We start from the raw sequence: 144179 nt of genomic DNA, 5'->3' as shown, positions 1-144179 counted from the left end.
ACTGTGTGGAGGTTCCTCAAAGAGTTAAAACTAGACCTGCCCTACGACCCAGCAATTGCACTGCTGGGGATTTACCCCAAAGATACAGATGCAGTGAAATGCCAGGACACCTGCACCCGATGTTTATAGCAGCAATGGCCACAATAGCCACACTGTGGAAGGAGCTTCGGTGTCCATCGAAAGATGAATGGATAGAGAAGATGTGGTCTCTGTATACAATGGAATATTCCTCAGCCATTAGAAATGACAAATACACACCATTTGCTTCAATGTGGATGGAACTGGAGGGTATGATGCTGAGTGAGGTAAGTCAATAGGAGAAGGACAATCATCATATGGTCTCACTCATATGGGAAATATAAGAAATAGTGAAAAGGATTATAGGGGAAAGGAGGGGAACTGAGTGGGGAAAAATTAGAGACAGAGACAAACCATGAGAGACTCCTAACTCTGTGAAAAAAACACAAAGGGTTGTGGAAGAGGAAGTGGCCCTGGGGATGGGATGACTGGGTGATGGGCACTGAGGAGGTCCCTTGATGGGATGAGCACTGGGGGTTAGATTATATGCAGGCAAATTGAATTTAGATATGATATTAAAATAAAGAAAGCCCAAATTGGAACACTCCATTTTCCCAATCTACAAAATCCAAGATTGCACAAAATATAATGATGGCTGCTATTTCAAGTCACCAGCGAATTGTTACACAATGATAGCTAGAACATGTGCCTTTTTTGTTCGTTTTTCTTCTTTTTTGTCATTGGATCTCACAATCAACAATGTGTGATTACATATAGTGTCTCAAAAGAGTGTGGAGTTAAGGAGTCACTTAATTATACAACTTACCTGTCTTAGTGAGTTCTCCAGAGAAACAGAACCAATGGGAGATGTGGAAACAAACTTATTTTAAGCAACTGGCTCACATGACTGCGGAGGCTTGGTGAGTCTAAAATCTGATGGTGGGGGGCCGGCTGGAGGCCCAGGAAAGAGTTGCATTTTGAGTCCCAAGTTACTAGTGAACCAAGAAGAATTAATGCTGCAGAAAAAGTCCGAAGTCAGTCTGCTGGCAGAATTTTGTCTTTCCCAGGAAAGGTAGGCGTTTTAGTTCCAGTCAGGCCTTTAACTGTTTGGACGAGGACCACCTGCTGTGTGGAGGGCAAGCTGCTTTATTCAAGATCCACTTATTAAAATGTAAACCTCACCCAAGACGTCCTCACAGAAACATACAGAATAATGTCTGACCAAAAATCTGGGCCCTGTGTCCCAGCCAAGGTGACACACAAAATTAACCAAAGAACACCTGAGTAAAAAGCAAGGTGGTCTCTTTTGGTACAGTGTCAAATTTTGTCATTAATAGGTTGGAAGATTAGAGAGACATTTTTATTTATTTATTTATTTATTTATTTATTTATTTATTTATTATTACTTTTTTGTATATATTTTTTATTGGAGTTCGATTTGCCAACATATAGCATAACACCCAGTGCTCATCCCGTCAAGTGCCCCCCTCAGTGCCATCACCCAGTCCCACCTCCCCTTCCATCACCCCTTGTTCGTTTCCCAGAGTTAGGGGGTCTTAGAGAGACATTTTTAAACATGTGTCCCATTATCATCCAATGCAATATGCCATTGGTTTAACAATACAATTATAAGGAGATTATAAAAAATATAAGTGAAAGCTACTGATGTATCTAACACAGTGCCTGGCATAGAGTAAGCATCTATAAATGATAAACCCTGTATTCTTCTCTTTAATATTTGTTGTAAATAAGCAGCAAAACATATGGGAATAGAACAGGCACTTTAGGGGTCATCTGGTCCACATTTATATTAAAGATATCCCACTATTCTTTTTGTGAAGAGACCGGGAGTTGGACTAGGAAAGGCGCATCTGTACTTATACAGCCAAGTCTTCCACATCCTGGCAGGTCTTGCTAACTGATCCATTTATCTGAACCCTTAATAGGTACAGAATCTCTCCCAACACAATATTCACTGCAACTACTATCGACATATATGATTTGGTAGTTACATTCTGACCAAAGGGCCAGAAATTCCAGTCACTAAATATGCATTTAGGACCATCTACTCTGTGCTATTCCCATAGCACTTTCAATGTATTCCACTTCACTCTTTTTTTTTTTTTAAAGATTTTATTTATTTATTCCTGAGAGACAGAGAGAGGCAGAGACACAGGCAGAGGGAGAAGCAGGCCCCATGCAGGGAACCCAATGGGACTCGATCCCGGGACCCCGGGGTCACACCCTGAGCCAAAGGCAGCTGCTCAACCACTGAGCCATTCAGGGGCCCCACCTTACTCTTTTTTAATATACATTTTGGTAATTAATTTTTTTTAACTGATTAATTTTTGAAGTCTGAGTTTAGTGGGCACACAATGTTCCATTAGTCCTCGTGTACAACACAGTGATTCTGCAAGTTTGTCCGGTGTGCTGTGCTCACCACAGTGTATCTACGATCCCTCATCATCCCTCTACCTTATTCTTCAGGTTTACTGATTTCCTACTGTGCTTTCTGTGAGCATGTATAACCACGCTCAACTGAAAATGGCCCGGTAGACACTTATATTTGTTAGGTGCCACATTGTCTTGGGTAAATTCACGAAAGTTAGGGGAAGATTATGAGATGGATGTGGGGGGAAGGGAGCACCTTACCTTGGTGCAATTACTGAGGTATTCCATCATATGGGGCCGTCCTCAAGAGCTGAGGTGAGTGACACCGGTGGAGTAAGATGATGTGAGAAATCCAGGCGAAAGGGTAAAACAGAGATATGCTCTCTTAGGCATATACTGGTCAGTTCTGTTTCTGTATACCTTGAGAAAACACTAAGCAACAGGTAAGTCAAAACTAGATAAGTAGTCTTAGAAGTTGGCAGACTATAATCATACTTAAAATAGATGAAGAATCAGAAAATATTCATGGTGTGATCTCAATCTTAAACCTACTGAGGCTTGTTTTATGGCCTAATATATGATCTGTTTTGGAAAAATGTACCATGTGCACTTGAAAAGAATATGTACTCTGTTGTTTTTGGATGGAGTGTTCTGAATATATGTGTCAGTTCCAATGGATCTCACATGTCATTTAAAGACATTGTCTACTTATTGATTTTCTATCTGTATGATCTATCCAGTGATGTAAGTGGGGTGTCAGAGTCCCCCGTTATTATTGTATTACCATCAACTTCTCTCTTTATGCTTGTTAATATTTGCTTTATGTATTTAGGTGCTCTAGTGTTGGGTGAATAGGATTTTACAAATGTTGTATCCTCTTGTTGGATTGATCCCTGTATCATTATAACATGCCCTCTTCTGTCTCTTGTTACATTATTTGTTTTAAAGTCTATTTTGTCTAATATAAGTATTGCTACCCATTCTAATGGTAAAAAACTGACAGCTTTCCTCTGAAGGTCAGAAATAATACAAGGGTGTCTATTCCCACTACTTTTACTCAACATAGTACTAGAACTCTTAGCCCCAGCAAGAGAAAGAAATAAGAGGCATCCATATCAGTAAAGAAAAAGTGAAACTCTCACTCTTTGCAGATGACATAATACTGTACATAGAAAAAAAATTTTTTTCGGCCATGGAGCCCAATGTAGGGCTTGAACTCATGACCCTGAGATCAAGACTTGAGCTGAGATCAGAGTTGGGCACATAACCGACTGACCCACCCAGGTGCCCCTATACATAGAAAATTCTAAAAACTCTACCAATAATACTAGAAGTAATGAATTCATACAGTTCACAGTACTAGATCAATACTGTTTTTATACAGTAACAATGAGGTGGCAGAAAGAGAAATTTAAAAAATCCCATTTAAAATTGTACCCAAAAGAATAAAATATCTAGGAATAAACTTAACCTAGGAGGTAAAATACTTGTACTCTGAAAACTGTAAAACACAGATAAAAAAATGTAAAGATGACAAACAAATGGAAAATCTTCCATGCTCATGAATTGGAAGAATTAATATTGTCAAAATGTCCATAATACCCCAGGCAACTTACAGATTCAATGCAATCCTTGTCAAAATACCGACAATATTTTTCACAGAACTAGAACAAAGAATTTTAAAATTTGTATGGAACCATAAAAGATCCTCAAATAGCCAACGCAATCCTGAGAAAGAAGAACAAGCTGGAGGTATCACAATTCCAGATTTTAAGTTATACTACAAAGTGGTAGTAATCAAAACAGTATGTTATTGGCATAAAAATAGACATATAGATCAAAAGAACAGACTAGAGACCCCAGAAATAAACTCCCATTTATATGATCAATTAACCTATGACAAAAGAGATAAGAATATACAATGGAGAAAAGACAGTATTTTCAATAAATGGTGCTAAAAAAATCCTGGATAGCTAAATGTAAAAGATTGGAACTAGACTACTTTCTAAGATCATACCCCAAAATAAACTCAAAATGGGTTAAAGAGCTTAACATGAGATATGAAATCATAAAAATCCTAGAAGGGAACACAGTCAGTAATTTTCCGGACATCAGCTATAGTAACATCCTTCTAGATATGTCTCCAAAACAAGGAGCAAAGATAGACTATTGGGACTACATCAAAATAAAAAGCTTTTTGCACAGCAAATAAACTATCAACAAAACAAAAAGACAACTTGCTGAATTGGAGAAGACATTTGCAAATGACATGTGTGGTAAGGGGTTGATATTTAAAATATATGAGGAACTTCTAACAACAACAACAACACCAAAATCTGATTTAAAAATGGGCAGAGGACCTGAATAGACATTTTTCTAAAGAAGACACCCAGATGGCCAACACATGTAAAGGTCTCAGCATCACTGATCATCAGAGCCATGCAAATCAAATCCACAATGAGATATCACCTCACACCTGTTCGAATGGCTAAACTCAAGACAAGAGATAACAAATGTTGGAGAGAATGTGATGGAAAGGAACCCCTGTGCATTGTTGGTGGGAAGGTAAATTGTTGCAGCCACTGTGGAAGGCAGTGTAGAGGCTCCTCAAAAAATTTGAACTAGAACTAATTCCACTATTGGATGTTTTGCCTCGGAAAATTAAAACACTAACTTGAAAAGATATATATTCACACCTATGTGTATTACAGTGTTATTTACAATAGCCAAATTATGGAAACAGTCCAGATGTCCACTGATAGGTGAATGGGTAAAGATGTGGTACACACACACACACACACACACACACACACACATCACATAGCCATAAAAAGGATGAGGTTGTGACATTTGAGACAAAATGAACAAACCTAGAGGCTGGCTAAATGAAATAAGTCAGGCTGAGAAAGACAAATACCGTGTGAGTCCACTGTTAAATGGAATCTAAAAAAATGAATAAACAAAAAACAGAATCAGAACTGTAAATACAGAGAACCAACTGATTATTGCCACAAGGTAGAGGAGAGGGGTTGGGCAAAATGGGTGAATGAGAAAGGGAGATTCAGGTCCCCTGTTATGGAATGAGTGAGTCACAGGAATAAAAAGCAGAGCGTAAGGAATACAGTCAATGATATCATAATAGTGATGTCATGGGATGGGTGGTAGCTATACTTATGGAGAACATAGCATAATGTATAAACTTGTTGAGTCATTAAATTGTATGCCTGAAACTAATGTAATATGTGTCAACTCTATTCAAAAAAATATTCAAAATAGACAATGAATATTGGGGAAATACAAAAGCAATTTCTTTATTCACTGGAATGGACCTTCAGGGTCAGATTCTTTTCTCTCAGGGCTGACTATATGGAGATGGGATTTCACTCACAGAGGGACCTAGAAGACAAGGAGGACTTCGAGAGTTTCTAGGACTGGAGGAAAGCCCGGACGCGATGTTATAACTGGACCCGGGCTTACAGATTGATACAAGACAATAGGTCGGTAGCGCTAAGCCCTCAAGTGTCCATTTGGTTTCATTAAATACTTTTTGTTCAGAACAGTTGTTTGTCCTTGAGGCTGCAATATGGCTGAGACTGCTGAGGAAAAACAATTTGTTTCTGCTGTGAAAAGAGCAAGAATGCTGAAGCCATGAAGCATGCATACTCTGACATTTCCTAACCCTCTTGTGTTGCTTAAGGAAGACAAAATGACAGCTCCTCCCATCCCAGTGGGTCTTCCAAAGGGATAGGCAGTGTTTAATATTTTGTCACTTTTTATTTTTGATATGATTTTAAACTTGTATGGGAAATTCCCACATACTCTAAATCCAGATTTACTAATTGTATTTGCATTTTCCCCATTGGCTTATTATTTACTTTCTCCCTCTCTCTGACCATATATACATATGCATATACAAACACGCATATATGTGTATGTATATGTATATATGTGTATGTGTGTTTGTATATGATGTTTTTCTGTGTATTTTTCTGAATCTTTTGAGGCTAAGTTAGACAAATCATAATAACCTTTTATCACTATTATGAGTTGAATTGTGTCCTCCCCAAAGAATACATTGAAGTCTTAAACCTGGTGTCTCAGAATGTGACCATATACGGAAATAGTCTACATGGAGGCAATCAAGTTAAAATAAAGTCATTAATGTGGGCCCTAATCTGATGTCTGTTATCCTTATGAAAGGAGAAAAATGGCACACGTGTACACAGAGAGAGAGAGAGACCTCCATGTAAAGATTGGAAGAATATACTGTCACAAATCAAAGAACTACCAGGAGTTAGGAAAGAGGCCTGGGTCAGATAACTTCCCTAGAGCCTTCAGAGGGAACATGGCTCTGCTGATATCTTAATCTTGGACTTTTAGTCTCCAGAACTTCAAAGAATAAATTTCTGTTGCTGAAGCCACTAATTTTGTGGTACTATGTTATAGCAGCCCTAGAAAACTAATATATTCTCTAAATATTTGAGAAAATTTTCTAAAATCAAGAACATTTTCTTATGGAACTATGTATTTTCTCTTCTTTATCTTTTCTTTCCTCTCTCCTATTCCCTCTTTCCTCTTCTCCCTGAACTCCAGTTCTGTAATCCATATGTCAGACTGATACTGTCCTACCCAGATCCTGTTCTGTTTTGTTTAATACATTTTTTTATATCTCTGTTCTTCAGACTGGGCAAATTTTATTCATAAATCTTCAAATTAGTTGACCATTTCTACTGTTTTCTCCAATCAGCTGTTATGCATACTTAATAATAACTTGTTTTTCCCTAATTTCAGTTATTTCATTTTCAGTTCTAGGATTTATATATGGCCATCAATTACACTTTCCATCTATTTGCCAAAAGTCCCCACCTGTTAACTAATTATAACCATGTTCTCCTTCAAAACTGTGAATATATCATAATGTTTGTTTTAAAGCCCTAATTTCATAATTCTAACATCTAGATCATCTTGAAATTATTTATATTGACTGTATGTCCTGTTGACAATGGTTTCTCTTTTCCTGTTTTGTTTTGCTTTTGCTTTTTCAAATCTAGTAATTTGTGATTGTATGCTGGAAATCAAAGATTGTGTGTTGCAGTGATTTGAACTATTGTCAACTTCTAGAGATATTTTATCTTACAGGCAGTAAATTTGGTTAGACTGAAACTTTTTCTTGTGATAAGCAGCAGCAAAGTTCTCTGCTCATTTACCTCAGTTTTTTATTTGCCCTCTCCCTCCCACCCCCACTCCCCATCTATCTTCTTGGCTTTTCTTCCACTTGTAGTAGTTCAGGGATTGGCCAACAGATTGTGTGGAATTTATATACAGATTTGGGGTTCATCCTTTGTGTAGTCCTCCTATCCAAGGTTTTTTTTTTTTTTTTTTTTTTTTTTCTCACTTTGTAGCTGTTTGGGCTGCTCTAAACTCTAAACTCTTGATTAAATTAATACTGAAGTATTTATCTCTTAGATTTATACTGAATTCATAACCAATTGAACTCCCATTTCCTAAATACTATATTTACACATTGTACCATTTAAAAATATTTAATGCTTTGCATTTGTCCATTAAATCATTTATAGATTAAACATTTTTCTAGGCTGTCTAGTTTCTAAGATACTGTGATGTTGAGGCAGAAACATTCAGATAAGATCTAGTGTGTAGAGCTAAATAGATATAGTCAAGAAGATAAAATAACTATATTCAGGGATCAATAATGTGATTTGATAAAAGATATATACCAAGTATTATGGAAACATAGTGAAAACATTAAAACAGAATAAATAGAGAAGTAGTGAAAGCTTCAAAGAAGAGGTAAAATTTGAACAGAATAGAATGAAATGATATGTGAGTTTTCAAAGTGAGTACATTAAGGGTGCTGGGCATTCCAAATATGGAAAATAGCTTGCCAAAGGAAGAGAGAAGTGGGAGAAAATGAGATTTGTCAGTCATCAGGTACAGATGGGAAATGAGAAAGAGAGAGAGAAAGAAATACTAGGAACATGCTTTAGAAATCGAAGGACCTTCTACAACCTGTAAAGTCATATTTTTTTCTTGTTCGAAATTAAAAAAAAAAATGACTAGCCTAACCCGAAGAATAACAGTCATACTTGTATTTTGGAAAGATAACTTGTAACAGTTATAGTAAGACAAGGAGACTGATGTTGGAAAGGCCAGTTAAGTGAAAAATGCCGAGGCCCTGAACCAAAGCTGTCATGAGGGTGGTGAAATGGAAGGTGACAGATTGAAGAAACATTCAGAAAACCAAATAATTCAAGTGGGAAATGAAAAGGATGATTCCAGGATGGCTCTGAGGTCACAGACTTGAGTGACTGAAGGTGTTAGCCAGAAAAAATCTACTTACAGAGTAAACTAAAGAAGACTTCAACACATAAGGCAGAGATTTGGTGAACCTCGTAAAACAAAGTTGAGTTTGAAAAGTGTTCAGCAGGAGTTCTAGGGGATTTATTACGTCATCACATTAGTGTCAGTGCATCCTTTCTGTCCTTCTGGCCCTTTTTATTTGCCCTCTCCCTCCCACCCCCACCCCCCATCTATCTTCTTGGCTTTTCTTCCACTTGTAGTAGTTCAGGGATTGGCCAACAGATTGTGTGGAATTTATATACAGATTTGGGGTTCATCCTTTGTTTTATTTTTTTAATCTATTTGAGGAAGACAGAGACAGAGACAGAGACAGAGAGAGAGAGAGAGAGAAAGAGAGAATGGGTAGGGGGAGGGGCAAAGAGGGAGGGAGAGGCAGGCTCTTCCAGAGCAGGGAGCCCCAAGCAGGGCTCCATCCAGGACCCTAAGATCATGACCTGAGCCAAAGGCAGATGTTTAACTGACTGAGTCACCCAGGTGCCCCATAAATAGGTTTTTATTTTTTTCATCTGAATTCTAAGCTAGACTCCTGACTGTGTTATCACTGATAATGAGAAATGTAAGTAATGAAATGGGACTAAAACGATCCTTTCTTGGCTCATTCTTTGTATGGGGCACATATTCTATGTGATATTCATACATTTCTTTTAATCTGTCTCATCTATTCTATAGTGATTTTGCAGATGGGAAAATGGGAGTTCAGAATCAGTAATTAGTGGAACCTAATTGTGAAATGTGCCATTTTTTGAGGTCAGTGATCCCAAAAAATATATCTAAACAATTCCCATAACCAGTTGGATGCTGTTAATATCTAATGCTAGACAATTAGGAGAAGTTGCAGTTGACATTTTAAAAAATGGTAATTCGAGTCATATAGATAAATCCTTTTGGTTAAATACACATTATCTCCTCCCAGATACATTTGATTCTGTCTCCATTTCTTTCTCTCAGCTTTTGCGTGCTGTCCGGTTATTGAGCTACCGGGATGCTATCCACCTCTGTTAAGGAGGCCACAGGATGAATTGTGCATCCATGTTGTAAACCATTTAGAGCTTTCTGGGTAGAGTAAATGTTACCACTTGAGGGCATCCTGTCATTATGTTCTGTAATAGTCCTGAACTTCTAAATCCACCTCAAAACCATAGCTCTCTGACAGAGGGCTAAGGAAAAAAAAAAAAAAAAAAAAGTCTTTGCCGGAAAAGCTGAGGCAGCAGTGAAAATGGTAATTTACCATGCTAAATTGGTGTTTCCTGGAGTACTAGGTCAGTGAAGACTGTATTTCAGGAAATGCTAAGTCAACAGAAGAGGGTAAGTGATCCAGATAGAAGTTGATGGAATCTTCCTGGCAGGGACCAAAGTAGGCATTTCAACACTGAGTGCTCGGCTGGTTAAAATGATTTTGGGGGAGGAATCTGCATTTGAAGTTTGCTTTGAGCAGAGAAGGCAAGAAAACACCATCGTGAGTAGCGTTCCTTCGGGTAATAGTGGTAGCAGCTCTACTCTAGGCCTATTCGATATGAAGGAGAAGTTGAAAACGAACGACGTATCTGATTGAAAAATTTGAATTGATAGTACAACGTTAAACACTAGCATTTTCCATTGGATTTTCGATGAAGATGGGGAAACAAATACATTAAAATATGTGAAAATATGTCTAAAAGTTTATGATTTTTGTTAGAATGCAGTAATCCTCTCCCAATGTGGAATAAGTCAATAGAAAACATCCATGCTAATTACGACCACTTAATTTTCCATCGGTGTTCACCCATGCTTACAGGAAACGACAGCAACAAAAACACAGGTAAGTAATAGATTCTGAGGAAAGACAAGCATTGTGCCCTGAAGGGAAAGTCATAGTCAAAACCAGGGTATAGCATAAAAAGCTTTATTATAAGATATCAAACTCTTTTAAACCAGTAGATTTTACTGATCAGTACAATCAATTTTTGAAATGTCAACTATTTAAAGAAAACAGGGTAGGTTGGTAGTTTTATCCAACCCCTCAATCTTTTTAGCATTCTATCTTATAATTGGAATAAGTAGCAGTGCTTTGTCGTACACCAAATCGCCTTTACTTTTGTGTGTGTTTGGGTATAAGATGTCATATATTTGAAAAGAAACTTAGACGTCAAGCTTGTTTCTCTTAAAGGACATTGAACTTTTTAAAATTAAATTGATTGAGTATGCTGTGTATGAAACGTAAGGGAGAGGAAATATATTTACACTAAGGAAGTCTAAATCAGAACTAATCTTAAAGCAAGTATTCTTATTATAGTAACATAATATAATACAAAAATATTTATTATATATATAATGTGTATGTGTATATAGTAAATATAGCGTGCATATATACATATATGTGTGTGTATATATATAATATGTGAACAAGTTTAATTATACGTACAGAGCAGCTGGTCAATCTTAGGAAATTTGGTCCAATACCACCCCTGACAGTTTTTAAATGAAGGGATCATGGGTGTAGATTTTTTTCTGTCCTCATGGTTTAATCCTTCACACCAGTAGCTGCTGGTAGGCTATTAGCAGCCCCCTCAGGTCAGCAGAGGAATGAGCCATGTCAAGTAGTTATCGGCTCAGGCCTAGTATTCTCTAACACACTGTCATGACTGCTTTCATATGACAAGATAGCATCTTAAAAAGATCTGGAGGTAGACTCTTCTTATTAAAGGCAAGCTATCAATTCTCCCAACGAGAAACATTTGCCAGGGATTTCCTCAGAAGCGTGGTCTTGGATTTCTATTCAAAGGGGAATTAAAAGTCCCACATAGACACACTCACACGCTGAGAAAAAGAAGAAAAAAAAAAAAAAGGAAAAGGAAAAAGCACCCCTGGGTCCAGAAACAGACTATGACAGGCTGGATAAAATAAAATCTTCTAGTTTGGATTTCCCTGATAGCTCCAGGATGACACAAAGCTCCAGTGGTAGTAGACTAGAAAAAAAATGGCCATTAGGGAGTTGAAAGCCATTTATTGTAGGCAAACTGCCAGAGGGGAGGGAAAGCAAAGAAATCGAGTGAGGTCTTGTTTGTAGTGAATTTCAAAGCATGTGTATGTGATGTATAGTAAACAACTACCCCAAATTGATTTCCTTGAGGGAACAAAAAGTTGCTACTCTAAATAGACTTTAAAAGTGATATCAGAAAAAAAAAAAAGTACTAAGAGATCATTACTATGAAATTTCCAATCACCTTATAAATGGAGGGTGAAAAGCAGCCGATTGCAGGGCTCACTTCTTTTTCATCTAATCAACAAGCTGCTCCTGTTCCGTGAAATGGAATGAAATGAATGCCATGGCCTTTTAAAGGAGCACAGGGGATCTATTTATTGTGAGAAGAGATTTGCTGAATAACTATAAAGCGCAGAGATAATTTTGGAAGTCAGCGAACAGCTTTGCCACAGAGGCCCTCAGAACCCACCTGTCCGTGATATCTATTCTTCCTCCGACAGGCACCTCATTTATTGGAAATCACTTTTCTCGTCATCCTCAGCCAACATATCTGCCCAGGAGTTTGAAAAAGCGACATTGACAATGACAAGCACTAACTCTTGGCACGATAAAGATTGGGGACACGGAAAATTGTCATTCAGTGCCCATTAATTTCATTGGAAAACAGAAGAGCAAATGTGTTTCAGACTTTTTTCATTAGCACATGTCTGCTGTGGTTCTCTGTGGGAATGACATGACAGGAAGCTGCGGAGTGACGTGGAAAAGCTACAGCCTTTCAGGGGGCCCATACAGGTACTCCTCACTCTGTTTAACTACAGGGATGACAAGACGAAAAAGATGCCGTTTTAAGTCGACTCGCTAGTGTTATTTCCCACATCAGTGATAAACATTTGGGAATGCAACTTTCTGGAATTTTACTTTTGCCCTAAGTGATAATGCAAATCAAACTTAAAAATATGTAGCACGCATCTTTGTACCAAATATTTAAAGCAGAGATAATGAAATTCTGATTAAATATGCATAGACACTCAAAGACATAAAGTATATAAAGTCATTCTCATATTTAGCAAAGTAACTTATGTAAAGTCGAAGAGCAATAATAAGAAATTAAGCGACTTTTTGGTATCGAGTTGTGTAAGCTCTTTAAATAGCTTGGATATTAACCCTTTATTGAAAGCAGCATCATTTGAAAATATCTTCTCCCATTCGGTAGGAGTTTTGTTGTTTTGTTGATGGTTTCCCAATGGGACAAGGTCATTCTGCGCCTGCCCTCCCCACCTTGCCTACAACTTGGTTTTTATTTAACCACTTATGTATATTCTATCATAAAATATATAAATGAATTTTTTTCAGGGTGCTTAAAGGACAGATATATTCTAGTATTAAAGGCAGTACTTTGTAATATAGGAGTGAAGGAAGCGGAGAGTAGAGATCATGCTTGGAATATAACAGTAAAACACTAAATAAGGGAAAGCGCATTTCTTAGAACGTGTGACACTCAGTATGAGCCAATTTTCAGCCACTGAATAGTAAAATATTGACCCCGTTTAAAATTATACCGATGCACATCTTTACAGATCTCTGCAGGAGCAGATATTCTTCTGTCGACATCTGACTTAGGTGGCAGACTTTCATTTCCGTGGCGTGGTAGCCTGTCTATACACCCCAAATGACCATCCAAAAATAAAAAAAAAAAAACAATAAAATGTTTGAAAATAAAATATTAAAAAATATATATCATTGATTTGCGTAAGCATGATGGAGGAAAAAAGAAAAAAAAAACTCATTGGAGACCCAAAGTGAAGCAAAAGCAGAAACCTTACAGTGAGTGATTTCCAAAACCAGCTAGGGGTTCTAATAAGAGACTTGGGCATGAAACCAGCCCCCCCAATGTGTTGTATGGGGGTCTTTCCAAACCCCAGGGATGGAGCTCCTAACCTTCTAGGCCTATGGTGCCTCACCTGGTGAGAAACAAGACACACCATATCACAGACCCTCCAGAAGCGGTGCCGTTAGGTTTCCGGATGCCTTTTGTACCTAGGAACAAAAAGTTTTGCTTTTAAAGTGTTTTGGAGTTTAGAAGACATTTTGACATACATTTCCTCACTTAACCTCAGAGCAACTCTGTGATGTCAGAATCTTTTATTACCCTGGTTCAGAGATTAGAAAACCCGTGGTTAGTAAGAACAAAGAATGATGGGAGTTTGGAACTCAACCTGGTTTTCCTGATCCTGAAACCTGTTTGCTGTCCAAAAATGTCTAAACACAGTCTGTTAATGTGAATTTCACCTCCTGAAGCACCCCGTCTGCATCTGTGGAAGAGTTTGTGCCCTGGGAAACGCAGATATCCTGCTGAAAGCCTTAAAAATTATGATTTTTTTTTTTCAGGTTCTCACCTCCTACCACCACCAAGACCGAAAGAAATTGAGTACTGAACAGAGTAGCAGAAAGCAAAGATACCCACATGTCTTTCCAACCCTTTGCAAGAGAGTAAGGCGACGCTCTTTAAAATAGCTGTTGAGGTTATGAAACACGATGGATCCAGATCACGCCCGCGTGGATGGCTTCGTAAATCAGTACCAGGGGATTTACAAAGTTTCTATTCAAAATCATCTCTCCTTGGGGTTTCATCTCCATTTCTCACTCTTCCTCAACTACGTCGGGTCATTGATGAGTCTGGAAAGGGCTTTCAGTGAACAATCCTAAAACTTGTGATTAACATTTCCATTTAATGAAACAACCTAATGCTTTTAATCAGAAACCTGATGATGTCAAAAAAAAAAAAAAGGCAAGAGAACCCAATGCTCAACTGCAGGACATTTATGACGAATAAAATCTTGCACCAAAAGAAGTAATGGGAGTTAAGTTTTCATCAAAAAGAGAACTCTAGGGATCCCTGGGTGGCGCAGGGGTTTGGCGCCTGCCTTTGGCCCAGGGCGTGATCCTGGAGACCCGGGATCGAATCCCACATCGGGCTCCCGGTGCATGGAGCCTGCTTCTCCCTCTGCCTGTGTCTCTGCCTCTCTCTCTCTCTCTCTCTCTCTGTGACTATCATAAATGAAAAAAAAAAAAAAAGAGAACTCTAATGATGCTGGTAGTGATGGATTATCTGTGTCATGTGGAATGTCATGTATATATCATATATAATCACTTTCTTTTTTTGTTAAAGGGAATTATATTAAAATGCTGTTTTCCTCTGACATTTGAGACATTTTGGGAAGAGAAGAATGCAAGGGAGTAGATTATTATAAGGACAACCTATCCCACCATCACACTCAGAGGCTACTAATGAAATAGAGGACTATCTCCCACAGTCCTCAGGGATTTGACAGGCAGCTCAGTAATCCAGCTGATGACAGTCACATATCCGGGATGCTGGCAGTAGAGTAAGTGAAAATAATTTCCATTCATATTTGGGTGGCTGAGATCTCTTTCTCCCTCTCATTTTTAATTTTATCATCAAAAAGAGTATATTACAAAACATACAGAATTACCCCCCCCTCAAAAAAAAAAGTGAATTACAACAATTAAAAAAAAAAGAATGAATTTCAGCCTGTTTGTTGATCCAGTACAAAGATGACCAGGGTGCACATAGGCACCTTGCCTCCACCTGCAAGAAGGAAATTACTTGTTAGCTCCTCCTTCAAGGCCTGCCATCTCCTGGAGGCTTCTTACCAAATGACAACAATAATAATACTTCGAAATTACATTACTTGCCCTGCTTTACAAATTCATAAAACTCTTGCTAAACATAATTTCATTTAATTATCACAATAATTCTGGGATGCTGGCAGGACAGGCACTTCCCTGTTCATTTTGTTGATGCTTATACCAAAGTTTAGAGTGTGGAACTATTTTTATTGAGGCCTACAGTGATCATTCCTCTCTTCTGAATTCTTACAGAAGAGCAAGTCTACACTGCATCTTTGATGGGGTTATTAACATCTTTCTGGTGGGCCATCAGACAATAATAATAATGAACGCATGTCATTCTTGCTATATGGCAAGCCCTGCTTCAGAGCTTTACATGTATCAGTGAGTTAGATCCTCACCATCACCCTAGGAGGTAGGTAATATTATTAATCCAGATTTTACAGACTAGGGAACTGAAACACAAAGAGCTTAAGCGACTACCTCAAAGCCACACATTTAATAGGTGGCAGAGCCTGGATATAAAACCATGGCAGTCTGGTTCCAGAACCCGTGCACTAGTACAAAAATGAATGCATGAATAGCCTTAGATTGCACAGTTTTGGTGTAAGTGCCATTGTCCTTACTATTTTCAGTTGTAAGCAAAATGTTTATCGTTTCATCACAGCTACAAGGATACTTTTAATTATTTAATAGGCCAATTGCCTAATTCTGTTTGAAAACTATCAATCCCTAAATGTTCAGAGAAGATTATCAATGGTCTATGCCTGCCCTTGGCCCCATAATCAATTAACTTGCTTCTATAATAGAATGTAATGCAGATCAGAAAATGGAAGTGAGGATCTTCCAATAATTGGGTTTCTTTGGCTAACTATGATTTTACTCTTCATCTGTTAGAATGGCAGGGTGCCTCTAAAGGAGAAGACTAGGGACTGATCATATTGACAGTGATCCTATATTTTACAAATTGATGAACTCAGAGGTGGTGGTGGTTGCTATTTTGTATGTTTGACAGATTTGTTTTAGCTTTCTCTTCACTTTAGCTCACCTCTGCAAGAGCATTTCAACAGTTCAACACACCTTCACTTTAGTGAGAGTCTTCTAATCTTTTCTTGAAAAGCCACTGTGGTTCCAATGTCCTGATCTCCACCGGGAATGAAATGGTTGATGCATCTCTCTGTTGGAAGACTGGAAGGGTGGGAAGCTTCTCCGCAGCCACAATTAATGTTTCTTTCTTGGGGCCAAAAAGTCACTGGGGTTGTCACACTGCCTTCAATATGTGAGATTAGCGTTCTTGCATGATGGGCCCTGACCCTTGGGATATTTCCCCTCTACTATTAAACCTTCCCATAGCCAATACTTTGGAAATTATTTAGAAAGCTCCTGCACAATTCTAAGTGATTGATAAACATGTTTATTAAGCGCTTTAGATTCAACCCAAGATATCTTGCAGTCAAATGGATTCAAAGTACTAGAAGAGACAATGTAAGAAAACACATTTCAGTGCTCTGGCTTTACTCCACTGCAGATATCCAATAACATAGGCATTTTATATGCAGCTAAAGGATATAGGACTTAGTGGTTCAGAGTAGATTCCAGAGGAAGTCTGCTTTGATTCACCCGAGTCTGCTACCCAGCAAGATTGCATTTTCAAACACATAGAATACTTTCTGGTAAATAAGAGCTCCTAGTGTCATCATGACCCGCAAAGATGCTATCTTTGAGATCAGCTGGGCTCAAAGTATAGTCTACCTAGGAATGGCATGCGGAGACTTTTAAATTGTGAGTTTATGAACTCCACCTCAGCTCAATTCAGTCTGTATCTCCAGCAAATTATAGCCCAAATATTTTGCGCTGTTTGTGCAGGGAGTTAAAATAGATGATGCAGTGGGTTGGAGACAGTACTTTGAGCAAAACTGACCGAGACTTTTTCAATCTCTACAGCACCGGTTTCTCAATGTTATTGAATCTCCACATTGTAAGGCACTGCACTAAAGCTGCATAAAGATTCCATCCTTGAGGGGATTCCTGGGTGGCGCAGCGGTTTAGCGCCTGCCTTTGGCCCAGGGCGCGATCCTGGAGACTCGGGATCGAATCCCACATCGGGCTCCCGGTCCCTGGAGCCTGCTTCTCCCTCTGCCTATGTCTCTGCCTCTCTCTCTCTCTCTCTGTGACTATCATAAATAAATAAAAATTAAAAAAAAAAAAAGATTCCATCCTTGAGTATTTGTAAAGTGTCTAGCTTATATATTTTGCTTTGTTTTCCAGCTAGAATTGCCATGGGAGTGTTCACATTCCTCTGGTCAGGATGTTTAATGCCACTCCCAGTTGTCTTCTCACCCAGCCCTTAGGACCCCCAGGGCACATTAAAACATGAAAGAGGGAAGTAAATAAGACTTTGTAAACATTAGTAATAATAATAATAATAATAATAATAATAATAATAATAATAGTCCAGCCTACTCTTTGAGGAATACTAATATAAAAAAGATGGCATGTGGGTGTTTCCTTCAGCCTCCACCAGCATGACCTTCGGAGGCGATACCAAAAAAAAAAAAAACAAAACAAAAACAAAAACAAAAACACACACACACAAAAAAATAACCCCCAAATCAAAACCTAAAACAAAAGGAAAAAACAAAAAATACCCAAGACCTGAGCAGGGAAGGAATGAAGACTCGGTACTATTACAGGGAACTGATGAGTTCTTAGAGCAATGGAAGGAGTAATGCCAACAAATAACAAAGACCCCGATGCCACGCTTACAGCAGAGTCAAGAGAAATGAGCATATTGAATTTTTAAGCACTGATAGGATCTGTTAATCATTAGGAAAGATGTTGAGACCAGTTAGTTCAAGAGGGTTGGGCAAGTTCTGCTTACAGGCAGTCAGGCAGGCTAATTACTTTCCACTTCACACTTTATGGGCTACCATGCTTTACATCCAGCATGGGCTGCATTCCCTGAAGAGGAGGAGCTTATGAAATGAAGGGAGGGATGGAACAATGGTCCTTCCATTATCAAGTTGTTGTAAAGGTTTAAAGGGAAAATATGTCGAAAACACATGGGAGAGTCCCTTGCACATGATTGTCTTACATCCTTATTAGGGTAAACATTATATCTAATATTTCATATTAAGAATATTTTGTACTGGCAGTTCACAAAGTATGGCCTGCAAACCTCTGGGGATCCTGGAGAAATTTTGGAGGTTCAGAAAGGTCAAAATTATTTTAAGACATTTTAATTGTGGTAAAAAAAATACATGTAAAAGGATGTACAAGCAAAATGTGGTATATACATACAACATTTTATTTACCTATCCATCCATGGATGGACACTGGGATTGCTTCCAACTTTTAACTATTGCAAATAATGCTGTTATGAGCACGGACACACAAATATCTTAGTTTATGCTTTCAAATCTTCTGGGTATATATCCAAAAGTGGAATTGCTGGATCATATCATAATTATATTTTCAATTTTGGGGGGAGCCACTATACTGTTTTCCTTAGTGACTGCACCATTTTGTATTTCCATTGTGTATTTCTATGCACAAGTATTATTTCTCCACATCCTCACCAAAACTTCTCAATTATAAGAGCTATCTTAATGGGCGAGTGGGTGGGTAGCCCTCATTCTTAAGTGAGAGTTTCACCAGAATTGAAATCTCTAATAACTTTGTAGATACTATTCTTTGAATTCAGGCTTTTAATGCTGCTTCTGAGATTTCAGTGGTGAGTATAACTAATCATCCTTCCTTTATTTGCAAACGAAACCTACCCTTCCTCTCTGACCACTTTAAGATTGCCTCTTTGTCTTATTTATCATTCAGTACTTTGATTCAGATGTGTTTAGGTGTTCACTGATCCACTGAAATATACATATCAAGACAACAATGACCTCCAAAATAACAAAAAAAATACAATACCTGTCCTCACTCTTTTACACATTTTTAGCATTATTCGACAGAAATAAATACTCCCATATATTTGAAAGATTCTCTCAATTTCTGTGATTCCATATTCTTATAGCTCTCCTTTTAGCCACTTGAGAATTCCTGGTTATAAATTTTTATAAATTCCTTATTTTTATCTAACCTCTAAATATTAATTATTCTCAAGATTGGTTCTAGGTTTTACTATCTTCTCCCTCTACATATTCTCCCTGGGTAATCATCTCCAAGTTGATGGCTTTAAATATTAACTATACATTTATGACTCCCAATTATGTATGTCTGGCCCAAACTTGTTCTGAGCTTCATATACATATGACAGATAGCTAGGTAGAGTGAACTCTGAAATTTATTAAGAATGATATTAATGACCACTCTCACATCCCAACCTGTTTTTCACTCAGGTCAGTCTTTTCCCTATAAATAATTGACGTCGCTGTCAAACCAGATGCTCAAGTCAAAACCTAGTAGTTAGCCCTATTCCTACATCTAAATCTTGGTGCACTCCACAGTATTATCTCTACCTTACCGCATATCCAAGTGAAAACCACTCTTAACTCTTACCTGGTCACCTCCAATGTGGTCTCCAAAACTGGTCTTTCTATCTTACCTTCCTATCATCTCTTCTTTTGGGGAATATAAATAATAGTGAAAGGGAATATAAGGGAAGGGAGAAGAAATGTGTGGGAAATATCAGAAAGGGAGACAGAACGTAAAGACTGCTAACTCTGGGAAACGAACTAGGGGTGGTAGAAGGGGAGGAGGGCGGGGGGTGGGAGTGAATGGGTGACGGGCACTGGGTATTATTCTGTATGTTAGTAAATTGAACACCAAAAAAAAAAAAAAAAAAAAAAAAAAAAAAAAAAAAAAAATAAAGACTCTTGCCCTTGCAGGCATTTCTTCATTTGAAAAAAAAAAAAAAAAAAAAAAAAAAAAAAAAAAAAAAAAAAAAAAAAAAAAAAAAATAAAAGTAAAAACAAAGTAAACAAAAAAAAAAAAAAAAAAAAAAATAGGTGAATCTTTTGAAAAATGTGAATTATAGAAGACTCCCCCCACCCCCAGCTCAAAAGCTCCCAATGTGCTTAGAACAAGATCCAAACTTCCTAGTAATAGTGCACAAAACTTAGCATGTTTTTTCCATTGCTTGGCTCCCTAATATCATCTGCTACCTCTTTACTCACTAGGCTGCAGTCAACTTGTTTTCCTTAACTATTGTTTGACCAGATCGAGCTCATTTCTGCCTTGTGGTCTTTGTACTTGTCTCTATGACTGGAGCAATCTTTCAGGTTTCCTTTCAACCTCAGGTCTCTACTTAAATTCTGCTGAGACCAAATCTCAATCTTATCTCAGTGGTGTCATCCTCCCTTCCCCAGTAATGATCATGTCAGGGCTTCTTATTTTTCTTTTCTTTCTTTCTTTCTTTTTTTTTTTTTAAGATTTTATCCATTTATTTAGGAGAGACAGAGAGAGAGAGGCAGAGACACAGGCAGGGGGAGAACCAGGTTCCCTGTGGGGAGCCTGATGTGGGACTCGATCCCAGGATCCCGGGGTCACAACCTGAACCAAAGGCAGATGCTCAACCATTGAGCCACCCAGGCATCCCAAGGCTTCTTATTTTCTATGAGGCACTTAGCAATATTTAATATCATCCTATATTAATGTTTACCTCCTTCAACATAAACATAAATTCTGTGGCACAGAGGCCATGTTTACCCAGTTGTTATGGTGCCTGACATAGAAGACACTCGATAAATACTTGTTAAATTAACTTTAAAGAATTAGGGCAGTTCCCGGTGGCCCAGTGGTCTAGCACTGCCTTCAGCCCAGGGCCTGATCCTGGAGACCCAGGATCCATCCCGTGTTGGGCTCCCTGCGTGGAGCCTGCTTCTGCCTCTGCCTGTGTCTCTGCCTCTCTCTCTCTCTGTGTCTCTCGTGAATAAATAAATAAAATCTTAAAAAAAAAATTGTCAAAAAATAAATGGCAATTAAAATATGTCCCTGATGCTATTATAGCCAAATGGTGGAGATTGATATAAAAGAAATATTCTTCTGTATAATAAACTGTGATAATATTAAAGATGATACAGGGTTTTATATATATATGTATATATATAAAATTATATATGTATATATATTACATATACTTTTTATTTTCCATAACTATGTTTGACTCTGATTTTGTACTTAATATTCAGAAGACTAACTTTTGCAAAATAAATGACTACATCTAATTAGATAATAGAGTTTATATGTCAGAAACATCTGGCTCCTTTTAGATAGACAAAGAGGGACTGGTAAAGGAGCTTCTGGATCTTTAAGAGGGATTATACTCCAGAAGCCCTTATCTGCCAAAATCAATTTGATCTCTCATTTTGAGTTTACTTGCTTCCTATAGCTCCCAAGCCTTGGCAGGCTTCTATTACACTTCACTGAAGACATTGCTACTAACTTTTGTTTGACTCTATTCTCTTCACCCACATCCTTTCATGACTCCTCCCCAACATTTCAGGATCTTTTGGATATTTATCCAAAGATAAATTTTGACTGACTTCTCTCGCACTGGTTCAAGCATAGCCTTTAGTTTTACCTTCAGAGAACCAAGCCTTGTTTATGCCAGTGGTGTTGAAATAATTTAAAGAAGACAGTTACCTGGGCTGGAGTAGTTAGGGCTGACTCATACAGTGGCTCCTCTTCCTCATGAACAGAGAATCACGAATCCACCCTCATCTCTGTAAACTCAGGCTCCCTGTTTTAGATGCATAAGAATAAAAGGCACTTAAACAAAAGCAGAATCACACCATCTACTGTCTTAAACTGCATTCACATTCTTCGCGTGTGAATGCCTACCACAATAAGATTCAACAGATGATTATTGAGGTGTTACTTTCTTCCAAGCACCATTCTAACATTGGGAAAGCTGCAGTGAACATGGAAAAAAAAAATAAAAAAGAAAAAGATCTCTGCCTTCATTCTAGTGGGAAGAAAAAGATAATAAACACATAAATAACTGAGATAAATTAATGTTTAATGAGTCCATATGTGAGCCAAACACTCTTATGGGTACTTGTATTGCAGAGGTTAAAAAACACATTCAATGAGGAAATAAAATAAAAATAGGATATTAGGATAGAGAATAATAATAAAAGATGGAAGTGTCAACATAATACATTTAGATCCATGGTCAGGGAAGAATAGCAAGTTGATATTGAATGTTCATGAAGAGAGAGCCATGAAAAGATCTAGGGAGAGAAAAGACAGAGGAAACGGTCCAAATGCACCGAGGAATGAGCTTCGCTTGACCAAAAGACAGCAAAAACCAGTATGTCTGAAATGTAATGAAAGGGAAAGTAGTGGGAGATAATATAAGCAGGTGAGCTCAAGCTCTTATAGATACTGGTCAGAAGTGTTCTTATTCCTTTTTTACTGGAGGCTGATTGGGTGAAAGAATAAATGAAGGAGTAAATTGTCTGAACTTTTGCCCACTTTGTCTGGAGTCACAAATGGAGCCTGCAAGCCAATCCTATCCTTGCAGAATCACGCTCTTCAGGATGACATGAACTGACTTGTTCGTTGATGGAAAATATTACTTTCAAGTAAAGATGCTGGGATGCAGCGACTTTTTTAAAGTATCAAAAAATAAAACCATAATGGATTAAACAATATATAGCCCAATGATTTCTAACCTCAGGGCTTCCTCCCCTTAAAAATCCCTCCACTGAAGCAACGTCTTATTTCCTTCACACTCCAGCAGCTGTACCTGCCCAAATCCACTGGGCACACAGGTGATCTCTCAGGAACTTGGACAAGGTAATTATAGGGAGCCTTCCCTTCTCGTCCCCCCACTCTAGGGTGCCAAACAGCCACTCCGTCAATCTGGGTAGTTTCTGGGAATTATCCCTGTTCCCTGCAATTCCCGCAAGGCAGCAGCCTACATATTCCCTTTTCTTAGCACACAGAAGGTTCCCCTTCATTTGCTGTCTTGATTTAAGGATAGCACAGTCTAACTCCCAAATTTAATTTCAGACACATGTGCCTTGGATCAAATATCCTGCTGGCCCCTGTCCAACCACCACCCCCCCCCCCCGCTTTTTTTTTTTTTCACTTTGGATTTCCTGACTTAATTATCTCAAACTCAGATAAAGCCAGACCCAAATTGTATGAAAAATCATATCATTAGCCATTATGGAATGGGCTTCAGATTTTAAACAATTGCAGAACATGAGCTGTGGTGAAATAATGAGGAACAATATTCGCTCCTAAATCAGTTTTCCTATTCAGTATTTTACTAGGTGTGAATATGTTTTAAGTGTATTTTCCTCCACTTGCCATCTTTGTCAGTTCCCCAGTAAATAGGTCTGCGTAGCAAGACCTGGACTGGAATTGTTGGAGAGTGACTCAGTAACCGCCTTCATTATCCCAAGTGTGATTATATAGAGGATGGTGACCAGCTGTTCTCCTTCTCTGATGAGGCAAGAATAAGAAAAGAAGGGCATAAATTGCAGCTGGAGGGAATTCAAATGATGTAAGGAGGAACTCTGGGGGTAGCAAGCATGGTTAAGCAGAGGAGGAGTTAGAGCAGTTAATTCCATCCCTGACAATGTGTCTGGAATGGTTTGGTGAGCTTTACGTTAAGACAAGTTCACCCAGATGACTTTGACAGAAGGTTCTGGTTCCAAGGGTCTGCCTTCATACCTCACTCTGCATGTCAGTTGGTGGCCCTCACAGTTCTACTTTCTGGGGCAAATGATTCACAACAGTTCAATCAATCGGTGGAGGCGTTATCAGGTCAGGTCATTAAAGGAGTTCTATAGTGTAGATGACAAAAAGTGGGCTTTAGAATCTGCCACACAGGAGGAGCCTGGGCTCAACTATGTGTTTGTTTTCTGACTTCCAGCAAGTCACATAATGTTTCTTGGCTTATTTTGGGGTGGTGTGTTGAGAAATGGATAAAATATCTGTAAAGCCTAAGGTACAAATTAGAATATTCCCACTTTAATAGGCAAATCTTGGTAGATTCATAATTGTTTTGTAGAGCATACATAGGACTGGTTTATATCTCATCTCTTGATTTTTACCATAATCCTTGAGGCTGAGGGTTTGTATTTTATAGTTCTAGAAGCTAAGGCTCAAAGGAATTGAGGGATTTGCCTAAGGTCACATGGTTAAAAAAGGTGATTTAGAAACTTGAAACTATATGTCTTCTTCTCCAAGTCTAGGATCAATTGTTCCCATTGTTTTGTTATTTATCACATTTCACCTAATAAAACCTGTAAATCTACTACAACAAAAGAAGGGAATAACCGTAACTATCACAACTGTGACCTTTTCTCAGAATGAGAAAGCACTTTAAAACAGCCTGTTCTGGGGACATCTCAATCTGCAGCTGAAAAAAAAAATGCCAATGTTGTTTTATGACAATTTTTCACCTGTGAAGTCTTTACCAAAATCCTCTCTTCTCTTTGAATATATGTATATTACCCACAATGATCTCAGCATCATGGACAGTGACCAATGGATCTGATAACCACCTTTATTGGTCGCATTTATACGATTATATTTCCATGTGGGCATTTCTTAACAGGAGAAAAGACTGTTTGGGGAATGAGAAGACCTACTAAGTGCCCTCCCTAAGAGGAAGAGTCTCAAAAAGCTAGCTTAGATTGGAAGAAAGGAATTCTCTCCATTTGCCCCTAAATTGAAGGCCTGTGTTCACTCTTCAAATGATCTTGTCTCCACATAATTTTTTGAGGGTGAAAGGTTAATAGACATATACTCTACCTTTCCTCACCTCCTCAGTTGGGATTCCTCATCTAAACTGTGTAATCCAAGAGATGATTCCGGTGACTATTGCCTTGATTTACTCAAAGATGTTACTTAGGTCACATCATACTAAGTGTTTAGGAGAGAAGGAAATTCCACAGGTAACTCAGAGATTGAGGGCAGAGGTGGAGCCCCTGTGTACAAAGGCTGACGTAAGACACCAGGTAGTCAGCATTTCCTCACTCACTGGGGTTCCCAAGGGTCTTAGGCTTCCCGGGTTGCTCCAGCTCCTCTGCAAACCAGCAAAATGCAACTGGTGCCAAGAGCCCCTCCTCATCCATGGACTTCATGCCACTTATAGCCCGCTCTGGCTTTGTTTCTACTATCTAGCAAAATAAAGCTGTTGAAGAGTGACTCATATATGGGTCATGTGAGTAAAAATATTTATGTAAGTTCAATTCAAACACTGGGCAAATTTTACAAACATATAACTGTGCTAAATTTCACGAGGAAAAGGAGGGTTATGATAATCCACTTCTTGCCCACCACCCAGATCATTATTTAGCTGAGGTGCCATAATTTCAGTTGCCATAACTTTAGAAATAGTAGAGGAGGATACGACATAATCCAATGCCATCACGGTAAAAATTATGTAGTAGCACTTTTCAAGATAAAATACAAGACATACATGTTCAAGTATTGGGCCCTCCAAATGTCAAAATTTGGGATAGAATATGACTGACTAAAAACCTGATTGACAAAAATAAGAATTTATTGTGGAGACTAAATGCATATAGGTGTGTGTGTGTGTATGTGTGTGTGTATGTGTACAAATATATAAAATTAAATGGGCATAAATATGTTTCCAGTCAACTGTGGGAGGCAGGGTAGCTGAGCTGGAAACAGGTTAAAATTGACTTGGATATGGATATTCTGGGCTCTGTTGGAAGTACGAAATTGGAAGCTATAATGAAAGCTTGCCTCCTTAGCTTGGTTACACACTGACACAGGATCCAGCAATCTCACCTGGACCTGCCTCTCTCTGGTTCGTCCAGACAGGAGAGTGAGTTAAAGGAACAGATACCAAGAAAAGCACTGCAGGTCTGTATCGACGGTGTCTTTGCCCTGCCTGGAAAGCACAGTGATTAGATTCGACTAAATATACCATATGTTCAATGTGGCCAAAATATAGATTATTAGGTTATATCTGCAGACTCTCTAGAGGGAGCCCGTCCAGGTTCGAGATGAAATGAGAGCTCTTCTGTTCAACAGCGATGTGACCACTGTAGGTAGTCACTTAGATGTATTAAATCTCTGTTTTCTTACTATCTGAGACATATGAATAAAATGTGAGCTTTCAGTGTTTGGAGAGAAAGTTAGCGCTTTTACAGTATAGCTGCTTAATATGTCGTAGCTATTTTCTGGATAAATACTTGGATTGATGCTTTTCCCTAACCATAATTTTATGTATATAAATTTATATATATGAAAATATGCCTCCATCTTGATTTGGGTAATTTCTTTTTTCTTTTTCAGGTCAGATAAATTTTATCCCTCTCATTATAGATGGTGGTAGGTAAGGCGGGGATGCTGGGTACAACTCACAGAAATAAACACATAGCGTTCCCTGCATATCTGTCTGCCTGTTCCTACGTTGAGAAGGGGCTATGAGACCCGGTGCCTTCGAATGCAGGGCATTTGGTCAGCTGATCAAAACACTGCATTTTCATGATAAAAATGTATTCCTGCCTATGGAATGTCAAACTCTTTCTCAACTCAAATGCCCCAGATGCAGATGGTGTTAGAACAGCAGCTTAATTTTGCCTTGTCCTGCACCGAACTTCTATTCAGGCCCTAACCAAAATCATTGTAATTTAATAACAAGGAGAATGAGAGCAAACAGGAGAGAGGGAAAGGGAACTTTGGGAATTAAATTAGTAGTAGCCCGAGAGTGTGGGACGATTGGTAATGGACTAGCCCACTGCAGCATGGCATCAGGCCTCACACAAATGAAAATCATTACCACCTGCAAGCTGCCCATTCAACTGTTAGAATCTGCTCTCAGCATTGATTTTGTTCCTGCTGGTCACATGCCCAGCACAGGGTCTCATCATCCAGGACGCCTTTGGCAGCAAACAGGGCAAAAATTAAATAAGTACATAAAAAAAAGAGGTAGAAAAAGAACCAAGTGCTAGTCTAGTATAAAGAGAGAGTAGCCCTTTGCCCTGGAGTTGCTCTTTCTGAATGGGCCACCCACAGGCATCAGTACTCTGCTTAAATAGAAATGGCTCAAACATATCCAAACCTTCCACAAGCAAGAGGGAATAAATCACAAATGAACAAAGGTGAGCAATCATTTTTTTCCAGTACATCTTTTCAAAAATTCTCTATCTTTAATATATTAGAAGGAATTATGGATGATGCCATGACTCTGATGCAGATGGGAGGCAGGAGAAAGATGACTCCTTCAAGGATATTAGGCACAAGAGGATATATTTTAATAATGGTAATACTACTAATAATAACATGTATTGAAAAACTACTGTGAAATAAAGCTTACACACATTTTCTCATTTACCACAACCATCCTATTATTATTATTATTTTTGAAGATTTATTTATTTGAGAGAGAGAATATGAGCAGGGGGAGGGGGAGGCACAGAAGGAGAAGCAGATTCCCTGCTGAGCAGGGAACTCATGCAGGGCTTCAACCCAGGACCCCGAGATCATGGCCAAGCCAAAGGCAGATGCTTAACTGACGGAGCCACCCAGGTGCCCTATTATTATTTAACCCTCTTTTGCAAGAAAGTAAGAGGAGCATTCTAAGTTAAATTGTAAACTTCCAAAATTCAGGTGTGGAAGTTTTCATATCCCTCAGAATGTGAACTTATTCGGAAATAGGGTCAATGCAGGTATGATTAGTAAAAGTTAAGGTCATACTGGATGGGGAGGGTTCCTAACCCAATATGATTGGGGACATTTGGACATAGACAGAAATACAAGGGAAGCACCATGTTGGTTGCCACAAGCCAAGGAACTACCAGAACGTAGAAGAGAAATCCAGAACGGATCCTTCCCTTACTTCAGAGAGAGCACAGACCCTCCAACACCTTGATCTCAGACATTTAGCCTCCAGAGCTGTGAGATAATATGTTTCTGTCATTTAAGTTTCCAGATCGAGGCATTTATTCAGCAGCCTTAGCAAAGTAACAGAAGGAAATTAAGATGAGCACTGAGTGTTATAGTATATGTTGGCAAATCGAACTTCAATTCAAAAAAAATATGTATGTAAAAGAGAGATTGGTTATTTCATACTAAAAAAGAGAAAAGAACGATTAAATAAATATTCTTCCCAGCCTCGCAGAGACAATCAACTGTGGAGTTGGGATTTGAATCCTGACCTGACTCGAGTCCAATTCTTTAACTCTTAACGTTCTCCTCTCTCTTCAAACCAGTGCACAGCAACATTGGAAAGAGCCTCAGATGATGTCTGGTCCAACACACCTGATACCTGAGTGTGTTCTCCCCAAAACCTCTATGGCAGTACTTTATCCCATCTCTTCATCAACATCATCAAAGATAAGTGTCTCTCGGCCCTCGAAGGCAGATGATACCATTTTTCGATCATCTGCAACATAAGGAAGCCATGCGTCTTCCTCAAGGCTCAGCTTGAATCTTGCCCTCTCTGTGAAGCTTCCCTCAAACTGCCATATCCCAAATACAGAAGAAATTAAAAATCCTTTGGATTTTATTCAGCCCGATTTTTTAAATACTGCCAACACAGTCCCTCTCCTTATTGCTTTACTCTAATTTGATGAAGCAAAACAATTTAATGGCTTTGAGCATTGAAAGTGTGGTCCCCAAATCTACAGTATCAGTGACCCCTGGGAGCTTGTTAGAAATGCAAATTCTCAGCCCTAACCTGAAATGTATTGAATCAGAAAGTGTGGATGGGATCCAGCCTTTGTGTTTTAATAAGTGCTCCAAGTGATTCTGACACACACCAAATCCTGAGAAGCACTGGTTTAGGGCACAGACTTTAGTCATGTATAAAGAATGCTGGGCTTGGAACTTCAGTCTAATGACTGATTGTTCCCACTCTCTCATAGCTTCTTCCATAATAACGTGACAGGTAAGTCATACTAATGATTGATAGAACAGAAGAATAAATTGAAACATAGTAGATATAGCAGATTAAAGCTTTTCTAACAAAGGAACAATATAAGCAGAATGAAAAGAAATCTCGCACCAGGTAAAATGAACAGATGCAGACCTATACTTAGAAAACTCAAATATCACATTAACTTATTAACGTGAAAGCAAATATCCACAAAAGAATAAGACTAAGTTGTTTCCAAATTATACTCTTCAAGTTCATGTTTTAAGGAGAAAATTTTGAGGGAAAAAAAATATGTATGTCTAGCCTAGTCGACGGGCATGTCTAGGAAAGTGAAAAATATTTTTCCGGGGATTTAGAAACCGCACAATGGTACACACATGTACAATTATTAAAAACACACACACACACAACATGCTTTCTTGGTAACATATCCCTACTCATTGATAGAAAAACAAAAGATAGAAAAAGCAAAACCAAATGCTCAAAACATGGAAACCTATCGCATACGATCCCAACTGTGCATTCAACACCATCTGGATCCCTTATCTACCTCCCCTGGCAAGAAATTTTCTACTCTTTCATTGACCATTTGATCCTTTCTCTGCTTTCCTCAAATCTCTGCCCCCCCTTTGCCTTTTTCATTTTCTGCTAATGAATGACCCTCCCTTACACTTCGTAAAATTATATTCTCGCCCCACATCATAACAATTGCGTGTTCCCACACAAATCTGAAATAACCATTCATCCCAATTCATATTGTCACCACTACCCTGCAGTGGAAGGTATCCGTGAATCCTGCTAGTGGCCAAATCTTCCACCTCTGGGCTAGATACCACCTCTGTCCTCCCAGCCCCATTGCTGGTCCCTCCTACGCCTTCTCTCCTCACCATTGTATCCTTTGCAAAAGCTGTTGAACACGTCATTCATTCTCCGACTCTAGTTCCTCACTTCCCCTTCTCTCTCTCCTCCACTCCAGTCTGGCTCCTTATTTGCTGAAACTTGGCCATGTTCACCAGTGGCCTGGTTGCTGAAGCAAACACATAATTTTCCAGTCTTTGTTTAACCTTAGTGCTGTGGAGCACGACGTCAGCTAGCTCTAAAGCATCTCATTCCCTTCTTCCTTTCTAACAGAATCCTAGCTCTTCCGGTCAGGAAACTCTTCACCATCTAGCCACATGCCTTAGACGATGCTGATCCTGTCCTGGACATCAGCATGATTGGTCTAACACTATTTCCACTTCTTTTGCTCCTGCGGAAATAAGCAGATGACCCAACCGTAGCTGATGGAACATAAAACGCTGTTTGTGGGAGACCTCTGGAAAAGATCTGAAAGAAAGGAAAAGCCTCTTTTAGGGGATGTGAACTCATGTGACCCCATTTTCTACTGGCAAGAGAGGAGCCAGCCTGAGGATGACATGCACACTGCAGACAGCAGAGCAAACAGGTGGAAAAATCATGCTCCTTTATACCCTTGTTGAAATGCTAGATCAATCACCCACAGTATGTGATCCAATAGAAGTTCTTGTTTAAGCCAAATGTTCCTAAAGCGTCTACAACATCCCTACGGATATGCTTCTCAACAGCATTCGGGCTGCCTCCATGACAGCGCCTGGGTTTTCCTCCTCTTTGTCTATTTTCCACACTATGATTTTCATGATCCCACTCTTACTTCTCTGAATTTAAGGGTCCTGAGGCTTCATCTCCTATACTCCAGCAGAACTGGCCTATTAGGATTTTCTGGAACTTGACAGTTTTGGCTTCATTAAGTTTTCTACATGTGCTGATTCTTTTGCCAACAGCTTTTCCTGGACTTCAACACTAGCCTGTGTAGGTTCTATGCATGTTTCAAGTCATGTTTTAAATATCGTATCCTCTTATAAAACCCCCTAATCTATGTCAGAGCCCCTGTTATAATTCCTCAAAGGTTCCCCCACTTTTTCTTTAGAGCACTTGTTCCAGTTCATTTTTATTTTTAAAAAATTTTTCTAAAATATTTTATTTATTTATTCATGAGAGACACAGAGAGAGGCAGAGACACAGGCAGAGCGAGAAGCCGGCTCCGTGTGGGGAGCCCAATGTGGGACTCAATCCTGGGATCCCAGGATCATGACCTGAGCTGAAGGTAGAGGCTCACCCGCTGAGCCACCCAGGTGCCCCCCAATTCATTTTTAAATGTAGGTAACACCAGTGACAAAACTTCTCCGAATAGAAGGAAAAAAAGTAGACAATATCACAATTAAATACAGATGCAAATATTAAGAAGATAAGTCAATTATATTTGTACATTAAAAAAAAAGTAGACTATATGGCTTTATCATGAAGCATGGAAAGGGAGTTTGATATCATGAAATTAATAATATCAATAGTGTAAATGAGAAGTAATCATATTGACTGATTCCACTTAACAATCTATAAATTCGATAACATTTCTCATTTAAGAAAAGTAAATCCTAGTCCTTTATTATTTCTAAATTAAACTTGAGGCACCTGGATGGCTCAGTGGTTGAGCGTCTGCCTTTGACTCAGGGTGTGATCCTAGAGTTCCGGGATCCAGTCCCACAGCAGGGCCTGCTTCTCCTTCCTCTGCCTGTGTCTCTGCCTCTCTCTGTGTCTCTCTTGAATAAATAAATAAAATCTTTAAAGAAAATGAAATAAATTAATCTCTAGGTTTGTGCCTTTCCTACTAACATATCAAATACATTTTTAATGTTTCTGAAAATAATGGGTCTAATATTTCATTAAAAACGTGATTTGCAATAATATTTCTAAATTGATCTTTCAGATTAATATTCTAGAGTGCATCTAGTTGAGTACATAATCTGGAATAGCCAAGAAAACATTTTTTAAATATTTTATTTATGTATTTATGCATGTATTTATTCATGTATTTATTTATTTTTTTAAAGAGTTTGCATGAGTGGGGGTAGGGTGGGTGGGAAGGGAATTAGGGGCAGAGAGAGAGAGATAGAAAGAAGCCCAAGCAGACTCCTGTAGAGCCCTATACGGGAGATCTCATTCACATGAGATGGTGACCTGAGCTGAAATCAAGAGTTGGAGCCTTAATCGACTGGAGCCACACAGGTACCCCTAGGAAAACTTTTAAGATGGAATATAATAAGAACTTTTTAACCATTCTTAGAAGACATTATAAAACTAAGGTAATTAAAGTTAGCATGATAGGAATATCAGGTTATTGACAAATTAATAGAACTATTTCTAGATTCAAGAAGTAGATCCATGCTATTGTATGTGTACGTATTATTCAGAGAGAAATTATTTTGTAAAAATATAGCATAACAGCTTATTTTTAAAGTTTATCTTATATCATATAGTAGAGCAAATGTTAAGGATTTTCAATATTTCATTTAAAGATCAGGCAAGGGACGCCTGGGTGGTTCAACAGTTGAGCATCTACCTTCGGCTCAGGTTGTCATCCCGTGGTCCCTGGATCGAGTCCCACATCGGGCTCCCTGCATGGAGCCTGCTTCTCCCTCTGTCTCTGCCTCTTCCTGTGTCTCTCATGAATAAATAAATAAAATCTTTAAAGAAAATAAAAATAAAAAATAAATATCAAGCAATAAACATTAGAAAATAAATTACAGGGGACTATTTTAAAAACAATGTGATTTAGAATATTATTTGAAAATATTATCAAAGGTCGAATAAAAAGTGAAGTGATTTAAAATTACTACCATTGTAATGAAGAAAACCACCACAATGAAGGGAAGTAAACCAAAGGACAAATGGAGAAGTAGTTAAAGTATACATGTGGAAGACATACACAATAAAATACGATTTCAAACTAGGAGAGAAAAGACAGCATTCACCCTCATACCTCCCGCCCCCAGCCTAGTTTCCTTCTGTGTCTTCTCCTGTGTATGTTCTTCATGTTTGCTAGCTTTTTATTCAGTCTACATTGATGATTAGACATATTGCATCTTACTGTTAAAAACACAAGCTCTCATGTCCAACAGACCTGAATTCCATTCCTATGGCCATCCTCACACCTTCTGAATCAGGGTAGATTTACTTAGCCTCAGTCCTAACTTGTAAAGAAGGGAGGAAGAGTTGCCCATTTCATAGGATTTGTGAATAGAGGATTTGCCATGAGCTAAATATATACTTTAGTGCCCAGTACGTAGTACAAACTTAATATCTATGTCACTGTAGTGTACATGCAAACAGAAAAAGAATAAAAGAGAGCATTAGTATAAAAGAGAATAGGATTTGTATCTTTCAAATTTCTAGAGGGGTAAAAAAAAATTGAAGAGCAAATAACAAAAATTGGTAGGACACAAAGGAAGCATAAAACAAACAAGAAAAAGTCAAATTAAACTAAGACCAACATATCTGATATGGGGAAGAAGGGGAAGAATGTAAATGTATCAAAGCTTTCCCATACAGATTCTCAGACTGAATTTGAAATATTCCACACAGCCACATGTTATCTATAGAAACAACATGGGGAACGTGCTCTGTATATTGTTCAATAAAAGCCAGGTACGATAATGTGTGTGTGTGTGTGTGTGTGTGTGTGTGTGTGTGTGTGTGTGTGAAAGTAATGGTTGGAAATGAAAATGCCAGTTGAAGGCATTTCCAAATATCAGCTGTGATGAGAGATGGTTTGAAAACTACAGACAACCCATTGCCACACCAACTCAGCAATGCCAGAAAGTAAATTAAAAAACTCTGGTGCCTCATATAGGCACTAGTTTCCCTTTTGCGAACAAAGCTTCTGGATAACTCACTGTGGGGAGGGTCCTCATAATAAGTTTGTTCCTGACAATTTTCCCTTATTCTCAGAAGGTTTCCAAGATCGTCTGTTTGCCAGGTGAATCGTTCAAGGGTTTCACACCAGAGAGGCGACATTGAACGTCTGCGTGTATAGCAAGCCAAGGGGCTTTTATATCTACTTGGGCTCCAAACAATGAACTTGAACACCCCATTTCAGTGCCGCAGCAGAGGTTAAGGAACTTAGAGACAACTACATGGGAACAAAAGCTTTTAATTAGCAGAGAGTTATAGTTGGAGCAAGAGCTCTTTGAAAGCTCCCTGGGGAAAATGCCTTTATTTGCAAGAGCCCACACCCTAGGCTCCATTCATTTGTTTTCTTTTGTACTTACTTTTCTTTTTTAATAGCAACCCATACTTGAGACTTTTCTAGATGTCCTACTTGTTTCCATTTTCTTTGCACTCATTATTCTTCTCAAATTGTAATGAAACTATTTCAATTGGGATGATTTGCCATTTCTCCCTTTTCTTTCTAATGGCTTCTCTTCAATTCTGTATTTATTTGCTCATTCTTTCAAAAAAAAAAAAAACTGATGACAAAATCAAGATGTCTTGTTGCATCTCTTTTTTAGAGGTATGATTTTTCTCTAACTTCATTTCAAGGTTCTTTTCTTTTTCTTCTCCCTACAATTTTCCTTAGTCCTGGAATATTTGTTCTTAATCATTCAAACAATACACCTTCAGGAACTCTGAATTAGTTTAATTACTATCATCTAAAATTAATTTTGATTTTCAAGTGTTTCTATTTTCATCTCTTCAGTCTATAGGAACTTGCTTTATTTTTCACCAGGGACCCTCACTTTGGGGGTAGATTAATGAATAAGTTAATAACCCAATCTTTGTAATATAAATGGCTCAGTATGTACCAGAGTAGAATAAACCTTGATAAAATAAGCCATGAAACTTTCAATATACAAAACTATCTGGAATAAATGTGAAATCATATTTTCCCTAATAAATGCTCTCCTTTTTTTAATAATAAGGTGGAAAGTCAACAGAAGAAGTATATTAATTCCTCTTGCTTGAAATGCTTTTAGTAAATAGTTCTCTGTCCAAAAATGAGAAAATATGGAATATTAATTCCAACTCCAGACTAAATCACTCACCAGTTAAAAGTATCTGTTTCTAAATTATTTTAATCATTCTGAAACAGCAAATAAAAATATGTTCAGTATTTTCAAGAATCACAAGCACCCTGAGATTTATGAAATAGGGGAACCTTGGCCATTTTTCCATTTAGCTGTTGCAACCCTGAGAGTTATTGATGGATTAACGATATGTGTAAGTGGCAGCGATATAAGTAGGTGGAAAGTTTCAGAAGTCTGGAATGTGTAAGTTTTATGTCAAGTGACTTTGAAATGGAGAACTCTTGCAGTTCACTTATAGCAACATGAAATAGCTATTCACTTAGGTTCCAATTTTACCCTCTATAATTGGTTTGCTGAAAAACAATAATACACCAAAATTCTTATTCGAGCAATTTTTCTATAGCAACAAAGCCTGCTTTTATTACCTGTGTATTTTGGTTTAGTTTTTAAGAGTCGAGTTATTCCCAAAGAGGTTTGTATGTTTCCATTGAATGTTTGAAAGTAATGAGTTTCCACCTTATAAATGAAAGATAGGCGGGAAGATTAATTTGGCAGTGGAAGAAGTTACAGGAACCAATAGCCCACATTTGTATTTCATTCCAGCAGACAACAGTTTGTTGCTTTTGTTCAATGGGAGCCAAGTTGTAACTTCCATCCATGGTTAATTAGCAGGGGATGAAATTTCAATATGTTCTGAAATGTAGACTGCTATTTATATATTTCACCCATTTTATATCTAATCTTCGAAATCATGGCAGCTGGTCAATGAATTAGACATTGGGCTCTTATAGTTAGTTCCCTGGCTCTCAATAGGCTTTGTAATACCACCTGGTAGGCAGGACAAAACTAGATGCCTTCTTGGTCTTCAGTTGCCCCAGTAGATGATATCGCATAAAAATATTACATTTTTAAGAGGGCTTTTTATAAAAGAGAGACATTTATGAGGATTATGAAGATAGTAGAATTCTCCTTACAGTAAAAATATGTGTAAGTCCTAAGACAGTCTAGAATCACTGAGACACATCACTTAAAGCTTCAAGTAGGAAACAGGGACAAGTTACTATGCAGCAAGCAGCAGGCCATCTGTATGGATGACCACATGTTGAAGCAGCTATCAGATCATCGTGCCATTATTTTCTCTGAACTGTGTTACCATTGAGTAAATGGAACTCTGGTTTGGTCATTTTAAAAAAGGAATATGCTACTTTAATAAGCCTCATTCTTGTTTGAGGGAGTGTGGTAGGTAAATTCTAGGATAATACCCTCGATTCTCACCTTCTGATGTGCAAGCTCTTGTCTGGTTCCCTCCCCTTGAGTATGGGCATGACCTGTGACTTGTCTCTAACTAATAGACCACAACAAAGATGATAGTATGCATAGGATTAAAGATTTTTGTACATAGGATCGTGGCATCTGTCTTTCTGGAGACTCTCTTTTGCTAGATTTGAAGAATCAAGTGACATTGCATGTAGCAAGGAACTGTGGGTAGTTCTAGAGCTAGGGCAGCCTCTGACTGGCAGCCAGCAAGAATCTGGAGCCTTGCTCCTACACATGCAAGGAACTGAAATCTGCCCACAATCTGAGTGAGCTTGGAAGTGGATCCTCTTCCTGTTAAGCCCCACAGAAGACCACACCCCTGGCCAATGTCTTAATTCTGGTATTGAAGAGAACATAGGTAACCTGATTTATAGAAACTATTAAATAATAACTGTGTGTTGTTTTAAACCATCATATTTGTGTTAATATTTTCACATAATAATAGATGACTCTTCTAAGGAGCCCTATCTTATATCTGGATATCTGTTTCTTTTACTCTTTAATACTCATGCTAATCAAAGATCAGAGTAGTAACATTACAGAATCTCAATAGAAGGCACTATTTTAATTTAGTACTATGTAATTCCAAATAGCAGCAAAGTAAAATCTTTTTTTTTTTTAAGACTTTATTTGTTTGAGAGAGAGAGAGGGAGCATGAGACATAGGGAGAGGGAGAAGCAGACTCCTTGCTGAGCAGGGAGCACAAAGTGGGGCTCCATCCCAGAATCCTGAGATCATGACCTGAGCTGACGGCAGCCACTTAACCGACTGAGCCACCAGGTGCCCCAGGAAAGTGATATCTTTTAGAAATTCAAACTTAGGAAATATTCTACTTACCCGTTTCTCTTGATAAGAAGTTTAAGTTCACAGAATGGTAGCCAATGAGCCAAATATGATTTGTAGACATGCTTAGCATGTGGACTCCACAGATCTTGTTTTTTATTTTTTTAATTGAAACATTTATCATTTTAAAAACCCACAACTTGGCTGTGTTCATGTAAAGCCTGCATTTTTGGATTACAATAAAATGCCTAGCAACACTATGTTTATATTTTACCTGGAAACCAATAAAGGAAGCTAAGTAGTTGCTCTTTTTTCTTTTCTTTCTTTTCTTCTTCTCCTTCTCCTTCTCCTCCTCCTCCTTCTTCTTCTTCTTCTTCTTCTTCTTCTTCTTCTTCTTCTTCTTCTTCTTCTTCTTCTTTTAGAAACAGAAGGAAGGAGAGATGGAGTTGGGGAGAGGCAGAGGGTAGAAGAGGAGAGAGAGAGAGAGAGAGAGAGAGAGAGAATCTTAAGCAGGCTCCCCGCCCAGTGCAAAGCCCAATGTAGGGCTCCATCTCACAACCCTGAGATCATCATGATTTGAGCCAAATCAAGAGTGGGATGCTTAGCTGACTGAGCCACCCAGGTGCCCGTAAGTGGTTGCCCTTCTAAAACAGGGGGTATATTGTCCAATTTAGCTCAGGACAAACTCCTTCTTATTATCTTCCACACTGAGGTCACATATCAGTAGGCATTTATCATTCTTTAAGTCATATATGTATTTTTACTATTGGCCCATTGTACGAATTTAGATACTTCTCTCATTCCTTTTGTAACATGAGTAAGTGTTGAATATGAACAAGCGTTATGCTTAAAATTATATCACCAACAGACTATGTATGTAGACTATATTTATTTATCTCCATTCCCCAGGAGATCTGTTCCTGAGAAAAGGTATCCTTGACTTTCATTTTCTTTTTTTTTTTTTTTTTGACTTTCATTTTCAAGAGATTCAGAGATTAATTGTAAGTGAAGCAAACACCCCCCCACACACACAATTAATGGGGTCTATTGTAATATGTAGTATCTCCTTTTCTGGTTCAGATAATAAATTATTCAGTCTATTGGTTATGTATGGCCAAAGAAATATCATGTATAAAATGATTAAAAAAAAAAAACTTTTAGTGTCACACAGAGTTCAGTTGATCTAGGTGAGCTGAGCTTTGGCCAGGCTTGCTCTTGTGTGTATGAAAAGACAGGGATTGGCTGTGAGACTGGCTTGACTGGAGTGACTCGGCTCTGTTATCTATAGGGTAGCCCAGCGGTACTCTACTGGCCATGGCAGAGAAGCAAGAGTGAGCAATCCCAATCACATTGCTATTCTTCATGTTTCTGCGTTGTCACATTTGCTAATATATCACTGGCTGAAAGAAATCACACAGCTGAGCCCCAAGTCAGAGCTAGAGAGCAATAGAAGTCACTTAGCAGAAAGCAAGGTCACAAGAGCAGTTGGAGGATTGAGGCAAGCAATACGGTCAGTCTACTATGGATGTATGGATATTACCCTGTTTATATCTGCTTTCCCAATCTTTTCCAATCCAGGTAATATGTGAAATATTCTGGCCTTAAAAAATATTGGAGTTATACAAAGTCAATGGAATGCCTTAAGTCAGAATGTATAAAATCATGATATTGCATAAGAATTTACCATGCCTTAACTATATATGCACATTGAAAACTATGAATATTATAGGACTGTGTTTCCAATGATTATTTCAAATTTATAAGAGTTATTTATTAGCTAAATCTATTCACCCAAAATGATTCAAAGATTTGCCTGTACCAGGTTTCTATGCTGATCTACTTCTCTGTGACCCATTTGTTCTTTCTTCATTGTTCTTCTGCATTTGATATGAAGTGTGTGGAAGTATGTTTTAACATCAGAGATCTTTACAAAAATTGCTTAAAATTCTCAAGTCTCATTCAAATCTACAAAAATAACAAATTAAAAAAAAAACCTGTTCTAATGGACATGGGTTCCCCAAAATGCTTCAAAATAAAAGATATCAAATTTGGAAAAATCTGCCTACTGTGTACCCTGCCTGACAGTCCATACAATGTATATTGTTGTATTTAAGACTCCAAGGAGTCTTGAAGAAAACATCAATTGAATTTTGTTAAAATATCTATTTTACCACTTTATTGACTCAAAACATTTTTTGTTGTAAATTTATGAATATCTTACACATTTTGTGTTTTGTAACTGAACACTTGGCCAAACAGTTTACCTTGACTGTGGAGTCCTCAGAAACTGTATCGAAACATGCAGTTTTCTCTAGTTCACCACTAAATACCTGTGTATGGTACTAAACCCTACAGTTCTTTTAACATATGTATATTGCCCTGCGTTTACTGGCTTTCTGAATCTTTCTTGGTTATTTCTCTATATTTCTCCATTGTATCTGACTTCTATTTCAAAGAAACATGCCCTGTACTTCCTTTCTCATGATTTTATTTTTATTATTAGTTTTATTACTTTTTTTTTTGTGGCGGTGGTTGTTCAGTTTAGCTGCCATATTCATACTACATTATTATCACAGGCAGAAATGATGACATTTTTATTTTGCATATTATAAGGTTGGTTTTGTATCCCTGTTGATATAATAGGCCATCTCATCTTCACACAAAAGGTTGAAATGGTTTTGGTGGTACATTGGTTTCTTAAACGAATTCCAATCGTACAGTGGAAGCCTAAGCCTCCCTGCTGGAAGAACTACTATAAACTACTTCTTTCTTTCAGCTGTTTTGTACTCTGAGTCATCAACAATAGAGTTTTTCTTTAATCCTTATTTCACAGAGGAGGAAGCTGAGGCTTCCATAGGTAAGTCAATTTGCCTAAGATAAGGTAACTAATAAGTGACGGCCTAGACTTGAGCCTAATTTGTTCTACTTAATTAAATGAATAAGCGAGATTCCTAATAAAATGGCACTTTATGATAACATAGGAAAAGCATGATGTGTTGGAATGGATGCCAGAGGCTGAAAAATCTGGAAAGATTATAGAAGTTTGAGAAATCAAGTTAGAAAATGGGCCTAATGTAAAATACACATCGTTCTTTGACAAAAATGGAATCTTAATCAAGTAGAAATAAATTTCAATGTCAAAATAAATATACAGTGGAAACAGTAACATGTACATAAAGCATTTAATTAGGGAATCAAGGTCCTTGCACTTGAAGTTGTTAGTATTCCCATTTAAGTGAATCAATGTATAAATTAGACATCCATTAAAAGTAAGACACTGTCCTAGATGCTATAAGACATATAATTTAAAAATATAATCACTGGTTTCTTCATTAAAGAGATAAGGAATATATATATACATTATTCAAAAGTTAAAATAAGAAGGGCCTGGGTGGCTGTCAGTTAAGAAACTGCCTTTGGCTCAGGTCAGGATCCCAGGGTCCTGGGATGGAGCCCTGCATCAGGCTCCCTGCTTGATGGGAGCCTGCTTCTCCCTCTGCCTCTGCTACCTCCCCTGCTGCCACCGCTTAAACTTGCTCTTTATCTCTCTGTTAAATAAACAAACAAACAAACAAACAAATAAATAAATAAATATAATATTTTTAAACAGTTAAAATAAAATAAATATATGGCAACTAATTTCTTTACATAGATAGTGGATCAAATTTTAAATCTAATAAAAAAAAAATTCAGGGCAGCCGCGTGGCTCAGGGGTTTAGCTCCGCCTTCAGCCCAGGGCATGATCCTGGAGACCCAGGATCAAGTCCCACATCGGGCTCCCTGCATGGAGTCTGCTTCTCCCTCTGCCTGTGTCTCTGCCTCTCTCTCTCTCTCTCTCTCTGTGTCTTTCATAAATAAATAAATAAATAAATAAATAAATATTTTTTAAAAAATCAGGTATGTGCAGGGAGTTTCTGAGCATTGGAATATGAAGGAAGCAGATGAATTGATGTTTAATAACAATCATGCAATTGGAGTGGGGAAATTATAGCAATTCTAGCAGTTCTAGGACCTGGGGCAGCAAAATATTTATTAATTAACTTTATAGTGGAGAAATCTGGCAGACAGCATCCCTACTAAGGGCTGAAAGTTAGTATTACCAATGATGGGATAAACCAACATCACGTGCCTCTTGATACGATGTGCTGAGAGCAAAATATCATTTCTATGGTGCTTCTGCCAGAAATGTGTAACCCCAATCTATTTATGAGGAAATAGCTGGAAAACCTAAATTGGCAGCCATTTTACAATATCTTCCCTGTATTTGTCAGAAATATCAAGGTCAAGATATATAAATAAAGTAGAAATTCTTCTCGATTCAAGGTGATTAAAGGGACATGATAACTAAGTGCAAAGTAAAATCCTGAATGAGATCTTGATCAGAATATAAAGAGGTTAAGAGGAGGACGTTTTGCTTGTTTTTGTTATAAAGACCATTATTTGGATAAGGACAAATTGGAAATGGGATCTGTGGCTTAAAGGTGGTATCAGTGTTAATTTATGGATTTAATATGCATATTGTGTTTATAGAGGGTGGTATCTTTGTTCTTAGGAAATGCAAACTGGAGAAATTAGTAATAGTGACCATCATTTTAGCAATTTACTCTCAAGTACACACACACACACACACACACACACAGAGGCATGCACACTTACATGGTGAAGGCCATCCCTTAAGTTTCTTATATGATACTCTGCTGGTGCCATAGACACATAAGACTGAAATACGTGAATTATCACAGGAATTAAAAGGGCCAATGTAAATAATTCAAATTCTCGAAATCTTACATTTTCAATGTGTTTTATGTTTGCATGGATCCTAAAACAAGTAGGTAACATGCAACTGTAAAAGGTGACTTATTTCATCAGTTACTTAAAATACAAATTGAAAGTCCTTACTTAAGGGAGGAGTGGAAATAAGAAGAATGCTTCTGTTGTGGCAACCAGCATTTGCTGAGTTCCCTCTAGGCCCTCAGTAGACGGGGAGGCTGCTGTGGAATGCAGAGCCATGTGGGCCACAGCTCCCATCCCTAAGGACGGTACAATCTAGTTGAGAAGACAATACCAACCTTTAAAAGGCAGAACTGATTTATACAAAACAGCAATCTCTTTCAGCAGTAAGTCTCATGGAATTGATTGAAAGCACAAGAAAAATTCAGAGAACAAGTCTTCGGCAGGAAACAGTGTTCTCTGTGTTGACAAGGAAGCTTTTAAGAAGATGAATGAATTGAATAAAGCCTTGAAAGATGAGTAAAAATTGTCTGAAAAGGGATGGAAAAGAAAAAATATCAAGGTGAGATGGATGACGGAAGCCAAGAGAACAGATTGGAGGGAAGAGCATGGCTTTCGGGAGAGGAATGGGAAAGTGAAGACAAGAGATCCATGGAAAGTTGATTAAAGGAGGGTGAGAACGCCAGGAGAGAGCGCCAGACACAGGGGGTAAGGAAACATTCTTCGAGCCAGGAGGTGACATGATAAAGTTGACTTTGAATACGGTGGTGGAGAGGTCGGAGCGAGGGAGACACAAGCCAGGGGATGATTGAAAATAAGTCAGGAGGTCAAGAGCTAAGCTAAGGCGTTGGTGCTGGGGATGGAGAGAAGTCATTTAACTAGAGGAGCTGTTTCCAGGGAAAGTTAGAGATGGTCAGTGTAGCCTCTCTTCAGGGAACACAGACATTGGACATTGGCTACCCTTGGGACACTTGGTAAGAAGACAGGCTAGGGAACCAGCAAGACACAGGAAAAACCAACCAAACAGAAGACAGGTGTGTATGTCCCCAGCAGGCCTCCCCACCAAGGGATCAGCCTTCCCGTCAGTGAAGGAGTCGTGGGTGCAGCAGCAGGGCCCTCTGTGCGACTCCCAAGTGGGTTGGTGAGTGGAAGACTGGAGTCACAGGAGCACAGAGCCACTTGGACGTGGCAGCTTTAGGTCCCGTGGAGTCACTTGCCTGTCAGCCCTGTCCGTCGTCCCCTCCTGGCCGTGTCACCGGGAACAGGGAAGCTTCAGTTCCCTGCTGCACTTGCCACCCCCACTGCTTTCCCCGAGGCCACCCCCACTGCTTTCCCCGAGGCCTCCCCGCTGAGCCGCTTACCTGCACACACCTGTGGGCCCTGGGTCTGCGCCTGCTCCCATCACAGCCCTCTCCTCCCTGCATGATCCTTTTGTACTTACCCAACGTCTCTCGTTAGCCTGCAAGCTCAGAGCAGAAATTTTAAAAAGAAAAAAAAAAAATGAGGAAAACCCAAAGCTAGCCACAATATGGAATGGATGACAGAGGCGATGTCTGTCCCTAGGACCCCTACCTTCTCCGATGACACAGTGTGGGGAGAAGGAACGTGGCAGGAGAGAGGCGGCCTGAGCTGCAAGTGGGAACTGGGCGTCGTGGAAATGCTTAGCTCGCAGGTAATTCCCAGGCAGGTGAGGACCTGGGAGTCCTCAGTGGGCAAAGCGCCTAGGTGATCGCCCACACGTGCGGCCTCTTCGCAAGCCCTTGGGAAGGCCCTGCCCCAGGTGTAGTCAGGAGCAACCGGCCCCCTGGCTTTTGCCGCTCTGTATCATCATTTTCCAGTAAACCTCCTTTAACAGAAGCCTTGGACACATCAAGGCCTGTGTCCCTTGTCCTTTGACGTTCCTCATTTGGGGAAAAAGGAGTTCATGAAAATGGACTGCTCGGCTTGTGCCCTTTCATGATGAAGATTGAGAAAATTAAGTTAAAACTTAAAAAAACAAACTAACGTCAAACCACAGTGTGTGAAAAATAAAATCACGAGGTGCGAAACTAGTAAAAGAGATTCTCAGGTGGGTCGGGAGGCTACCTAAGCTGCCTGGCTCTTAGATTTGCAGTGAGTTGTTCTAAAAAAGCAATCCTAAGACCCCCCACTTTCACAGTTTTTAGGCATCTAGTCGGCTGGAGTCCCCAGATTCAGTGTCTTTTCTTTTCCTTCCACCTTTTGAAGTTCAAACGCTGTTACCCTTCACGTTGGCTGGGAAGCCAGAGCGCAGGAAGCTCAGCTCCACCTCCTGGGGGTAAAGCCTGGGCAGTACGTTCTTTTATCAAAGCCTCTTTGGGAAGCTAACTCCCTTCAGTGGCTCCCGGGGTAAACAGAAATCCATTCGTTGGGGTGGCCGCTGTTTTAACTTGCTTCACTGTTCTCGGTGTGTAGTGTTCATGTGCACAAACTTTTGGAGACGCTCACCAGGTGGTTTATTTTCATTGGGATAAAATGACATTTGAAAAGCGGGAATACAGAATCATCCGTGTTTTTTTTTTTTTTTTTTTTCCTTCACAAAGCTCTCCACCATTTACAATGCTCATTATTTTGGTCCTTCTTTCCTGGACAAGATCGTCATAACCCCAAACTCCTCGAGGCTTTCAACAATGGTGGTTTATGTCTCCATTCCTGATCGTGGCTGTGGGCCTTATGGGGCCTGGGCCTGCACATTTTCTCATTTAGGGACTCAGGGTAAAGGAAAGGCCCTTATCTGGGCCAGCCTATTCTTGTGCAAAACACGAGACAGTTATCTATCACTTTTGATTAGAATCCTCGGGTCGCAGCAAGTCCTGTCTCCAGGGCTGCCAACAGGAGAGGCATATACTGGTCCCCGCCGGTGACGCCAATCCTGCAGCAGCCAGCCAGAACCATGGGCCCCTTCTCCGCAGTAGCTCCCTGAGCAACAACTCCTTTTCTTTGTCCTCTCCCATTTCTCTCTCCCTGTTCTCTTCTTCTACCTTCTACTTTTCTATTCCTTTTTCTTCTGACAGCAAAATATTATAAAATCGCTCTGTTGCTCTGTTTCTATGTTGCTCAAATGTAAATGATGGAAAGTCCAATTTTACAGGAAAATTGAACCTGCGGACTTCTGTCATTTGATTGAGTTGCCTCTAACATCATGTTTAAATATTTACTGTATAAAGTGAATATGCTTTTCTTGTACTTTTATCTCTTTTACCACCAGGAAAGAGAAACAAATTTGTATATGAAATACAAGAAAACTGCAAAACATGAAAATCTGACTTTAGGGATGACTGGGTGGCTCAGCGGTTGAGTGTCTGCCTTTGGCCCAGGCATGATCCTGGAGACCCAGGATCGAGTCCCACGTCGGGTTCCCTGCATGGAGCCTGCTTCTCCCTCTGCTGTGTCTCTGCCTCTCTATCTCTCATGAATAAATAAATAAAATCTTAAAAAAAAATCTGACTTCAAAACACTGATTCCTTGTATCCAATTATATATATATATATATATATATATATATATATATATTTTTTTTTTTTTTTTTTTGCATAAACTGTCTTGCCTATGTCAAGTTAAATTGTGGAGAGAAGTATTATCCAGCCTCGTTCAAGGGATAGTTTTTTTTTTTTACTGTAATAATGTTAAAGCAGAAAATGTCCATTTGCATTAATATGTGCAAAAATGACATTAATGCATCTAATTTATCTTTGTATTCTATATGCCTGCCAAGGTGTCTGGTTCATAGTAGATGTAAAGAAATTATGTGTCAAACTTTATTTACCAGCTCAGGATAATCAGACCCCGTATTTAAGAAATGTTTAAGAAAATAATCCCTCAGCTGTTTATTTTAATGAATGCCAGGCATCCTGTCAGGCACTGAGAATATGATGGAGAGCAAAACAGATTATTTCTCAGCCTGTAATGAAAAAAAGGGGGGAAATAAATGTGGTAAACGCTAAAGTATAGAATTATTGGTTGCTCAAGAATTTTTAATAAGACAATCTAGTTGGAAACATAAGAAAATGATGATTGAGCTAAGATATAAGGGAAAGGAAGAGTTAACTGTGGCGTCGAGGAGAGAGGGAGAAGGTGTTTCAGGCAGGAAAACACCAGCTATGAAACCTATGTGGCAGGAGGGGAACACAGTTCATCAAATAAAGCTAGTGTACTAGACTAGAAGGAGAAGGAGGCAGCAGGGAGAAATATAGCAAACACCACCACCACTAACAACAACAACAAAACCCTTTTCAGGGATGTGGAAATTAACAAAACCAAAGGCATAAAAGAATATGAGAAGTATTTTTGTTTTAAAAATAAAACTTGCTGAACTTATCACCAGAAGAGTGGGAATCTGTGATATTCTGGCTCAAGGTTGTTTCCTAACCATCCATACTACCAGAAATTAATAGACTTGAAAGTTCTACCAAAGCAGGGCAAGCCATAAGGTGAGCAGCTTCTGGTGCCATCAGAAGGGACTAACTCAATTTGTAGTGGTGGTGATGCCCACTCTTAGTGTAAGGAAGACCAATGGATCTATTAGCCCGATGGGGTAATTGTTGGACCAATCATGTAGGAACATGCTTGAGGTTTGACCAAGGCTGATGAGAGAAAAGACCTACACCAACCACATACTCCTGACCAAAACTGAGGATGCTCACATGCACACAAAGAAACTTAAAATGGCCCAGTGGAAAGTAAAATCTGGAGCAGACATGAGAATGATCTGAATTTGAATTCCCTTTTCTACATATGCACATCCATCTCATATATAGCACACAAAGAGCTCACTGGACTGAGGTGGGTAAGCATAACTTATGTCCAATCAGCAGTTGATGACTAAAGTATGCCAACACTGGGTGATCTCTTAAAAAAAAGAAAGAAAAGAAAAGAAAAGAAAAGAAAAGAAAAGAAAAGAAAAGAAAAGAAAAGAAAAGAAAAGAAAAAGAAAAGAAAAGAAAGAAAAGAAAAAAAAGAAAAGAAAAGAAAAGAAAAAACAAACCAAGAATAATGAAAAAGAACTGAGCAAAGGTATCAATAGTTGCAAACTAAAGAAGAGCCAGATTTCATAGATTTAGCCCAAGAAACTATTAAATGAAAATAAGAAAGTAAATGAAATGACAAATATAAAACCACCATCATCGCAGGGAAAGAAAAAACATCATAAATCAGAGTTGTTACGTGTTTCTCTAAAATGTCCAGGTTTCAACAAAAAATGTGGAGACGTGCAAAGAAACAAAGATGTGTGGCCTAAACCAGGAGAAAACAGTCAATACAAACTGTCTCTGAAGGGGTCTCAGATGATGCACTTGGCAGACCAAAGCTTCAAAGCAACTATAAATGTGTTCAAAGAACTAAAAGGAAGCATATTTCAGGATTTAAAGGAAAGCATGACAACAATAAATCAAAAATAGATATGGTTAAAAATGAATTATAAATTAAAATTAAGAAGTAAATTAAAATTTAAGAAAGGAAAAGGACAGTAACTGAAACCAAAAATCAGCTAGTGGGACTCAATAGCAGATTGAATAACTAACTAAAAAATCTCCCTCAAAGAAAAACCCAGACCCAGATGGCTGCCCTGGAAAATTCTATCAAATATTTAAAGAATGAATGACAACCCTTCGAAAACTTTTACAGAAAATAGACAGGAGGGGCACACTGCTTAATTCAAACTATGAGTCTGGTGTTGCCCTGGTAAGTAAAGCAAGACAAAAACTTCACAAGAAAATAATAGGACATACCAATATCCATCATAAATATATGCACAAAAAAATCCTTACCGAGAATTACTACAGAGTCCAGCAATGTATAGAAGGATTATACACCTTGGCCAAGTGGGGCTTATCCTAGGAATGCAAAGTTGGTTGAACTATCCAAAATCAATTAATATGATTAGACCATATTAGTAGAATAAAGGACAGAAACAACATGATTATCTCAATAGAGGTAGAAAGAGCATTTAAAAAATTGTGACATAAGAGCTCCCCCAAAAAATTGGAACAGAAAAGCACTTACTCAACCTATTAAAGGGCATCTTTTGAAAATTCACAGGTAACATCAAAGTTAATGTTTAAAGATAGTATGTTTTCTCTAATATTTGAAATAAGGTAAAGATGTCTGGTTTGCCAATTCTACTCCAAGTTGTTAACTGAAGTTCTAAGCAGTGTGATAAGGCAATAACAGAGAGAGAGGGAGAGAGAGAGAGAGAGAGAGAGAGAGAGAGAGAGAAGGGAAGGAGAGAGAGAGAGGTTGATTCATATTGGAAAAGTAAAAGAAACCGTCTGTATGTTATTGATACTATTTGAAGAAAATCCTAAAGAATCCACTCGGATGAAGTTGATTCCTAGAAGTATAAGTGTCAGTCAAATTCTAACATGTAAAATCAGCGAACACACCAACTAGAATGGGCATAACCAAAGTGAGAAACAATACCAAGGTTTGACCAGGATGGAAAAATTGGATCTTTCCTACATTGCTGCTTAGAATGTAAAATGGTACAACCCTTCGGAAAGCAAATCGATTTCTTACATAGTTACTTACCATTCCCATAAGACCCAGCTAGTTCACCGCTAATACTCTCCCCCAAAGAAAAGAAGACGTATGTTCCCAAAACAGTACGTACACAAATGTTCATAGCAACATTATTCACAATAGCCAAAATTTGGAAACAATCCAAGTTTCCACCATCTGGTCAATGGAGAGACAAAATGTGGTAGTATCCATGTAAAGCAATATTATTTATCAATACAAAGGAATGGACTACTGATATATACTATAAATATGGTAGAAACTTTAAATATTATGCAAAGCAGAAGAAGCCAAACACAAAGGACCACATATCTTATAATTCGAATTTGGGGAAATGCCCAGAAAATGCAAATTTGCAAAGATGCATAGCAGGTCAGCCATTGCCGAGGATTGTTAGCAACAGTCACGGTTGAACATGACAGGTACAAAAGAGATTTGGGGTTTCCAGAAATATTCTAAATTGTGGTGATAAATAATCTCTACATTTACTAACAATTGTTGACTTAATGCAATTACGGTGGGGAACTTTTATCATATGCATACTATAACTTTATAAAGCTACTGAAAAAGGAGTGACTACAGGGAAGAGAACTGTTTGGTGAGTGGTGGATAAAAGATTAGATACAGAGGATTAGCTAGGAATACATTGCCCAAATCCAGGTAAGATTAAATTAAAAGCTCCATGTATACGCCGATGTACAGAGTTAGAAGTGGAAGTGACCCTAGAGAACTTTGTCTTCCCACACTACTGGATTTTAAATTAAACCTCAATACGAGTAAGTGAGTTTTCTATTTTCAAATAGCTAGTTATTGGAAGAACCAAAACTAGATCCTAGGTCTGTTGAAATATCCAGCGCCCATTGTATGATTCATTTACTCAAAAACTGTTAAAACTCAGCTGTAATTGCTAAAAGCAAAGTTTTCTCTTTAGAAACATTATTGCTCTTTAGAATTGGCACAAAAAAGCAAATGCTTTTGTATAAACTGTGTTAGAATGGGCCCTGAGTACACATTGAGGAAGAAAATAAAACCAGCTAAAGGTGTTTTGTTTTTTTTTTTTGAAACTTTAAAAAATTTGAATGCATTTTTTTCCAAAGGAAACATAATGAATACCAATTTGTCTCTACAAAAACTATTAAGAATGGAAAGTACTCAGAATGCAAGCAATTTCCTTGAAATAGTAGGCAAGATGTGAGCCTGATCGTGTTTGTTCCACCTGGCAAATTAGGAGTAGAGTTTGGTGGGTGGGGGTGGGAAGCAGCAAGACATCAATGAGATCAATCAATTCAGATAGTAAAAATTTTGGCTCTTGGTTTAATTTATTGATTCTAGAATGACTATTAAATCTATTTGAGGTCAAAGAAAGAGTGAGAATTCCAAAAGCCACATCCTCCTAGGAATAAGATAAGCAAATTTTAGTTCATTTGCCCTGAATTACTGAGTTGCATTTCTGGAGGGAATAATGTGGTCTGTGTTCAACATCTCTGATTTTTCAAGGTGACAGGCTGAGCCTGTGGAACACTACATGCGTGCAAAACCAATCCAAGGAACTTTTTTTTTTTTTCCCCAGTGAAGTCGATGATATTTTAATAATTAACCTACCACCAGGTGACACCTATTATAATAAAAATACCTTTCTTACAACGCATACTAAGAGCTTAATATACCGGGCTTTTCTTATTCTACAAGTGCCTCCTTTGGTGAGGGGTAAATCTAGAGATTGTAAAGGCAATGCTGGCTGGTTGAGAGCCTTTGCCCAGATTCAGATCTTCATCATAAATGTTCCTTGATTATGGTGGTCACAATCCAAGTTCTCTAGCTCTTTCTGGTAAACATCCCATGGGATGCAAAGATGTGAAACCTAATCCTGGTAACATCACTATCTTTGGAGTCTCAGGGAAATTGCTTAAAATCTTTGAGCCTTATTTCTCCTAGTATAAAATAGGAGCATCTTGATCTCAAAATACTGGTATTTGGACAGTTTGGACTAGGCTGTGTTATAAGTAAATTGAAGCAAAATAGAATAGTCCCACCTACCTTGCAGCTATATTATCTGGAGTCTGTGGTATCCAAGGTCACTGCAAGTAGGGAATTAGAGAGAGGTGAAGGAAGCACACCAGCTCTTAATTGCCTCAATCCGGAGGTGACACATACCGTCGTCCCTCACATTTCGTTCACCGGTAGTAATCACATGGTCCCAGCAAATTGCAGTGGAAGCTGGAGATGGAGAGGACTACTTGATGAACACTGTGATTGCTCAGCATCCTGGATGACAATAATAATAATTAATAACAATAATAACAATAATTTTATTGAACAATAACCACAGGCTTGCTGTGCTAAGTCCCTAGAAGCCGTTATGTAACTTAGTCTATTCTATAATCCTCTCTGAAAAGTACTATTATGCTTCCATGAGAAATCAGAGGTTTAATGGCTTTATGTTTTTGCCCAAGATTACATAGTTAATAAGTGTTGAAGCTGGTAGTCAGATTCAGATATATCTGATTTCAGAGGATTTCCTGTAAACCACTATGCCATAGATCACAGATGTATGTGAGCCAAATGTAATTCTCATAATATGAAATGCCCTGTCCTTGTTGCTTTAACTTTCCCATGGTCCTCTGACCACTATCTAGGATCTAAATTCACCGTGGTGGATTCCGGTCGAGTGAATTGTCATGGGGCATAGGAGTGAGCGATTTCTCATATAAAACTGTTGCTGGCTTTGCCAGTACACTCATCCCAATTGTCATTGACACATTACCCTGTCTTGTCTCAGCACTCACTCCCAGCCCAGAGCAGATCTCGGCAAATTCAACTCTATTGCTGTAGTGGGAGACGGATCACATCAGGCCTTCCAAGCTACAGCGTGCTGTTGGTGACTTGAAAAGCAAGGACTGTAATGGCAGACGGCATGCTGAAATCAGAAAAGAAGAAGAAAACGGGCGCTACAAAAAGTGGGGGAGCTGGTGCTAAAAGCAAGCTACCACTCATCTCCAAAATTCATCCTTGCTAGGCCATAAGCTAAGCATCATTTTTCAGCACATTAAAGCAACCGGGTGGAGTAGTGATGAATCTTCATGAAATACCTTCTTCTGAACTATCTTGGTGCTGCAGCTTCTGATCTTGCCTCTAGTAAACATGAACAATTATAAGAGCTGATAACAAGTTTTTCTTTGATTTTCAAAGAGTAGCAGGTTTTTTTTTAAAGATTTTATTTATTTATTTATTCATGATAATCACAGAGAGAGAGAGAGAGAGAGAGGCAGCAACACAGGCAGAGGGAGAAGCAGGCTCCATGCAGAGAGCCCGACGTGGGATTCGATCCCGGGTCTCCAGGATCACGCCCTGGGCCAAAGGCAGGTGCCAAACCGCTGCGCCACCCAGGGATCCCAGAGTAGCAGTTTTTAAATGAAAGTGTTTTTATATCTGTTTTAAAAGTTGAATATGCTTGATATTGCTTATGTTAATTGAAATAAATTGGTATCAGTTGATGTTTTACTAGTATGTTTTGTTCTATATGGAAATAAAAAAATCCTTAATTAAAACGTTTCAATAACACAATTGAAAACCAAAATGATGGGCTAATAGAGGTTATCCTATTGATGTAGTGCTTTTCATATACAACTAGATGCTATTTTCATTTCTTGATTAAAATCAGATTGGAATATATTGTCTGCCATTTTAACCTTTCTGAATAGACCCTGGCTTCTGTTTTGCTTTTCTTTTGCCACAGAACAACTCACATTTGCACCATTGAAATCTTCAAAGATTACAAAACAATGACATATGCTCTAACAATGGTATTTAATGAACATGCTGCTGCGTTGAGAACATTATAATAGAGAAGGCACACTGGCGCTGATATTAAATGATCTGCAATTCAGAAAGGTAAGTTATAAATGACTAAAATATTCCGTGCTATTATTTAATTGTAACTAATTTTTCCAGGCAACCAATGCACAATGCCCTTTATATAAATGGAAAGGAGAAGATGACAAAGCAATATCAATTTACATAAAAGCTAGCCCATTAATAACTTTGCAGATCAAGTTGAGGTCAAGTATTCAATTAAGTTCCACTATAATGATGGTTCTTTTCTGCTAGAAATCAGATTCTCACCTATCCTGAAAATCAAATGATCCAATCTTGGGAATTAGTGGTGTCATGAGCAATTAGATTAACATGTTTGTATTCTGTCGTAAAAACACTGGAAGAGAAAATGCTTTTGTAAAACATTACAATTATATTAAATTTGAATTCCTGAAATGTTGTTCCTAACTTACAATCCATTCTAAAAGCTTACATTATAAAAGATATTGAGAGTTAGATGAATATATGTTTACTATTGTCTAGCGGTAGTTTTTTTTTTTGTTTGCCTTTCTTTCTTTTTGATTTTTTTTTTTTTTGTAAACAAAATGTATTTCTTTCCCTAGGCTCTAGTTGTAAATTAGCATTTGAATTCAAATGACAGCATGTTCCTTTTCTTTTCCTGTACAATTCTTGCCACAAATGTGCTGTTTTTAATGGCAAATCAGCTAATTAAAGACAGTGTGGTGTGGAAAATGAATGGAGTTAATTGAATTAGTATTAAAACACTTAGTAATTAATCACTTCTTGCATTGCAATTATTCAGAGCTTAAAATTGTTGGCAAAGCTTATTCTTATCCATATGTTTTCTCAATATTACTAGAATTAAAAAAATATTCTAGGCATGTCCTAAATGTGCAAAAGTTTGGGAAGGAATCAGGATTTCATTTAAGACTATGTAAATCTCACATAATCCATAATGTTACCAGTTCTTCCTTAAGATCCTATATTTAAATGTTATCTATTCTATAAAAATGTTACCTTTCCTGTAGAAAGTTAATAGATACTGAAAAGAGGAGATACAATATTAGTGCAAGTACTTGCTTTGAATCATTAATTTCTCTTGAAACTTGTTGGCTGCTCGCTGAACACCAGCTGCTCTTCACTCCTAGTATCTCTGATTTTGACCTTCAGGTCCCAGATATTTGCATGATTTTTTTCTCCCCACTCACCCTACTTACCTGAAAAACCAACTAGCTCACATCTTGGGAACCTTTCCTTTAATTTGTGAGTCAGCCTAGAGAAAGCTTCTTAATCTCTAATGTTTACAGCTCTACTTTGCAAATATAGAAGTTTATGAAATACAGATATATTATTGACACATTGGATAATTGCAAATGGAAGATTGGCATGAAGACGTGTTTAATTAATTAACTTTGAATTCTATTATAGAAAAGCTTTGAGTTGGGTTGCACAAATCAAGGAAATATGCTGGCATGATTTTTGTACAAATTTGTGATGACATTTTTCATTAATTTGTTCTCTTACTGATTCAATTAATGAATGGTGAGACTCAACCCTCAAGTTGAACTAAGCATCCAAAACCTCTTTGGGCTATCTTAAAATAGACATGTCTATACGTTGGAAGATTCTTCATCAGTAGACCCATATTGTGGGTCCAGACAACCATATTCTTATGGCTATATAAGAGATTAAATAATGATACATGCCAGAATTAAAAGCCATTATTCCAGATGTTCTTCTACGCACTGAAAATATAAAGACCAATAAAAACAGTCTCTGTAGGGTCTTTCAGTCTAGAACAGTTATGAACCACTAAGTAAAATAACGATCCCTCTTACAGAAGGCACTGAGACCTAACAATTACCCACAGGGATACATATACAATGGTTGAGGAGATTTTCCCCCAGGTTCATCTTTATTTCTAAATTTCTGAGGTTAAATTACAATCTAAGCACATTCATTTTATTATGCACAGAATAATATTGGGACTGGTCAGAAGTAATAGCAGAAGAAATAATGCTTTCTCAGTAATAGCCATAGATACTTAAAATTAATATTCAAAACTGTATTTCTAAAATTTATTAGACAATGGCATATGGATGCCAGGCCCAGGTTTTATTCACGATTTTATTGCAAGACCAAAACAGTAAGAGACACATAGAAAACACCCAATAAATTTTTGTTGAATTAACGACTGACATAATGAATAATGCATCCCCAAAATGACGATTACGTTGGTTATCACTTTGCTTTGACTAAATGAATTTTGCTGATGCCCCCTGTTATTTTAGTGAAAGTCAAGGAAACCTTTTAAGTATTATGAAAGAGGTTTTCTGAATTGCTTCCCCAAATCATGACAGTCATAATGGCTAACAGAAATAATTTTCTCACCTGCTGAGCAAAGTACCTCACCTCTTTAACAATCTGTGCAGAGTCAAACGCTATCACTGCCAAGAAGAGATTTTGAATTCTACAAGTCTTGGATCCTTTTTCCTAGAATATATCCAAAACCAGGTTCATGGAAACCAAGCAAAATGCTCTCAAGGCAATTACACTGCTGCTTTCCAATCCCTGACTGTTTTAGAAGGCAAATAGCATTGGGAAGCAAATCCTGTCACGAATTAATTATGGAATTAGGTGGAAATGACAAGGATGATAGAGAATTTGAGCCAATTTGGGGAATTAACTGAAGAATTAAAGCTACAGTAATGTGGCAACAATTGAAAGGATTTATTGTACTCACAGTAGAGTTTTTGCCCTGATTTCAGCACATGAGTAAACAACGAAAAGTCTGACACTCTAATTATCAGTCTTCAGACAGAAAGGTGAGAGAATGACCTATCAGGATCAACTCCCAAGAAAAATAATAGCTCACACTCATCTAATGTTTGTACAATGCTGCTGTAATCTGAGCCCTGCCCTATGCATGTTGTGAATAGTGATTCCTCCCAACCTTCCTATGAGGCAAGTCCAGTTATTAATTGCTTTCTTCGTATTTGTTTTTTTTTTTTTTTATGGATGAGAGACGGACAGATCTGGTAGGTGTCAGAACCAAGATCTGAACCCAAGATTTCTGGTTCTGATGCCTACGATTTTAACCACTGTGCTGTACGAGGAGAATTTCAAAACACTCTATTTTGAAAAATATGTTCCCTAGAAGTTCCTACTGTTGACTGTTCAGAGATGATACATGAAATATACTTTTATTTTTTAATTTAGTTTTTGTTTTTTTGTTTTGTTTTTTTATGAAATATATTTTTAAAGATTTATTTATATGAGAGAAAGAGAGAGAGAGCATGTGCTCACGCACCCCCATGTGCACAAGTTGGGGGAGGGGCAGAGGGAGAAAATCTTCAAGCAAAGCCTGACTTGGGGCTCATTTTGGGATCCTGGGATCATGACCTGAGTCCAAAGGTCAGCTGCTTAACCCACTGAGCCACCCAGGCACCCCTAAATGAAATGTTTTATATATCATCTAGCTCCCAGAAAATATTGTCCTGTTTCCAAACTCCTCTGCCTTCTATTATGACACTGGTCCTCCATTATTGAAAAGCCAGCCTAATCAGCAATCCTATTCCCTCCAGAACAGAGTGACATTATGAGACCTATGGTTAATAAGGACCCGCTGATGGTTGAGTTTTTGAGGTACAAATATGCACAATAGGCTCTCAAATAAACTGCCGAGATTCCATGACTCTGTAAAAACACTTAGCAGTTTCAGTGATGATGTCTTTGACAGTGTGTTAATGGTGGGAATTCTTTTCACTGATGGCATAAATATATTTGGAAAATATCCCTGTGTTATGGGATGTCAGCTTAGAGAGAGAACTGCTAAATGAAAGCAGGAGTTTAATGGATCAGTTTGTGACTTCTGGGAAAAAAAAAAAAGTAAAGAATTTAACAGAAGACTAAATTCTACTTGGGTGATTCTCTCAGCAATCTGAGTAGCAGAATTTCAATTGTATCCAGGGAGTCTTGTCAAAAACCCAGCAAGGATCTTTATCCTCTTCTCAAGCCTTCTCGGGCAGGCTGCTTGCCCTTAAAAACTGAAAAATCTCTCTTCTTTCCTCTTTGGATTAACCACAAGGATATGACGTGTGGGTTTATAAGCTTGGCATGGTGTCTTAAAATTTGAACTTTGATAATTCGAGGTTTCATTCCAGTCATGGCCTCGGTTGTCATCTGTGATAAGGTGCACCACGTATTGTTTCATAGGATTTTTTTCCTCTCTACTAACAAGGTTGTAAGCTCTTGAAGATGTGACATGACTCTGGCGTCTCCCAGATGTAATGGATAATAACCTTCACCTGCAGGCTCAGTCCAGCCAAATTCCTGAGCACTTCTGAAGTTCTGATCACCAGCAGCTCTGGCATTTGGATCTTGCCTTCTTAGGTTTCTTCCTTTGGCTGGATTTATGCACTCTGGGTTTAGTTTCTGGATTGAGTGCCCCACTACCCCTCTAGAATGGAAATCTTTCTTGAGTCCTGGATTGCCCTTTGTCGCCTTGATTTCCTGGTTTTAATATTCCTGGTCACTGGAACCTCTGTGTCAGTAGTTGAAGCTTGAAGAACATAAATGCCTTAACTCTGCTATTTCTAGCCATTCATCTTATTGGTATAATGCTTGGCCACAGAAGGCGAGGCAATCCCTTTGTAAGTCAAGGGACTGGCTCCATGTTTAATATTTGACTGAGGCCAGATTTCCAGGTCTACACCCCATTGTCCCTGTCTTTCCGACATCTAGTCAAGCTGATAAGAGAGCCTACTTTCTCTTTTGGTGCCATTGGGCGATCAAACCCTGGTCTCCTAGAAAACCTCATTATGTGAGTAAGAAATCTTTTACAGCATTTTTTAAAAAAGATTTTATGTATTTATTTTAGAGACAGAGAGAGCGTACATGCAAGCAGGGGGAGGCCCGGAGGGGGAGGGAGAGAAAGGGAGAAGGAATTCCAAGCAGACTCTGAGCTGAGCATGGAGCCCAATGCAGGGCTCCAGCTCATGACCCTGAGATCATGTACTGAGCCAAAACCAAGAGTCGGATGATTAATAACTGACCGAACCACCCAGGTGCCCCAACCTTTCACAACGTCTACATATCTCTATCTTTCTAAATCTGTCTCCTCTGCCCTCATATCAATTTCTCTGTCCTAAATCATGTCTCCAGCACCTCAAAACTGAATTATTGCACCAATTTCCTAGCTAATCTACCAGCTTTCCTTGACTCCTTAGATCATGTTGGCACCGGAGTTCCATAAATACAACCCAATATGACACTCCTATTGAAAATTCTCCAATCACTCCACATTCTCTAATTGTGACTTACTAGGCATTTTAAGGTTTGGACCTTCTCGTGCAGACTTACTTCCTACTAACTTCCTCTTCATCTTTCAAACTCCAGCAGCGGTGAATTGTTCATATTTTCTCTACACCTCAACCCTTCCCCAATATATCAAACTGCTTTTGCTTATTGTATCTCTGCCTAGCTAATCCTTTCCAATGCATAGGGCTTTTCCTACCCCCATTCCCCTATCCCATCTGGAAAAATTCTACTCCTACTTATCCTTTAAGACTCAGATTGGAGGCCACTCTCTCCAATATCTCTGCCATGACCCCTCCAGACTGAGTTACATGTTTCTCTTCTGTATGCATTTCACTTATTAGTTTCTATAGCATGTTTTGTGTCTACCTTTACCATTAGACTGTAGTGTCCTTTAGGGCACAGGCTATGTCTCATAAATCGCTGTAACTCCAGCACCTAGCAAAGTTCCTGACACACGGATAATAAACTTTTATTGCACAGGGAGTCTTCAAGCCATAAAATGATTCACAGGAGAATTAATGGAGAAGTAACATGGTCCCAGCACTCCTCTGGGAATCAGTGCTCTGTGTGATGCTGGTGAGGTCACTTAACCTTTCTGCGCCTCCATTCTCTCAGCTGAGGAGAGACCACCTATATTTTAAGGTTCTTCCCAGCTCCATATTGCTGTGAAATATGGACTCTTCATGCTGCATTTATGTTTTTGATTATAGAAATTTAACAACTCCTTCGACATACTTTGCAGACACTACACACAGAGTTAAGAAGCTATTGTGAACTAAGTCATTTGCACACATAAGTTCCCCAGTCATTTGCACACGTAATGCAGGTATATGTCAATTGATTAAACAAATACATTTTTTGTAATTTTATATAATCTTTCGCTTTATATAATCATTTATATATTATTATATATCATAATATAATATAATTATAATTATATTATGATATATATATCTATCATAATATAATATATAATTATATTATAATATATATATATTTCTCCATTATATATATATTTTTTGCTTCTGCAACCATGGTCACTTTCTTCTTGACACCGGATTTAGAAGCTGTTTTCTTCTATAATGCTTTATGTTCTTTAAGGTCCAACCCGAAAGACCTTGTGCCACTTCATCTTGAAGAAATCAGTATTGAGTCTCTTCCTCCTCCTCATCTCTGTCCAAGAACAGTGTAGGACCTTCCTTGATCTTCTGTACTTCATCAATGTTAGCAACAGATTGAGATTGACACCCTTTTGTTTTTCCCAGCTTCTTTTGACATTTCTTCCCGCCTACCTTCTCTTCTTCCTCTCCACCACTAATACCACTAGCCAGTCTGAACTCTGACCCTTCTGGTCCTATCCCACCTTCCTGAAGAATGGACATTTTCTCAGTGAAGTGGACTCTAAATTCTTTCATTTCATCATTAGTGAGGGAACAATTCTTGGCACAATAACTTTATTATCTTAACTCATGAATAATTCTTTGGTGGGTTGTTTCTGCATTTTCTGAAGAAATCCTACCTGTGGTGTCACGGCAGGACCAAGAGACAGACCATATTCAGGTACAGGTAACTTTCTTACTTCAAATACCTCTTTATCCTTCATCAGCTACTTTGAATGTATGTAGGGGACAAAACATCTTTGAGCTTTTTCTTTTAAATCTTGATCTTTGTATAAAAAAACAATCATTTTTTTTCTCTAAACATCTATAAGTTTATCTGGATTGATTTTGATTTCCTTCACAGGCACTTTCTTCTGGAGAAGTTGCTGGACAATCCCTTTTTGTTTTGAGAGAAGCAAAATTAATAAAGCTTTGCTATCCTTTCTGTACCTGGCCATTCGATCTGCCCTCGATATGTGTTCTAGTATTTTCTGGACAATCAAACTGAAGAACCCGATTCCTAGCCAGGAAGTCTAGACCCTTGCTAAAATAGCAGTAGCAAATAGCACCACAGTTCTCTTGCAGACAGATCTGTTATAAATGTCCATTCTCATCCTCTGCTGCTGTCAAACCCAGGTGGTGGGGCTCTGGGAGGAGGCAAGGATAGAAGAACCAGGATGTAGCTATCAGGACACTTGATATAGATACTGAATCTCCTTACAACTGAAAAGAAAGACAATACTTTTCTTCTTAAGGTGAAGTCTCTAAGTGGAGTATAGCACATTTATTTTTTGCTGTAGCTCACAAACTATGCAGGTCTGTTCCAAAGTGACAGTGGTGTATTATTCTTTTTTGTGAACTTGAATATATATATATATATATATATATATATATGATTTTTAGTCAACAAGATGTTTTAGTCAACAAGACTGCTCAAATATCTATGAGTTTGTGTGTGTGTGGTGGAGTATGAATAGTTCCAATAAATTATGTACTAAAACCAAAACATTATTTATTAAAACAATTTTTTTTTTAGAATTTACTGAGTATCAAGACTTTATTATTTTCAGTGGGCAGTTTAACCATCAGCAACAATTACATAAAAATTATCAATTAAGTTTTATTTGCATGTCATTAAATACTTATTTCCTCAGTGTCTGAGGAACTTTCTTACTCATTTCTCTGTGTTCTTGATAGGATATAAATTTTGGAAATTCACTATTTGAGTTAAAATCTTTGGCCCTCTATGTGAATTGAGGCAAGATATTTGACTTTCCAGTAACTTAGATTTCTCTCCTATAAAATGGAAATAGATATTAGAGAAGTTACACATAGATCGGGTTAGTTATACCATGAGAATTGCTACATGCAGCATGAAATAAAAATATGTAAAATTAAACAAATTAGAATAGCTTGTACTACATAATACGATCAAAAAATTATTGTAGTGAATGCTTGCTAAATATATGGAGGATAAGATGAAATTGATAAGGCATACAGACAAAAAATGTAGTAGTTAAGCCATATATACAAAAAAGTCTAATAATAGGTTAAAAATAATAATATCTTTAGGGAGAGGTGGGTTGTCTTATAAGGATTTAAAGTTGAGATATGTAAGTGACATTTAAATTTTTCTAAAAATGCATTGTTCGGTCAAAAAAAAAAAAAAACTATCCAGAATGTAATATATTGGCAACAAAACATATGGTTCATGTCTTTATGGTGCTTTCAATAGAGAAGATATACACTGAAAAAATTTCTGCATTTATGGAATTGAGAATGATAAAGTTTGATATCCTCTATAAACACATAAAAAATAAATCCAATTTAATCTGTGTGGAAGATAGGGAGGATATTGTGGAGGGAGTAATTTATTTTGGCTGAAACCTGAAAAGTAAATAGATATTGAATGTACCAGGATGTGGATTGGAGGAGTGGTGGAAGAAAAAACAAACACAAGTTTATTAAAATCAGTAAGATTGGAAAAAGAAAAAAAAAAAAAAACTGACCCCAAATCAAGAGTCTTTCCATGCTCTGGGGGATCATCCATACCACTGTGTCAGAAAATTATCCTGAATAGCTAATGCAATAAAACTTTATACAATGATAACAATATAAATATTTACACCAAACTTTAAAACCTTATTTTCCTACACATTGTCTCATTTAAATTTAACAGATACCGGATGACTTGTGTATGATTTTTTTTTTTCATTTTACTAAAAGAGAAATAAAGCTGATTGGCCTGTGCAAAGTCACACAGCTGAGGTAGCCAGAAGTCATGTGCTCAACTATTAAGATTCTGAAGACGACGCATTACAGAGATCTAGCTCCTTTGAAGTGATCAGGGCTCGGTCTGCAAAATGAATGGCAGAAAGAGTTGCTCGTTCAACAAATTCCTGATAGATACCTACCAAACACCAGGTGCTGGCTGAGTTGTTAGGGATAAAGCACTCAACGATACAAGGCACAGTGCTGTCTCTGTGGAGCTTATCTGCTAGATGTGAGAGGCAGAGAGTATACAAGCTTAATGACAAAATACGTAGTTTGTTTGTGGTAGCCAGGGTTCAGAACAAATATAGAGTAGAAAGAGGGCTAAGGGGCATTATGGGCAATTTTAGAGTAGTCAGAGAAAGCTTCACTGGAATGGTAACATTGAATTAAAGACCTGTGGGAGAGAAGAGATAGAGCCCCACTGAGATCTCAGAGAAAGGATTTCCAAATAAAGACAATTGTAGATCAAAGGCCATAGACAGGAGGTAGTCTGGGGCCAGGGGTATGTTTATGTAACAACAAGGAGATCAGTGTGCTTAGAGCAGAAGGAATGGGAGGAGAGTAACAAGAAGAGTAACAACGGGCCAGTACCTATAAGGTTCACAGGGCATTGGGAAGACATTGGTATTAGACTGAGGGAGATGGGCAGATGGCAGGGTGCCGAGCAAAGGAAGGACGATATCTGGTTTCCATTATAAGAAAAATCACCTCGTCTATTGTATTGTAATGAGACGCTGTTGACAGAAAATGTGGGAATGTCGGTTAGGAGGCCATCGAAATAACCAAGGAGAGATTAAATTCTGGCTTTTTAAGGTTAAGATGATAGGACTTGACTTGGGACCAAATGTAGGGTGTGCAAGGAGGAGAGGGATCAGTGTAAACCACAAGTCTAAAACGTACCAGGTCATACATCATGCTCATTCCTTTCCCAGCCGGCCTTGTGGATACCGGCTGCTGTTGTTCACTTTGTTTTTATTGTTTATCTGTTTGTTAGTTGTTCTGTGTGAGTGGTTTGAAGAAGAATAGAAAGAGTAAGAAGGGTGAGCGAAATGAGTTGGAACTGGGGGGTCAGTTCAAAGAAACTGTAAAAGCTATATTCCTGGCAGACTTGCAACAAAAATATCACCCCAGAAAGCAGCGCCCTATTCCTTGATCCGTTTTTCACCTGGAAAACAGTTTTGTCACACAGGCAGAAATTACAGAAAATAGAAGAACTGAGTTATCCTGGAATTTGGTCGATTATAACCAAATCAACAATAATTATCAACAGAGCATCCTCAAAGCGGTAATAACAGCTTGTCTATCCAAAACTCTCCTTCGGAATGTTTTTATTTTCAAGAGTGTTTCACCTGGAGTAAAGATGCAGTACTGTGCTTGCACACAGAAAGCCGTGCCTATTGGTCTGTAATTTTCCTAAACTTGAAAGTCGGATCACTTTGAGAGCAAACACCTTGATGTGAATACTCGGGAAGTGTATTTAAGAAGAAGCAGGGCAGATATTAGTGCTGAACAATGACAAGTATGACATAGGTGCTAGACTTCACACTGAGGGGTCACCGCACACATTATTTCACAATGGCTGCCTCAGTAGATGAGCTGACATAACAACCCACTGCCGGTGCCATAAACAATTGCCAATTTCATTTTACAGGAGTCACATGGATGAGTTGAACCAGAAAAAGTGATGATGGTAGATGAAACTGAATATGTATGACTCATTCAGAGCTGCCTTATTAGCGCGGAGGCACTCGCATGGATTCAGCATTGGAGAGCCCAGGTTCAAACCCCAGGCCTGCCGTTTATTAGCTACATGACCTTGAGCAGAACACTAAGCTGGTTTCCTCACTCTAGAAAGGAGGAAGTTAATGTAGACTTGTACTGAAGAACCATGTGAATCGAATGAGACAACGCGTGTGTAAAAATGGTTAAAGTACTGTATAAATATTGATAGTACTGTTTGAACAAGCTTTCCTTTCCCTTTGAAAGATGGAAACAAGGAGAATAGGAATGAGTTCCCAACACTCTCCTTGATTTCAGAGATTGCCCACCTGCCACCCCACTTAATGTAAACAAGAACAGCATATGTCTATCTAGCTAACTATCCATGCATCCAACAATTTTATTGTTCATCTTGTCCAATGCCGTTGTGTATGTTAGAGTCAAGATTCTAATTTAGACCTTTGTTCCCAAGCCTGCATAATTCCTGTTATACTAAGTCATTGCCTGTGAATTTTACACGGAGCCACACTGTGTCAGAAATGGAAGAAGTAATAGAAATCATCTTGTGGAATGGTTTTCAAATATTTAGTTCTAAAGTCCTATTGGGAAGCTCAATATTTGCTAGAAGTAGGGCTGCCCTTGTTAAAGCAGATATGGGAACTCCAGAATTACTTCTCCACTCGGACCCCCTCCATTTTTCCTCTTGGGATTGTCAATAATTTAGGATTTCAAAACATGAACTTAGCTTATCCTTCTCAGTTTTGCAACTGAAAAACTTTTTTTTTTTTTTTTTTTTTTTGCAATTTCATACCTTTATTTGACAATCAGCAATTAGTTCTCATTAACAGTCTGTAGATTTTTGAAAGTGGTGACAGGTATGTAGGTAACCAGCGTGTAGAGCTTGTTTGGTGAATCTTCATCCCTGTTACGTTTTCTGGACAACTGCACATGGATACGGTATGGAACATTCTGTGGTCTAAATGATTTACCCAAGAGCACATGACCTTTTGATTGTAAAAGAAAAACAAGGACCCCCCCCCCCCCGTTCCTTGGAACTTTGGTACCATTTGCCCCATAGTCTTCCTACATTAGTCCTACTGTGTTGATATTTGAAGGGTCTGAATAAAATACATTTTTATCTCCTATCCAACTTCTGAACAAGTTCATATATATATATATATATATATATATATATATATATATATATATAAAGGATTTTGTCATATGGAGACAAATATATCATTCACATAATTGATGGAGCTGTTAGAGAAATGGGTCACTGTGTGGTAACAAAAGACCATTCCCTGCACCCACATCAAGGGGGACTCTAAAACTGAATGGGTAGTGAGTCGAGCTCTGCCCACTTAACTTCTCCCTAACTTACCAGGTTACATTCCTCCATGAGAATACAGGGGCAATGAGAGTCTAGCGCTGTCTTAATATAAGACCCCTGTTACAAAATGAGACATCAGGAGGATGAGCTTGTGACTCCATCTAATGAAGGACCAGGAGCAGGGATCTGAGGACATCATACATAAAAGCATATAGTTTTATTTTGTTTCAACTTCTGGTTTTAACTTCTGATTTGTTTGCTGTGCTATTAAATATTAACGCTCTCGTGAACATATCCAAGTGTTTGAGTACTTATCAAATTTATGAAGTTCTATATTTCCTGGTGGTTTCATAATTTATAGATGAACCTATTTCTGAAACTAAAAATTATTGTAGTGAGATGTTACATAAGGCAAAACCAAATGTGGATAAATCTTGAAATAGCGTTCTTCTTTCTCATCCTGAAAGAGCAGAGTCAGAGTGGTTGTCATATCTTTAAAACAGAAGACATCCCAAGGACAGGGAGGAAATTGGAGTCTTAGAATCAGCAAACCCATGCAGGACTTAGGAGAGGCCTATAAAGACATTGTGGATATAAGGTAATTGAGAAAGGAAGCTTGGGGGTAAAGAGGGATCTGAAACATACATCATTCAAGGTAATACTAAAGAGTTGTTGAAGATCCTCAGTAAAATTCCAATACATCTTGAATCCATGATTAAAAGAAGATTACTAGTTGTGGCTTGAAAATAACTATTCATGTTAATTCAAAAACAGGTTGAACATTTGGGAGCATCAACTTAAAAAGCCTTCACTGAAAAGTCAACACAGGAGAACCTGGGGGGCTTAATCGGTTAAACATCTGCCATTAGGCACCGGTTGTGATCCCAGAATGCTGGGTTCAAGCCCTATGTTGGGCTCCCCGCTCAGCAGGGAGCCTGCCTCTCCCTCTCCTTCATTCCCTCCCCACTACTCTTGCTCTCTCTCTGTCAAATAAATAAGTTTAAAAATCTTTTTTTTTTTTTAAAGTCAACTCACTATGGTGATTGGTAAGACCTTCGTCCCTCGTACTAGGTAATTATAAGGTATGCTTTCAGTAGTTAGGGGTTCAGAATAAAGTTACAATGATTTTAATATAAAAATGAGTATATATCTTCACTTTAACACCCCCCACCTCACAAAGAGAAAGTTGCATATTCCTTCCCATTATTCTCCCCATTTCACTTGAATCTCAGTTCTAACTTCTATCACTAGGAGGTAGATCACTCTGCTGAAAAACCTGTCTCCACTGATGTTGCTGTTGCCACCGCTTCAACTTATCCTCCAATTCTGAGCCTCATTATCACTTCTACAAAGAGGTCTCCTATGATTTTCAAAGAATAATGAGTTTCCCTGTTGTACTTCTCATACCACCCCAAGATTCCTCCTGTACCTTTGCATAGTAGATCTAAGCTTACGATTTTGTTCATTTGGTCAGTCAAAAATACTTAGTGGGCATTTATCACAAGGAAGACATGTCTCTAGGCTCTGGATAGATCATTATTAATAAGACAGCCTGGATTGCAGTCCTCGTGAAGCACACATTTTAGTGGGGATACACCACGCCATCAAGGGTCTTGTTACTGCTTTGTTTTTCCTCCTAATGTTTGCTGAACTTCTATAATCTTGGTTGATATTTTGTAGTTCTCAATAGATATTGATTGAATAAATAATGAATAAACAAGAGGAAATTATGGGAAAGAAATGAATGAATAAATATGTAAGATGCTGATAAATTCTCTGGAGAGAATTAATACTGAATGAAAGAATTGATAATGACTGGCTTATCCTGTATCAGTTGCTATGAAAGACTTCTCTAAGGTCTTGACATTGAAACTGAGATACACATGTCAGGAAGACATCAATTTTAGGTGCTGTTATTCAGGAACTACCATGTTCTGAGAAAGTCCAATTGGTAGTGAGAGGCCTGGAGATTGAGATATCTCAGAGGAAGAGAAAGAGAGAGAGGGGCTGAGGGAGAGAAAGATGGAGGAGAGAGGGAAAGAGAGGGAGGAGAAGGAAGGAAGAAGAGAAGAGAGGAGAAGGGAAGAGAAGGGAGGAGAGGAGAAGAGAAGAGAAAAGAGGAGAAGAGAAAAGAGGAGAAGAAAGGAAGGGTAGGGAAGGGAAGGGAAGCAAGAGAGGCATCAAAATGAACTAAAATAAACATGAGTGAAGAAGCCATTTGGAAGTGGACCTTCTAGGCATAACCGTCACTATGTGGATTGGAGATGTACCATCTGACTCCCTTTCTCCCAAAACTGAGAACAAAGGTAAAATGATAGTTTTATATCACTATGTCCTGGAGTAGTTTCACAACAACCAATAATCGAAACATGTCTTTCGTAGTTATGGTATAGCATTCACAGAATTTTGTTACTGGCCCATATTAGGTGAGGGGGAAAAATGGACAAAGAATAATTACATGAAGTGAAGAATCATGTTACTTACTGTTTTTTAGATTCTCTGAGCTTCAGTGTCTTTACATGTAATGTAAGGATGCTACATAATTTTCAAAGTGTTTGAGAAAATTAAATCACCTAATATATGTATGTGTTTAATACTGTGCTTGCACCCTGTAGTCATGGAAATGGTAGAAGTATTTTGTTTATCTCATTCAGTTTTTTCCACAATGCCCAAGGCATCACCTATTATATAGACTCCTCATTTGTATTTTTTAAATGAATACATAAAGTAATCTATCAGGCACTGTCCAAGTCACTAGGACCACAAAGAATAACAAATTCAGGATGTTACAGTGGCTCTGGATGAGCTGTCAGTTCTAGTACAATAAGCACTATGGTCATAATCTATGCAAAGGGTTATAGGAGCCAAGAATACAACATTTGATTTTGTCTGGACAGAGAAAGCCAAGGAATATTTTACTAATGAAGGGCTTTTGTTCTACCTTAGAGCATGCTTAATTGATGATTTTGAATATATCAAGTAAGCACATTTCTGAAAAAGGAAATGTTGTTTTCGAAGAAGGACAAGAATGAGACTGATAAATCACATATCAAGGGGCTCCTGAGGGACTTGACAATTGTGGCTGGGCATAGGATAATGTGGGAAAATGACACGGTAATCAGATAAGCAGAAGTCAGATGATGAAGGGCTGCGTATGTCACAACAATGAGTTTGACCTTCATTGTATAGGGAATAGAGAGGCAGTTTCAAATTCTATTCAGGGCTCTGGCGCTCTCTGACTCTAGATCATTGTGAGGAATGGATTGGGATGCTTGAGATGAAGGCAGTCTAGCTAGGACGCTGCTGCTATTACCAGGCGGAGAAATGACACTGATCTGATCTATAGCAGCGGCAGATGATTAGTGAGCAAGGAACAAATATGGAAAAATTAAATAGGGGTAATGTATAGGACCAAGTTAACTAATTATATATGGAAGTTGAGAAAAATTGTAGAGTCAAGGATGATTCATTTTGATTTGCATTACTGAGAACATGATGATACAATCAACAGAAAATTTTGTTTGGTGCAATTTTGGATGTTGTAGTAATCAGATGTGGCCTTCCATAATACTGCATAACAAAGAACTTCAAAATCTCTGACTAATTAAACCTGTGTTTTTCTTGCTTACGTGAGTACATGCTTGCATAGGATTGGCTTAGCTGGGCTGCAGGCTGTGGGTAAAGCTCAAGCCTGTCACACATGTCATTCATTCTTCTTGGATCAGATGCTATCTGGAACATTACCTTTTTCATAAAAAAAAATGCAGGAGCACAGGAAAATAAGCAGAAATGTGCAGGACCTCTTAACATATAGGCACATAGCACACATACTGTCATTTCCATCCACGTTCCATTAATTAGCCAAAATAAGTAAAATGGCAGAGTCCAGTATCAACAGAGCAGCAACACAGACTCTGTTCATACCAGGAAGCACCACACAGTCATATGAAAAAGGACATGGATAGACAATTTTAATACACAGAAGGGAGTGAAATTGGAGACAATTGGAAACAAGGACCTATTGATCATGACAGTGAAGTTAAGTTAGTACATCAAGTAAGAGTATCCATGAGTATAACTAAAGGGAGAAACACTAGAAATTTCCATACAGGGAATCTTTATTGCCACAAAGCTTCATTACTCTTACTTCATGGTACTTTATAGGTATTTCTATGCCGTTAGTTACTTTTTACATCATGTTTGATTCACTTTTAGACTATTGCATGTAAGGGAAGCTGCCAAAATTAAAAAAAAAAAAATCAAACCATCTCTCTCTCCAATACTGACAAGTAATGAACAAAGGCAAGTGTAGACAAATGCCAGTACCCTACCGTCTCAAAAGTTGTTCTTCAAGAATGAACCTTTTCCCGAACAAATCAGTACGACAGCCAAGAATAGGGGCCCCAGAGATTTTTGATCAAACATTTGTGGTAGGTAGAATTAGGGTTTCCCAAAGATGATCATATTCTAATCTCCAGAACCTCATATGTTAGGTTACAAGGCAATGGGGAATTAAGGATAGAAATGTAATTAGTTTTACTAATCAACTGACTTAAAGAGATAATCCTGTATTACCTGGGTGGGCTTAATGTAATCACAAGATGGTTCCTTCAAAATAGAAGAGAGCCATCAGAGTCAGAGGGGATTTGGAAGTGCTGTCATAGGAGGACATCAGAGTCAGAAAGGCACTTGGAAATGCTGAATTGCTGGCTTTGAAGTTGGAAGAAATGGACACAAACTAAGGAATGCAGCTAGTCTCTAGAAGCTGAAGAAGGCAAGGTCCAGGTTATCCCTCAGAACCTTGGGAAGGAAAGCAGCTCTGCTGACACCTTGACTTTAGCTCAGTGAGACTCGTCTTAGACAATTCACTCCTAGAACAATAAGATAATATATTTCTGTCTTTATAGGCCTCGAAGTTTGTGGTAATTTGTTACAGCAGTTTTAGGAAATGAATGCAGCCTCTAAATCTTTGGTTGATGACTGATGGCGGAAATACCAAACCCCTTCAAAGAAAGAGCTCCATCAACAGGGAATTTAATTTAGCCTATGGATGACCACACCAGAATGCCGTAGATAGTTATCTCTCTGAGAAAGATACAGCCAACACACTCATTGGGTTTTTCTCCCTTTAAAAAGTTTGCCATCAATTCTTCCAGAGTTCCTTCAAAAACACTAACAACTCTGACACCAAAGGAGCTACAAAAAAGATGTCCGTTTATTGGTGAGGTCCTAGAAATATGGCTTCCTTCCCCTCTGGTAGGGAGATGGGATCTATTAGGGGAAAAATCCAATCTTCTTTAACTAAGGTACAATCTTAATGTACCCTATGGCATTGTAAGCTACCCATTGATATAAATAAATAAATAATAAAAGTACATTTAAAATAAATAAATAAATAAATAAATAAATAAATAAATAAATAAATAAACAAAAAAATTTTGCTCCCATCATAGGGCTTTATGCATCATAGTGATATTTATGCCTTACCGCCTCAATATCATCAAAATTCTTATCTCATTCCAATGTCAATGAGCTCAAATTGACTGTCACTTCATTTCTGACTCTCTTGAGTCTATCAGACATGTCTGGCATATAATTCCCCTGCATAATTATAGCTGGAGTAATTATTCACATTAAATGCTTGTTGAATTGACCCATAGCACTTAAAAATTTATAAACAGGTCTGTAAGTGATATTTTGCATACCAGATCCTTTACAAAGATAGTTCAGGGATTACGGACGAGCCTATGTTAAATCAGTAATATTAACATATTTACCACCTTAAATTACTGAGACAATCAAAGGCAATTGCTAAAAGGAGAAAAATATCCGTGGGCACAGTTTTAAATAGGATAATTTATCCTAGAATATGTTAAAATTGATTGACAATAAGTTTACACTGAGCATTTTAACTGTTTTTTTTTCATTTTTGTTCATTTTTTTGTGCAGTATTTTGAAATAACTTTCCACCACTAATATTTTTTTCTCTTTCTCTAGAACTATTAAATGTAAATGAATTTAATCAATACACTCTGAGGACTAATTAGTTATATATATATGTATATATATATATGTATATATGTATATATATGTATATCTGCAGGACATTCAAAACTAAAAATACTATAATTAAAAAAGTGAAAATACTATAAGTGATATTCCAGGAGTGTTATTAGAGGAAATAAAAGCCATTTAAAACAAACAGACTTTTTGGCAGTTCAATACACATGGGTTTCATCTTATATTACTATTTGGTTTGACTAAGTTAAATTTTCCAAGCAAAATAGTGATTTGGTTGATATAATGCCCCCCAAGTTCTCATTTGGTATTTCCAGTCCTTGAACATTTCAGGATCTATAATCCTTGCAGGACTCACAGTAAAATACTGGATGGCAAAAAGCAGGTAATAGTGGCCTGGGAAACAGAGCAATTGGACTCAAGTCTATGAATAATATTATTGTGCCTTTACCAAATTACATAAAACAAATGCAATTAAATTACTTTGAACTAAACAAAAGTATTTCTGACCTTATAAGTTGGATGTGGCTCTACAGCCTATAAGTCTAGGGCCCCCACACAATGAGGCAAAAGAGACATGCAACTGTTTTGGAAAGAGATATTAACTCTCTGTTCTCACATACAACACATGGACAACCCAATCAGAGCCTTCGGTAGCAGAGGTATGTGCGGGTCTTTCTACTGGGGGTGCAGCTGCCAACACCCAGGGGCTCACAATCTCCCACAGCAAGATGCAAACAGCTGGGGCTCAAGGAAAGGTGCCCCGGATTTAACCACACAGAAGCCACAATTTAGGAAAAAACGTTGATCTGTGGATATTTGTAGAAACTGAGGCCTGGAAATGTAATTAGATGTGGAGCCCCCTCAGCTGCAAAAAATGGCAGTGAAATGTGAAGCGGAGTGATAAGAATGTCGTTAGAGGGTACTTGTGGTGGGATTCCTCTGATTTTGCCTAAAACACATAAAGTGTGTCAGTAGACAGGCATCAGATGGAACGTGTGTGTGTGTGTGTGTGTGTGTGTGTGTGATCATCTTGGCTCCTGTCTATATCACTTAGTAACTTGGGCAGGTATTTTCACTTCTCTGCCTCTCATGAGAACACTGAAAACTAACTCTCAGAGTTAGATTTTGCCAGAATCTGGAAAGATTTTCTAATTATAGCAATGACCTAAGAAGCACAGCTGGTTTCCAATGCATATTTTGCCATCAGAAATGGAGTAAACCCACCGGGCTGCAGGGGGAAGGAAACGTGTTATTTCTCCTGCCTTTTCTGCCCTTGTCACAGAGACCAAAGAACTGGATAGATTTTCTGAGAAGGAATAAGGATAGCATGCTTCCTTTCTATCAGTACTTCTCATTCTAAGAATATCTACTGACTTCTATTTTTAAAAAGATCAGGGTGGGAGGGAGAATTAAAGGAAGGAATCAACAGTGGCTCATTGCATCTCTGAAATGAGCATTTCCAGAAAAAAAAAAAAAAGTTAGTGAAGCAAAAACTGAAAGCATTCTGGAAGTAGTGAAAGCTGTAGATTGCAGCTTATAAAATTCACGTTTCTCTGTGTGCAGAATGAAAGAATGGTGGTAGAAAATGGCTCCACTCTTGCTTAGCAAGACTTTTAGATACATTTCTTCTTCTTTTTTAGCCACTTTGAGATATAATAGACATAGGACATTATTGTATATGTTTAAGGTGTATGCTGTGATGATCTGGTGCGTGTGCGTATTGAGAGATGTTTGCAGCAATGAGGTTATTTAACACATCTTTCACCTCCCCCAGTTGCCATCTTTGTGGCTGTTATGGTGAGAACATTTAAGATTTACTCTCATAGGAAGCTCCAAACATACAATACAACCGTGTTAACTCTAGTCACCATGCTGTGCATTAGATCCTCAGAACTGATTCCTTCTTTAAGCTGATGTTTTTACATTTTGGCTGACAGTTGCTGGCAACAACCATTCTTCTCTCTGTTTCTGTGATTTTACCCTTTTTTAAGATTCATCACACAAGTGAGATCACTCAGTATCTGTCTTCCTCTGTCCCATTTATTTCACTTAGCATAACGCCCTTAAGTTTTATCCATGTTGTTACAAATGTCAGGTTTTCCTTCTGTTTCTTAATGGCTGATAGTATTCCATTATTTATATAAACTACATTTTCTGTATCCATTCATCATTGGTGGACATTTAGGTTGTTTCCAGGTCTTGCTTATTGTGAATAATGCTTGATGAACACGGGGTGGGGGGCGGGGGTGGGGCCAGACATCGTTTCCATGACCTGTTCTCATTTTCTTCGGATACGTATCCACAAGTGAGATTGCTGACTTATTTTGCAGTTCTACTTTTAAGATTCTGAGGAATTTCCATACTGTTTTCTACAGCGACTGTGCTAATTTACATTCCCACCAACAGTGCACAAAGGTTTTCTTTTCTCCACAGCCTCACCAATATTTTTGTCACTTGTCTTTTCCAGCAGGTGTGACGTGATGTTTCATGGTGGTTTTGATTTGCATTTCTCAGTGATTAGGGATGTTAAGCACATGTCCATGTCTTTATTGGCCATTTGTATGTCTTCTTTGGAAAAATGTCTATTCAGGTACTTTACCCATTATTTTAATTCGATTATTTGTTTTTTTGGTTAAGTAACATGATTCTCTCATATGTTTTAAATATTAACCCCTTGTCAAATATATGAATTGGAAATATTTTCTCACATCCCATAAACTGCCTTGGCATTTTGTTGATCTTTATTTCTGTGTTTATTAGTTTCTAATCCTGTTTGTTTATTTTAGCTTATGTGGCTTGTGCTTCTGGTGTCATATACAAAAATTATTACCAAGACTGATATCAAGGAACATTGCCCCTGTGTTTTCTTCTGAGTCTTGCGGTTTCAGGTTTTAAGTCCTCAATCCGTTTCAAGTTAACTTTTCTGAGTGGTGTAAGATATGGGTCCGATTTCATTCTTTTCCGTGTAAATAGCCAGTTTTCTCAATATCATTTACTAAAGAAACTATTTTCTCTCCATTGAATAGTCAAGTCTCCCTTGTCAAACATTAGTTGATGATATGCACAGGGGTTTATTGCAAGTTCCTCAGTTCTGTTCCATCGCTCAGTGTGTCTGATTTTATGCCAGTATGCACTGTTCTGATTGATGTAGCTTTGTAATATAATTTAAAGTCAGGAAGTGTGATGCCTCCAGTTGTGCTTCTTTCTCAGGATTGTTTTGACTATTTTGGGGCTTCTGAAATTCTATATAAATTTTAGTTTAATAGTGTTTCCTATTTCTTGAGAAATGCCATTGGGATTCTGATAGAGATTCCATGGAATCTGTAGATGGCTTTGCCTGTGATAAAGCATTTTAACCATATTAATTCTTCTGATCTATGTACATGAATTATCTTTCCTCACTTCCTAACTTTTTAACTTCCTATAACTCTTTTTCCATTTATTTGTGCCTTCTGCAGTGTCTTTCATCAATATCTTATAATATCCATTGTGTAAATCTTTTACTTTTTTGGTGAAATGTATTCTGAAATATTTTATTGTTTTTGGTGCTATTGTAAATTAAATTGCTTATTACTTTTTCAGATAGTTCATTGTTAGTGTATAAAAATGCATCTGATTTATTTTTCTTGATTTTGTATCCCGAAACTTTACTGAATTTAGCTATTTGTTCTAAACACTATATAGTAGAATCTTTAGCACTTTCTACTTAAAAGACCACGTCATTTTTCCTTCTTCTTTTGTGTGGTTATTTGCCAGTGTTTTGTGCCACTGTGTTGCTGGCTCTTGAGCTCTCCCAGAACTATTTTTTTATTTATGGATAACTGTGTATTTTTTTTTTTCTCTGTGGGGTCTGAGGCTGGAGCCTTCTACTCTTCTATCTTTGTGACATCAGATAAATTTCTTCTTGATGATGACTATAGGATTATGTTGGCAGTTAAATTTTCCTAGAGATGTAAATCTGGAAAGCAGATTCTACCTAAAAGGCCAGTGGTCAATGGCTAAGGCTGATAAGTCCTATGTCATGTCTCCCATTATGCAGGGAAAGAGCTTCTAAGATATTAATGTGTCTCCAGATCTCCTGTGGATACAGCAAAAGTACAGATCTTAGGATAGAGCCTGGGGGGGTGCATTTCTAATAAGCTTCCAAGCACTTGTTACTGGAGGCTATGCTTTGAGGTGGTGAGCCACACCAAATTAGGACTCCATCTTAGGTTGAATAAACAGGAAAACAGGGAGAGACATAGATATGATCACAAATATTGTAGGACAAATTACATAATATATAAGAAACACCTCACTTACTTCAGAAAAAAAAAAGAGATAGGAAGTTAGCAAGTTAGGAAATTAGGAAGGAAAGAGGGAAGGAAAGATGGAAGGAAGAAAAGAGGGAAGTTAGGAGGATGAAAAGAAAAGAGGAATAGAGGGAAGGAAAGCAGGAACAAAGGAAAGTGAAAGGAAATGATATAAAAATGGCCAAGGAAAAGTACAGTCTGGAAGAAATAAAAGAACAGACAACCCAAGGAAAATTGTTCCTTCTTAAAAAGTTTTGTATTAAAGATTAGAACTTGTTAAAATACTAATCTCAAATACATAGATACATACATAATCACAATGATATGTGAAAAGGAGAAAATGAGTTGAAAATCTTGAGTGCAAAACAGAAGAAATGAACATAAAAGTGTTGTTACCCACGGAGGTATAGAGAAGACATGACAAGGAGTAGAACAGACACAAATGAAAATATAAAAAAGCACAAGCCGTGTACTGAACCTGCCTGAGTTGGAAACCCAGGCCCACCATAACTCACCACGTGGCCCTGGCCATCACCTCACCTCCTCGTCTCGCTTTTCCTTATCTGAATAATGAGAACAAGAATAGAGACTTCTTAATTGGGTGTTGTGGGATTTTCAAATAGATATTCCTGAAGACACATTTAAAAAAGCAGCTGGAATATTCAGTCAATGCCTGTCGTTTCTTTGTTTGTAACTTTCAGGAGTTCTCACCTCCCTCAGTGTTTGCTCTCTGAGAGCAAAGCCCCTCAAATAGCCTCCAAGGTCTTCGATCCAGTCCCTGCTAAATCTCGAGACTTCCCCCACTACAGGTGTTCTTGCTCTTTCTGCTCCAGCCACACTGCTCTCCTTGCGTGTTCTGACTCAAGACACTTAAAACAGATTCTTCCCTCTGCCTAAAAGGTGCTTCTCTTGTTGCCCATGTGGCTCCCTCGCTCATCTTCATGTCTTTACACAGAGCTTATCTTTTCAACAACAGCCACTCCCTCTAAAATCACCATTAACCATATATATTTCTCAATTTGTAGTCTTCTCCATTGATGTCCCCACCGTGCGGTGCACCTTCTGTACCTTGATGTATTAGCATAGTCATACACATTGAGTTTCTACTTCTTTGTCTTCTGCTTCTCTCCCACTAGAATATAAGTTTTATGAGGTTGGTATTTGGCTGCCTGGGTCACTGCTGTATCTTTGGCACCTAAATGGTACCTAAAACTCAATAAATACTCTTTGAAATAATTTTATGATGAAATCAGTGTTCAGATTTAAAATGAGATGAGGCCAAATTTTGTGACGTATACACTTATTCACCGAAACACACACAAACACAATCATGTATTGATAACCTAACACATACCTCTCAAATTACTACCTATTTTTATATATCATTTTATTTAACTATAACAGCAAATCTGAGGTAGGGTTTACCATCCCCATTTTTCAGGCTTAGAAACTATGTCTCAGAAAAATTGAGTAATATGGACTGAGTCACATGGATAACAATTCTTAGAACTGGTCTGGGTGAGTCTAGTCCATTCTGCTTATCCTCATGCCTTACCTGAAGCATGTATTTGCACTTGATCGAAAAATGAGCTAATAAATCCAGTCTGACTCTATAGGTTAAGTCATTCCAATTCACACACATAATATGCACCCACTTAAAAATGAGCCTTACTTAATTCTGGTATTGTGTTTGGTCACCAGAGCTCTTGACCTGAGACTGCATTGACTGGTTACAGCTCTACAAGCTCACTTTCATTGGAGATATGTAAACAAATTGCAAAAGGACAACAAAAGTTGTCTGGTTTTGCAATTGTTCAGATAACAAGTACTTTTTTTTTTTTTTTAAGAAAGGAGTAGGTGCTAAAATACCAATTGGCATCGCCTTATGAGTTAAACTCTAAAAGTAATAGTTCAAAAAAATAGTTTAAAACAAAGACATTTAATAATTTTTATCTATTTTTTTTCAGTCTATTAAAACTCTTGCTGTCTTGCCTCTGATTTGATTTGGGCCTTTGCTTACTGACATGACAGGTTTAATGATCACACGTCAGTATTCCAAGAGCCTCCTATTTAACAGAGGAGCACTGTTCCCTGGAATACTCCAGTCACCTCTCATCCACTGACCTTTCCCCTGGAAACATTCATCACCAGTGACACTGACTGATGAGCAGCATGATCCCCTGACCTCCAATTTATTCATGTTGATGGTCTTGACACTCTTCATAGTCTCTGAGGCTCCACACAGCTGCCTAATATCATCAGTGGATCTTTACTTCCCAGAAATACTTTCTATTTCCTCACAGTACGACAGTATTACTTTGCCTCTATCTAGCACAAACTGTCACTATTTATTTTATTTTATTTTTTTTTACTTATTGCTTTTCAAAATCTTCAGACTCTCTCCCACCCCCACTGACATTTCTAGGTCTCTCATTTAGTTCCCTACAGTTTGTCTATCTTAGGGGGTCATTCTCCAAGGAAAGGGATACTTTTCCTGGTTCAATATCCTCATCAATCTGGTGAGGAATTGTACACCAGTAATAAAGAGACAACTGAAGCTGATCAGACAGGTTTTGTTTTTAGATTACAATAGGTTACAATAACCATTTTCATGACCTCACCTAGTAGTGACTACTACTATTAATTCCATATCCTTTCCTTGAGAAGTTTCAACAATTCATGCTGCTAATACACTACTACCATTAATAGCAATAACTGCCACTTATTGTTTTCTATTGATTTTCAGAAAAAGGAATGACATTAATATTAATATTTATAATAATAAAATATCTTTCTTGAGCAATTACCACGTGTTAGATATTATGGTTAGTAATAAGTGTTATCTCATTTAATTCTTCTATCAATCCTGTGAGATAAACGATATTACCCTCCTTATTGTGAAAAAAAGCAAACTGAAACAGTGAAGTCTTCAGTAGAAACATCAACATGCATTGGGTCACGTGATTGGCCATAAGCAGGACCAAGATTTTATTAGATGATTCACTAATTATTTTGGATTAATAGGTTTCATCAACCAAAACTGGTTCAAAAAGGAAAGAATGGTAGTGATGATGATAAAAAAATACTAATAATTAAAGTTGCTATCTCTTGTTCCAATGACCTATGTACTTTATACACAGATTCTTGTGCACTTTAGTTCTTACGAGAAGGCAAGATAGTTACTTCCGTGCCTATTTTATAGATCAGGTGACTGGAAATTGCAAAGGTGATGTAATTTTTCTGAGACGATGGCAGTAATTCCAAGCAATTCTGTTCGCCAGCTGAGTGCTGCTATGTGAATGTCCAGATCATGAATTATTACAATGAGGAAGACTTTTACCAAAAGAAGCAGCTGATGGGCAGTTTGATCAAAGTCTCATTGTAGGTAGGCATATAACTGCCTCATCTGCCCCTTAAATAGGCTAGAAATTTGTTGACATCAAGTGTTAGCTGAGATTCTCATCTCTACACTCTCAATAAATAGTTGTTGAATTAAATGGACGGAAGGAAGGGAAGGTTAGAGAGACTTAGGGGCTTGACCAACTCCCAGGGCTGGTTGGTAGAAGAGCCAAGACCCAGTGCCCCTATTTGTGCTCTGCTGCTCCTCACACATCTTTTGGTAAATTTACAGATAGAGAATTCAGGTAAGAAGTGGAAGATATGCTTGTATGGTAGCTCTTCAATGGTTAGCAGAGATCAGATTATGGTCCCCTAATTTCCATTTCTGTCTCTATTTCCTTACTATTTATCTATAATTAATTATTGAGCATAACATTTATTCTTTATTCATAAATTATTTATCATTTTCAACTCTATTTTATCTCCTCCTTCAAAGTACTTTGTCACAGCTCATTAGTCATTAAAAACATAATAATGCATTCATATACGGTCTTTTTAAATATATGGTCTTGAAGGACAATAAACCTCAGATGTGTTGCATAATCCTGAAGACACTTTCCCCTTAAGTATTTTTCTATTTGTAATTGGTAAAACAAATGAGTTTTTTGAGTATCCCAAAGATGCTTATACTTGAGGCTGATCACATGGCGAAGCAGACACTGATGGTTTTGCATTCCCCAAGAACATTTAATGATCTCTATGACTCTGTTTCCCATCTATAAGTTGGAAGAAAGGTAGCTAAATAATGAGTGTTCTATCTTGTCTTTACCCATTGTAAAACATAAATGCATAGCCTTAAATCTATCTTTAAGTTGAAATATTAAGATATGGAAAAAATTCACTGTCATCAAACTTCATTTCCCTCGACCTTTTCAGAAAGCACTGCTATATATATCGTGGTAATATGTATGTTGCCTATCTTGATCCTCTTAGTTTACACTCCTCACATCAATGATATCACTAAGAGCAATAATTTTATAAGTCTTGATAGCATTTCATATATTTTCTTCCTTAAGAATTGCCTGAGGAGACAAAAGAAAGAAAGAAAGAAAGAAAGAAAGAAAGAAAGAAAGAAAGAAGAAAGAAAGAAAGAAAGAAAGAAAGAAAGAAAGAAAGAAATGAAAGAAAGAAAGAAAGAAAGAAAGAAAGAAAGAAAGAAAGAAAGAAAGAAAGAATTTCCTGAGGAGTGACATCAGCAGAATGGTGGCATAGGAGTTTTAGCCCTCGCCTGCCACACTCCCTCACTATCAGTTTAATGAACTATCTACACACAGAAATACATTCATAATAGCTAAAGACTCTAGGTGAAAAATTACAGCACACAGATGGAAGCACAGACATAAGACACATGGAGGAGGGTAAGAAAGATAGACTCACAGTATCCTCATAACCCACTCTCCTTTCAGGCCCAGGCATCCTGGTGCAGAGAGAGACACCCACCTTATGGGAAAAGGAGAGTAAGGTCAGCATCCAACTTCTCTGTGGCCCCCAGAGCCACCTCACCCCACCATCTTACAAAATCTTAAAGGCATTTTTTGCAGATTTTTTTCTTTTAAAGCAGTCTGAAAATTCTTATGGAACCACAAAAGACCCTAATGTCTAAAGCAATCTAGAGAAAGTACAAAGCTGGAAGCATCATTCTTGATTTCAAACTTTATTACAATCTCTAGTAATGGCAAAAATATGGTACTGATATAAGAACAGACACATAGATCAACAGAACAGAATCAAGAGCCCAGAAATAAATCTATGCACCTGTGGTCAAAAAATTTTGATAAAGAAGCCCAGAGCATTCAATAGGGGAAAGGATAGTCTCTTTAATAAATGGTGTTTGGATACTGGCTACTCACATGCAAAAGAATGAAATTGGACCCTACTTTTACATTACTCTCATAATTGACTTAATATGTATTAAAGACTTAACTGTAAGATATGAAACCATAACAATTCCAGAAGAAAATGTAAGGAAAATTTTCCTGGACATCAGTCTTAGCAATAATTTTTTTGATATGACATGAAGTGCTCAAGTAAAAATAAACAAATAGGACTACATCAAAATAAAAACATTCTGCACGGCTGAAGAAATAATCAGCAAAATGAAAAGCTTATCTTGGAATGGGAAAATATTTACAAACTATATATCTGATAAAGGGTTAATAAGAAACATACAAGAAACTCATGCAATTCAATAGCAATAAGTAAGTAAATAAATAAATAAATAATTTGATTAAAAATAGGCAAAAGACTCGAATAGACATTTTTTTCCAAATAAAATCATGCAAATGACCAATTGGTACGTGAAAAGATGCTCAACATCACTAATAATCTGGGAAATGAAAACCAAACCAAAATTAGATATTAACTTACCCTTTTTGGTAAGAATATTACCAAAATTCAAGAGATAGTAAATGTTGGCACAGCTGTGGAGAAAAGGGAACCCTTGGACATTACAGGTGAGAATAAACTGGTACAGTCACAGTGGAAACTACCAGTAATCTTCCTCCTGCACATATTGAATGAAATGAAATCACTGTCTCAAAGAGGTATCTGAACCCCCATATTCACTGCAGGATTATTCTCAATAGCCAAGCCATGGAAACAACCTACGTATCCATCAACAGATGAAGAAATAGACAAATGATAGATTTTTTTTTTTTAAAGAAAGAAATCCTACCCTTTGCAAAAACACAGACGGAACTTGAGAACATTATACTAAATGAAATAAGTCAGATAGAGAAGCAGAACTAATGCATGTTCTTACTTACATGTGGAATCTAAAAGATCCAAGCTCATAAAAACATAAGGAAAGTAGAATGGTGGTACCAGGGCCTGGGGTTGAGAGAAAACAGGGAGATGTTGGTCAAAGTGTACAAAGTTCCAGCCATAAGAGAGTGAGCTCAGGGGATCTATAAAGTTAAAGCACAGTGAATATAATGAATGGTACCATATTATATACTTAAAAGTTGTTAAGGGAGTTGATCTTTAATATTATCACCACATATTTTTAAAAGATGGTAATTATGTGACGGATTGGAGGTGTTAACTAACCTTATTGTTGGAATTATTTCATAATATACATGTGTATCAAATCGTCATGTATATGTTAAACTTACATATATTATATGTCAGTAATAGTTCAATATGTAAAGCTAGAAAAAAAGAACATTACCCGGAGAATCAATCTACAGTTCCATCTAAACAAGGTCACTTAAAATCTACTCGCACAGATATCAGTATGGATTCCATATTACATTTTCCCAGGTGCGTATGCCTAGATCTTGATATCCTTGCAGGGGCAATTTGACTTCACATGTAGCCCTTACATGGTAGGATCACATTGATTAACAATGATTATAAATCACAGGACGACCATACGAACTAAATGATAGTGTGTCTCTAGAGGTAACTCAACATAGAGCAATAACATGCCTCATTGTCATTAGATATTTATTGGGCATATAAGTAGCAGATGTCATGCTGGGTGCCAGGGATATAGTAATGACTAACACTCTCATTACTCCGTGGCAGTGAATAGTCCAACTGGGGAGGCAAACAAATGTACAGGAGAGTATAATGTAAGGTGAAAATTGGGGAAGTTTCCTCTGATATAATCCACACCAAGTTGTGAACAATGCTTAGGAGTTAGCTAGGTGGAAGAGGATGGGGAAACTAATCCAAGTTGAGAAAAACTGCACATGGAATAGCTGAGCAAGAGAGAAGACAGCGTAGAGGATTTTGAATAGATAGTGACTGGAACGGAACAGTGAGGAGTTAAGTGTTCAGAATAGCAGTGGATGGGAGATTTGTTATCCAGGCTCTACGGGACCATGATCCTAAATGGTAGTAATGACCATGGAGAGTGTAAATTGGGAAGGGACCCTTTGGATTAATTTGGATTGCTATTTTAGCAAATTTCTAGGCAAAATGTTACTCTCACTATAATTTAGCATCTGATGAAAGCTTTTTGTGCAGTATGGTGGAAAAAAATCAAGTATCTAGTATCCTTTTCTCCACTTTTTATTTAGACTTAGTGTGTGAACACAAAAATAGAGAAAAAAATACACATCTGTCCCAGAATCAAACTGGACATGTAGTAGAAACTAAGAGGAATCAGCCCAGATTCACTTAATTATTCAACAAATATTTATTTAATTTCTACTACATTCTCGATATTGTGCTAAAGTGAGCATTCAACGATGGAGAAAGTAGGTATGTTTTCCATGCTGAAGGAATTTATGGCCCAATCCCTAAGAAAAAGAACCCTGAACAGTTCGTGTGCCTAGCAGACTCCACACACAATCCCTCCCTTAAAGATGGGGAAGTTTTCCGGCTGGAAGACAAGATGGTCAAAACTTCCAATCTCCACAGGCATCAAGCCGGGTGACATAATTACAGGAAACAACCCAGGTGCTAAGATTCTTTCATGGCAATCAAAATTAATGCACATCTAACAATATTCCTATATGAAATATTATATAAACTAAATAAAAAGTTAAAGCACGCTCGTCACCTGAGGTCTAAATCCTCTGGCTACATGGTTGGGTGAGAGAGACAGTACAGAGCCCATCATGGACGCTCCTGATCCCGGGTCGTCCAGATTGGAGGACAGAAACATACAGAAGCCCCAAACCCACACCGATGGAGAATAATTACCACACCACTCAGAGGAAAAAGTTGCGGTAGATAAATGTGTTTATATTACACATCAGCCCAAGAGGGCAATTGAGAAAATAAGAGAAAAAATAACCATTAATCCTCATAATCATGAATCAAAAAGAGTCCATTATACACCAGGAAATTCACAACAATAATATTTATAATAATAAGTGGAGAGGATAGAAATGTCTGAAAACCTGCTTACCTCACGCATGGCATTGGCTCCCAGTGGGATGCTACGTCACAGCTCAAATTCTCCTACTTTAATTGCCTTTAGTCTAGCAGAGCTCATGTTGGAAGCCTCATTTTCTAACTTGCACCAACGTTTTTCTCCTCAGACTGTAGGATTTGAATTTGTTTTCCTGTATCCTGTCCTGTTCCTACTGTCAAGAGCATTTGTCCTGCATTTTCTCTCCTCTTCTATGCCCTGTATCCTTTTGTCGTTCGTATAAGCTTATCTAAATCCCTCTCATGAAAGTTCCAGGCTCATTCATTAGTGTCTAGTGATAACTCAGCTGCTCGGAGAGTTACATCCTACCCAGTTTTGAAGTCTTAAGTTTACGATGCATGCACTTTAAGCATCAGGGAGTAAAAAGAGGTAGACTTCTGGAGACTGGGTTTATACCACTCAACCTGAAAGCACCATAGCATGTAAGTGGTTCTGCACAAAAACAGCCATTCTGACTTCCTCTTTTAGAATTGAGGTGTACTTGACACATACATTATATTACTTTGAGGTGTACAGCATAATGACTCAACACATGTCGATACTGCGAAATGATCACAGTAAAACGTCTAGACAGTCAACCACCATACAGTTATTTATATAAATACATATATATATATATATATTTGTCTGCCACCATACAGTTACATATATATATAAAACTATATATAACATATATATATATATATATTTGTGATGAGAACTCTTAAGATCAACTATCTTAGCAACTTTCAAATATGATATCCCCATGACTTGTCTCACTTCCCTTTTCCCCATCATACTCTTCATTTCACAGATGAATGAAGGAGACCAAGAGAGGATTGGTAAAGTTGAGAGCCCAGGTCAGTCAATCGGTTACCTGTCCATGCCCTATATCACAAGGTCTCCCCATCATTTCTTCTGCAATCATTTCTGATTGCAACCTACTCTTCAAATGTGGCGGTTGATGTTGCGGGCCACGATCCTGTGCCCCGTATCTCAAATGTTCTCTCTTGCTCAGCTACTTTGGATGGTCAGTGGCAGTGCCCAACCCCAGACACTTCCAGTTTGAACATTCTGTGTTTGAAGTCAAATGTCCTGCATTTTTATTTTTCACAAATAGAGATATTAAAACAGAAATATGGGTCTCTTAAGAGAAAAATCACATACTTTATACACAGTTTTGAGCTAGTCTGATGCACTTTGGGTTAAAATTCTTTACCATACATCTGAACAGCTTATATTTTCCAGATTACTGACAGCACAATACAATGATGGCCATGATCACTGCCAACATTTTTGCATTTTTGACACCTGATTTTTAGTTTATTTATTCCCAATATTCATTTAATTTAAAAACTCCTGTCTGAAATTAATATGCTTTCTAAATGAGAATTGAAGCATTATGTTAATAAAGTAAAAGACATCAAATGGTGTTTCAAAGTCTAACCATTAATGCCAATAAAAATAGAGACCGATTCTTTTTTTTTTAATGTTTTATTTATTTGTTCATGAGAGACACACACACAGAGACATACAAGCAGAGGGAAAAGCAGGCTCCATGCAGGGAGCCCAATGTGGGACTCGATCCCGGGACCCTGGGGTCATGCCCTAAGTTGAAGGCAGACGCACAATCACTGAGCCCCCCAGGCATCCCAATAGAGACCAACTTTTAAGTGAAAGAGGCATCATGAAGTTGTTTTCCTTGGTAAGAAAAAAAAAAAAAAAAGATACATCTTCTGGGAAAATAAGACCATGAAAATCTGTGTAATCTTTCCTTCACCTGGAATGCCTGTTTTCATCTCAGGCTAATCTTTTTTTTTTTTCCTTTTCTTTCTTTTCCAGTAAAATTATTATCTTTCTTGAGGGTTGAGTTAAAAATTAGCTCTCTCCTTATAGCTTTTACTATCATTAACAAATGCATCCTCACATGAATGATTTAGTGATTGCTTTCATGTCCATGTTTGCCTGTATTGATTAACTTTCAAGATGGAGGCTAGTGTATGGATAGCAGATGTTTCTAGTGCTCACTGGAGTTTTTTTTTTTTTTTCCCCCTTCTGGGTTCATAAGAAGATTGTATATCCCTGTTCTCATTAAGTTAGGAGTGGCCACGGAATTATTTTAGCCAGTGAGTTTTAGGTGGAAATGACATATGTCATTTCTGGGCCATTGTATTTAATGGCAAGAATGAGACTCTACAGTATTCTCTTCCCTTGCTGTCATGGACAGTTACGTGGGGATGGAATAGCAATCAGGATGTCCCTGACTGGGTGTGACATGCAAAGTACTCCTGTAAATCTATATTAGACAAAGAACAAGAACAAGATAAATGAAACCCTTATTTTTTTGTTGCCTCTGTGTGTGTATATGTGTGTATGTTTTAATAAACTACTATTGTTTTTATTGCTTAGGTTATTCTGACAAATACTGGATAACATTATTCCTTGATTTCACCACAATACAACATTTACCTCAGTGCTTGCATATGTGAAGCATTCAAGACATATTTTCAATTGAATTTTATTTCTTACATTTTGTCATTGCTTATGTATTAATTGGCTTATATACTGTACTAAGTTCTAGGGCAGTTATTTTGTAGTCTTTAAGAATATTCTCATCATTCAAAACACTTTTCTGGAATGCCATAGACTATCTATTATAGTTTCTTTTAATGCAGGCCCATAGGATTCTTAGACTCAATGAGAATGTTAGCCAGGCCATTTTTTGTTATTATTTTCTTGTCACCTTATGTAAAAGTGCACCTAATACTTCAGGCTTCCTATTAGAATCCAAAATTATGACATTCTTTTTAGAAATAAAAAGAAAAAAAGAGCTTTATTTCAAATCAAAATAGTCTTAAATGTTCTTAGCATTTATTAGATGTTAAAATATTCCACAGTAAAACTCAGCCTTAATTTAATGAAACATAGCAAAGGCTGCACTCCAAAAATTTTTTGAATCACGATTTGTTTTAAGAATTAATCATATTGAGGCTAAGAAAAACTCCATCCTTGTGCATAGAAATGCAGGATGCATATGTGTACTTAAAAATAATCTTGATGAATTTAGGTAATCAAATACTCTAAGACCTCCGTATATTGTATGTGGGAGGTAAGGTCTCTCCAACTGGAGCTCTATGTATGATCACCAAATTCACAATCCCATAGGGATAACATTTATTATCATAAAAAGTACTATAGCATTTGAAATCTGAGGTTAAACATTTACTACAAGGTTTACGAGGAGACTATGAATCTCAAGTGAATTCACTGCATGAGAAAAGTGGATTTATTATCAAAGGCATGAAGGGAATTAGTCTTCTGAATGCTTAATACACTCAGTTCAAGCTTCATAATAAACTGTTCACCTCATTGCATGCTATTCCAAAGTCTACAATGCAAGACATGTCTAACCTCTAAATTATAGTCCTTTTAAAACCCTGCCAATAAAGTAACTAATTCATATATATATTCATTATGAAAAAAAATCTGTCCAAGAATAGTCAGGATTATACCTCTAACTTTTTAAAGTTATTTAGAAAGAATAGAATCTAGCTAACTTCTAATGTAAAGGGCTTACCTTTAAACATGCAGTTTGCATCACAAAGCATTCTAAAACTCAAAAGATCATTAAAATATCAGAAATAAAATGATGAGTGGAGCTGATAATTTTTCAAAGCACCTTGGAGGATACAAAATACATTCTGGCTGCTTCACAAACACTAAATTGGTTACTATGTGATGTGCTGGATTTTAAAATATACAACTGCCTCAAAACCTCCTCCCAGAAAAGGTCAATGAATCTGTACTAGCAATATCACCAGATTCTTGCTGGAATCTAATTAGCACTAAGTTCATATTCTGAAAACATTTTGTTAGATTGACAAAAGGATGGAAAAGAAACAGATGATACTGGAGGAAGGTCCTATATATATACATATATATATGCATAATTTTATATATACATTTTTATATAATTTTATATGTATATAACTATAATTTCCATTATGGATAATTAGAACCTCATACATGAAATAGTGGAAGAATTAGAGCAGAACATATTTTCTTCCTTGAAAAGCACTATTTTAGCAGCAATGGAACAGACTGCTGAGGTCAAAAGGGTCCTGGAGCTAGACAGTGTTTGCGAAGCCAGGGAACAGGTTTTCCTGTGAAAGAAATCCCCATGGCCAAATGATGGAAACATAAGGAAATTATTCTGATGAATATGAAACATGTTAAGCATTATTTACTTCTCATCATAAAATAGTATAATGGGCTTTCATTTTACTACATGTAGCTTTGGGGACATACATTTCTCCAACAAATAACAAATGGGAAGGCAAGTTGGAATTAGGCAAGCCCCAGGGATGGCATAAGGCAAAATGTCCACCCAAGCTGTGAGCTTGCCATTGAATTGATGCTGCTACTCAGTAAATAGAAATCAGTAGATGAGACGAACAAAAACAGTATAAGAAAACTGGTTTAGATGACTCCATTTTGATCCCCAGGTTAGAACCAAACATGCCTTTTCCCTCAGAAACTATGGAATCTTTCCAAAGAAAGGCAAAATGGGGTGAGAGCAGGTAGCATGGCAATGCATTCAGAAAGAGCAAGGAGATTTTTAGTCTCCTGATGTATATGACCCACCAATACCTGACTTACCTGTAAGTGTTCTTACCTCAATAATAATAATTATGACAGTCTGTTGCAATAATTGTTTCACAAGCCTTCTTTATCCTCTACACAGATCTCTTCTTTTGGAGGAGAAGCTGTGTTTTATTTTTGAATCCCCAGAATCTGGTGCAATAGCTAATGCACGATAGACTCCCAACTCTTGTTTGTTAATCTAAATGGATTAAGTGTAGGGATTTGGGACTTAAACAAGTTGCAATAAAAATTCAGAGCATGTTAGTGTCTTCTATCTTATGCACTTTTATGCTTTGTACCATTTTTTATCTAAAGAAGAAAAAAATATCTACTAAATAAGGAATGGATTTAAATAAAAGAGATATTTTTGAAAGCAAATCAAACAAATTATCATGATCTAATCATGATGTAGGTTTACAGCATTATTTCTCTACTAAAATTCTACTCAAAAGGAGTATGACCTACCAAAAACTGTGTAGACAAAAACTAGATGTGAATAAGTGAGGAAAGAAAAACCTAGGAAAATAATACAGCCAGAGTAAGACTAACACCAAGGGTTAGCCAGTGTGATCAGCATGGCACCTACCTTGGACAGTCAAGGCGATCAAAAAAGAAATGAAAAATCATTAGGTGACTGATAGCAGAAGTGTTTTGAAGAAGAGAAGATTGAAGCCTTTGTTCTTAGGTCACTTGACAGAAAAAAAAAATCAGAGTCTTAAAAAAAGAATAAGAAGATACCAAAAAAAAAAAAAAAAAAAGAATAAGAAGATACCAAAGCTTGGTTTACAAGGTAGAACTTCAGAGAAACAAAGTCTACAAAGTGTGAGTGTCCACAAAGAAGACTTATATAACAAACATGCATACATTTGGGTCTAGAGGTAGAAATGAATGTAAAAATGTTTGAGAAATAAGAGTAGAGAGTCATCAGATAAAAAGTGAAGAGTCAGAAACATCTAGAAAGGAGCCATGCTGAAAACTAAAAGTAGATAAACATGGTACCAGAAAATGCTACAGCTGGAAGCAAACGGGGACCATCAGCTGAATTCTATACCAGATCACATACAGAGGGGTGGCAGATGTAGGTACATGGATGTATGTGGACCACCATGGGGTCCAGGTGCAATATTCTAGAGAAGTGTTTTTTGTTTTTTGTTTTTTTTTAAGAATTTATTTATTTATTTGAGAGAGAGAGCATGCACACAAGTCAGGGGGAGGGGCAGAGGAAGAAGCAGACTCATTACTGAGCATGGAACTTGATGCAGGGCTCTATCCAAAAACCCCAGGATCATGACCTGAGTTGAAGGCAGATGCTTAACCAACTGAGCCACTCAAGTGCCCCTGGAGATGTGATTCTTGCTAACATAAATATTTTTACTACTTTTTGTTATTGTTAATTCTGTTGTTTTTCCTCCCAATCCCATGGTGTTAGAAGAACACACTTGTGAGTAAAATGTGACAAAAGGTGATACCGGGACACCTTGATTCAGGAAGTGATGACGTTCAACATGTAACAGGAAAGTTGTGTGAGAGAATATTAAAGTATGGGGAACAGAATATCTGATTTTACTTCCCTGAAACTCCACCTATTTTCAGGAAAGATATAAAAAAACTCATAAAATCATAAGAACTGGAAGATGGGAGGGTAAATCCAATAACAATAGCTTGGAAGCTGGAAAGCACATGGTGAATGGCTAACTGATAAGTGGTCATTGGCAGTACCCCATTCCTCTGGCTTTGTGGTAGGTAGGGAAGGAAACATTTAAAATAAAGTCATGGAGGGGGTGGCAAGGGATGGTTGAAGGTACTGAAAAAGCAGTTAGAGGGCAGCCCCAGTGGCTCAGTGGTTTAGCGCAGCCTTCAGCCCAGGGCGTGATCCTGGAGACCCGGGATCGAGTCCCACATTGGGCTCATCTCAGGGAGCCCGCTTCCCCCTCTGCCTGTGTCTCTGCCTCTCTCTCTATCTGTCATGAATAAATAAATAAAATCTTTAAAAAAATGTGCTGTATACATTCAAAGGAATATTATTCAGCCTTAAAAGAGGGTGGCATCTGGGTGGCTCAGTCATTAAGCATCTGATTCTTGATTTCTGCTCAGGTTATGATCTCAGGGTCATGAGATCAAGCCCCACATTGGGCACCATGCTCAGCATGAAGTCATCTTGTCCATCTCCCTCTGCCTCTCCTAACTCCCCAACTCATGCACACATACTCTCTCTCTCTCTGTAAAACAAATAAATAAAAATAAACAAAAAAATAAAGATTAAGAAGGATATCCAGCCATTTGTGACACTGATGTAGATGAAACTGAAATGTATTAGGCTAAGTGACATAAGCTGAGATGCAGAAGGACAAATATTACCTGATAGCACTTATATGTAGAACCCAAAATAGTCAACTCAGGGAAGAAGAATAAAGTGGAAGGGAGAAGGAGGTTTCCAGGGCTGGGACAGGAGTGAGCAGTAGGGTATCAGTCAGAGGGCATAAAGATTCAGTTGTGCAAGATAAATACATTCTAGAGACCTACTGTACAGCCCAGTGCCCATAGTCAACCGTACTATGGAGCATATTTTAAAATGTGTTAAGAGGAGAGATCATAAGGATTTTCACACCTCAAAAATAAAAATAATAAAAAGAGGATGAGAGAAAACTTTTGGAGGTGATCGATATGTTTATGGCATACATCATGGTGATAGTTCCACGGGTATTATTCATCTCCAAACTCATCAAGTCGTAGACATTGAATATGTGTACAGCTTTTTATATATGAAAATATATCATTTAATTAATGAAATGTTAAAACCAGATTTAGATTTCATCAGAAATTAGAACTATTGTCATCACATAAAATAAGTGCATTAAGGAGTGTCAGCTGTTTGTCTAGTATGGAAGGAAGACAGTCCTGGGATGGCTTAGTTTGGGGCAAATAGTACGCAACATCCTTTAGTATCATTGATTTTCCAAATATTACCTTTACAACAAACCATGAACAATGGATTAGACTTGAGAGGAAAAAGAAGTCTATAGGCTTTTTAGAAATCTTTTAATCTAAGGTAGTTTTACAAATTTCTAACACTTGAAACTGTGCCTTTGGCAATTTGGATAATTCATTACATCAAAACCTACATTCCCCGGCCGTTCTGGGACATAAGATGTCACTACTCATGCAGCTCTTCCTTAGGTAGGACACTTGGGTGAGCGCTGTATTACCTAAACACTAGAAAATTTATATGCAGGGAAAGCAGAAATCAGCTGAAGGTCCTGGCACTTATAAGATGCAAATGAAAAAGAATCATAAAACATACCCATGTTTCTCCAGGGAAACAATCCTTTGGCTAGAAAGGGGAAATGTCATGGTTGTTGAAATTTCGCTCTTGTGTTAATGTTAAATTATTAATACATGATTAGGGAAATTTTTAAGTGAAATTATCAGATAGAGACAGATTCTGGCGTGCTCAGGCTATGAGAAACACAGGTGAATACATTTACATTTTGTACTTTTGACTCTCATTTTCTCCTGAAAGTCATTAATTACCACAGAAGTTTCATGAAGAAAAGTCAGATTTCAAGGCCTCAATTTCCCCAGGGTCAGTGTAGGCGAGTAAAGAAGTCAGCCAGGGTAATGTTTTGAAATATCATCCAAAGTATTTTTCAGTTTTAAACATTTATATTTCCTCCCTAGAATCATCTTGCAATTAAGACTAGGCCAAAGGGATTAGGTTTATTGCCACAGATAAGAGGCAGGCAGACATTGCCTAGGAAAAAAAAAAAAAAAAGAAAAAAAAAAAAAGAGAAAAAAAAAAAAGTCAATGCTCAGCTTTGAACTTCAAACCAAGTGCCCCAGGTTGAGTTCTTTGGAAGCAGATGTTGAGACCGAGTTTAGCATGTGAGAAATTTATTAGGGATTCACACCTGTGGAAAAGAATGAGAGGAAGCAGGACCAGGCAGAGGGAGAAGTGGAATTGCCATGCAGGTCAGAGAAAGCCCTGGAAAGGTCAGGCCCTAGGGAGCTGTGGGTGTAAAGCCTCCCCAGTGGTCTACAAGCAGGCCGGCCCATATGGGGAGGGCAGCTCCTTCCACCGAGGCTGCTTGCTGACAGCGGAGGCTACAAATCTTTCCCCGAAGAAGATTCTGGCGGGGCACAGCTGAGTCTTTTATAAAAATCTCCAATTATAAAAATCATCTTGTAAAATCTCAACTCATAAAAATTTGGTTATAAAAATCTCACCAAAGCGGAGAGTCAGCCAAGAGCTAGAGGGAATGGAAGCCTGAAAGCCAAGCAGTGTACCCACCACCACCCAGGTCCTTCTGAGCCTGGCATGGGTGGCTGGGGGTGGGTGGGGGGGAGGAGACCCAGGGTTGTACCCTGATCTTCCTTTGCTGAAAAGCTCAAGAGTTTTTGGGATGCTGGCTCTCTGCGCCCCGATCTAGCCTGGAGACGTGGGCAGCCTCTGGAGGATCCTGTTCTGTGAGGCCTGGGCGTGGGACAGCAGTGGCGGGAGAAAGTCCTGAGGGCTGAGTCCCCGGGCTTCCTTTTGAGCAAGTGTGACACCTGCCTCTGCAGGGAGGGCAGGTGAGCGTCTATATTCCCCAAGAGTGAGGGTCTGGCTCTTTTGTGAAAAATAGTGGATATGAATAGGCCTGAAGAGGGTCACTCACCTGAGCAGAGGCAGGATCCACAGTCATTAGGTTTAGGCGTTACCCCGATTGCCAAATAATTGGGGGAACTGCCATTCCTCAGAGAATACCACCGGCAGCTACCAAGACTGGCCTTGGATGACCAGGGCTAGTTACACAGCATGGTTTGGACCAGTTACAAAGACTCAGGAGAACAGAGTCTGGAGATAAAGGATGATGACACACCCCAGTCAAGGGCCAGAGGGCGTTCCTGAGATCCTGCGGATACATACACACCAGTTCTCATGGGGCACCTAATCCCCAGCCACCATCTTGGGGACAGGACGGTAGAAGAAAGGATAGGACAGGAGCATTTTTTGAGGTTCTTCTACATTGTAGCGGGCATCAGTGCTTCATTCCAAATAATGTTGGATTGCATAGGTGCACACATTTCGTTATTCTGTTCATCTGTTGATGCACATTTTGGTTGTTTCCACCTCTTGGCTACTGGGGATGGTGTTGCCATGAACATATGTGTACAAATATGTGTTTGAATACCAGTTTCTAATTCTTTGGGACACATATGCCTAGAGTAGGGTTGCTGGGTCATATGGTAGTTCTGTTTAATTTTCAGGGAAACCATCAGAACCGTTTTCTACAGCTTTTGCAGCATTTTAAATTCCCAACAACCATACATGAGGGTTCCCCTTTCTCTACATCCTCACCAACATTTGTTACTTTCCATTTTTGTTTCTGTTGTTGTTGTTTTAATATAAGCTATCCTAATGGATGTGAAAAGGGGTTTTTTTTTTGTAAATTTATTTTTATTGGTGTTCAATTTGCCAACATAGAGAATAACACCCAGTGTTCATCCCATCAAGTGCCCCCCTCAGTGCCCGTCACCCAGTCACCCCCAACCCCCGCCCACCTCCCCTTCCACCACCCCTAGTTCGTTTCCCAGAGTTAGAGGTCTCTCATGTTCTGTCTCCCTTTCTGATATTTCCCACTCATTTGATATACATTTCTCTAATCCTTAATAATGCTGAGTATCTTTTCATATGTTTGTTGGCCATTTGTATATCTTCTTTAGAGAAATGTCTATTTTAGTTTAAAGCACCCACTCAACATGTGAACAAATAGACACCAAATAGCTAAAGGAAAAGTACTGTGACTATATATATACCAATATAAATCATTATCAATTATTGATTTTTACTGCCCACCAAGCATATATTTTAAGCTCTGCAATTATTATTGCAGTTCCTCTTTGTCACTATGAAGTTGGTCCGAAAATACTTCCCATTTTACTTATTTTATTCCATATAACAATCATTGAGTAACAGCTACCAAGTGGGAGACTTGTTTAGAAATTTCTTTCTGATTCAAAACTTGTTACTCATTATTATGTGCATTTTTAGGATTACCATAAAATTTTATGAATGTTTTTAAGATTTAAGATTTGTGATATGCTTCAAGATTGCAATGATTTTTTTTTTTTTTTGCACAATAGCTAACCTTCACTGTTTATGGATTTTAGAAACCCACTAGCAATTTGTAACCTATGCCCTCCTTGCAGAGGCAAACTATAAGTTTTAAGCTACTTTTGTGAATGTCAGAAAATCCTCACAAAGTAGCAACATTTTAATGAGTTATAATATATACATATATATATATAGTATATCATGTAAAGTTCATAAAGTAAAACCTTTAATTTAAAATTAAAATCTTAAATTAAAGGAATCTTTGTACGTGTATATACCAGCTGTAATATCACCCAAACCAAGATATAGAACATCCCCAGCCCCTCAGAGCATTATCTTTTATTGATCTCATCTTCCAGAGGTAACTGCTAATTTTGATTCTTTCGCAAAATTTGTCTTTCCTCAGTACAGGATATTGTATACTATTTTATGTCTGAATTCTTTCATTCAACATAATATCTGAAAGATCCATTCATGTTGTTGCATTAATTTGTTCTTTTTTATTGCTTTGCAGATTTCTATTTTATGTATACAACGAAACATATTTATCTATTCTCTTGCTGATGAATATTCAGTTGTTTCCAGCTATTAGCTCTTATGAATAAACTGCTTTGAATGGTTTTGTTCCTTTCTTTGGGTGCGCATACACACTTATTTGTCTTGGATTCTTAGGACTCAAACTGCTGTGTCACTTAATAATTGTGGTAAGCAACTTCTACGATGACCCCCCATGATCTCCATTTCTTGGGGACCATTCCTTGTGTAACTCCTTTTCCTTGGGCATGGCCTGGATTTACTGACTCTCTTCTAAGACACAGAATATGATAGAAGTGATGTGATGTCACTTCTCAAACTAGGATATCCAAAGACTCTGCCTGGGGTACTCTTTCTCTTTCTCTCAGGTTGCTTATTTCTGGGAGAAGCCAGTTGGAGTATCCCCAAAATAGGCCCAACCGAGTAAGTTCAAGGGTAGATTTTCTCAAGACCCCCAACAGTGATGTGAATGATCCGGGAAGCAGCTCTTGTGAAGACTACCATCAGTTATGTAAGCAGGCTTTGTAGCTGACCTTGCCCCACTCAGATTTGAGATGACAGGATGAGTGGACATTCCAGCTATAGCTAATCAGAGGCACTAAACAAAAACAGCTGGCTTTTATCATTATTTTATTATGTACTATTATTTATTTGTCATTTTTCAACAACCAATGGAATAATGAATTGAATAGACAATCAGGGATGAACACTAAAGCTAGTAGAAAAATTTGATAAGGAACAGGAGATATATATATATATATATATATATATATATATATATATATATTTCCAGTGTATATTCTTACAGATTTCTTTTCAATTACAGATGATGAAATAATAATTTGAGTGAGGAAAACTGGCAAACATCATTTTAATCAAGTGACCAAATTTAATTTTATCAATAATGGGCCAAACTTATATCACATATTTTTATACATGATGCCCTGAAAGGTACACAGTAAACCTTTGTTATATACACATTCTGTCAGTGTGTATAATCTGAATCTCATTATGAGGTAACACCAGACAAACTCACACTGAGAAACATTCTACAAAAACAAACAACAACAACAAAACTGACCTGTACTCTTTAGAAATGTTCATTTCGGGTAATACAAGAAAATCTGAGAAATTGTTTAAGATTTAAGGAGCTCAAACACTCATGCCAAAAAAGCAGCTTTGTGTCTACCAGTTACTCTGAAATGATCCATGTATATGTATTTTCCACTAAATGTAACTTTTTAATAAGTTTACTTTGGACTCAAGTCCTCAAATTCTACCTTGATTTCTTTGAACCATGTTACTTATCTCCATGTTGTATCTTACCTTACTATGGATAGATTCCTGATAATTTGATGAACCTAGTGCATGTTCTAAAATACATTTTTCCATTGTAAAATGATTGATACACCAGAGAGGTAAATTAAAAAAAAATACCTACGTATTGAAGCCAAACATGTGGCAACCACCTGAAAATAGGTCAAGAAAATAATCTCAAGTGTGACTACTGCTACAACTTTAAAACTATTGGTATTACCTTCTGGCCTATAAAAGTAATGAAGGTTGGGAAAACTCTACAGTAAATATTTTGATGATTTCTTGTACAACTTTATTACCCTCTTCTGTTTATAACTTCAAAGAAACTGGTTTTGGACTTTGCAATGCTTTTAATATTTTATCAGTCATAAATGAAATTCAACTTTTCTATTGAAATTGCTAAGAGGCTAGACTACAGATTTTTGTAAGTGATATTATGCAATGTTGAAGGTTTGATTTAAAAATATAATGCGAAAAGTGGTGGTTAAAAGTTGTACTCATTGGGAATTATACTTTTTGTTAAATTATGTGGAAAATACTTAAGAAGCTTAAGAAAAATAAATGCCTATTCAATATCATGCTTATTTGATTATTAACACATATAAGGCATATCATAGTATTTCCTTAAAAATGTTAATTTAGGGATCCCTGGGTGGCTCAGCGGTTTGGCACCTGCCTTTGGCCCAGGGCACGATCCTGGAGACCCGGGATCGAATCCCACATCGGGCTCCCAGTGCATGGAGCCTGCTTCTCCCTCTGCCTGTGTCTCTGCCTCTCTCTCTCTCTCTCTGTGACTATCACAAATAAATAAAAATAAATTTAAAAAAATGTTAATTTATCACCAAATATGTGATAGTCTATGAGGTATATGCTGGATGTCATGGATACTCATAGGTGACCTGCCTCTTTTGGAGCTTTCCAAGCTGAAGACAAGATTATATTCTAGGGCCTGGAGGAGAAGATTAGATGCTTTATCTTTAGAAGGCATCTCCATTTTCTATTATAAAATGTAGCCTTTTGAGGAATTAGGCAATTTAAAAAATTCCTGTAGAGCACCATTCCTTTGTTTTCACAAAAATATTGATGCATTAGGAGTAGAAAATAAAGCCGTGTTTCTTTCATGTTATTTCTCAAGCCTTTCAGGGTTGGCAAGATATAATTCATGGTTCCCTAAGCACTTTCCATCTTTAAGTTTTAAACCTAGACATTTTTTTCACAGAAATTTAATCCTTATGTTCCTTATTCCTTTGCACTTAACTCATCAGTGAGTTGTTCTAAGTGGGATATTTGATACTCAGTATCAAATATTTTTGTTTTCTCAAACATAGGAAGCTGCATTCTGCCAAGGGTAAACAAATAAAAATATTTAACTTCAGGTTGATTTCATCAAGTAGTGTACATGCTTGTGTATATATGTTACTTTTGGCAAAACGGATTTCTTCCTCTGTTCTAAAAACAACTGATACAACGAGTGAATCAAAGAGCAAGGAAAGAAAGAATACACATGACATACAGCACGAACCAAGATAACCATCCCTGAATAAGAAGTGGAGAGAATGATTAGTTTATAACACACATAAATAATGAATTCACTCTATAATTCTGTTTCCTCCAATGAAGTTGCATCTATTAGTACTAAATATTTTATAAATTAATATTCAAGGAAAAGCAACATCTGATACTTACTAGAAGCCATCCACATTATTTGTTTAGCATATTTGGCATATTTCTTAATTTTCACATAATCTTGAGAATTAAGAATAATCATTTACATTAAAGAAATGAGAATTTTAAGACTTTGAAAGTTTACATGTCTTCCTCAGTTACACACCTACAATAAAGTGACAAAGATAGTATTCATATCCAATGTTCTTGAATTAGTAAAGTCTAGGAATTTTAAAGCAGGTAATTTCTCATTATACTTGACATACAAACCAATATAATTTTCTTATTTATTTAAAAAGAATAAATTACTTTGATTTGATTCAATCTATATTGTGCCTTAGTTCATATATATTACAAGCATGTAAATGACTACCTATCAGTAACATTTTTCAGCTTCTTTAACATAATTTTAAGTATTTGTGATGGTGTTGAAATGGGATCAATGTAAGAACTATCAAAGTCCTGGCTTTCATATTTGAACATCGTTCTTCCTTGCCAAGGATCTTGAAGCTAAAGAAATCCATTATTAAATTTATTAGCAACACATATAAGATCATAAATACAAAACTGACATTACTGGTAAAGAGCCAAGGGAGTTCACTTGGTAAACATTCCTTATTTAGAAGTTTCATATAAAAGGTATATGAAAGATATTGTCCCATGAAATTTTTATTTATATATGGCTAAGCAGCTAGACAAAGAAGTCATCCTTTTATTAAAATTCAAGGCCTAAAAGTTACTTTTGATTTTCATTGCTGAAACTTTAAGGAATATGTACTTTTATTGGCTAGAGAAAATGAGACAACCTGTTATTTATAGAAAATGAACATTGAGTTAACTAAATATACAGAGGATTTTTTTTTGCCAATTTTTCACAATAGCATGGAGATCATTTTTCCCCAAGATAAAATGTCAGCTTTATTATTACATTACAAAGTCAGAAAGTGATTCTAAGTCTCAACCGCACAGATATCTTGCAGGTACTGATGCTGATTGATGCATTATTGATATGTACGCACGGGTCCTGGGAATTTGACATAGTTTACAACTAAAAGAAGACTGGATTTAAGGTGCTCATATAGGTTAAACAAGTAGATGCTCAGAAAGGATAAAGCAAATACAGTGTTTAGTGTTTCGGTTTGACCCAAAAGTTGGCATCTGCTGCTGGATTCAAACATTTTTTTTGTGTGTGTGTGGCTGAATAATGTTTTGGATAAAAAATTACAAAGAGAAAACTTTTGGATAGAGGTACTCCAACATAAGAAATAGGCTAAAGGGGAATATATCTCACCTGACAGAATAGCTGTATTTTTAATTACCTCCATATCCCTGTAAGGGGTCTATTTCTGTTTGTTATTTCTGTCTGCTGGATCCATTCACTCCTGAGAGAGGGGTGCTGAGCTGCCCAACTATGTTGATGGATTCGTCTATTTCTCCTCGCATTCTATGAGTGTTTGCCTCATGTGGTAGTTTGATGCTCCCCTGTTGGCCATATACACACACATCAGGAGCCATTACATCTTCTTGGAGACTTGACCCTTCCACCATTGTTATGCAGCACCCTTCTTTATCCTTGCTAACTTTTTTTTCTTTACTTTAAATTCTGCTTACTCTAAATTCTACTTCCTGAAATTAATATAGCTACAATTGCTTTGTTTTGAGTAGTATTTAACATGGTACATATTTTCCATCCATTTACTTTTATTCTATATGTCTCTTTATATTATAAGTGGGTTCCCTATAGACAATATGTAATGGTCATGGTTTTTGATCAGTTTTGACAAAATCTGTCTTTTAATTAGTGCAATTAGATTATTGACATTCAAAATTATTATTGATGTAGTTGGATGAATGTATACTGTATTCCTTATTGTTTTCTATTTGTTCTTTGTTCTTTTTTTGTATTCTACTCTTTTTCTGCCTTTCGTGTTTCTAATTGAGTATTTTATACTATTCCATGTCTTTTCCTTTCTTTTTTTTTGTCTTTTCCTTTTTTAACATATTATTATACACCTATTTTTCTTTACTTTTTTTTTTGCAGTTGCCCTAGAGATTACAATATATATTTACGACTAAGCCAAGTCTGCTTTCAAGTAACAATATGTCACTTCATGGGTTATCTTATAACAAAATAATCCTAATTCCTTTCTCCTGTTTCTTGTATCATTACCTTCATTTATGTCACATAGATATAAATACACATAAGCATATATATAGTATTTATATTATGTATACTTAAGCATACATTATAAACATTATTGCTATTACTATTTTGAACAAACTGTTATCTGTTAGATCAATTAAGAATAAGAAAAATGAAAGATTTTATTGTACCTTACTTACCCTTCTTCTGTGGTTTTCCTTTGTTGTGGAGATCAGAGTTTCTGACCTATATTATTTTTTCTTCTTCCTAAAGAACTTCTCTTAACATTTTTTTGGCAAGGCAGTTTGGTTAGGCTCCAGTAAATACGCCAGTAAGTTAAGTTCTGTTTAACTAGTTTCCCTTGAGGGCAGCCCTTGTTACAAAAAAAAAAAAAAATCCGTAATGTTCTGGAATATTTTGAAATGATTCCTCTTTCCCTCACCATTTTGGAAACTTGAAGGAATCCTTCTCAGATATTTGCTGTGAGAATCTGGTAGAGCTCCCGGAGGTAACCCTTAGAGTATTGTGGAATCCCTCCAAAGACTGGGTCCCCTTGGGATTTTTAATTCTCTGAGTTACAGAGAGTTGTCCATATATGACCTCCTGAAATTCATCAATTGCAGTTCAGATATTCATACCCCAGCACCTGTTCCAGAGGAGGTTTCTGCCTTTAAGTCTCTGCTCCAGTAAGCTGCAACTCCCTGTATTCGCCTGTCTCCTCCAATCTTGAATACTGTGACTTTTCTTATGTCATCTTCTCTCTTACGGATTCAAGAGAATTATCAATTTTCAATCTGTTCCGCCTTGTACTTGTTAGATTGGAGTGGCAACTTCAAGATCCTTACATGCAGAACCAGTAACTACACATCTATTTATTCCTTCTAAATCTCTTTAATAAAACTGTGATCTTCCAAGGGACAATGACCCTACCTTATTAACTGTGTATCCTCTAGTGATTCAAATGTTATGGCAGGCCACCATATTATAAAAGTTTTGTGAATTTGTTAAATAATTCTATTTCATAAGAATTAAAGTTGTTAGATTATTATTATTATTATTATTATTAATTATTATTATTATTATACCTTCTTCCTTCTACCCATCACATGTTATGAGGTCACTTTCAGCAAGACCTAGCTGGGAGACAGGTGAAAATTTCCTCTTTCAATAGAATGCCAGATTATATGGCCAAGGAGCCCTCTGGAATATCATAGTAAGGATTTCCAAAAATCAATTCCTCCATAAAAGCAACAAGAACACTGGCAAAAATGTCAAAATTATGTTGGACTTCTTGACTATAATGTATGCCAGGAGAGAATGGAATGGTATCTTTAAAGTTTTGAAAAAAATCACTCTCAACATTGAATTCTATAACCAGTGAAAGTATTCCTTCAAAATGATGGTGGAAAAAAGACTTTTCCAGAAAAATGAATATTGGGTAAATTTGTTGCCAGAAGATAGTTGGAACATTGTTGTAATAAATATAACTAATTGTATAAAACAAGAATCTATAAGCCTACATTAAACATGAGTAAATGAATGCAAAAATAAACCACAGGCAAAAGAAAGCACTCTTTCTTACAATATAATCTCAATTAATATGAAAGACATGATAAATTAGAAAATCATCACTTGAGGTATTATGCTGAGTGAAATAAGTCAATCAGAGAAGGAAAAACATTATATGGTCTCATTCATTTGGGGAATATAAAAAATAGTGAAAGGGAATAAAGGGGAAAGGAGAAAAAATGAGTCGGAAATATCAGAAAGGGAGACAGAACATGAGAGACTCCTAACTCTGGGAAATGAACAAGTAGTGGTGGAAAGGGAGGTGGGCGGGGGGTGGGGGTGACTGGGTGATGGGCACTGAGGGGGGCCCTTGATGGGATGAGCACTGGGTGTTATTCTCTATGTTGGCAAATTGAACACCAATAAAAAATAAATTAAAAAAATGATAAAAAATCATCACTTGATGCTAAAATATTGGTGAGAGATGCATGAGAAAGAGGATTATTACATAGTCTTGTCATCTGCTTAGATTACTTAATACAGCGGAAAAGGTGATAACTATACAGTGAGGAAAGTTTTTAGATATCACATTAACTACATTATCAAATTTATCATTACCAAGATGGGAACAAAACAATATTGTGCCTCTAGCTTTCATATACTGAGAAGGAAAGAAACTTCTGTGGAATTTCTGCCAAAAAAAAAAATCCATTGCTTGAATCTCATCCTGAGAAAATATCAGGATGAGAAAATATCATGTAAGACATTCCATAAAATAACGAACCTTTAATCTTAACGGATATGAAAGTGATGAAAAATAAAGGATGAGGAAATGATCCAGATTAAAGGAAACTAACAAGACATTATAGCTAAATGAAATGCATAACCCCAGGTTTTATCCTAAACCGGGATGGGAAATATATGTACATCTGCAAAATATGAGATATTTGAATACCAATTGTGGATTAGTTGAGTATTTTTTAATGTTAATTTTCCTAATTTTAATAAATTAACTATGGTTTGGAAAGAGAGTGCCCTGTTCTAAAAAAATACTTAATTATTTAAGGGTAAACGGGTACAATTTGTCCAATTTACACTCATGGTACACACACACACAGATAATAATGCATTTTTAAAAACTATCACAATCTGTCAAATAATATGGCATAACTGCACATACAATGCAAAACCAAACAACAGTGTACACTGACTTCCCTGTCCTGTTCTGCTTGCCAATGTTTTTATACATTTTACTTCTACACATCTTATAACCTACGGGATTCATAAATATTATTTTGGCTTTAAACAATCAATTATTGGGATGCCACAGTGGCTCAGTGGTTGAGCGTCTGCCTTTGGCTCAGAGCATGATCCTGCAGTCCCAGGATCAAGTCCCACATTGGATTCCCCACATGGAGCCTGCTTCTCCTCCTTCTGCCCAAGTTCTGCCTCTCTCTGTGTATCTCTTGTGAGATACACACAAGTAAAATCTTAAAAAAAAATCAATTATCTTAATGGTGTTAAAATTCAAAAGAAACCATTTTATATCTACAGTCATATTTAATAGTTTGATGAGCTCCTTTTATCTGTAAAGATCTGCGTTTCCATCACAAAGCATTTTCTCTTAGTCTGAAGACTTTTCTTTAATATTTTCCATTGTGCAGATCAGATAGTGATAAAATCCTTTGGCTTTTATTTGTTGGAAAAGCCTTCATTTTGTCATAAATTATAAAGTATATTTTTACTGGATATAAAAATGTTAAGTTAATGTTCATTTTATTGCAGTTCTTTAAATAAATCTCTAGCTTCTTTTTATTCCAGTGAAAGATTAACCATCATTCTTATTGCTTAGGCTTCACTGAGCTTCTTGAACCATTTTCTTCAAATCTAAAAATAAATTCACCCATTATTTCTTCAAATGATTATTCTTCACTGTCCTTCACTTGCCATTGACCACTGGACTCCAATTACATTTGTGTATGACTACTCAATATTTCTCCACAGATCACCAAGTTCCACTCACTATTGTTCACCATTTTCTCTCTTTTTAAAAAAAGTAGCTTCTAAGTCTCTGACTTCATGTTCATTGACCTAGTTTTCCATACTGTTTTATTCTCTTTTATGCCCATCTCTTGAGTGTTCTTAAAAATTTCAGGTGCTGTATTTTGAGATCTGGAAGTCAAATTTGCTAATTTTTATAGTTTTAATTTGTCTTCTTGCTAAATGTTTTCCATTAATCCTTGAACATATTCACAATAACTGTTTAAAGACCTTTGCTTGTACTTTCATTTTCTCTCTCATGTCTGGTACTATTTCTATGATTGTTTTTGCACAATCATAGTTTTTTGGAATTTTTAACCATATGCTTTATTTGATGTCAACATCAAAGGAATATTTAAAAGGTTGAATTCAAACCCATAAATTAGTAACATTTCAAGTTAATTGCATAAAAAAAGTTGCTTTGTGTCTTCCCACACCATATATATCTGTACATAAGCCTCTGCATTTCAAAGCACTTGTCACTTATAAAGTGACACATTTTCTAGCTCACATTTTCTAGCTTTTTTGCTGATGTAGTACTTGTTGGTTGGGTGCCAAACATTATATTTGTTATATTGTTGAGTGAGTGTCATATGGTTTCTCCAAAGCATGCTGAAAGGTTTTTGTGGTGGTGGTAGTGGTGGTGGTGGTGGTGGTTTTTCATTTTTTTGTTTTTTAGATTCTTAAGTTACTTGCTCATCACCTTGATTCTTGTGAAGTTTGGTTTTAAACTCTATCAAAATGCTCTGGTAAGCTTTTACTCTTTTATTACTTTATACTTACTGCTAAGGAATACCTCTGATACCTCTATTGAATTATCTGGATGCTAGACTTCAGTTAGCATGTAGTTAATTGAAATTCAGATATCTCCTAGCCTTGTATATATATTCTGGTGATATTTCAGTTAATTTCTCTTTGACAGTTTTGGTTTGGTTGGTTGGTTTTTCCAAGCCTTATGGAGTATTTTATGCAAGTAGAGTTCTGTATAGACATGCCTCATTTTATTGCATTTTAATTTCTTGGGATTTATAGATATTATTTTTTTTAATAAATTGAAGATATGTGGCAGCTCTTTATAAGGAAATCTATCAGTAATATCAGTTTTCCAACAGTATTTACTCATTTTGTGTTTCTGTGTCATATTTTGGTAATTCTTGCAATATTTCAAAATTTTCACTATTATTTTGTTATGGTGATCTGTGATGAGTAACTGTAAGCTCAGATGATGATTAGCAATTTTTAGTACTAAAGTATTTTCAGGGATCCCTGGGTGGCGCAGCGGTTTGGCGCCTGCCTTTGGCCCAGGGCGTGATCCTGGAGACCCGGGATCGAATCCCACATCGGGCTCCCGGTGCATGGAGCCTGCTTCTCCCTCTGCCTGTGTCTCTGCCTCTCTCTCTCTCTCTGTATCTGTCATAAATAAATAAAATATAAAAAAAAAATAAAGTATTTTCAAATGAAGGAATGTACATTTATGAGACATAATGCCATTGCACACTTAAGAGACTATGGTACAGTGTAAACAAAACTTTTATATTGACTGGGAAACCAAAAATTAATTTGATTCACTTTATTGTGATATTTACCTTATTGCAGTGGCCTGGAGCCAACCCATTATATCACTGAGGAATACCTCAGGCAGAGTCTCAAGGAGGCCCTTGCAGATTTCTGGAACTATTTCTCTGATTAGCTCATTCATTTCCAGTACATTTTTCCATACATTTCCTGTTGGTTTCTCTAAATTCTTTCTTTAGCTCAGTGAAATTCCTTTCCATGATCTGTGTGGTTCTCCCACCTATGCACATCAATATGGAAAAAGTCCCTCCAGCAAAAAGATAAGCTTATGTCTTTGCTCTTTGTTTTAGTGGTGCCAGTCTTGTGTTGACTCCTGTCTGTTAGATAAAAACAGATTTTCATATAATTTGTCCAGTTTTCTAGTTTTTTTTTTTTTTTGCAGTGGGAAATGGGAAATCCAGTGCTAGTTACTTCAACATAATTTCAAATAGAAACTATTATATATGTTTATATAAAATTAAAATTGCATGTATTTGATTAGTGTGTTTGGCACTCGACATAAACACAACAGTCTCTCATATGTAGACAATGACTCTAAACATTTGTCATAAGACTGCTCAGTCTTTGTTGCCTAATGTTTGGCCCCTTTCTGATCCTTTAAACTCAATATACTTTTTATTGTATTGCAAATTCCTCTTTCAACACCTTCAAATGTTGGTTAATGCCACACTTATTTATGAATATAAAGCATTTTTTTTAAAAACAGAAGTTGGTTTCATTTATTTATAAGATAACATTATATAATAAAAAGCACTTTTGATTATAGTAAATATAAAGTGTAGTATTCTCAGCTAAGAAGAATATATGTATTTCTGGAGATTGCCTATTATCTGGACTGCCATTGGGATCATGAAGACTATTAATTTTCTTGGTGGTTCTTAGCTTCCTGTGTATCATGACTGGCTATGGAATTTTTAGACTGATAGCATTCTAACCAACTACACCTCTCAGTTTAAATTTATTTAGTCAAGTGAGCTTATTGTGAGTCCTTGGATTAAAAGGGGAGAGGAGAAAGGAAGTCTAGTTTGCCAAATTCCTTCTCAAGTGCAGTACCAGTGAATGTAATTCTTCTTCTTCTAGCTCATTGTTGTACTTTTTGATGCTGAAAGATTAATATCTGTAAATTTCAAGTTGTTATCAAGATCATTTCCTTCCTTCTACTGCACATGACTGTAGTGTTATATAGTCCATGGTACATGTAGAATTTATCAAAACTGTCAGGAAACATTGTAAGTCCCTGAAGTTATTGAGCTCATGTACTTAAATGTGTTCTGTGTTCTTACATAGTGTAAAAATCAGTTTGAGTTTCCACATTTTATACCCATCTTCTATAAAGCCAATTAAAAATCTGTTGGCTTATATAGACTCTCTAAGTATCAGAAATTAATGACAATTTGCTAGAAGGTATAATAGTGCTTTAAATAATGACTTCTTTTCTCCTCACTTAATGACTATGTTAAGCTCAGAATGTGATCTTATTTACTTCTTTTTTTTAAAGATTTTATTCATTTATTCATGAAGCACACACAGAGAGAGAGGCAGAGACCCAGGCAGAGGGAGAAGCAGGCTCCATGCAGGGAGCCCGAGGTGGGACTCAATCCCGGGACCCCAGGATCATACCCCGGGCTGAAGGCAGCGCTAAACCGCTGAGTCACCCAGGCTGCCCTCTTATTTACTTCTATAAAGAAATAGTCTTTGAAGATGCAACTAGTTAAATATATTGGGATAAAAATCATCCTGGATTTAGTGTTATCCTTAAGTCAAATGACTGGCATCATTATAAGAAAAGAAGAGGATGCAGAAAGATGCAAAGAGAATGAGACCTATGAAAATGAAGCAAGGCACCTGGGTGGCTCAGTGGTTGAGCATCTCCCTTTGGCTCAGGTCATGATCCCGGGGTCCTGGGATCGAGTCCTGCATCCAGCTCCCTGAGGGAAGCCTGCTTCTCCCTCCCTCTGCCTGTGTCTCTACCTCTTTCTATGTCTCTAATGAATAAATAAATAGAATCTTAAAAAAAAAGAAGAAAGAAGAAAGAAAGAAAGAAAGAAAGAAAGAAAGAAAGAAAGAAGAGAAGGAAAGAAAGAAGAAGAAAGAAAGAAAGAAAGAAAGAAAGAAGAGAAGGAAAGAAAGAAAGAAGAAGAAAGAAAGAAAGAAAGAAGAAAGAAAGAAAGAAAGAAAGAAAGAAGAAAGAAAGAAAGAAGAGAAGGAAAGAAAGAAAGAAAATGAAGCATACATAGAACATATTCAGCCACAAGCGAAGTGGCATCTGGGGCCACCAGGAGCTAGAAGAGGCAGGGAACGGTTCTTTCCCAGTGACTCAGAAGACCATGGTCCTATGGATGCTTTGATTCTAGACTTCTAGCCTCCAAAGCTATGAAAGAATAATTTCTGTTATTTTAGGCTATCAGGTCATGACAATTGTTAGAGAAGTCCTAGGAAACTAAGATAGGTTTGTTATAAAAAAAAATTATTTCCTACATTTCCTATTAATTTATACATCTCTAAGAATCACCTACCAAATATACTTCTGAAGACAAAACATAGAATGAATATAAGTATTCCCAAAGATAGAGTCGTCTAGAACAATGGAATACATTGTTCACTTAAACTTTGACCACATATCTTGATGTTGGCTTCTGATAAATATCTGGTGTCTGACTAATTCCATAGTTGAGGCAACTAGAAAACCTATGAAATGTTGAAATTGCTATTCAATTACTCTTAACTCTTGGTTCTTCCTCCAAATTATTTATGATCAGGACTCCAATTCCAGGCAATTTCAAAATGGAATTTTTCTGTGTGGGCATTTCATGTGTGAGAGAGAGAGGCTGTGCTACTATTTTCAGCTTTCCAAGAATAAAGAACTCTGTAATTGGCCCAATCAGCTTGGAAATTACTATATCAAATACTATGGCTAAATGCATCTTTATATGATACTAATTGAAGAAGAAACTAGATTTTAGTACCATTTCATTATCTGCAGTGAAGTGACCACCATCCGGTAGGATAACATTACTTAAATTGTAAAGTCCACAAGCAAATAATAGGTATTCCCTCCAGAAAAGGGTTCTGTGGTGAAAAATATGTGGTTAAATAATTTTAAACATGTTTCTTTAAGAAATCCTTATTGTCTTTAAGAAACGAGTATGTATTATGAATTTTTATTTAGAAAAAAATGCAATATTTCTAAAACTTGCTTGGCCTGTCACACAGTTTTCATAGAGTATCTGTAGCAATTCTGAACACAAATGCTCTGCGGAGCACAGTTTGGAATTAAATCTCTAATAAATAGTGATATCATGGGCTTTTGTAGCAATAGTGACGTAGTATTTACTCCAACATGATACTTCCTTAATCTCTCATAATATTTATGTAACACTAATTGTTCCACAATCTTTTCTCTGTTTCAGGCGCACTGCTAGGCAGTTCCCTTCATTACATTATTAAATCTTTTCAACCATCGTGTGAGATAGATAACATTAATATCTCATGTAATGTTTTTAAATAGCACAGCCAATGTACCACAGTGGTTTGGGGGTAGGGTAAGACTTTGGAACCCACATAGTCTGGCTACAAGCAGAATTTCTTTTCTTTTTTTTTTTTTTTTTTTTGCAACAAAAACTTTCGGACAAATATTGAAGCTTGATAAAAGCAAGAAAGAAAATCTCTGTTTAACCATTTCTTGATTATGGTCTCCTTTGAGAATCCGAGGAAAGCCACAGAATCCATCCTCACGAAAGTGTAAACATACATATATATCCATAAACATGTATATGGTTTTCAGAGCATCGGCGATGCAACCACCCAGTGGACAGTAGGTTGAGAATCACTGATTTAAATGTCTTTAAATATGACTAAATCAATAGGTTGCAGATCCAGAAAAATCATTAAAGAAGATTAGTATATAGTGAAAGTATAGGAAATTTTTGAGATTGGGGTCTAGGAAAGACAATTAAATTATTCCATACCCTTCAGTGGGCTAGAATGATATCCAGACTGATTTTGTTGTTTGTTTGTTTGCTGGTGATGATTCCTGTCCTTTTTCTGTTCACTATCTCAAAGATTCTTTGGATAACTGATTTATTCTTAATCTGAACCAAAATAATTATTAGTAATCGGGCAGATTTTTGGTTTCCTGTTTTTTTTTTTTTGAGTTTATTAAATCTATGTGTCTTAGGTTCTTACTTCAATTTGACTCAGTTTATTAACTTAAGGAAAAGATGGAAGTGAAAATTCTGATGTGCTTTCCTAATCAAAACAGCAAAATAAATTTCAAATAAAACTAAATAGGTTTTTATTCAGTTTGCAAACAAGGAGGCCTAAAATGACTTTTTTAATTTAATGGATGTATTAGTAAAACAGGACTCATATTTTGCTGAATGTCTCCTCAGTGCATGTTTTACTCTGACATACAATGTCCTCAAGTTATATGTCTATAAGTAAAAGAAAGTGATTTATCAAGTGCCCACTCTATAAAACAAAACAAAACAAAACAAAACAAAACAAAACAAAACAAAAACCACAACATTGTTTTGGGTGCTATGAACACTTATAGGACATGGAAGACCAAGTTTCTCTTAAAAAGAATAATATTTTAGAGGAGACAAAACAAGCCTAGTCCTCAAAAATACCAACAAAGGAAAAATATAACCAAATATGGCTTTGTAGTGCCTAAAGGAATACAGAATAACGGAACTGCCTGGAACCAGATAGACTTCCTCTGAAGAGATCAGTGGAGATAAAATTGTTTTCTCTCATTAAATACAATATCCATTTATCGCACAACCGGTACAGAAAAAGGTGTTTTTACATATGATATTTTGTTTAATTTCCACGGTAACCAGAGTATGTCTTCACAGACAATAAATCTAAAACGTAGATTAAATCATTTTCTCAAGATCATACATCTTGAAATAACAGAGCCAAGATTTGAGCTTGAACTCCGTAGCTATGCTATCACCATCAGCTTTGCTAGAATTCTCAGAAGTACAAATTAATGTTTTCAGTTGAATGTAAGTGAAAACCTGCCTCAAACTAGCATATACATTAGGGAATTAGTTGGCTCTACAAACTGGGCTTCTGAATGTAGGGCATGATTGGTGGATAGTGTGTTAGGAAACGTGGCCGAGGACCCAACCGTTAGTTGCCTTTTTTGTTGTTGTTTTTTGTCCTTGTGTTTGTGAGGGCTGACAGCACCAATCAGTGCCAAGAGTTTTCAGAGAAAGAAAGAGATAGAAGTAGAGAGAGAGAGAGAGACAGAGAGAGATGCACACACATGGAGAGAAAGTGAGAGAGAGAGAGAGAGAGAGAGAGAGAATGCTTCTAAAAACATCTGATAAAAGCCTTCAGACTTCTGCCCCTTGAATTACTCCTGAACAAATTCTTTTTTTTTTAAGATTTTTATTTATTTTTTTAACTTATTCATGAGAAACACAGAAGGAGAGCAGCAGAGACACAGGCAGAGGGAGAAGCAGGCTCCCTGCAAGAAGCCCAATGCGGGACTCGATCCCAGGACCTTGGGGTCACGCCCTGAGCCAAAAGCAGATGCTCCACCGCTGAGCCCCTCCCCCAGGCTTCCCATCCTAACCGAATTCTTACGGCAGAAGACATACAAGCAGCTAATAATCTTGGTTCAAGAAACATGAACTCATGACTGGAAAAGTGGATGGGGTTACCTTGATTGTTTCATACCAGTGAGGGTCCGCTGTGAGATTTGGGGATACAGTCAACACCACCCAACAGTGGGCAGCTGGGGGAGAGACGCCCAACCACTGAACCCACTGCAGTGAACACACAATTACGTCTTTTTTCGACGATTTGAAAAATGAACAAATCCAAAGAAATGAGACATTGTCTTTGTTTGATTAATAATTATTTGTAAATAACTCACTGGTTCCTGTGAGGAAGACTGTCAATTTAAATTGGCACATCCAGGGTCTAAAGAAATCCAGATATCTTTGCATATATCAACGGTTGCAGAAATTATAAATTTACCGTGTGCTTTGGAAAAGACACAAAATGAAAGAAATGATAGACTTACTATGCTAAGGAAGAACAGGGTAAATTCGAACACTCTAGGAAGACTAAACATTTGAAGCAAAATCTGAGAAAGCAGAGGGACACCTGGGGGGCTCAGTGGTTGGGCATCTGCCTTCGGCTCAGGTGGTGACCCCGGGGTCCCAGGATCCAGTCCCCCATCAGGCTCCCCGCATGGAGACCTCTGCCTGTGTCTCTGCCTCTCTCTGTGCGTCTCTCACGAATAAATAAATAAAATCTTAAAAAAACAATTTTGAGAAAGTAGAGATGAAAAGTAAAATATTTCATTTACTTCATCTTGAGACAAGAGACTTTCTTTTGCGTTACTTGCAAGAGTACCAGTAAAGCATTTCCCATGGTACAGATGAATTTGGATGTCGTAACCCTATAGGCTCAGCTATGCCCGTGCTCAGGCTCTGATGATGCCATTTCCCAGCTGCATTATTTTGGACAGGTCACCATTTATTTCTTGCTCTGTTTCCTCAATTGTAAGATGCTAATAACAGTAGCTGCCTTGCACTGTTGTAGAAGAGATGGGATGAGATGATGGATATAACACTCGGTGAAAGGTCTGACATCTGTAAACTCAGTGAATGCTTGCTAGTAATTTGCTCTAGATTAATCGAATGTTACACTTCCTGAGGTTTCGAGTGAGCTTGGTCTGCAGAGCCATCTACCTGCTTGTTATTTCTGATATTCTGCTTAAATTACTCCTATCCAATGTCATCGTTTCTATCTGTGAAGACTTAAAAGAGGAGTGATAGGAACAAGGATAAACAAGTTGTTTTGGCATTCCTGTAAACAGACTTTCATTTTTGATTTGCTTTCCTGCTCCAGGCATTTGTTTATTTGCATAAAGACAAAAATAAAAGCTACTAAGGGCTGCATGCCATGTCATGCAATCAGAGGAAAACTTGGCATGGCTTTGAAATGTAATGATCAAAGCACTGGAGATGCATGTCAGGGGTGCCCGAGAAGCTTTGGCTTTGTGAAAAGCTAATGATGGGTTGCACGTGAGGTTAGAGAACTTGTAGTGAAAGGCACAGTATAGTGCGGACTACAGAAAAATCCAACATAACACGTTCAAAGGTCCCTGGTCACTCTTATCTATCCTCACATGAGGTTATGGATCATTACAATTTTCAAACATAACGGACTTTAAATATATAGCTGCGTTGGGCGATTGGGAATGGTTACAATCAGGGAGACCCTTTGCAATCGCGTGTACCGAGTCCTCTGCTTTGCCACCGTGGGCAAGTCATTTAGCATCTGTGAGGACCTATTTCTTCATATGACGAATTGCTGTAAGAATATAGGCCTTGGGGTTTATTGAAAATTATTAGGTATATACATAAGCATATATGGCATCTAGTAGGCACTTCATACGCATTGTATTTTCCAAATGTTTGTTTCTTTATATCACTTGGAAAAAAAAGGAGACTTAGGTAGTTAAACTCATATCTACCTTAAAGAATTCATGCTTCAGAGAAAAAAAATAAACAAAAGAAAATAAAGAACAGTAGAGACACAAAGTGGAGATAGGAAAGATGTTAACATAAAAATGCAAAACCTAAATTTCCTGCCTATTTTCCGAAGGTAAGCCAATTTCAAATAAGCCTCCAAAGTTTCTAGTCCAAAAGGTGAAAAAGGAAATGTGATCTGTATAATAATTCATACAGCCCATTGCCTACAAGAAAATAACTGGTCAGTAAAGCAAAACTCTTCCCGTCTTAGGAGCTCCCAAGCTTCTGCCTGTGAAGTTGCTTGGGAAGAGAGGGGGACACCTTGCCCCGGCCACTTGGTTCTCTCCGCCTTATGTCCCGGGGCTCACTGGCCCCGCAGATCTATGGGCAGTGCGCTCCTTATTGGGTTGCCTTATGGGCAGCCCGCACCTCTGAAACGAACTCGTCCTGCACCTCTAAAGGTCCACTAGGTTATGCGCTGGGTGTTACACTACATGTCGGCAAATTGAATACAAATAAAATTCTAAAAAAAATTAAAAGGAGATTATGCAGGGACGGAAAGCAAGTTTCTAGTGACTCATGACACAAATTGTTGTTTCACTTCCATTGCATGGAGGCCCTTGGAAGGTGACTATGGCTCTGCTGCACACGTCTTCCACCCTGGGACCCAGACAGAAAGGCAGCCTCCTCCCTGCAATGTACCATTTTTGAAGGATAGTGAAAGAACAAGAGGGTTTCCAGAAACAAGCAGTGGTCTTACAGCGGAGTCACCTCCATTAACATGTTACATGGCCCACCCTGACACCGGGGCAGGGACTCATGCCCCTCACACAAGAAGGGTCCTCCAGGGTCAGGATATGGAGTTTAGTGGGACCAATGGGACAAGGGGTGATGACTGTATAATCGTCTCCCAGGAAAGGGGACTGCAGACCATTGAGAATAGAAATTCACCCTTTTTAACTCTGTTCAAATGGCCCAATCTGAGTGATGCTGTCTCCCAGCATGCTCAGCTTTACCATGCTGTTTATGGGAGAAACCAACCAACCAACCAACCAAACAGAAATCAAAACAGGAATTTCCACTGGAGCCAATATTCAAAGAGAAGACCTTGGCTTGGCACCAAAAAGTATTGGCAAAATAAATATGCATAAGACTTCAAAAATGTCAACAAAATGTTTCAGGTATGTGTATCACTGTGTGGTAAATTCCCTCCTTAAAAGATCATGATTTTTAAGACTATCCTACCAATATCTGCATGCTGTGCACTTTACAGAAGACGAGGCCTTCTGAGGCTGTTATACATGGTGACACAAAACCCGATTGCTTTTTCTTGACCATGGATTTTATATATTTCTCTAGGTCAGTAAATAAAAATCAGTCTTTTAAAAGGATTGACAGCATTCATTTGTTTTGATATATCATAATCCATAATTCTTTTCACCCATCCCCCAAACTGTTCCTTTGGTTATTTCTAATTTTTCACTATTGTAATTTCACTATGCATTTGCCAAATAGTTTTCCTTGGATAAGTTCTAAAACGCCACACTAGGGATCCCTGGGTGGCGCAGCGGTTTGGCGCCTGCCTTTGGCCCAGGGCGCGATCCTGGAGACCCGGGATCAAAACCCACGTCGGGCTCCCGGTGCATGGAGCCTGCTTCTCCCTCTGCCTGTGTCTCTGCCTCTCTCTCTCTCTGTGTGTGACTATCATAAATAAATAAAAAAAAAATTAAAAAATTAAAAAAAAATAAAACGCCACACTATAGTGTATATCATCATTAATCCTCATAGCAACCTTGTGTGAGGTACAGTTATAAGCCTCATTCTACACATAAGGAAACATAGATATGAAATGGTTGAGTCATTATCAAAGGTCTAATTAAACTTTCTTCATTTATTTGAAACTTAGATGTTCCATGTTTGCTTCATAAATCTATTAATAGCATTAACAGTGTTTGTTCATAATTTCAAAACATAAGGCTTTTTGATATTATGATCCCAAGAATCAGCCACAATTATACAAATAACCTTTTATACTTTGAGTACATTATTGAATTACCGAAAATAAAAATACGGTGAGTATAGAACTTATTTTTAAATATGGTGTGCACTAGGGACTTAATTTTTTCAAACAAAAGGTTAGCTGTATTTCCAGACCCCATTTATCTGATTATAATTTTATTCTTACTGATTTCAATGCCGTCTTTATTACATAATTCGTTCTCTCATGAATGTTTTCCTTATATATCCCATTAAGCTAAGTGCATATTTCTCTGATGGCAAAACATCATTTAAATTTTTGTCACTTTATATTACATTTTTATAACAGGCAAATCTCTTTTTGCCACTTCACTTTTCAACAGTTTTCTTAATTTTTCTTCCATAATTATAGGGCCGAATGAGTTTTAAAATCAGTATATCAAAATTCACTTAAAAGACACAAACTATGTCAATTTGTTAAGTGTATAGATCATTATTATTGCTTTGAGGAGATATGACATTTTATTATGTTGTCTTCCTGTTCAAGAATATTATTTTTGGGGGCAGCCTGGCTGGCTTAATGGTTTAGCGCCCACTTCGGCCCAGGGCGTGACCTCGGGTCCTGGGATCGAATCCCGCATCAGGCTCCCTGCATGGAGCCTGCTTCTCCCTCTGCCTGTGTCTCTGCCTCTCTCTCTGTGTCTCTCATGAATGAATAAATAAAATCTTTTGAAAAAAGAATATTATTTCTTCATTTATTTGCCTAATATTTATGTTGATTAAAGGTAGTATAATTTTTCAGGTAGTCCACATTTTATGTTAGTTCTTACTTTTATATTTTTCTTGTGCATCTGATTCTTTTATTACATGTAAAATTATTATCAATTTTTTTTTAAATTTATTTATGATAGTCACCCAGAGAGAGAGAGAGGCAGAGACACAGGCAGAGGAAGAAGCAGGCTCCATGCAGGGAGCCTGACGTGGGACTCGACCCCGGGTCTCCAGGATCGCGCCCTGGGCCAAAGGCAGGCGCCAAACCGCTGCGCCACCAGGGATCCCTATTATCAATTTTTAACAAAGAAAATGCATTTTTGGGAAGTTTACGAACACTGCCATTTCTTTAGAGATATTACTCTTGGTGAGAAATTGTTTGCATTGCAGAAAATTTTGGTTGAACTCCTTTATTTGAATGAATTACACTGTTGATTTTGTTTTCTTTGCAATTGCGATGTAAAGCAATTCAACTCATTTTAAGTAATGATGTTATAGTCTTCCTTTTCTTTTATTTTACTGCTTAACACGCTTCTACGTTTTTGCCATTAAGTATGATTTTGATCTTTGATTTAAGGCATTTTTATTATTTAATAATGTTAAGGAAATATCTATATATTTTTATAACATACATTTATTTTATTAGAAAGGTATCCAGGGGCTCCTGGGTGCCTCAGTTCGCTAAGCATCTCACACTTGATTTTGGCTCACATTGTGACTTCAGGGTTTTGAGATCTAGCCCTGAGTTGGCTGGTGCTGGGCTTGGAGTCTGCTTAAGATTCTCTCTCTCTCTCTCTCTCCCTCTTCCTCTGCCCCTTCCCTCATCCACTCTACACACAGGAGCATGTTCTCTGTCTAAAAAAAAGAAAGGTATTGAATTTTATCAAACTTTTGAATTTATCAAAACAATTATATATTAATTTTATTTTCATTCGGTATAGAACAGGGTGCATGCTTTTGATAAATGGGTTGCAAGTTGAATTCAAGAAAGTTTTCTTTCATTATATCATTGGTTATCATTCATTTCCCTTTGGTATTTTACACTCTCCTTGGGCTAGCATTTCTTCCCTAGAAGATAAGAATCTCTAACTTCTTATCCAAGGCTGGACAAGTTTGTGGAGGCCAAGATGCAATAAATACTGTTGGATGCAAAGATCACATTGCTGGCAGAGAACATTCCCGTTTCACTGTGGTCTGGAGATATTAATGAAGTGTGGTAAGAGGAGGGGTAAGATAAATATGCAGTGAGGAATAATCATCAGATATTTTTACCTCTAAGCTACTTCTAGAGCTGATACTGTAGGTATTATATGGCAAATGAGTGTTTTTTCATATATATATATATATATATATATATATATATATTTAGCTTTTAAAAGATTTTATTTATTTATTCATGAGAGACACACACACACAGAGGCAGAGACACAGGCAGAGAGAGAAGCAGGCTCCCTGAAGGGAGCCCGACAAGGGACTCGATCCCGGGACCCCAGGGTCACGCCCTGAACCAAGGACAGATGCTCAACTTCTAGATCGTTTTAATTTCTTTCATACTTGGTGCCAGATGACTAGCACACTCCTTGTGTCTGCTACCAGCTCTAGCTGCACTCAGTGAGTCCAACAGCCTCACTGGGAGAGATTTCAGTTGTCACAGTAAGACTAGATCACTTGGATGGTCCTTTTTTGTGTTGTGTGAATTCAAAGCAAACAAGAGACTTCTCCACTCAGCTAGGATGTGTCGACTCATGAGCAGTTGTAAGTATACACGTAATAGAACCACTCCACTGAGAATGGGGGAGAAGTGCAACCAAGGGTGTGGATTACAACTTTATGTAACTTACTCTCATAAATTGTGTCCCATAAAGTCATGTGAACACCTAAGTCTCCTCACTTCCCTCCCCCCTTCTAATTCTGTTCACTGTTCTTCCTCTAGTGTGTCTAGTGATCCTTCTCCAGCTACTGGATAGCTTCAAAATGCACCTCTTGCCTCTACTTCATTCACTATTGCTGCAAATCTCACGGTTTCAGTCATAGGTCCTGCTGCTAAACCTTTCTGTGGTATATAAGATCTTTTCAGGAAATTTGAGTTGTTTTCCTCTGGGGCAGTGTTAGAGAACTATTAACGACAGCTAATAATCAAAAATCTTCCTTTTTTGAAAACCGTTAGTTGGTTTCCCAGGAACAGTTCAGGTACCACATCAGGATCTCGTATGTGGAAGTGTTTTATTAATATCAGCCTCACTCACGGCATCTGCTATCTCTATATATTGGCCCTAAGCTTTAGTACCTTCGCTTTGTTTCAGAATCATAGTTTCTATATCTCATTACCCAGTCATAAGTAACAATGTCCTTCTAATACTTTTCACAATTGGCCCAGGTCTTCATGCAAGTAGAACACACAGTGATCCACCAGGATATCCTGTTATTCTCCAAGTGGGTTTACCATTTAAATTCCATCTTCATTATTGATATTTTACTTCGTGTTTATCTCCCTCCTGTCTCCAGGGGGACGTGTCTAACTTTAAAGTAATTCCTGCCTTCTCAAAGTATTCCAAAAGCCATAGATATCCATTGATAAACTAGCTCAGCCAACAAAGGTTAATATGGGATATAGCTCTGCTAGAGCATGGTTAATTGGATGATGATATGGCCTTATTGTTAGAAAAATATAGAGTTTAAAGAGCACTTTCATAGAAATTATCTCATTTGATCTTTACAGGAACATACCAAAGTGTACTTCATTTTACAAGGGAAAATCTAAGTAAGGCTCTAAGAAGCTAAATGACTTGCCTATAGTCACACTTCAAGTGAGTGAAACAACTGAAGTTTCTCCTCGGGCTTTTTGTCTCACATTACTAAATAATTCAACTCCTAAGCTGGATTTTTGGGCACTAGGCATTCTCTTGACTCATTCACACATTTCTTATTTGAAACTAGATATATATTTTTAAATCAACTCATCCTTCTCCTGCCAAACTTATATTATCAGTATTCTCCTAGAAATCAGGGAGGTTTAATTTAGCCCATTACCGCCTGCCTCTCCCCATCACACACACATTTGTCTTGTCTTAATGACTCTACTCCTAAGTATTTCTTAAATTTATCTCCCTACACAGTACCCCTCCTTCCAACACCCTTGCTCAGAACCTCGTGACTCTTCATGAAAATCACTGCACTATCTCCCCAACTTGTCATGTTCTCTCCAAGGATTTCCTGTCACCTACAGAGCATGGTCAAGGCTTGTTAAAATAGATGTAAGACCATCTATCAATTGACCCCTTTCCACCTCTCCAGTCTCGTCATTTCACATTCCCTTGCCTCTTAGACTGTGATTTAGAAATCCTGAATTGCCTACATTTTCCTGTTTACCTGATTCTTTTTTAAATGTGTCTTTTTTGCCTACTTCTCTTTCTGTTGGAAAGGTTTCTTTTCTTTGTCTTCCTCACATGGTTCATTTCATTTTGTTCATGCATTGCCTTCCCTATATGACTCTTGAATACCCCTAGTTATCCTGTAAGGGACACCTTGGTGTTCTTACAATACCGTAATATCCTGTACATCCATCTATTATTGTACTTAAAGCATTACTTGATACAATTTATATTACCCTTTAATTGGCTTACATTGTGTATTTATCTCTGTATTTAATGATTAATTACTCACATCAGATATCTTGTCTATTTACATGCTTTCTCCCCTAATTAAACTTCAATCTTTTTGAAGGAATTACTTTCACTCAGTCCTATTTTTTCTAGCATATTATATGAGCTCCTTTGTGGAGATAATATAAAACCACTTATTTATTAACTATTGACTTCATCACATAATTTATAAATAGGGACCATGATCATTAGTGTATATATATATATATACATATATCCATAAATAAGTGCATATATATACATACGCACACAGGCATCCCTCAATACATACATGACACACATATACAAAAATATATGTGTGTATATGATGTATGTTTGTCTTCTCTTTCACTGAGAGTATTTTGTTATTTGACTTTTTATGTGTGGAATATAGAGATCTGTAGAAGTATTTTATGCAAAATTCAATATCTGATTCTAAAATCTAAACCCTACTCTAGAGATATGCTTGTATGGGTGAGTGAAAATGTGTGAGTCAAGCGTTAGGTAGGATGGAGGGTGTGGAGAATGCACTTGTATCTCAGCTTTTCTCTGATTAGGATAATACCTAGGGTTATGTTTTCAGATCAAACAGTTTATAAGGTGACATATTTTCTGTCATCTTCTCAACATTGTTATATATTATACAAATATAAGTGAATCCAAGGTGACTAGAAAGGCCAAATCAGTAAAAAAAAAAAAAAAAAAAAAAAAAGGCCAAATCAGACTTAAATCATAAGTCTGTGCATTGGATTGGTGAAAGCATAGATGCAAAATGTAATTTGTTCCCAATATTATAAGTAATCATTACATGGTAATTACAAATACACTCATTAAAGAATTTTTACAGTATAAAGTTAAGTAATTCATGGTATTTCTATTTCTAGTACTTAATATGATGAAGAAATATCTTGGGGTTTTTTTGTTTATGGATTTTTAAATAAGGGATTAAAATATTTAACATCTTGAAAAATTTGTTGGGATTTTGGATAGGCTGTGACCACATTATTTCTTCCTCCATTTATAATGAAGGCATACAGGTTTTAACTATCTGAAATTTTGCTAATATCTTTTGGGAAAGAAATTAGCTTTGAGGGGATACCTGAGTGGCTCAGCGGTTTAGCGCCTGCCTTCAGCCCAGGGCATGGTCCTGGGGTCCCGGGAGCAAGTCCTGCATCAGGTTCTCTGCGTGGAGCCTGCTTCTCCCTCTGCCTGTGTCTCTGCCTCTCTCTCTCTCTGTGTCCCTCAGAAATAAATTTAAAAAAATTATATATATAAAAAAGAAATTACCTTTGAATATTCAACGGAATACTTACACATATATACATATAATTATAATATCACGTGTATGTTATGTATGTCATGTATGTTATATATAATCATACAAAGCCATATATGTATCTCACATTGCTGGAGTCATAACATAGTCCTTAGTCCTATTATTTTAATACTATTTTCTTGATTATAAAGTATAGATGATTTCACTGAAAGTTTCCCTACTTGTTAAAAAAAAAACCCTACATTAGAATATCATTTTATTCTAATATTATATTATTAGAATAATACATGTACATATTCTAATCTTATATTTCTATGTCTCTGCATTAGTTTAATCATTTTCTTACTCTGCTATAATAATAGTCTCCATCCTATGATCAAAATACTGCCTTTCTAATTATACATAAAGTATCCAATATGCTGCCTTTTTAATATTATTTTAAGTCTGCAGAGTGAGGTTTCGTGTTTAGGAGAATGAAAGGTTTGGTGTCTCTTATTGTCTTCTGCATATTGTGGTTGGGACCTGCAGGGCCTTCCAGCTTTCTGTAGGAACAGAATAATGCATATTAAGTGCCATTTCCCCCAAGTCAAGATTCTCACGGAATCTGAATGCCAAGTACCTCCTCTGCTAATTAATGGCATCTGCAGATTCCAAGTCTAGAATTTCCTTTGATTTATTTCATGTTCGGGCTTAAGCTGTTCTTTAGGGAAGTAAGTATCCTCATTTCATCAATCCTAATAAAGCTCAATTTATTTAAATCCCTTGCAAGAATTTGAGCATCTCACATTTAAAATGTAGTGATTATTCCAAATCCTTGTTAGGCAAATCACTATACCCATCATATTGTTGACTTCTGGAAGAGCATATTCAGAGCTGAGGGAATTCTTTTTCACTAACTTGTATCACAGTGTCATGGGCCAAAGTCTAGAACAGTGGTTCTCATACTTATCATATAAACAGAAAAATCAGAGTCACTGGGGGGCTTGGAGGGAACATGGCCATGGAGTAGGAGGACCCTAGGTTCACTTCATCCCCAAAGTACAACTAGGTAAGTATCCTATCACCCCACATACCACAGGAATTGACCTGAAGACTAGAGAAACAAACTCCACAACTAAAGGGAGAGAAAAGGCCACAGCGAACAAGGTAGGGGAGTCATGACTTGGGAAAGAAAAGGATTATGGCCACTGCAGTGGGGAGAGCCATGATTTTGCAGAAGGACAAGAGACAAACTAACACATAACATAGAACATGAATCTCCATAGCAAATAGCTTGGAAAGTGAGAGGGCCCACATTTTATGAGTTCTTATAACCAGCAGGGCTTAGAGCCTGGGGTTTTAAAAGTTAGCAGGTTTGGCTCTACAACAACCCAGAGGACACCGGGGCAACTCCTGGAGCAAAGGCAGCAGATAACCCACAGATATACAGCATATGAAGAACAGCCATCTGAAGAACGCCTGGGGCACACAGTGGGGAGGTTATTTGCTCATCTTGGAGCAAAACCCAGAGAGATGGCAAAACCCACAGAGAGCCCCTCCAGAACAACGGAACTAGAGGCACCGTTTCCTTCCCCCACCACTCAGCATAAACAGAGCCACTTACAGGAATCAGCACAGCACCAACACTTGCTTACGCCAAGCCCCACTCTCCCACACACGCTCCGGTGCCACTGCCCTTCCCAGTCACACTTGCCTTAGTCATAGTGTTGTGGGCCCCCTGCCCCCCAAGGCCAGCCTCAACCCCTGCCAACACTGCATCTCCAGACCTGAGAGTTTTGCAAGGCTTTGGTTCCATGGCAGTGGCAACAAGTCTCATTTCACAATTGGACTAAAGCACACTTAGTTCAAACACATCATATTCAGGCCAGCGACCAAACTTTGTCCACAACAGGCAAAAAAAGAGCCTCTGCAGATAACTGGCCTGAGAGATAAAGTGGCAAAAGCAAAAAAGCACAGCTCACATAGCACACATTGGAGAAAACCTCAGGGAGTGATTGATTTCTTTGTTATCTTGATTGTGGTGAAGCTTTCACCTGTGAATATATATGTTAAAATATAGCAAATTGTTCATTTCAGATGTGTGCAGTGTATTGTTTAGAGATTACACTTCAATAAAGCTACTAAATAAAACAATTAAAAAAAACAAAAACTAATAGGAGGAAGAGCCCAGAGACACTTTCAAATTATTTGTAGGATCTTAGTTTTGAACACCAGAACACCATTCTCTCAAATCAATAAAAAAAAGTCCTCGCTACAGTTGTTTAATTTCATTCTGCAGAGTAATTTTTGGTAGCACAATGTTTTGTGTTATAGTGGGGTATTTTCAGGGAAGATTCTATAATATATTGTACCTTGTAGCCCTCTGTTCACAGCAAAGAGGAAACAGAAGGAGGAGAGGGCAAAAGAATTAATGTAAACATTTTAAATTTACATATTATATTGGTATATATGTATTATATATGTCTATACAGACTCCATGCAATAGATAGATAGATCTAGAGATATAGTGCACATGAATTCAGGAGTGTGGAGATCAAATAGTAGGGCAGAAATCAGCTTGTTACTCATGGAAAAATGCATATTAAAGACAAAGGTACAAGCTAGTAATTTGTGGTCTTCTAATAGGATAAAAATAATTACTCTACTCAATTGCAGATACAAAAATATTTACTATAAAACCCCATACAGCATTTCCCTCCCTAAAATAATGTCTGCCATTAAAGCACACCTAGGCTGTGTAAATGACAACATTTACTGTTAATGGAGCAGAGTTTCTTGCCATCGAAGCCAATGAATACCACGCAGCAGTCAAGATTTTTCCCAAAGTTGTTATTAAAAGTTATGCCCTGAAATTTAGGCATGATGAAGATAGTAAATAAAGAAAGGAAGAGAAATGGCTCTTTGGTCCTTTATACCTTCCTCCCTACCAAGACAAGAATTGGCCAGTGGAAATTGTTTTAATTAAAATTTGGATTGTGTGAATAATCCAAAGCTCATTTTCCCCACCTTCTGCACTGGGGCATGGGCATGAGACACCCCTGACTCAGTGAAAGTCAGGTGTTTCACACTTTCCCTGTGACAAAGGACACATGTCGAAACCTGGGGATCTGTCATGGAACAAGAAGGTGCAAACCAGTGTGTGGGGGGAGGCAAACAGAAAATATCCAAGCTGAGGACTCCTAGGTGGCTCAGCGGTTGAGCCTCTGCCTTTGGCTCCGGACTTGATCCCAGGATCCGGGACTGAGTCTCACATCGGGCTCCCTGCATGGGGCCTGCTTCTCCCTCTGCCTGTGTCTCTGCCTCTCTCTCTCCCTCTCATGAATAAATAAATAAATATTAAAAAAAAAATGTCAAAGCTCTAAAACCCTTATTCTCAAATCAATGTCCTTTTGTCACAGATATCCAAATAGAGATTTTGAGGGAGGACTCTTAAAACCACAGAGTACATTAGAGGAGCAGGAGAAATGGAATCTGTTACCTCTCAGAATGCACCTAACTCAGACTAGAAGTCCCCCGACGACAGGTCATCCAATATTCTTTACCCACAGAAATTTATATTTAAGATTTTATTTAATAGCTCTTTGGTCATTATTTTACAATTAAAAACTTTTTTTTTAGAGAAGTTTACTACAAAATTGAAAGGAAAGTATAGAAATTTCCCATATATTCCTTATCCCCGCACAAGGAACATCTTCCCCATTATCAACATTCCCTATCAGCGGTACACTGGTTAAAAGTGATAAGCCTCAGTGATACATCGTAGTAACCCCAAATCCGTGGATTACACTGGGGTTCATTGTTGGTGTTGCATAGTCTATGGACTTGGACAAATGTATAATGACATTCATTCATCATTAAGACATTATACAGAATATTTTCACTGCCTTGAAAATCCTCTATGCTCCATCCATTCATTGTGCTCTTCCCCCAATCCCTGGCAGTCATTGATCTTTTTACTATCTTTAAAGTTTTTTCCAGAATGTCATTTAGTTGGAATCACATTATAATGATGCAAATAGGCCTATCAGATTGGCTTCTTTCACTTAGATACTCATTTAGGTTTCCCCGTGTCTTTCCATATCTTGATAGTTCATTTCCTTTTGGGGCTGAATAATGTCCCATTGTCTGTATGTGCCGCAGTTTATTTATCCTTTCTCATCCTGATAGACATCTTGGTTGCTTTCAGGCTATTATAAACATTAATGTAAGGGTTCTTAGGTGGGCATAACTTCTTTTTAAGATTTTATTTATTTTAAAAGTATTTATTATTTATTTATTTATTTACTTATTTATTTATTTATTTATTTATTTAAGAGAAAGAGAGTACATGAGCAGGAGGGAGGGGCAGAGAAAAAGGGACAAGCAGATTCCCCACTGAGCAGGGAGCCTCACATGGTGCTGGATCCTAGGATCCTAAAATCATGACCTGAGCTGAAGTCAGATGCTTAATCAACTGAACCACCCAGGAATTCCATCTTTTTATTCCTTTGGATACCAAGATATGCAGTCATTGGATTGTACGAAAAAGATGTGGTCAGTTTTAATGATAAATCATCACACTCTCATCCAATGTGACTGTACCGTTTTGCATGTTCATCAGCAATGAACGAGAGTTCTTATTATTCCACATAATCACTGGTATTTGCTGTCAGTGTTCAGGATTTTGGACATTCTAATAGGAGTGTAGTAGAATCTTATTGTAATTTTAATTTGCATTTCCTTAATGACATATAAGAAGAGACATCTTGTCATATGTTTATGTGGCATCTGCGTATCTTTATGTTGAGGTTCTATTAAGGTCATTGGCCCATTTTTAAATTGAGTTATTTTCTTACTGTCTAGTATTAGGAGTTTCTTGTGTATTTTGGGTAACAATCCTTTAGCAGCTGTGCCTTTTGAAAATATCTTCTCCCAGTCAGTATATTTTCTTCTAATTTTCTTAACAGTGTGCTTCACAGAGAAAATTTTTTTTTTATTTTAATGAAATTAAATGAAATCCAGCTTATTATTTCTTTTTCGGATTATTCCTTTGGTGTTATATCAAAAAAGTCATCACCATACCCAAGGTCACCATATTCAAGGTCATCTATATTTTACCTTTCAGAAGTGTTATAGATTTGTATTTTACATTTTTCTTTCTGATCCATTTTTTTGTTGATTTTTTTGTCTTAGTTTATTTATTTATTTATTTATTTATTTATTTACTTACTTACTTACTTTTGGATGTCCACTTGTTCCAGCACCATTTGTTGAAAATACTGTGTTTGTTGCATTGTATCACCTTTGCTCCTTTTCAAAGATCAGTTGACTATACTAATGTGGCTGTATTTCTGGGTACTCTATTCTGTTCCATTGATTTGTTGTCCATCCTTTCATCAGCACTACACTGTCTTTACTGCATCTTTATAGTAAGTCTTGACATTGAGTACTGTCGGTCCTCCAACTTTGTTCTTTCTCAATATTATGTTGACTATTCTGAGTCTTTCTCCTCTTCATCAAAACTTTAAAACAGTTTGTCAATATCTGTAAGGCAATTTCCTGAGATTTAGATTGAGATTATACTAAATCCACAGATTAAGTTGGAATGAACTGTCATCCTGACAGTATTGAGTCTTTTTATCCATGAACATGGGATATTTTTCTATTTATTTCATTATTTTATTTTGTTCCTTAGAATTACATGGTTTTCCTTATATAGATCTTGTTCATATTTTGTTAGATTTATGCCTAAGTATTTAATTTTGGGGATGACTAATGTCAGCGGTATTGTGTTTTATTATTTATTTATTTTTCAGTATTGTGTTTTAAATCGCAAATTCCCTTTATTTGCTGGTTTATTTTTGTTTTGAATTCTGACTAATATTCATCTTTCTCCCCATAGCAGACTCAAAGTTCTTCTTCTTTATTCTCAGTTCTGAAGAGTTTCGTTAAGTTGTTCAGTTGCATAAGAAGTGCAGGGAGAGGAACATCATCTTATCTCATAGGCACAGCATTCCGAGAGAGGGAAAGAAAAAGCAATCCTTACTTGAAAAAAGACTCACTCATCGGTTGCCACAATTTATGTTGCAAAGATGTAAAATGTAATCTTGCATATGTGTCTTAACTTCAACAGGTAGTGGCCAATTGCCTTAACCATGCTGGGTCTCTTGCCCCCCAGATAATTAAGCCCTCCTTGCTCCTGAACCTCAGTTGGCAGTCCCCCTCAGTTGTTCCTTGATTTTTGTTTCCTTGGCCCACATTACTTTCCCAGCAGGTATGGGCTTCACATTTTCATCTTCTCTCTTTGACTCTCCATTCAGAACTTGAGGGCATGTGATTAATCCATTTTCTTAGAATCTCTCTTAGGTGGCCCCACCAGACATCTTTCTCTGTCTTCTCTTTCAAGGCTTAGAAGCATTAGGCAAAATGCCAGGTCAATGACTTGACAAATTTTAGATAGGGGATTATTATGACTCCTTATTTGGCAATGAAGAGGCATTTTTTACACTCCTAACATAGAAAGTAAGTTTCTCTCTCATATTCTCTTCTCTAATTTTTTTGGATAGGATAGTCTGATGCCTTGTATTAGGTTTCAAGAGGTATACAGCCATATTATAAAAGTTATGGAGACCCTGTCTTTAGCATTGTGATCACCATTCTTCAAATTATATTACAAATGAATATTTTTCTAATCTGTCTTTCTCAATATTTTGTGAGTTTCAGGATGATATTTGAACCTCTAATACCAAACACAATTCCTGGAGTATACTACGTCAATAATTATTGAACAAGTGAATACACAGCTAAGTGTCTGATAAAGTGATTTTATTAACTTATTTTTACAATATGTTTAAAAGCTTATTCCCTCCTGTGTCTCCTTATTTTGATGTAAATGACTTCTCAGTTTTTCTTACTGTGTATTTTCTAAGTGACATGTTATTTACTTTTATCAAGTTATAAAAGTAAACAAAAATAAAAACAACACAAGGCGGACGAAATTTTGTAATCGGGGTTAGTACTGATTACTAAGTGCTCACTATGTCCCAGGCCTTGCGCAAAGTACTTTGCATTCATTATGTCATTTATTTCTACAAGAATTTGAAATAAATACGAGTAAATTCTCATTTTACTGACACCTAGAGTTATAAAACTTACTTGTTAGAGATAGAATTTGACCTCATTCTTATAAGCAGTAAGACATGTAGCTTTAATCACTATTTTGTATAATTCTGAATTCATTTAAATTTATAAAATAATTTTATAATTAATAATCTGTTTTTAAAAAGAGTGCTTCCATCAAAGTGGAATTTATCTGCATTTATTCAGTTTGAGTCTTTTTATCTCTCTGTAGAATGCTTTTATTTTTTCATATAAATGCAACATGATCGTTGCCAAATTTGCTTGTTTTTAACAGCATGGTGAAAAGTATATCTTTCCTCATTATATTTTCTTTTATTTAGTGCTCTATAGGAAAGGTGCTTTTTTACTTTAACATTTTGTGTTATGTGATCATAACAAAACATGATTAGTTGTGAAGATATTCAATATACAAATATCTTGTATTTGTTTATTTTTAGGTATTTAAATGTATTTCTTGAAAGTAATAGCAATTTTAAAATATATTTCCCAATAGGCATCAATCTTATTAGTTTTTATTTGTTATATACATTATAAGATATATTTTGATTACCATATTTGTAAAACTCAAAAAAGAATGTATCAAATGAAACTATCTTTACCTAAAATTATGGAGTACATTATCTTGGTATATTTACATTAACCCCAATTTTAAAAATAAACTAATATTTTTCTTAAAATGTTAGCCTTATATTTCTATTTTATTAATTGTGGAAAGTAGGAAAACATATGGGATAAAAGCAAAACAAACTATAACAGTGATGAATCCCAATCTCTAGAGAACTACTGGTAATATTTTTATTTCCTGTCCTTTATGCACATTGTACTTCTTTTTATTATTATCTGGTATCTTTATTGATCATTACTTTGCATAAAATGTGTCTTGTTCTATTAATAATATACTTCTCTATGTTTTCAATAATGATCTCCCTGTGGAATACGCATTTTAGAAAGTGGGGGATAAGGGGAGAATGGAGAGATAAAATAAGGAGTACATATATTATAATAATCAAATTTTATAGTATGTTGGGAGGGGAGAAGTATTATAGAACAAAATTAGTGCATGGATAAGGGGCTCAGCAGCACTGGAGTTGGGCTGCATTTGTTAACTGGCTGCTAACAGTAGCCCTTGGAGCAACGAGGAAGTAAGCCATATGCACACAGAAATAATTTTCAAGGCAGAGGGAGCCTCCTGGGCAAGTGGCCTGAAGTGGACGTGTGTCTGGTATATTCGAAGAACAGTAAGGAGACCAATGCAGGAGGAGCTGAGAGAAAAAGAAAGGAATGGAAAATGGAAGGAGAAAGGTCTAATAGACTCAAATTGTAAGTGTCTTCTAAGCCATCGTAAGGACACAGGGGACAACCTTTCATTCTGGGAGAAAAGGAGTCACCGGAGAATTTAGAGCAGAGCAATGACAGGTACCCTCTTACATAAGTCTTTGATCATGCATTTAATTAATTCTTATGGAAGAAGTATTACTAGGGGATTAGTGGGCCGATGCTATGAACATTTCCAGTGCTATTTTACATAAAATGTCAAGCTAATTTCCCGTCAGGCTGTACAGCAATGAATAATCCCAAGACGGGACACCACACGCCAGGATGTCCTACTTCACCAGGCTCTCCCTCCAGCATAAGGCCGGGTTCTTCGGCCGCCTGCAGCTGCCAACCGCTTACCAAACGGGCTTCGCATTACAATCTAGTGCCAAATACATGCATGCATGTGTCTGTAGATATAGGCTTGGATAGGGACAGAGATACAACAATTTCCAGCTATTCTTAATAAGGGCAATGCTTTGGTTTTTTGTCTGTTGCTATGTTTTTTTGTCTTTAGAGAGAGGGCATGTGTTCGAATGGGATGGGGGGTGCAGACAGAGAGAGAGAGGCCCAAGCAGGCTCCACACTCAGCACAGAGCCCCACTCAGGGCTGATCTCATGACCATGAGATCTTGAGCCCAGCCAATATCAAGAGTTTGCCGCTTAACAGATGGAGCCACTGGTGCTCCAAGGGCAATGTTTTTTTATGTCTCTATCTCATGTTTTCATTTATTTAAAAAATCTTTTCTGAAGCCATTAAACTCATTTCAAAACATACGTTTGAGATCATATTTGCTAGCCACTCGTTTTTGAAAATTAGAGATGATCTTAGTCCTTTGTGTGTGTTCCTCTGCATATTCGCAACATTAGCCGTCCATAATACCTGCCTGTTCATGAAGTTCGTGTTGACTTTTGGCTGAGTTATTTTATTTTTATGTAATATAATTGATTAATACTTTCATGCAATGCTTTAATAATTAAAATTTTAGGCATTTAGGAAATTTTTTAAAAGTTACCATTTCACGTTATTTGGACTCTCTCATCCAGTTCTTTAATCAACAGGATTATACTTTTTTATATGCTATCAGGTAAGATCCAAATTTGATTTATTCCAAAGTAAGAAGCCCACTTATAGCGATTCCTTTTCTTGATCTCTTTCAGAAATCATCATTTGAGGGATGCCTGTGTGGCTCAGCGGTTGAGCGTCCGCCTTGGGCTCAGGGCGTGACCCTGGGGTCCTGGGATCCCATATGGAGCCTGCTTCTCCCTTTGCCTGTGTCTCTGCCTCTCTCTCTGTGTCTCTCATGAATAAATAAATAAAATCTTAAAAAAAAAAAGAAATCATTGTTTGCAATTCATTTATTTTCATGAATAATCTACAATTGTTGAACTAGTTCAATTACAATAACCCTAATAATGTACATATTAGTTGCTAAGGCTACCATAACCAAGTAAGACAGACTGGGTGGTTTAAACAACAGAAGTACAGAAGTGAATTTTTTCACAGTTCTGGAGGCTGGAGATCAGGTATCTGTAGCTTTGACATCTTCTGAGGCATCTGCCCTTGCCATATAGATGGTTGTCTTCTCCCTTTATCTTTAAATGGTTTTTCCTCTATTTTGTCTGTGTCCTAATTTCCTCTTTTTCTAACAACACCTGTCATATTGAATTAAGTCCCATCCTAGTCACCTTATTTTAAATGAATTAACTTTTTAAAAACCTCATCTCCAAATATGGTCACATCTTGAGGTACTAGAGGATTAGTATTTTAACATATGAATTTGAGGGGAGGAAAATTCAGTCTATAGCATCATATTTTGATACTATGTAATTTCATAGAACTTTCTGATATAATTAATAAAATGGACTTTGGAGTCAGACGAAAACTGAGTTCAAATTTCTAGGTGCAGGAACTTGAACGGTTACTTAACGTCTCTGAGCCTCATTTTACTTTTTTTAAAATGAGAATAGTAGTTGAATTACATCATATATTCAAAATACATAGGATAATGCTGGACACAAAATGGATGCTCAATAAATTACAATTATCAATTTCCAATTTGGTTAAAGTTATTTTTAACTTTTAATTTTTAGTGGGAAAGGTATTGCAGTCTCTTAGTAGTTAAACCTCGAAACATTTATTTTTCTTTCTCTCAAAACCTTTATGTAAGTTATTTTAGATCATTACTATGTAGATGCCTGCATAATACATTTTCTTTACATGAAGTCATTTCACTAAATACCCTTTCACTTTTATTGTCTTTGATAGTCTTTATGTAAAAATGTTACCTGCAAGTGTTAAAAATGATAATTCCTCTCCTGACATCTGTTTATTATCTTCTTGCATTTGTCAAAAGTTACCAAAAAAAAAAAAAAAGGAGAAAGAATTATAATGGCAATTTTGTTCTTACCTTCAATTGTGACATCTGTTGTTTTTAACCAGCATGTAAAATGTTGACTTTTGTTTTTTCATGTTAAGAAAAAATGGTATCTTTTTGTCAGTTTTGTCGGAGTTATCATTAGGAGAACATTATATTTTTTGGAGTTCCTGTTGTTCTTACTAACACGTTACTATAATTTGTCAGATACTGCATGTCCATATTGAGATTAAAAATCTTTTTTCAAGGCAGATCTTTTTTTTAATAGCCCATTGAAATCAGTTTCTTAGTATTTCATGTATAATTTTCATTTGTATCCATAAGTGGTATTTTATGTTTCCACCTTTTATATTTCCTTTCTCAGGTATAAATGTAGCTCATAAAATAAATTATGCAGTATTCCATCAAGTTTAATTATCATAGTTTACAGAACATTTAAATTAAAGTCTTCAAGTGAAAATCTAAAATACCTCACCTGTAAATTCTGTAGCCTTCAAATTTTTGAAGATATATTTTTGGTAATTTTTGCATTATTTTCTACTCTTTTTATCAATTCAAATTTTTAAATCAGCTTTAGAGTCAGCTTTAGTAATCTACTTTTCCTTTTCCAAAAAATGGTGTTCAAGCCACAAACACTTCTGAAACGCAAATAGTTATTATGCAAAGTATCATCCTGTACAAACTTAACCCTTAGTCTCTCATATTTGTATTTCTCATATAGTTCTAATTTTCAATATTTGGTTTTTTCTTTCTTAAATTCCCTGCTTCTTCCATTTAATAGAATCATTTCTTTTCAAAAATCCAGCTGTTTTCTTTTTTTCAAATTTCAAACTCTTACGTTTTTCTTTTTATCCTGATAACTGCATTTATCCAACCTTTTTTGTGATCATTTTTTATCTTTTTTTCTAAATCCTGAACTGAACTTGTAAAAAATGTTACTTTCTGTTTAAATAATAGAAATGATATGGAAATAAATTTTGTTCAGGCTACGATGAGGCATGTTTCATCTTAAGAACATTGTTATATCCTTTTCAGATAAATAAGGAGAATATTGCTATTGTTGTGACTGCTTTGGTCTTGTGTTGGTAGTTAGGGTGTTGAGGTTAAACCTTCCAGTAGTTGTGCCCGTCAGATACTTCTTTTTCTTTTACATTAAACCTTTATGTGTTTTGATGATCTCTTATGAATAGATAGAAAATAAATCCAAGGAAAGAGTGATTTATAGATTTTGACATAAACTATTTTAAGAGATAGGGATGATGCTTGTGTCATCATCATTTAAGAGATATCATTACATGAAAATTGTATGAAAACAGGAACTTTGGATTGAAAATTAATGGACATTTAATTAAGAATTGTTTTATTATTACAGTACTTGTGTGTATAAATATATGTGTGTATGTGTGTATCACAGAAATATGATCTTCCATCTGAAATTTCATGTCACCAAAAATTGGTTGCTATATGATCTGTACAACAAAATCAGTTGAGGGGTGAACTTCATGCCCTCGCAGCTGTGAGTCTTTGAAAAATTTATTTAATTTCTCCATTCCAAGGTTTATGTCCCACATGATAAAATAAATGAGTGAATGCATTTCATGGCCTAACACAGAACCTGATCCATAGTTTCTCCTCAATAAATTTTGTTGACAGAGTAATTGATAGAATATTGATCCCTATAGCTACCCTCCCATTACATCCCCCCTATCACTCAAGCTTGGTTTTCTCATATAACCAAGATTGTTTGTGAATGAATTATGAAATACCACACGGTGCATATGTATTCTACACTCTACGTTTCAGGAGCCCCTCCCTCCCTATGTGCTGTCTGTTAACATTTTTTATTTCAGGATTGTATCTTAAGGCAAGCTTTATGTTGGATAGATAAATGGTGTTTGTGTAATTGATGTGATTGTCCAAATGGTCCAATGATGTACAGAGGAAAGAGCTGGAAAGTTAAAATCCAATTGGGTGAGACTCGAAGTTCAACTTTATGAACTTTGTCAAGGTATTGAATTTAATGTAATTTTTTAATCCTTATTTTCAAAATATGGTAATCACAGTCAACGTCCAGTGGGGTGGTATGGATTGAATGATATAAGCAGAAGTGCTAGACACATATGGTACCAAAGAAAACAAAACAAAACAAAATTCCAGTGCTTGATGTTTAGCACAAGGGACTTGTAGTCAGTGTACCCTATGCTGTTATAGTCAATCTTAAGAGCCATTAATAAAAATATAATTGCATGAGTTTCACACGTTAACTTCTGTTCTTCAGTATCTTGCATATGTTGCCCTGCAGTGTATGTGTCTTGGGATGTCTTCTCTACAGTCTTCCTCTCTTGAGTTTTCTTCAGTGTTCATCCCACAGAGTTTCATTTTAGTTTTATAATGCATTTCATCTCTCCTCTAATGTTTCATTCCCTCTCTTCCCAGGGCACCTCTGAAATCTCACATATGGTTCAGCCACTTTACACTTCCTAAAACATTAAACCCTTGATTAAATAAATATCTGCTCAAAAGAGCATAAAATACTTTGATTAAGTACATAAACACTCAGAAACACGTACAGTTCTTATAAACACTTTATGTACTACACTAAGTTTTAAATTGGTGACACATGTTTAATGTCACATTTGAACAAACACAAAGCTTAATGTGAAAAAGATTAAGTAAATAAATGTCAGAAATACACTTTTTATAATGGAGCACAGTGTCACCTGCTAGTAACACTATTTATAAATTATTGAGTATGACCTGTGTGATTACTCATTGATTGTCCGTTATTTTGAAAAATTTTACAAAGTCCATCATTTATTCATCATGAAAAATTTAGCAAACTGGAAAATGTCTTTACCTTGTTAAAGGTGTTCTTGATCCTTTGAAATATCATGCTTAAACATGACATTTGGAAATGGTCCTATTAAAATTATGCAGAAAGCGAGTGTGCTCATCATCATTCTTACTACTGAATATTTATCAGAACCTCTGAGATAATGCAAAAGCTTACATAACAATTGGAAAAGAGCTGAAATTACCTTTTGTTTTCATGAAATAGGATTTAATTTCTAAAAAATCCAAAAATATCTATAAATTATTAAAAGCAATAAGATGACAATAAGAATTCCAGTGACAAGTAAGTGTCTAAATCAGTGTTCTTATCTACCACTAACAGTCAATGAAATTAGGATACATTATGACACAGAACTATCATAGCCTGTAAGTAAATCTAAAAAAAAAAAAAAATTGAGCAGAAGACTGTCACAATACAATTTAAAATTTATTAACCTAAATTAAAAAAAAGTTAAACTAATGATTCTGAATTATAAGACTCAACACCATAAAGATGTTAGATAATGCTAAATTAATTTGTAAAATCAATGCAATTTAAACTAGAATCCCTCTTGGGCATATTGTGGAACTTGACAAATTGACCCTAAAGTTCTATGGAATCCTAAGAATATTTAATAAGCAAAAGTATCTAAGATGTATTTGTGGAAGAATAAAGTTGGACAATTGACTCTCTCATATATCAAAGTTATTTTAACAGTATATTAATTAAGACAACATGATATAGAGAAATAACAGACAAATTGGTGACTGGAACGCAATAGAAAACCCATAGACACACATTCACTAGGGCAGAGGTTGCATTACAGCCAAATGGGGACCAGCTATATTGCTCATTAAATGGTGAAAGAAACATTGATTTTCTTTATGGAAAAGTAGAGCTCTATGTCATGGACAAAAACACATTTTACGTATATTAAAAGCATAAATACTACAATGAAACTCTCAAACTTTTAGAATAATGTATAGAATAGCTTTATGGTGGTAGTAGAATAAATTATTTCATAGAGATGAAAAATAACTCAAAAACAATATTGATAAATAACTTCTACTAGAAATACAATATACACAAATTTAAACAATATGCCATGGCCTTTGAGAAGATATTTGCCATGCATGTTGGACAAAGATTTAATGTCCAGAAAACATTTATACCACTACATATTATTTTCTTTTTAAAGACAAGCACCATCCCCACACACAGACACAAAATGAGTAAATCATATAAGGAGATAATTCACAAAAGAATAGAATTGAATGAATAAAAAAATCATGTAAAAGTACACAACCTCAGTTACAATCACAGAAAGGTAAATAAAATAAATGAAATACTGTCTCCGTCATCAGATTTATAAAAAGTACAATCTAATGATACCAAAGTACAGAAAGCATGAAGAGAAAATCTTACGAACTTTAATCGTTCATTTATAGATGCATATACCCTATAAGCCAGCGATCCCAATCCTCAGTTTAGTTACTGAAAGGAAGCACCACATACTTGCATGTTGTAGTTTCCTGGCTGAAAATGACAGAAATGCATTATTTCACACTTCTGGAGGCCAGGAGTCTGAAATCAAGTTGTCAGCAGGGTTGCTTCCCTGTGCAGACTTTGAAGAAAGGAGAGTCTGTTCCATGCTGCTTTTCCTAGCTTCTGATGGCCAAAGCAATCCTTGGCATTCCTTGGCTTTTAGATGCATAAATCCAATCCTTGCCTTCTACGTTTTTTTTCCGGTGTGTGTCTGTGTGTCTGAATTTTCTTCTTATAATAACATGATAACTCCATTAGTTCCCTTCTGAATCCAGTATGACCTCAGCTTAGCTTGATTACAGCTTTGTTTCTAGACCCAGTTACGTTCTGAGTCTGAGTGGACAAATGGCGGCTACTGTTCAACCCTAGTACATTATACAAGGAGAAATGCATGATAAGACTGAGTATCACAGCACTGTTTGCCACGAGGATAATTTAAAACAGTAAAATCTCCATTAGTATACCAATGGATAATAACTAATGACACAGACAAGCAATAGGGTTTGTACAGCTATTAAAACAAGTGGCTTAGACCTATGAATGTTGAAGTTGATAAATCTTATGAACATTTCATAGGTTAAAAAAAGAACTTTGTAGAATATTTAACAGGATGACCATATCTGATGTATAAGTGTGACAAATACACAAAACAGGATATAGCTGATACACATAAAATAACAAATACATGTATGTGGGGTTATTTGCACATTGATTTTTTTTTTTAAATTTTTTTTTTAATTTTTATTTATTTATGATAGTCACAGAGAGAGAGAGAGAGAGAGGCAGAGACACAGGCAGAGGGAGAAGCAGGCTCCATGCACCAGGAGCCCGATGTGGGATTCGATCCCGGATCTCCAGGATCGCGCCCTGGGCCAAAGGCAGGCGCCAAACCGCTGCGCCACCCAGGGATCCCTGCACATTGATTTTAAGATAGTGATTATCTAGGAGCTCCTGGGTGGCTCAGTTGGTTAAGCATCCAACTCTGGGTTTGGCTCAGATCATGATCTCAGGGTTGTGAGATTGAGCCCCATGTCAGGCTCCATGCCATGTAGAGCCTGCTAAAGATTCTCTCTCCCTCTTTCTGCCTCTCCTCACTTCCTCTTTGGAAAAAAAAAAGTGATTATCTCTAAGGCGGGCAGGTGAAAAGAATAAAATCAGAAGCCAATGAATGATTCAAATATATTTATAATATTTTATTATTTACATAGAGTGTAATTGGAACAAATGTGGCAAAATGTTAACATCTAATTCATTTGCATTATTAATATAGAGGAGTTTCTCAAACCTCTGTACTTTTAGTATCCTGGGCGACAGTCTTTGTTTGGGAGCTGTCCTATGCATTGTAGGATATTTAGATATTTTACAGACTCTCTGGCCTCTTTTCCCAAGATGCCAATAGCAAACCTCTACTCTGGTTGAGAACCACTGGTATGAAGTATTTACTATGGACTTCTCTTTATGTTTCCATATGCTTGAAAGATTTTATGATATATTATGCTAAAATATAAATATATATATATATATTTCTTGCATACTAAGGTTTCATAGACAATTATAGACTATGTTAGTATGCAATCATTAAGATATGCCATGTTCTAACTGACACATAAAAAAAAGACTTAAGGAATCAATATAATTTTTTATTAATTTTGTGTGAATTGTTTAAGGAAAGACTTCACCATGGAAAGAATAGTTCAGTTCCACCTTAACGGATGTATAGGCTTTTGTGAGTTTTGAAAATCGGTAGAATAACGTGACGCATAGAATGAAGAGCAAGGAGGTAGAAACTGTAATAATTTTATGGAATGATGAGTTCTATGAAATCAAAACATAGAGCAGAGGTGTCAGATTTCAATGCCTTCTATAGTAGTAGCATATTTGTGTGGAGCAAACAGGTGTAGGGAAATTGGGAGCAGTGTGGCATATCAAAATTGGAAGGAACAGCTAAGGTGAAGATTTGGTCCACATGATTAATGATATCTGTTTTCAAATGTGTGGATGGGCCTAAATTGGTATGAGGTTGGAAAGGAGTGACTGATATCATTAAAAAATAAAATTAATTTTCCTATAGAAAGTTACCATGTTAAAAATTAGCTTGAGAGGTAAACAACTTCCTGGATTAGAAGTCTTGGTATGGTTAGTATGTCAGTTCTCCACAAATTGGCTTATAGATTAAATGCAATTCCACATATATTTTAGAAATTGACGAGCTGAAACTCCACATGAAAATGCAAAATATCTAGAATATCCAAAGCAATCTTATAAAGAACTTACACTGTGTGTCTTTGAGAATTACTACAAAGACCGGGGAGTGTGGTAGTGGTATATAGAAGATCAGCCTAGAGACCGGTAGGACAGAACAGAGCCCAACAACGAAGTCATAATCAATCACTCAGTCTTTTCATTTTCTAGAAGATGCCAGTGTAGTCACTTTTTTTTTTTTGTCCTTTCAACCAAATATACTGAAACAAAGGAACATGATGTCTCTACCTGTACATTGTAACACATACAAAAATTAATTTAAGATGCATCATAGATCTAAACATGGAAGCTAAAACTAAGCCTTTTGGAGAAAAATATCAGCATCTCTACATAAAGGCCAGAGACAAAAAAAAAAAAAAAATCAAAACAAAACAAAAACAGAAAACAATTATAGTGAAAGAAGGAATTAACACATTTAAATTTCATCAGCAATTAAAACCAAATTTTAAAATATTTTCTCCAAAAAAAGGTATCATTAATAAAAATAACAGGAATGTCCCAGATCCAGAGTAAATATTTTCGGAAATAACACAAGTGTCGGTGAGAATGAGGAGGCAAGGAAACCCTTGTGCACTGTTGGTGGGAATTCAACCTTGTTCAGCCACTGCGGAAAACAGCACGAAGATTCCTCAAAAAATGGGAAGTAGATCAATTGATCCATATGATCCAATAATTTCATTACTGGGTATTTATTCAAAGACAATGAAAAGAAAAGAAAACGAAATGCTAATTTGAAAACTTACAGGCCCCCTCTGTGTGCTGGGGCATTATTAAAAGGGCACAACATGGATGGGCCTGGAGGGTATTATGCTGAGTGAAATAAACAAATTCCATATGATTTTACTCACTTGTGGAATCTAAAACAAAGCCAATAAATAGGCAAATGAAAAGCTGCATCAGACCTATAAATACAGAGAACAAACCGATGGTTACCAGAGGGGAAGCAGTGGGGGACAGACAACATGAGAAGGGGATGGAGGGGTACAGGCTTTTCATTATGAAACGAGTAAGTCACAGGAATAAGGGCGTCGGGTAGGGAAAATGTTCATTGATGTTTGACAGTGTGACGTGGTGGCAGATGGTAGCTACACTTGTGAGCGCGGCATAACATCTAGAAAAGTTGAATCTCTATGTTGTACAGCTGGAGCTAATGCAGCACTGTGTGTCAACTAACTCAAAAAAATTAAAAAAACAAAACAAAAAATTTAATAAGAGTATATATCTGACCAAACACCAGAATTCAAGATACACACGTGACTTCTACAAGTTATTCCCAAGAAGACAAACCGAGTAGCAATCAGAAAGCTGGACACCCCCGCAGAGAAATCTGTGGGACTGGCCAATGGACACTTGAAACTGTGTTTGTAATCACTGTAATCTGGAAAGTGGCAATTAAAAAAAGAAGAAGAACGGGGCACAGCACACACCTGCCAACAATAACAACAAATGTTGAGAGTAGGTGGATCAATCGCAGTTCTCACGCTTTGTTGGTAGGAGTGTAAAATGGTAAAACCACTTTAGAAATAGACTTTGTACTTTAAAATTTTTATTTGTCCAGAAATGTGTTCTCTATTAGAGAAAGATCCAAAAAGGTGCTTTCTATTTGTGCATCGCCATGAATATTTTATGCACACCATTTAAAAACTCTCCGCATTAGTAGTGTTGCATCTAACACGGTAAGGTAACGCCTAAGGAAATGCCAATTATAAAATCATGCACGCCCTCAGTGCATGCATGAGTTTTCATATAGTCTGGAGGGTGTTCCAAGATGTGCACAATTAGAATTAAAATTTCCTGAGTAAATCATCATATTCATAGTTTTGACCCCTATACGCTACAGAGCCATTGTGAGATACAATACATAAATTCTTTTTGTGTCTAAATAGATGAAGTATGATCATCCCTCACTTAATGACACATGCCTTTAAATACCATAAAATTCCAAGAAGGCACAAATTTTGTCTTGCTTAAGGTCGTTTCCTCAGTGCCTAGAATAATATCTAGCAATGATAAAAACGCAATGGATATTTGTTGAAGGAAGAGACATGACTGTCGGAGTATAATATCTGCAAGACTATGAATGTTTATGAGGGCACTATTTGTGTGTCTTCAAAAAAAATTGACACTTTAAGAGGCTATGTGGCTTGTGGAATATCTACAGTTAATATATATTGTTTTGCTAGAAATTAAAGACCTTTTTAAATCTGGGTAAATTTGCTCAGATGCTATAGAGTTTTACTTCAAATATTCTATAAAGCATAAATTTGTGTTTACACCTTTTAATAACGCATGCTGAATTGTAATTTGGGGACACAAAGGCATATATAAATGCTTGGTGAATTTTATACGTGCCCATTTCCTATTCAAATGATTTTCACAGCTTATGGGGCCTTCAGTTAGATGCAATCACTCTTTACGTTGCATGATTGTGGAATAAGAACCGAGAGAGATGCGTTTTCCCCCCAACAATTAATTTCTGTCCGTAGAGGTCGGTGTTGTGTTTTTTAATATGTTAAGACCTGCATTTTTGCCATTGCTGTTTTTTTTATACATGTTATTTTCTTTCTTTTTTTTTTTTACATGTTATTTTCCGTAGTATTATTAGAGATCAAGATTTTTTATTCTTTTATTCAGTATTTCCAAAATTATACATTAACATACCAGGAAGTCCGTTGTTTCCTTTGTCGTGTTTGGACAATTATGCATTGACCAAGATTGAATCTCACTTTTAAACATCAGATTCTGATTCTGCAAATGTGTTTGACTCTCCCTTCTCCTGATCAGTGAAGGTTTTTGGTAGAGAGCCAAGACAGGAAATGACTGCCTTCATGTCAGATTTAGGAAACATATATCTGGCTTGAGAGGTGCCCAACAATGAATCTGCAAATAGCCCTTAGAGTAGAAGAAAAGAACTTAATCACAGGGTTTGCCATAATTACACTTCAAAAATAAAGTTTAAAAATAGCAGGTTTCTAATAATTTAAGTTAAACATTTTCATTATAAAAAAAATATGAGGGAAACTCAAATGCCATAGGAAGGAGGTTAAAGGCCCCAGGTAAAGCCAGTGTTAACACTTTGGCATACATCGTTCTTGTTACCTATCTAGTAAATTAGAATCATATTTTATTTACTATTTTGCAATTTCAATAAATTGTTTTTCTCTTAGCAATAATGTGAGTGATTAAATATTCATCCTCAAGGTTATCTTAAATGACATTTTAGAACTGCAGGAGTTGGATTTGAGTCCAATCATTGACTATGGTACCTTCTATATGTTTCTGATTGCAGCGCGTATCCTGGTCTCTACCTCCTCATCTGATATCCTTTTCAGAGGGTATTCTGGAGAAAAATAGCACTTTCCATTAGCCTAAAATATTAACAGGATATTTTCACATTGCATTTTGTTGTATTTTATGTTACAAATATATAATAGGGAAACTTTTTATAGTATATTTCATGACTACAGATTTTACACATTTCAGAACCATTAGGTTTTCGAAGCTGATAAAAATGATTATTATAATTGCAATAAAATAAGCTGGCTCTGATCTAATTTAGTTATAAGAAGTTAAAGTAGTTTAATTTAATTCTCTGGGCTGCAGTGTCTTCCTCTGGAGAGGAAGGATTGGGTTGGATAATTACTGATTACCCTTCAAACCCTACTACCATCTTATGGCTCCAGATGTTTCTTAAAGGTTTGTTGGAATGTAATTCCTAAGTGTGAGGCAGGAGGCAGTTTTATCTATGGTTTTCCACTTCTCTACCTAATCTTTACCAACACGTCATTCCATACTTTCTGACTTTGAAGATCCCAGTGATGGATTTTCATCTTTAGAGCTAGAAATGAAGGTGAACAGTGACAATTCAAGGGCGTCATGGTGTTTTCATACAAACTGAGTCACTGACAAAGAAGGGTAATTTTTTGTTTTTAAGATCTTATTTATTTTGTCATAAGAGACACACAGAGAGAGAGGCAGAGAGACTCGATCCCAGGACCCCAGGGTCATGCCCTGGGCCGAAGGCAGATGCTGAACCGCTGAGCCACCCAGGGGTCCCCATGAGGGGTATTTTCAACAAGGAGTCCCTTAAACAAAGGAAGCAAGACCAGACTAAATATCTCCTTTGCTTTCGAATTTGCTTTTTTTGGCTCTATTTTTCCTCACTTTGTTTTCCACTTGTTTTTTTTTTTTTTTTTGTTTTGTTTTTTGTTTTGTTTTCCACTTGTTTTTATTTCAAGTTGTTCTTTGCAGTGGCTAGCAGCCAGCAAGAGGCCAGGTCCTGGGAGGAGCAGAGTAGGCTATACCACAGGAGAACCAGTGCATACTTCACCCAAAGCATGCCCTGAAGCTGGCTTTGTGCCTGCGACCACTGTAACAACAGATTGCCATGTATTTGTAAAGCGTGTCTTCAGATGGCTTGAACCTAACTCCCCCATGTCAGCGTCCAGAGATAATAGGCTGATTTACTGAAGCTATGACCTTTCTGAACATCCCATATCATCTAATCCTTATGGGACATTTTGGTCCAATATATTTCATGGCTGCAGATTTTCACACATTTCATTACCATCAGATTTTCAAGGGTGACTGTGCCAATAACAAATCAGGATAGCTTTGATTCTCTCTGTGCCTGATGGGAAGTTCTTTTATATTGTCAGGAATTAGGGATCCCTGGGTGGCTCAGTAGTTGAGAGCCTGCCTTCAGCCAGGGACGTGATCCTGGGGTCCAGGGATCAAGTCCCACATCGGGCTCCCTGCATGGAGCCTGCTTCTCCCTCTGCCTGTGTCTCTGCCTCTCTGTGTGTGTGTGTGTGTCTCATGAATAAAGAAATAAAATCTTTTTAAAAAGCTATAAATAAATAAATTAAATAAATAAATAAATAAATAAATAAATATCAGGAATTATATTGACTAACATAGATCTGTCTAGAAAGATCTATGAGAGGGAGATCTCCAGGACATGGCCTGTGGTCATCCCTGGGAAAAGGCTTATGACAACAATGAACAACTGAGATGGGACTTTCAGGATTTTGTTTGCTCAGAGGATATTGGTTATTCTTTCTATGTAACTTCAGAAACTAGCATTTGACCTAGCAAAATTCTGAATAATAACTGAACCCACTAAATCCTTAGACTATCTTAATTTTTATTGATTTTTCTTTTCTCCCATGGATAAACATCTAGTAGAACCCACTTAAGTATAGTTGGCCTGGGAGGTATATTTGTAGACATAACTATTTCAGAAAAATGGGTAGATATAGGTTGCTCTCGAATGGCCACCTAATCAGATCTAAGTTGAATCCTTCTAATAAAAACATAGGCTTAAGAAGACACTTTGACAGTCCAAAAACTTCATTATGATCCATGTTTCATAAACATCCAGTGACATTACGCCATCACTCGCTGGTGTCCCTTGCTTGGTAAAACAATCCACCTTGGTTAATTCTAATTGACACCTACTCTGTCTTGATGCGTGCAGCTGAGCAAGCCTGAAGAAAACACACGAGTGAAATGACTGGTCTTATTTTACAGTTATGGTCCCCGATATGGGCTCTTTTGCTGCAGAAGAATCAAACTTTATTTACATCATCTATTCTCTGCTCACATATTTTAGATGCTATTTCCTACCTTCTCCTCAGACCTCCAATTCAGAAACTTGTTCTTATGTCACTTAGGCAATTGTATGGATTAAGAGCCTATCTACAGGCTCCCACCACCACGTTTACTCATCAACCTGCAACCATCCCCAGATACTTGCCCTCATGCCCTGGGACCATGGATTAATTACACTCACTTTTACACAGGATTGACTCCCCCAAACAAATACATGATTCCAGTAATTCATGCCCTTCCTCTACAACATAAATTCTCCTGGGTTATGTTACCCATATAAAAACATACTGTCACTTCTCCCACCTTAAGAACGCTCTTTCTTGTCTTGACTCACCATTCTAGATGTTGCCTCATTTCTCTTCTTTTTGCAATGCAAACTCAAAAGAATGTATTATACAGATGTTTCCAACTTGCCCTTGAAACCACTCCAAACAGGCTTGGGCTCCTACCATTTATCTGAAACTATTCTCCACAAAGTCATGTACTAAAGCCACTGACCAATTTTTAGTATTTTTCTTATTTGATCCACCAGATGCGTTCAATACAGCAGAACTCTATTTCTTTATTGGCATCCCAGGATGTCACATTCTTGGTTTTTCTTCTACATTGCTGGTCATTAGTTCCTCAGAGTTTGATTTTTAAATATATCTGCTTTAAAGTCTATACATTCTCCAGAGTGAAAACATCTAGCTTCATGACTTTAATACTCTCTCTCTTTCTATCCATGCCCACTTATATGTATATATTTACCTATCTACCTAGTTACCTATTATCCACCCATTCCAGAACTCTCTCAAAATCCAAATTCATACTCCAACTGCTTATTAAAATTTCTCTATATGAAGCTCTAATAGGAAAATGAAACAATGCATAAAATTGAATTTTTAATTTTTTTCGTCAAAAATTTTCTCTGGTTCAGCTCTTACCCATCCCAGTTAATGGACAAATCACAGGCCATAACTTTGACTCTTCTCTTTCAAATTTTATACTTCGTCTATCCACAAAGCTTATAGTTCTGGACTTAAGGTGTATCCAAAATCTAATCACTTTGGTTCTTCTTTCTAGAAAAATCTCTTAGATGGCCATGTAGCTCACACCTTCATCTCCTTGCCTTCTCATAGAAGCCTTTTCCTACCAACCCATCTGCAGTGTTCAGTGAGCACTTCTATCCTACTGTCTGCTTGATTTTTCTCCTTTGCACCAATCACATTCTCTATGCTTTACATTTTTCGAATTTACTATCTATGCTCTATATCCTCAACATTTCATATTGTTATCGTCCTTCTCCACACAAAGATATAAGCTCTCTGAAAATAGAAATCTTTTTTTCTGTTTTATTTATAACTAGGCACACAACAGATGAAAAAATGTAATCTAAAATATTCTTTTTTGTTTACTAAAATATGTTCTCATCTAGATTCTAGAATGTGGGACAGGGGGTATTAATATTGGGCTTTTTATACTTTTTTTCAGATAATATGCTTATGAGAAAACTAGAAAACACTCATATTCATACATTCA

The 144179-nt window shown here is 37.0% G+C and overlaps 1 pseudogene; it reads right to left on the bottom strand.

The window, feature by feature from the left end:
* Positions 1-51318: 51318 nt before the first annotated feature.
* LOC140609715 (probable ATP-dependent RNA helicase DDX10) lies at positions 51319-141481 on the bottom strand (annotated as a pseudogene).
* Positions 141482-144179: the final 2698 nt, after the last annotated feature.

The sequence above is a fragment of the Canis lupus genome, chromosome 2, assembly GCF_048164855.1.
Source record: "Canis lupus baileyi chromosome 2, mCanLup2.hap1, whole genome shotgun sequence".
In the NCBI taxonomy this organism is placed as follows: Eukaryota; Metazoa; Chordata; class Mammalia; order Carnivora; family Canidae; genus Canis; species Canis lupus.
This window is presented reverse-complemented; position numbering and strand designations above follow the sequence as displayed.